This window comes from Drosophila navojoa, chromosome 5 (genome assembly GCF_054131105.1).
Source record: "Drosophila navojoa isolate 15081-1374.11 chromosome 5, UAZ_NAV_1.0, whole genome shotgun sequence".
NCBI classification, from domain to species: Eukaryota; Metazoa; Arthropoda; class Insecta; order Diptera; family Drosophilidae; genus Drosophila; species Drosophila navojoa.
This window is the reverse complement of record NC_142893.1, coordinates 18681824-18798782: the sequence shown is the minus strand read 5'-3', so window position 1 is coordinate 18798782 and position 116959 is coordinate 18681824. Positions and strand designations below refer to the sequence as shown.

At 37.7% G+C, this 116959-nt stretch overlaps 20 protein-coding genes across 33 annotated transcripts; 10 read left to right on the top strand and 10 right to left on the bottom strand.

Moving 5' to 3' along the window:
* The first annotated feature begins 11711 nt into the window (after positions 1-11711).
* Cpr50Cb (Cuticular protein 50Cb) lies at positions 11712-25552 on the top strand. Its single transcript, XM_018103455.3, has 5 exons — positions 11712-11838; positions 12075-12170; positions 23737-23853; positions 24928-25011; positions 25081-25552. Exons 2-5 carry the CDS (start codon positions 12141-12143, stop codon positions 25369-25371), a joined length of 522 nt encoding a protein of 173 aa, XP_017958944.1. The 5' UTR covers positions 11712-11838; positions 12075-12140; the 3' UTR covers positions 25372-25552.
* Positions 25553-26399: 847 nt separating this feature from the next.
* Positions 26400-42288, top strand: stj (voltage-dependent calcium channel subunit straightjacket). Of its 7 annotated transcripts, none has more exons than XM_018105711.3 (24): positions 26400-26883; positions 26971-27052; positions 28242-28346; positions 28426-28702; positions 30181-30575; positions 30825-31274; positions 31351-31491; positions 31560-31643; positions 33450-33503; positions 35153-35233; positions 35303-35377; positions 35448-35555; positions 35623-35694; positions 35759-35961; positions 36030-36172; positions 36416-36472; positions 37008-37107; positions 37508-37555; positions 37700-37810; positions 37897-38015; positions 38077-38216; positions 38277-38501; positions 40249-40755; positions 40840-42288. In XM_018105711.3, exons 1-24 carry the CDS (start codon positions 26780-26782, stop codon positions 40930-40932), a joined length of 3774 nt encoding a protein of 1257 aa, XP_017961200.1. In that variant the 5' UTR covers positions 26400-26779; the 3' UTR covers positions 40933-42288. The 7 variants fall into 7 exon arrangements, with proteins under 7 accessions (XP_017961200.1, XP_017961199.1, XP_017961203.1 ...); XM_018105710.3 differs by lacking the exon at positions 33450-33503 and adding an exon at positions 32066-32122; XM_018105714.3 differs by lacking the exon at positions 33450-33503 and having other exon boundaries at positions 26401-26883.
* Positions 42289-43085: 797 nt separating this feature from the next.
* LOC149091143 (prosaposin-like) lies at positions 43086-47507 on the top strand. The gene is made up of 4 exons (XM_089262400.1): positions 43086-43176; positions 46313-46397; positions 47020-47302; positions 47385-47507. The coding sequence occupies exons 1-3, from the start codon at positions 43131-43133 to the stop codon at positions 47216-47218; spliced, it is 330 nt and encodes a 109-aa protein (XP_089118526.1). The 5' UTR covers positions 43086-43130; the 3' UTR covers positions 47219-47302; positions 47385-47507.
* A 2135-nt stretch (positions 47508-49642) lies between these two features.
* LOC108652850 (prosaposin) lies at positions 49643-51147 on the top strand. Its single transcript, XM_089262176.1, has 3 exons — positions 49643-49921; positions 49993-51019; positions 51077-51147. The coding sequence occupies exons 1-3, from the start codon at positions 49742-49744 to the stop codon at positions 51145-51147; spliced, it is 1278 nt and encodes a 425-aa protein (XP_089118302.1). The 5' UTR covers positions 49643-49741.
* An 842-nt stretch (positions 51148-51989) lies between these two features.
* On the bottom strand, positions 51990-58072 carry fl(2)d (Pre-mRNA-splicing regulator female-lethal(2)D). Its single transcript, XM_018105719.3, has 4 exons — positions 57111-58072; positions 53965-54089; positions 53559-53892; positions 51990-53491 (listed from the first exon to the last, which is right to left on the bottom strand). Exons 1-4 carry the CDS (start codon positions 57619-57621, stop codon positions 52644-52646), a joined length of 1818 nt encoding a protein of 605 aa, XP_017961208.1. The 5' UTR covers positions 57622-58072; the 3' UTR covers positions 51990-52643.
* A 97-nt stretch (positions 58073-58169) lies between these two features.
* LOC108654413 (uncharacterized) lies at positions 58170-59082 on the top strand. The gene is made up of 2 exons (XM_018105722.3): positions 58170-58595; positions 58649-59082. Exons 1-2 carry the CDS (start codon positions 58264-58266, stop codon positions 58989-58991), a joined length of 675 nt encoding a protein of 224 aa, XP_017961211.1. The 5' UTR covers positions 58170-58263; the 3' UTR covers positions 58992-59082.
* Positions 59083-59204: 122 nt separating this feature from the next.
* Positions 59205-59959, top strand: LOC108654414 (uncharacterized). Its single transcript, XM_018105723.3, has 2 exons — positions 59205-59538; positions 59591-59959. The coding sequence occupies exons 1-2, from the start codon at positions 59256-59258 to the stop codon at positions 59806-59808; spliced, it is 501 nt and encodes a 166-aa protein (XP_017961212.1). The 5' UTR covers positions 59205-59255; the 3' UTR covers positions 59809-59959.
* An 83-nt stretch (positions 59960-60042) lies between these two features.
* LOC108654415 (UPAR/Ly6 domain-containing protein crok) lies at positions 60043-67443 on the top strand. Of its 6 annotated transcripts, none has more exons than XM_018105724.3 (4): positions 60043-60185; positions 64127-64329; positions 64616-64783; positions 64912-67443. In XM_018105724.3, the coding sequence occupies exons 2-4, from the start codon at positions 64272-64274 to the stop codon at positions 65148-65150; spliced, it is 465 nt and encodes a 154-aa protein (XP_017961213.1). In that variant the 5' UTR covers positions 60043-60185; positions 64127-64271; the 3' UTR covers positions 65151-67443. The 6 variants fall into 6 exon arrangements, with proteins under 6 accessions (XP_017961213.1, XP_089118520.1, XP_017961214.1 ...); XM_089262394.1 differs by lacking the exon at positions 60043-60185 and adding an exon at positions 60440-60650; XM_018105725.3 differs by lacking the exon at positions 60043-60185 and adding an exon at positions 60594-60709.
* A 1303-nt stretch (positions 67444-68746) lies between these two features.
* On the bottom strand, positions 68747-70475 carry LOC108652849 (uncharacterized). 2 transcript variants are annotated; one of them, XM_089262393.1, is made up of 3 exons: positions 70334-70475; positions 69046-70003; positions 68747-68955 (listed from the first exon to the last, which is right to left on the bottom strand). In XM_089262393.1, the coding sequence occupies exons 1-3, from the start codon at positions 70424-70426 to the stop codon at positions 68864-68866; spliced, it is 1143 nt and encodes a 380-aa protein (XP_089118519.1). In that variant the 5' UTR covers positions 70427-70475; the 3' UTR covers positions 68747-68863. The 2 variants fall into 2 exon arrangements, with proteins under 2 accessions (XP_089118519.1, XP_089118518.1); XM_089262392.1 differs by having other exon boundaries at positions 68747-70003.
* A 1867-nt stretch (positions 70476-72342) lies between these two features.
* On the top strand, positions 72343-74901 carry CtsL2 (Cathepsin L2). Its single transcript, XM_018105727.3, has 3 exons — positions 72343-72662; positions 73481-73800; positions 74022-74901. Exons 2-3 carry the CDS (start codon positions 73481-73483, stop codon positions 74746-74748), a joined length of 1047 nt encoding a protein of 348 aa, XP_017961216.1. The 5' UTR covers positions 72343-72662; the 3' UTR covers positions 74749-74901.
* A 389-nt stretch (positions 74902-75290) lies between these two features.
* Syngr (synaptogyrin) lies at positions 75291-79837 on the bottom strand. Of its 2 annotated transcripts, none has more exons than XM_089262397.1 (5): positions 79038-79837; positions 77835-78066; positions 77627-77766; positions 77395-77566; positions 75291-77343 (listed from the first exon to the last, which is right to left on the bottom strand). In XM_089262397.1, the coding sequence occupies exons 1-5, from the start codon at positions 79164-79166 to the stop codon at positions 77285-77287; spliced, it is 732 nt and encodes a 243-aa protein (XP_089118523.1). In that variant the 5' UTR covers positions 79167-79837; the 3' UTR covers positions 75291-77284. The 2 variants fall into 2 exon arrangements, with proteins under 2 accessions (XP_089118523.1, XP_017961210.1); XM_018105721.3 differs by having other exon boundaries at positions 75291-77331; positions 79038-79834.
* Positions 79838-83145: 3308 nt separating this feature from the next.
* Echs1 (Enoyl-CoA hydratase, short chain 1) lies at positions 83146-84601 on the bottom strand. The gene is made up of 4 exons (XM_030391263.2): positions 84478-84601; positions 84301-84405; positions 83388-84106; positions 83146-83313 (listed from the first exon to the last, which is right to left on the bottom strand). Exons 2-4 carry the CDS (start codon positions 84395-84397, stop codon positions 83248-83250), a joined length of 882 nt encoding a protein of 293 aa, XP_030247123.1. The 5' UTR covers positions 84398-84405; positions 84478-84601; the 3' UTR covers positions 83146-83247.
* Positions 84602-85098: 497 nt separating this feature from the next.
* On the bottom strand, positions 85099-87687 carry tum (Rac GTPase activating protein tumbleweed). Its single transcript, XM_018106393.2, has 4 exons — positions 87380-87687; positions 86362-87307; positions 85497-86293; positions 85099-85429 (listed from the first exon to the last, which is right to left on the bottom strand). The coding sequence occupies exons 1-4, from the start codon at positions 87456-87458 to the stop codon at positions 85356-85358; spliced, it is 1896 nt and encodes a 631-aa protein (XP_017961882.1). The 5' UTR covers positions 87459-87687; the 3' UTR covers positions 85099-85355.
* Positions 87688-87934: 247 nt separating this feature from the next.
* Uba3 (Ubiquitin-like activating enzyme 3) lies at positions 87935-89394 on the top strand. Its single transcript, XM_018106396.3, has one exon. The coding sequence runs from the start codon at positions 88007-88009 to the stop codon at positions 89360-89362; it is 1356 nt and encodes a 451-aa protein (XP_017961885.1). The 5' UTR covers positions 87935-88006; the 3' UTR covers positions 89363-89394.
* Positions 89395-89556: 162 nt separating this feature from the next.
* On the bottom strand, positions 89557-90944 carry LOC108654829 (enoyl-[acyl-carrier-protein] reductase, mitochondrial). The gene is made up of 2 exons (XM_018106397.3): positions 90578-90944; positions 89557-90500 (listed from the first exon to the last, which is right to left on the bottom strand). The coding sequence occupies exons 1-2, from the start codon at positions 90789-90791 to the stop codon at positions 89638-89640; spliced, it is 1077 nt and encodes a 358-aa protein (XP_017961886.1). The 5' UTR covers positions 90792-90944; the 3' UTR covers positions 89557-89637.
* Positions 90945-95831: 4887 nt separating this feature from the next.
* Positions 95832-97678, top strand: OSCP1 (Organic solute carrier partner 1). The gene is made up of 2 exons (XM_018106398.3): positions 95832-96300; positions 96373-97678. Exons 1-2 carry the CDS (start codon positions 96171-96173, stop codon positions 97263-97265), a joined length of 1023 nt encoding a protein of 340 aa, XP_017961887.3. The 5' UTR covers positions 95832-96170; the 3' UTR covers positions 97266-97678.
* Positions 97337-100187, bottom strand: Smyd4-4 (SET and MYND domain containing, class 4, member 4). Its single transcript, XM_018106394.3, has 3 exons — positions 99517-100187; positions 98275-99398; positions 97337-98205 (listed from the first exon to the last, which is right to left on the bottom strand). The coding sequence occupies exons 1-3, from the start codon at positions 99778-99780 to the stop codon at positions 97869-97871; spliced, it is 1725 nt and encodes a 574-aa protein (XP_017961883.1). The 5' UTR covers positions 99781-100187; the 3' UTR covers positions 97337-97868.
* A 188-nt stretch (positions 100188-100375) lies between these two features.
* Positions 100376-101351, bottom strand: SkpB (SKP1-related B). The gene is made up of 3 exons (XM_018106967.3): positions 101229-101351; positions 101005-101090; positions 100376-100941 (listed from the first exon to the last, which is right to left on the bottom strand). The coding sequence occupies exon 3, from the start codon at positions 100929-100931 to the stop codon at positions 100443-100445; it is 489 nt and encodes a 162-aa protein (XP_017962456.1). The 5' UTR covers positions 100932-100941; positions 101005-101090; positions 101229-101351; the 3' UTR covers positions 100376-100442.
* A 10-nt stretch (positions 101352-101361) lies between these two features.
* Positions 101362-101987, bottom strand: LOC149091142 (uncharacterized). The gene has a single exon (XM_089260925.1). The coding sequence runs from the start codon at positions 101846-101848 to the stop codon at positions 101492-101494; it is 357 nt and encodes a 118-aa protein (XP_089117051.1). The 5' UTR covers positions 101849-101987; the 3' UTR covers positions 101362-101491.
* An 11326-nt stretch (positions 101988-113313) lies between these two features.
* LOC108652846 (uncharacterized) lies at positions 113314-116036 on the bottom strand. The gene is made up of 3 exons (XM_018103044.3): positions 115856-116036; positions 114178-114874; positions 113314-114126 (listed from the first exon to the last, which is right to left on the bottom strand). Exons 1-3 carry the CDS (start codon positions 115936-115938, stop codon positions 113329-113331), a joined length of 1578 nt encoding a protein of 525 aa, XP_017958533.1. The 5' UTR covers positions 115939-116036; the 3' UTR covers positions 113314-113328.
* Between the last annotated feature and the right edge of the window lie 923 nt (positions 116037-116959).

Sequence of the window (116959 nt, the reverse complement as noted above, 5' to 3'; positions counted from 1 at the left end):
ACGCGGTAAGTACTTTGACTTTGCTATAAACTGAATGAATTACAGATGAGATACACAAACTCTTAAGTGTCTTTTAAGTATTTACATATATAGTTTGCCAAGAGATATAAAAAATAAATATTACTATTGCCAATCCCTGGGAATCAGGTATGTAGAGCGAGCATGCGAAATGCTAATGCATCGATGTTGCATTGTTTAGCTGATGTGCAAGGGTAGTCGGAGTTATTAAAAGATATTTTTATATGCACTAAACATGTAAATGCCTTACACAGGCAGCATATTTTGTTGTATTTGCCAACAATAGAGTCATCGATGGCTCAAAATATTGATAAATAAAATAAAATATTGATTAATAAAATATAAAATAAACTCCTCTGGAAACACAAAGAAAAGAAAATTATAAAAAATAAAAGCTTATTATTATTATAGCTGTATGTAGTTTATAAAAAACTACTAATAATGTATAGAAACCTGAAAATTAATATAGATAAACATATATATTTTTTTATTAAATATATTTAGTTCTGATAAAACTACTAAGAATGTAATATTTACAGAAAACAATACAACAAATAAAATTTACTACTCTGTTATAAGGCTAAGAAAATAATTGCATATAAAAATATTATAAAATATACACTTTAAAACATTTCTTTGCCCAAAGCTAAACATGTAGATAAAATATCAATTAAAAATATTTAAAAATTTAACTTTTGAAATAGTCAAACAAACCTTGAGCCAAGCGTAGATTTCGTTTTAGCCAAGTGCGTTTAAGCTCCAATTTAAAACGTATTCGTGAACATTGAAAATCTTAATGAGTTTTTAAAAAGCATGCAAGTGTATGCGCGTTTCGGCTAAGCGCGTCCATTTGTTCATTATTTGTAGCTCTATTTTCTATTCATTTGGTTTGGTTTTTATTAATAATTGGCATAACACTTAAATGCCAACATAAATGTTGTAGCCCTTGTTGCTTGTAGACTGAGAGTCTGAAATTGAAATTGAATTTGAATTAGAAAATTGTAGCAAATTTCAACAATTGTTGCTGCTCTGTGGAGCTGGCATTCGAGACGCCCATCATTTATCAAGAGTGAAGGTCATGAAGAGGCACTTGCCGTGGGGTGTCAAGGTGTCCGTTTGCCGCTTGTAGCAACAGACTTTTAAGTTGTACTTTAATTAAAACAAACGAAATCAATAACCAAATCGAAATGTTTTTTTTTTTTTCTTCTTTTCTTTTCTGGTTTTTTGCTGCATCATGACATGAGATGATGTGAGATGATAGTTGAGTTTGCTTTTGGGGCAGCGATGTTGTCACTAGATACGCAAAATGTTGCCGCTAGAATCGCAGACACAAGGCAGAGAATCATCGCAGCTCTAACAACAATTGCTTTTGCCAATCACATGTGACTTTGGCTTGGCTCTTGCTACCATTTAAAGTTCAATGTTGCCAACAATTGTAGAAACAAATTTCTGTGACTGTATCAACATGTTCTTCGCTAGTTGCAACTGCTGATGCTGTTGTTGTTGCTGTTGTGTATGTTGCTTGTGTCGTTGCCAATTTGTTGCCACTTTACGATTGCATTCAAAGTCAACGGCTACAACATCCGCACCTTAAACTAGCTGGCATTCTTTTTTTTTTCAATTTCTGTTTATTTGTTGTAGTTGTTGTATTTTTCTTAATGCCTTTGAGTTATTTCTTTTTTAGGTTTTGTGGTTTTTCATGCAACGGCGCTCATTAACTAATTTAACTAGCATACAGTGCCACTGTGCAGTCTGTGCACATGAAAAGTAAGGTCAACTACATAGCTCACATCTCCACTAATCAACTAATTTTATGAATAGTGTGAGCAGTTGGGTTGACTTCTGTTCTTTATGTAAGGCAAGCTGTCATTGTCACATTCTCAAATAATAACTAACAATATAACAAGAAGAGCAGAGATTTCATAAAGTAATATTGAGTTTAGCTAGAGAAAGATTTGTTTACCATATACTAAATATATTTTTAATCGTATCTAAAGCTTTTCTTAATTGCAACTGATGTAAAAAGTAGTTAAAGTTTATACGAAGATCGAAAAAAGTAAATTCTTTCCTTAAAATAAATGCACTCTTAATTTAAAGGCAATTGCAGAATTATTATTATTATTTTTTTAATCGCGCCTAATTGAAATTTTAATTGCAATTTTCATAATTTTTCTATAAGAATCTCTTCATTAGTATTTAAACTACATACCTGTAGCTAACAGCTAGCAGTCACTGTATTTCCATTAAATTCTGAAGCGGGTCTTCATAATTTTTGGGCAAAATGTTTAATTGATTTGACATTAAAAGGTTTGGATTCTAATTTGTCGTAGTTCGGAGCAGCTCAAGCTGTTTGCCAAGCATCACAAGCCGCTCACCCAGCAGCTGCTGATGCAACCTCATTATGACGAGCTGCATCATCATTGGAGAGGTAGGGGGAGGGGAGGAAGAGTAAGAATTACCATTCTGGCATCGCTCGCATAGCTCAGAATCGTTGTCGCCGTGGACTGCTCTGCGGCACTCGTATGGGAGCTAAGTGATTGACATTAATTGCCAAAACAGAAACCACAACAAGATGCCTAGTTGCAGCTCGGCTGGCATCGCTGGCTCACATGTGAGCAGGCAGAGTGAACTCGTTTGTTATGCGTCTTGATGTTGTTGTGATGATGGTGCAATTGTTATTTTATAATTAAGTAATTCGTGGCTTAATTAAAACCGAATACACAATGCAAATTTTGACAAGTGCAACTTGCCACAAAAGAGTTATGAAGGCTGCCCCAAAAAAAGAGGAAAAACCAACAGCAACAGCAACAACAACAGAACAAACAGAACAACCAACAACAACAACTATGAGAACCAAGTGCATTATAATTACACTCGGAATTATGGTTATTATATAAATCAGCACATTAGCCATTGCACAAAAAAATAAAATGAATAAAACGAAAAAAAATGTTGGTGGCCATAAAAAAGCTATACGACACGCCCACACGACACCAACTTGCAAAAACTCTCAGACCTCGCCCACTTTTATGATATTTTTTTTGTACCCTGGCTCTGCTGCTGCCTCAGTCTCCTCCTCCTACTCCTGCTGTTGCTGCTGCTGCGTGGCATATGAAAAGAAGTTTTGGCTGCGATAATAAAATCCCATTTAAGTTTGACGATAAGTTTTGACCATTAGCTGCTGGGTTTTTGGGTGCCGCTGTCATTGCAAGTTAAATGCTTTAGATTTTCTATTTCCCTCCATTTTAGCTAGCACTTTTGCCAACTTATGGAGCCAACTGCGGCCCAGGGCTCCAAATGCAATTGATAAGCCGCTGCCATTGCCGATGCCGCGCCCGGCCGAGACGTGGCCATGGCAAATGGCTTGGAAACTTGGCTAAAGGTTTGTCGTTGTCTGTTTTTGATAAATGAGCGCAGATGGGCCTTTTCAAATTATCGTTATACATAGACACATATATATATAAGCAAGCAGTTCTTTTTTCTATTCACATCATTCCAAATGAGAAATTTATTCGAGCGGATGTCAATCTGCGCCAAAAATACCCTGTATGTAGCTAATTTTACTAGGTATATAAATATTTGTAAAAAATTGAAAGGGAAAGGAAAAATATATTTTAATATTTATATTTAGTGGAATTTTAGATTTTTACTTAAGGTATTAGCTTCACTTCTCTGTCCTAATGAGCCAAAAAAAATTTTAAGGGTATTCCTCGAAGAGGACAACCATTACGCTGACCCCAGCTAATTAAAAAGCTAAGATGTCACATCAAAAAGCATTTAAGTCAAAGTGAAATCAGGCTGGGAATTGATATCGTTTTTATGACTAGTACGCCATGGTCATAGAAAGCAACTTTTGGTAAATTGGAGCAGCTGGCCTGTTATCGCCAATGCCCATTCAAATACCATTCAGACTAAACTTTTCAATAAATTTAATTTAAAATCTAAATCAAATTCGATTGCAGACAAGGTAAAATATAAATTTTCCAGCATTACTGATTCGTTGTCGATAATTTAAATATTTCTCTATAATTTTTTATTATAAGAGAAATTACCAATATTATCTCATAAGAATTTATACAAAAGTCACTATCATATAATAAGAATTCTTATATGAATATCATTTAAGTAGTAGAATCCATTGCCTATCAAAAAAATTTTTTTTATAACATAGGAAATTAATTTAGGTCAAGTCTTGTAGATTTTAGTCAATATGTCATTATCTTAAATAAATACTAGTTAAATATTATAAGACATATGTTTAAACTCAATTTGGATATGAGCTGTAATCGATAATTATCATTTGGCATAGATTACTTGAACTGCAACTATTCAAAATAAAATCCGAATATGTCCAAAGTAAGATCAACATAAATATCAAGCTCACTCAAAATTGAAATTATCATGACAATTATTTGAGTCTAAATACCCGCAATCTAAACCATTGCAATGTCCAGCAGCTGGTGATGCAAGCCCCGATTTGCCATTATTTAAACTACGTGCTTTTTGCAACGTTTGCATGCATCTGTGCACTTTGGTCACGTTGATCCCATAGCACAAACGAACCAAAATAATTAAATCTGTCTTCTTAACCGATTCGTGTCTTGTAGTACAAGCGGCGGGCTCTCGACCTGTGTGCCCGGATGCCTTGATGGGCCACTGACAACGGCATCAACGTCAACAATCGCTGCACAAGGTACGTATCCATGCAGCTAGCTGCGTGAAATGAACAGCGCAACGTAAACACGTAAACAAGTCAGAGCAGGTTACGGCTCAATCGCTCAGCATGCCGGCGCTGCCTCCCGCCGGATAAGGACAGCGAGCGTGTCGTGATTTCCTTTAGCTTGCTAAATAAAAATTAACAAGGATAAATGATGTGAAAGGCAGCCGGCGACGGGAGAAGACAACACGGGCAATTGTCTAGATGGCCCGGACAGCAGCCGGATAGCCCGTTGCAAAATGAGCAGAAGAAGAACAAGAATAACAGACAGACAGGCGTGTAGCTGGAGTGAAGGTGATCTTGGACTCAGCCCAGAATCCGGACTCTGCACTCGCGCTATTTGTTGTGTGTGTGTGCGTTAAATTGATTAAATGTGAAATTGGAATATGCAAATGCAACCGTCATACACCCACACACACACACACAGTCCCGCACGCACACACACATACAGCGAGCGTGTCGTTGGGCGTGGCTGTCTGTGGGGCGTTGCTGAAATGTGATTTATGCTAGGTGCAAAGTTTTTGCACAACTTTCGGGTGCAATGAACGGAAGTGCAGCGACTTAAACCCAAAGACGACGACGATGACAATGAAGGGGGCTGTGATGCTGCGGCAGGGAAGGTGCGAAAAAAATTCGCTTAATTTGTCTAAAGAAAAGCCAAGCGCATGAAAATTTCCATTAAGAAAAATGGCGGCGAGTGTGGCAAGTGACAGGGAAAGCTTCCTTTTAGTTGCGCTTTGCTACCAACAAAGTATAAAAATAAGACGAAAAAATGCGGGAGCGAAAAAACTTATCTGTGTAGTTAAGAAAATAATGAGTGCAATCCAGAATCAACTCGGCTCCACTGATAGCAAAAGCAACTTAATGAGAAATGAAATACTGAGAAAATTCTAATATTTGGATAATGATGATAGTTAAAAGTTTCAGCACGATATACATTGCAGAAAAACTATTTTAATTAACTAAATTAAACTGAAAATTGTAGTTTTTGATATGAATGTATATAGTGTCACATCATGAATATTTTAATTAACTAATATAAACAAAAAATGAAAGTTTTTGATATGATTCTTATAAAAAGTATATAGTGCTATAATATTAATATTCTAATTCATTAATATCAACTGACAATTGTAGTTTATATATTATTAAAAAAAAAAATATATATATATATATATTAAACAAATTTTCAAATTTTTTAATTTTATTTTTAAATTAAAAGTTTTTGGAAAAACCGAAATCTGTTCTTTTTTAAAGCAGTTTAATAATTATTGTGTCATAAATAGTTACTCTAATTTTACATATATTATACACAATTTTTTTTTTTTTTTTATTTCTGACTAGTTTTTTTTTCATTGCGCATAAATAAAATATTATTTATTTTTTATTTTTTTATTATTTATTATTTATTATTTATTTATTATTTATTTATTATTTATTTATTTTTTTATTTATTTATATTTTTTTTTTATTATTATTATTTTTTTTTTTTGCAAACAATTGTAATTTTAACTCCTTATTACCAGCATTTTTTTAGCCACAAATTCGTTTTAATTTCTTGTACACAATATATTTACACGTTCTTCTTCGCCTTCTTAAGTTAGTTAAGCAACCATTTTGGTTGTTTGTCTTGCACAGCCGCGTGGCCAAAAGGCATTTAACCCATTTTTAAAAGGTAATCCCACACCTCACAAAAATATGCAAATTACCTGGTGCATCTGGATGGGCATCAAACAGCAACAGCAACGGCAACGGCATCTGCAACTGAAGCTGCAACAGCAACCACTTCTCACACCAAACACGGCAGCAGCAAAGCAGACATTACAACAACATCAACAACAACAACAACAACTGGCTACAGCAACAATCGCTCGCTGGCGGCAATAAACGCGGCAATTACATAGTTGGCTATTCTAATTCACTCATTTTTGGCCAAGAAAAGAAACAACAGCAACAACAACAACAGAAAATAGGTGCGCCCCGCAACGATGTGGAATGTCTTTGGGGTTTCTATTCTATTCCCCCAAACAAACAGCGACAGCAACAGCAACGACAACAACAATAACAACAGCAGCAACAACAACGGGCAACAGGTGATTCGCCTAAATGTTGCACGAAATGCGCAAAAACAAATTCGCGGAAAATCGAAAATGCTGCAACATTTGCATTGGCATTAACATAATCGACTAACAGATACCAATTAATTGAAACTATTAGTTATTATTATTAATATTTATTATTATTTATTATTATTATTATTTATTATTATTAATACTTTGTATGGTAAATTTAATAGTGTTTTAAGTATAATATTTTAATATCTTGACTAGAAATTGGTTATGTTCCATTCGAAAATAGCCGAATATTTTGATGGCACTCAGAGTTTGGTGCCTTAGCATTTATCTCTATCATTTCATTTATCTGTTACTTCATAAACTCAATTATATTTGCTTGGAAAATTCTCTGCTTACTGTGGTCAACTTATTGGCAATATTTATGAACCGCATTCATGTCCTCCATTTGACCTCGATGACAAAATTATAAAGTAATAAATTATTAAGACTTTATAACTTCAATCTTTTTTCTATAAGCTAGCAATAATTTTTTGGTTTTTCTGCCTCATATGGCACAATCATGAAAAGCCCTCATTTGGCAGTATGCTCAAGCTCATATTACACAGTAGAAAAGGCTCGGTAGTATCTTATGGCCAGCACATAACCTGGACGCCTCAGTCATCTGCCTTCTGGGGAGGTGTCACGCAGAGATTGTTATGTGTGATATGCCAAAGTGGAACCTACAACTCAATTTATGAGCAATCTATATTTTATTTATAATTTCTTAGCCATATTTAGGAAGAAATATAAAACTATTAATTCCTATGATTAGGAAATGTGTGCAGGGTGCTATAAATAAATGATCATAATTATATATGAGCTTATTATTATCTTAGGGCCCAATTCCACCAAACCTAACCAATTGTTAAGCTAACTAATATATATTATTATAAATAAGAAAAAATAACTAACACTTTCGAAAATTTATTTAAATACAGTGGCAGATTTGAGTTAGCTTTCTGGATTTCTTCTTTCTTTTTTTTTTATATCTCAAAAATATAATTAAATTATAAACTAATTCTTAATAATTAGGAATACTTTATTTAAACAGTCAGAGCTCTAGTCTAGAAATGACTTTAGCTTATATTATATATATTTTCAACTGTTAGATAAAAAAAATTTGATCAATTGTTATTAATCATAGGAATATTGTCTGTCTACTATCTCCACACTTTCCATTTACTATAGGGTATGCAAAAATTTTTAAATGCTTCAAAGCGGCTGGCGCAGAATTTTGGTCTGTTCTTTTAAATGTTAATTTGTGCAGCATCGCAACAATTCAATAATCAATAGCAACAACAACAATAACAACACCAACAACAGCAGCAACCACAATGCCGTCTTCAAAATGTCATCAGCAACATATTTTAGCCGAAAATTTGTTAACGATAGTTTTTTTTCTATTTTATATTTTGGAAGCTGTCTGGCTCACAGCTGCTCTGCTTTTGGCTTTTTGTTGTTAGCTTCCGTTTTAGCCTGAAGTACATCACGTTATTAATTACGGGACTCTCGCATTGTACACTTCAAGTTGTTGGCAAGTTTTCGAGCTGGCAGCGTCGCCGTCATCGTCTTTGGACTTGACAAACGATCGACTTTTTGAGAAACTGCAACTTTTCGAGCAGCGCTGACAAAGTTTCTGTATTTTGGGGGGGAACAAATGTTGCCCAAGCGTAAATTCATGTCAAGTTGGTTGCTTTGTATCGAAAATGCTCATCATATTGCCTTCATTTATATATACATTCATATATATGTATATAAATTGTATTTATTTTTATTTTGTGAAATGCCATTTGCTCTAATTACATTTTAAATAATCTTTTCGTAATCGCAGCTACCACAAAATGCACTCCAGCTAACATTTTGGAGTGATGCTACATGAAATTTCATAGCCCTTGAAAACATGGGTCAAGTTTGGGATTGCGACTGGACCAGATCTACATATAAGTGCGTGTGTGTGTATGTTACTTTGTTATTGTTAACGGGTATTATGTTGTTATGACAGTTTGACAGTCATGCACAATACCAAAAGAAAAAAAAAAAAGAGCTCAAGTGCCACGGAAATCGTAGCAGCAGCAGCCAAAACTATAAATATCTTATACCATTTACATTGTGTATGTGAGACATTGCTCAAACAGCAGTAGAAGTGGGTCTATTGAGTATGTGAAAGAGCCTGTCATCTGGTAGTTAGGTCAGTTATGTCTTTGATCTTGAATTGCCACGGTAATGGGCCGTTTGATTTTGATTGTAGGCAAAGGGCTTTATTGCGGCATTCAACAGATCATCTATCGATATCATTTTGAAAGCGTAATATTTTTTAATTGTGCTCAAATATTTATTTAAAGCAATTGAAGTAAAATTTGTTCAATGTGCGGACATGTAAAATAATATTAGGTAAATAATTAAAATAAATAAAAAAGAAAAATAATATAGAGAACAAAGTAATAAAAAAAAAAATTAATACTATATATAATATTATATCATCATATATAATATTACGGATTTATAGCCTAAATATTTATTTATTTTATCTGTCCATTTTTTATTTTTATTTATTTTTTATTTTTGTTTTGCATTAAGAATAAATGAAAAACTCTATAAAAATCTATTTCTATTGATTTTTCAAGCTAAAAAAAAATACAAAAACAAATAAAGAAATCGAATATATTCAACTTAATTCATACTGAGCTGCTATACAGAATATAATTATAAAATAATATAATATATGTATGTATATATTAGTTTATATTAATCTAATAAGTAAAAAATATATTTAAATACTAATTAAAACTATGTCAATAAATAAAAACAATATTTGTTATTTGTAATTATTAATTTTATTTATTCATTTTTTATTTATTTATTTTGTACAAGACATACTGTATAATATTGGAAATTAATGGAAACCCAATCGCAATCTTAAAACTTCATTCTCCCTTCTTTGTTTACTTAATTAAATACTCTCGATAAAAATAACCATAATAACAAATGTAACATAAAATTAATTATTCAAAAGTCTTTATTTAAATATATTATCATTAGTCACAACAAACCAAGATATTCAAATAAATGCAATAAATAACAGAAGAAATTGGCCCAAGTGAATCCAAAGATATGTTTGTTCATTGATTTATCATTTATAAATTAAGCAATAATTAAACTCTCCTCATAATTTTAGTTTTTAATGCACAACTTTAATGCATCATCATCATATATCATACTCGATAAGCAACAATTTCCTTAACGCACATCATTAGCATTCATGCATGATAAACGTCATTATTGAAGATAATCCACATTAATTTAGTCAGCTCATCAAATCGCACCTCAAGTCGTAAAAATGTGTTAAAGTTGAGTCTGCCTTACAGCAATTATGTGTTTTATTTAGTGCATGCAGTCTTCGACTACCCAAACTCTTCCCTAATAACTATTTTCATATATTTAAAACACAAGCACACACACACATTCATACAGACCATAAGTGGGCAATAAAATTATAACAGCCGCAGAAATCAGCAATCAAAAGTGAATTGCTTATAATTGCTATTTAATCTCTGGCACATCAAAATGATTTCATTTCATTTCATTTTTTTTTTTCGGTTTTGCCTGAACGATCAAGGTTATTTGGTATTTGAAGAAGTTCGTCTCTTTTTGGTAAGGAAGAGGAAGTATCTAACGCTGGCTGCAGACTGAAACCCTTTTTGCAACACGTGTCGCCAGATAGCAGCTTCGTGTGGCTCTGGCAAATAGATAACTTATGATTTTTAGCATGAGCCTCACGTCATAGATTGAATTTTGACATCAAGCATGAGGCACAGCATGCCTGCTGCGGTTACTAGTTGCAAATATCTATCTGTCTCTGTCCCTCTTTGTCTATATGTGTAGGTATACATATATATAATATATATCTATACCTTTGTGTATGTAACTTACGTGAACACGTTCACAGCTTGTGCAATTTTCACTCGTTGCTTTTGTCACGTTTTGGCGTTGGCAACTAGTTGTTGTTCTTGGTGTTCTCGGCATTCTCTCAGGCTTTCTCAAAGGGCAGACCGCCCAGCAGCGTCGGCATGGCAAAACTATCTATCGCCCAAGCGTTCATCTGACATTCGCAGTGACATTTTCGTGGAGGAGGAGGCGCATCCCAGCCTTAGCTCCAGCTTCAACTGCAATCTCAGCCGCAGACTCAGGCTACCAGAGCCAGAACTTGAAAGTCAGTTATAAAAAACTTAAATATCAAATTTTGTGCATTTAATGAAGTCATTGCGGGCGTTTCTACAAAACGCTGCCTCAGGCTGTCTCTAATTCCTCCGACTGGCAGCAGCATTTAATAAAATACAAAATTCAAGCAACTTGTTATACATCCGCCAAGCTACAACTTGTTCGAATGATCATCGCCAATTCATTTATCATCAGCAATCATCATCATCATCATCACCAGCAGCAGCAGTAGAAGCAGCAGCAACGGCAACAGCAGCAACTACAACAACTATTGTTGCTGCCGTCGATGATCTGCAACATTTTTCACTTCAACACTCAACAGCAAACGCTCTCCGCGTTGAGCAGCAAAGAGCAAACTGCTCCCCACACTCATTCTCTAAGAAACAGAGAGAGAGAGAGCGCAAGATGAGATTGTTGGCGCTACGAAGATGATCTAGAAGTTCAGCGCTTTGAACCTGCCTCAATTGTTGTATATCTGTGTACAACAACATTTGTTTCGTTACTTTTTGTTGTTGTTGTTGCTTTATTTTGGGTGCAGTTGGCAACGCGGCGTCGCTGCCGCTGCCGCTGCGACAGCCTCAGTCGCCGTCACAGCCGCTGCTGGCAGCTGCGACTGCGCGTTGATTATAAAAAGCAAGCGCATCTCCATTGTCTACCCTAATTCAAAACGTTCGTGTACTTTGTGCGGTACTTGTGCTGCCTGGCATAGAAAAAAGCAACAACAACAATTGCATAACAATAGCCAAGCTTAAGCTAGTGGCCCAGTTGAAAGTGAGAATCGTTCAATTTCAGTTTCAATTACAAGTGTTGCAAAAGGACATTTCAAGTGTGTTTTGTGTGTTGAAATCGAGTGTTGAAAACTTAACAAAGAATCAAGAACGATCACCTACAAATTTAAATGAATATATTTGTAATTGAGTGAATCTTAAAAATAATTCAAATTTAAGCCTTTTGTTTTTAGCTTTGGTTTTTGTTTAATTGCTTCAATTTATTTACCATTCATTTAGCGCGGATTAAACTAAACATTAATTCCAAGTGAAGCCTCGCCATTTAGATACAACATTTTCTTCAATATGATGTCCTTTAAATCGTTTTTGTTGCTTGTAAGTATATTTATATTTATAAAAAAAAAAAAAACAAGCAAATAAATTTTTGAATTATAAATAAAAATAAAAGAATATATATTTAAAAATATAAACAGATAAATTTACATACAAAAATATCAAAGTTTGTTTTAAAATTAAATATTAATTAATATAACAAGTTTTCGTAATACAAAATCGTATTCATTTAAAAATTTTAAATATTATATTATATATTAATATAATAATATATTAATATATTATATTACTAAAAATAATATTATTATAATTATTAAAAAAAATTTAATTTAAGAAATTAAAAAAAACTGGTTGCAGAATAAAACTTCAGATCTAATTAAAATATTTTAATTAAATTATTTATAATATTTAAATATTATAACAAAAAATAATAATAATTTTCAAATATGTTATTCAAGACAAAATATTTGAGCAGAACAAAAATAGAAACATTCTATCTTCTAACACAAAGATTTTCCCTATAACATGCATCAAAGTTGCATATTGACTTTAAGTATTTATGGCTGCGTTGCAATATCATATGATTTCATGATTTGATGTAGGCGTAGTCGGGCTGTAGTTTCCTTGACTCCGCAGTCTAAACTGTGATTTTTCGGTATACAAATCCTAAGCCTACATAAATCAGCAGCAAACAAATCATTTGAGCTTTTTGAAGCTTCCAGCGCATGAACAAATGCTGGAACACTGGAACAGTAGCCCGCACAGAGAACAACAAGTTAAGCTTGTTATATGTCAAATTTGTTTATAAGGATGTGTTGCCTGGACAGGACACACACACACACAGAGACAGCCATTTGCGTGTGTGTGTGTGAGTGTGGGGGCCTGATGGACGCATGCTCTGAACTCTGCTGTCCGTTGTCATTTTTCTTTTTATGGTCGGAGGGGGACTAGGTGGGAGTTGGGGAGGATAGTCGCTGAGCTTAGCTCAGTTTTTATCATGCGGTCTGCCACTGATGCATACATATGTGAGGTGGATTTGCTTTTGATTGCATGCTCAAACTTTGTTAGCTGCTCATAATTTAAATCTGTAGCAGGAAAAACAAATAAAATCGAGAGGCGAAGAGCGAAGAGCGAAGAGCGAAGAGCAAATCCAAGCTGTTTGCCCAACTACTGAAACTAGTCGAGTGCCTGGCAAACACATGCACTCGCACACCCACACACACACACACGAACACAATTTGGCAACACTTGGCGTCAATGGTAACAAAAACGATTACATAACTTCGATATCGAGTGAACTGGCTGTCAGGCAGCCTGAAGTGGCAAAGCGAAAGTCCCAAATCGAACAAATTACAAATAATCAAAGACACTTAAGTGCTGTGCGTAATATATGTCAGAAAGGCTCAGAAGTACACTCACCCAGGCACGCCCACACACACACATACACACACACACACACACTCGCATACACATGCTATACTCGAGCATACTTTAGGGGGATTTGGTTATGGGAACAGTTTTTGTCTCATCTGGCAGCAGCTGTTGGTTTTAGCTAAAATACGAGTACACCCAAATCAGCAGCAATAATATTTGATTATTTTCAACAACTGCCAGCTAAACACTTGGCTTTGCCATGCACGCGAGGGTTTCCGCAAATAAATGGAATACACAGGAAATTCCCATTCACGTGCCAAGTGTCCTTATGGCTGATGGGCAAAAAAGAATTGATATGTGCTTAGCCTGAATGGTAATTGTTGTTGTACAAAAACATGGGAGTCTAAATATTTCAGGCTGAAAATAGGAGAAAAAAATTAAATTAAATAAAAAATATTAATAATAGAAACAATAATAGTATTAATAAAGGAAGTAATAATTATTTTTTTAAAATATATAAATTAAAAACCTTAAAAAAAATTAAATAATAATTTAAAAAATACAAACAAAGTAATAAAAATTAAATAAAAAAACTAATAATAAATTTTAAAATAAAATTAAATAAATAACTAGCATTTTCATAAACATATATATTTTGTATGTTTAATTTAAAGTTTATAAATGTTTCAAGAGAGCGAAAAATAAAAATATACAAGTTAAAGGATTTCTAATTCTTTTTATTGAAATTTAACCTAATTCAAACAAAATAATAATACAAAATATATCTTAATAAATGCTACAAATATTTCTTTTTTAATACGCTCCAAACATCACTTAAATCAGTAATTAAATAAAATTTTTTTTTAATGATAAAAAGTTTATTAGCAAAAACCCTAATGAAAATTTCTATATGACGAAGAAATAGTTTTCAAATGATAAATGTAATTATAATATATGGTTTTCATTTAAAAAGTTGTTTAATTATAATTATAAAAGAATTTAGCTATTAAATTAAACTGAAAACGAGTTGACTACAGCTTTTCAAATAACGACTCCACAATTTAGTTGGTTTTTCTAGCCCTTTGCGGTGGAGTCCACCCAAACTTTCACTTGTTGCCATTAAAGTGCAAGCCCTTTGCATATATGTATGTATGTGTGTGTGTGTGTATGCGTTTGTGTATGATGCCGTAAAGCAGGCAACAAATAAAGCAGACTTAACTGCAACATGAGGCAGAGGCTAACGCAAAGGTGCCACATGGAGGGAAAAAGGGGCGTGCTAAATTGTTGGTGCGACACTTGGATGGCATGCAGACGACTCCGTCTGCCTCCGCCACTGCCTCAGCCATGTCTGGCTGTGTTTTTTTTAATGCCTGGCCTGCCAAGCAGATAACTGCCAAAGGTACCACAGACAGCCAAAGGAACAGGAGCACGGGCCGGGCCAGCCGCTTGCCAGACGCGTGTAATTTGCCGCTTGTAACTTTTTGACTTTTCGCTGGCGTTTTCTCTTCTTATTTTTTCCGTTTTTGGTTATTCTTATAATTCTGTTTTTTTCTTTTTTTGTTGGTTTTTGGTTGGCGTGGTAGACACGCCCAAATGTAGACTATGCCTGCCCATGGGACACTGCGGGTCAGAGCTGAACCTTTGGGGAGCACTCGAACAGGCATGCAAAAACAGATCATGAAACAGAAGGGCAAAAACTCGCAGCTAGACAATCGCTAGACAGAACCAGACCCAGACCCAGACCCAGAACCAGTCAGAGTCAGAGCCAGAGCCAGAGCCAGAGCTGGCTGCCAAACGTGTTCAACATGTTCATTTCGTTTCTCTGCCTGGCAAAAACAATGTCGACGCGAACCCAGAGCCCAGCTCGACTGCGCTACTGGGCGCATATTTTAATATTTCCCGTTTCAGCTGCTCATTTTCACACGCCAAAAACAAAAAAGAAAAAGCAGAAGAGAACGAAAAAGCATAGCACAGAACGTTCGTCATAAACCCCGAAAATGATGGCAGTCAAACGCATCCGCCGCTCGGCACGCTTTTGAATTTCAAATGACAGACATAAAATATGCATCGCTTGATATTTGGCTGATGATTTCGTTGATGAAGCCAGGGCAGGCTGCATAGCAGATTCCCAATAAGCAGCAGCTGCTGCTGCTGCTGCTGCTGTTGCTATTGCATGTGCCCGGAATCTGTGTAATTTTCCAATGCAAGCCAGCCAGGCGCAACGTCAAAGCCTCATAGGTCAATGCTGGCTTTGATTAGACGACTGATTATTGCCATAGAGCCATGCAGAAACAGCCACAGCCACAGCCAGAGCCACAGTCGCATTCGCAGTCAGAGGCTGATGCCGATTGAAGTGTGAACAATTGCCCAATTGTGCGCCAAATGCATCTCAAGCATTGCAATACCCTAACCAAAACAAAGACCTTTGTCATGGGCCAGCAAAAATATTATTTATATTAAAAAAAATAGACATATATGTTAAATTAAAATTTGGTCTTCATTTCACCTCTCTTCTAACTATTCACATTCTCATCATCAATATATAATATCTATGGAATAGATTTATTTATATGCCTGACTCTGTTTCCTTATAACTCATAAATTTGTTAGTGCGTTCACAATTCGGTACTGAAGGGTGTATTAGCATTTCATTCGATTCTTGTTGCATTACAAATTTGATTTTAATTGAAATGATTTGCGAGATTTCATTAGCTGTTTGCTGTGGCTGAGATTGACGTAATTGAGCTGCGGGTCAGACGTATCCTCAGTGCATGCGAGAGCCAACAAATAAAAGTCATAATAATGATAATGATAATAATAATAACAATTGCTGCGGTTAACTAGAAACAAGAAGAAGAAGAAGAAGAAGTAGAAATATGCACACAAATATTTTGCCTTTAGTCAAGGCAATTTTCCAGAGTTGGGGATAATGCGACGACTGCAATTGTTAGCTGCGGTTTTGATTGTCTCTGGCAAATGTTGCACACATTAAAAAAAAAAACTAAAATGAATGAAAAAAAAGAATTGTAATGTTGTTTGAATGCAGCTTCTGCTTTGTCGAAACCATCTCGCTTGTCTGTGTGTATGTGTGTCTGTGTATGTGTGTCTGTGTATGTGTGTGTGGTAATCTAATTAAATCGAAATTTCAGCTGATTACAAAAGCCAGTAAGCAGCATGCAGAACGGCAGCAGCAGCAGCAGCAGCCGCCTTCGCGGTGGCTAATTGCCAAACGTTGAACGTGGCGTATGCGCAATGTGGCCATAAGGCTGCTGAGAGCGCTGAGCGCTGAAAGGCATTTTTAATTGCATAGCTCGGCTTTTGTGCTTCAATTGCTGGCATTTCTAAGCTTGGCCAACAGCAGCAGCTGCTGCAGCTGCCTAAAAATTAGTTCAATGGGCTTGTGGACCACAAAGAAATTGTTCAAATGCTAAGCCAAATACTTAGCAATAACCGTTCATAGTTTGGCTTCACTTCAATTAGTTCTACTCAATTTTTATTTCAGCTCTTGCCCAAGAGTTTTTCGATTCACAATTTCGCCCGCTTTCACCCAATTTCTTGCCATCCGTGCAACTATCGCAATCGGCAGTTGCTGTGGCTTCCAAGCCGCCCACAACGATTTTATTGATTCTTAAACACGTTTTCGACTCGCCTTCAGCAACTACTTGAGATACTTGCAACACCCGATGACTGTAATATATAATTTGACGTATATATATTTTTTATTTTAATTTTTTTTCGTCATGTTTTTCTTGCTGATAATTTGAATGCTGCATCTGAATTCTCTTTTGTTTTATTTTTTTTTCTGTGAATATTTTTTGCTTATTTGTAAAAAGGTTAATATCTTTATGCAGTTGCTAGCGGCGATAATTTTATGAGAGGTTTTATGTCGCGTTTACGATCTGTGGCTTATGGCCACTAAAGTCGGGTTAAATAGGGTTAATGCGGTGAACGGGCAACCGAAAACAGATTTCAGCAACGAGCTGCAGCCAATGAAGCTTTAAGAAAACTTCCAAATACTTAAATTTATATTATTGAAATTATTTTGCATAACTATTACACATATTAGTGGGATTTTAATAGCTTTATTAATTACCTTTCACTTTTTACATTTTAGCACAATTCATAATTACAATTGCCCAGAAGTAAATCTAAAGTTGACTTTTAGAATCCAAGAAGCGATTGTCAAATGATATTTAGAAATCTTTTTTCCAACCTCAACTTCAAAGCAGGCCGCCTCTGCTGCTGACTCGACGTTTTTCACATATCTTGTGCCCGCTCCCAGAAATAGCCAAAATGAAGTCTCGCTGAACTCGCTGACTATCCCAGCTTAGCTTGGGCTAATTCGTGCGCCAGACGCGCGCCAAAGCCACAGCCTTTGATCTTTGGCATTGTCCTTGGCATGGAATTTTATCTCGTGCCTCCTGCCGACTGCCACTGCAACATTTTCTTCTGTTTTATTTATTTATTTTTTTTCACTTCGACAATTGACTGCAAGTGAAGTCAGCACGCGAGCGAATTGCGCAAAGTGCAGCAACAAAAAATTGGTTGATTGAAATCGCAGCAGAGGCCAAAACAAAAGACTCAAACAACAAACTTAACGAAAAAAAAAATGCAGCTATATATGTACGTATGTATATAGAAAAACAGCTGAAGAAAAACCTGGCAATAAAAGTCATTTCCCATTGCACATACTCACGAGCGGCAGCAGCAGCAGCAGGAGTATGAGGAGAAGGGGTGGGGGCTGAGCAGAGGGGCCGAAGGTGGAGCAGGAGGCTGTTGTGGTTTTTGCTTTTGGTTTTGTTGCCATTCACATGGCCCATTAACTTTTATTTGGCCAAATTTGCATTTCAATGCCCCAAAGTGGGGGCAGACAAACAAAAAACAACAACAACAATAAATGCGCTGCAACATGCAACAAACGATGAAAAGGTCAGCCAAATGTTTGTTGTTCTACTGAGCGGGCGAGCGAGCGTGGCGTTGTCGTGCATGTTGCAAGTTGCTGGTTGCAAGTGTATGTGGCAGCTGTTGCACTAATGCTAATGCGCTATCTCACATCAATGTAGAGGAGTTTTGCGTTTTTCTTCTTCTTTAGCTGCTCGCTCCAAAAACAAACTTTGCCAACTCGGCTTAATTGCTGGGAACGTTGCGAATTCCATAAATTTACAAGCAAAAAGCTGCATCTACATATTTATATGTAGAAGAATCAAAAAAACAGAGGCAGCCTAGTGAAGAGCTTGGCTCGTTAGGCACGTCATCGTCATCGTCATCGTCATCGGCTTCGGCATCGCGTTGGCTAGATCTGAGTAGGCGTTGCAGAATGTTGTCTAGGGTGCCGCTTGAAACGAAGGCAAGTAGTGCTTGCAGCTCCGCAGCGCTGATGACTTAATAATAGTTCACAATAGTTCATAATAGTTCACAATGCAGTGCATAGGCAGTCCGAGTAAAAGCTTCCAGATGCTATGCCAAATGCCATGCGAAGGCAATCGAATGGGAATGTAGGCCATGTTTGGCCAATTAAATGAATTATTTGAAGTGCTCCCTGCGACCTGGCTAAGCGCTTTATGAAGACATTTAAGTGCAAGCAATTTTATTGCCACCATAAATCCGTAAACTATATATATCTATACGAATACATGTATTAAATGCTAACCGCTCATAAATCAATTTGCCAGCCGCGCTTGCCATTTAGCCGCAATATGCAATTGTCATATATGTGCTTGTTTATCTATTATTTATCTTTAGTTCAGTTGGGTAATTTGACGTCGCGCTTTAAACTGGGTCGTGATCAAGTGTGCAATCGGAGCGAGACAAATGTGCAGATTCTCAAGCCATGTTCGCCGAATACTCGTGATCGGCTCAGCGTGAATCCAAGCGCTTTTTATGATATTCTAAATTGCTTCTTTACTATTTACTATTTTTATTATATTGTAGCCGAAGGCTTTAAAATGTCTGTGAAAATACTCTCAAATAACAAGCAGAGAGTCTTAAATGCCTGAACTGACTTTGCATAGTTATTATGAGTTAATTACTCGATATGCAATGTTAGGTTAACAGGGTAAGAAATTTAATATTGCCATTAAAAATGTCTTAATGAAGATTAATTCAAATTTTTAATTAAATGTACACATTTTTCATGTATTTATTTTTTTATAGTAAATATTTTTTGCTTTTGAATGTTGTCTAATAACGAGTAAAATGTCAGATTAGTTTTATATACAATAAAACACAATTAAAATGATTTACTAATGATTTCTTTTTAAAAAATTTATGTTTTATAAATGTATGTATGTATTAATATATTTAAATATATTTTTATTTAAACTGAGAAATAATTAATTAATGACTAAAGTTTCTCAGGCAGAAATCCATAGAGGTGGAGCCTACTCATAAATTTGATAAGCCGAATAACTAAAAAATTAATCAAATTAAATACAGTTTTGCCGCCTAAAATTATTTCATTAATAAAATACAGATATGCAGTCTAAAATTAAATTAGAAATAAATTATTCCATTATTTTATCACCATCAAAGCTTATAAATAATAAACACTTTCAGTTTCGTCTGCTGATTAATATGCCCATAAATAAGCACTTGAATTACGTTTAACAAATTTGGCCAAACAGTCAATTGTAGATTGGCAAACAAAAAACATTTTGTTTTTCCATATTACTGCCTAAATTATCAGGTGCCCGCGCTATTATTATCCAGACCATATAATTTGGAGCGCCAGCCGCAAACTCACGTCAAGTTCGAGCTCGTGTCTTTTCGCTGAGTTGTCTGTGCCTGGGTTAATTGCCCCGAAATGGCAATAGAATCAGAATCATCAAGTGGCAAAGCCATCGAACGTGTCTCACCCACTGCCCACCTGTAATTAATTTCAGCTAGTTTTTTGTTTTTTGTTTTTTAATTTATTTTATTTTATTTTTTTGCCGCTCAACCTTCAACTTGACGCGCTGCTGACAAAGTGGGCGTGTTCGACATGCAACGCGAGAGTTGCGGGAATTGAAGATGAATTCAGGCTTTACAAATATGTGTTTTTTTTTTTTTTTTTTAGCCAACAATTGGCTGACCAAGTTTACTTCCGCTGATTGGGCTGATTAATAATGGAATTGTTTAACAAAACACTTGTTGAGTTCATTCAACACATGATATTTATAATCAAAAGGCTTATAAATGTAATTAACAACTCAGCATGCGGTAAAAAAATAAGAAAAAAATGATAAATTAAATTTGAAAAAAGTAACAAAAAACATAAAAACAATAAAGCACGTTTAATGCCGCACAAAGCGAACAATTGCTATTTATTAGATTATGCGCGATTATTGATATTTCAATGCGAGCCGGCTCGTGCTTTAATGATTTATACATAAAGCTTATTTAGCATCTACTTATGTGCATATGGCATACACATGCAATAATTATATGTGATCGCAAGATCAATGTCTGTAGCTGAAGTAAATAAACTCCAGCGTCAAGGTGTGCGATCAGCACAAACCATGCCACAGCCAGACCACAGACCTTTAAGAACCTTCAACCAAGGCATAATTAGAGCTGTGAGCAGAATTTAGCTAAGACCAAAACCTTAACAGCTGTAGAGGCACAGTGGTGTAAAAGTGTTGTCAAACAAGTGATTATTAAGAAAATATATATATTATATATAATATACATAAAAATATATATACATATACATATGGCAAAATTAACAAGTAAGGGAAAAGAATTCGAATATATTTTATTTAATTTTTTATTTTTATATATATTTTTTTTTCTTCTATTTTTTTACTTATTTTTTATTTGATATTTTTTTACAGCTGTATATTCATAAAGAAAAAGTATATATAATTGTAGGAAGGTATATTAATATAGTAATATCTTAGGATAGAAAAATCAAAGACTACAGCTTGTTTAGATTTCCTATTATTTATTTTGCTGGAAGTTATTTATTCTAGTAAAAATTGCTGTCTAGCAGTGATAGGTATGACAAAAAGGCAATATATGTACTTAGAGAAAGGCGAACGACTTGCCTTCCTTACACAAGAGAGTACAGATCAGTAGATCCCTTATATTTATAAAGTTGCAGAAGGGAAGTAACTCACTTATGAAACATATCAACTCCATTTTATTAGTTACCCATTCATAATAATATATGGTGCTCTTGCACCACTGTGCACGTCTTGACACCGACGCTAATTCAATTCTCCAACAGCTGCTCTGCAGAAAGCCAAGCCACAGAGCAAGACGAAGGCTTAACTCGATTTACAGCTGTTGCGGTTGTTGTTGTTGTTCTTCTTCTTCTTGTGCATGTTGTTGTTGCTATTTGGTATGCAGTTAAATGCAAGGCTTTATCTATCTCAATCTCTTTGGTATATCTTTATCGTTTGTCGTTCTCTGCTGCCTTCGACATTCGAACTGTCGTCGGCTGTTGCGGCAATTTGTTGGTCGCTCTTTGACTTTGGCGTTTTATTTAATTTAGATTTTAGTGTTTAGTGTTTTCCTCTCGTGTTTTTCCTTTTGTTTAACGGTAATTGCATTTGTTTAACATGCGAAAATTGCCGTTGACATGCTTATTGCCTTTAACTTGGGCTCCTTGAAGGTTGGGACCACCCACCGAGCGCGAGTTTCGTCTAATTGAGCGAATTTAGTTAGTTTATTAAATTAAACAGGCATGAATTAAACAAACAATTCAAAACAATTAACAGAAGAGCAGTAATTGAAAATTAATTGCTAACTGAAGACTACAGAAAGACGATCGATGCAGCTCAGATTTGCTTGTCGTAAGGGAATGATTTTTATTTTAATTATTTTATGAAAATAAATTGTTATATTATATTGATTCTCAGAAATTTAAAGTATTACTAAAATATTTTTGAAAATTTTCATATGGATTATTTGAAGTAATCATTTCTGAGCTCTGTTTATTAAATAATATATTTTAAATAAAATGTGTTTTTTTTTTTTTCTTTTATGAAAATAAATACTTACGTTAAGCAAATGAATAAATATAATAAAAAACAAAACAAAAATATATAAAAAAAAAAAAAATAATTAAGAAAAATATAATTATTTAATTACAGTGCAAATTAAAAAATACATAAAAAAAAATAAAATAAAATAAAAAATAAATTAAATTAATTAAAGATTGATCTTAGTTTTTATATTATTTTATATATACATGTTTTTATATACATACATTTATGTAAATGTACATAAATAAAAATAATATTTAATTCTTGGCTCTCCTTCAGCAATTAAATTGATATTTATAAACTCATGTTAAATCAATTAACTATGCAAATAAATAATAAATAAAAGCCGATGAATACTACACATAGTTATATTAATTGCATCTCAAACTGAACTTTGTAGTTTTTTCGCACCTGTGTGCACGCGTACCTATGCGCAATTTATGGATGAGCGAACAATTTAAAGCAGTTTGCCGTTGACTTTGGCATTGACCACGACAATGATCAATAGCTTAGCATATTTGTATTATTTAACATAGAATACAGTTTATATACTCTGCACCGTGTGCATATTCTAGTATAAAGACGTTGCCGTTGCAAACATTTCCGCAATCCGCAGCCAAAGCTGCAGTTAGCAAATGCTAATTGAAACACCGACAGGCAGCTGACAAGAGGCCAGCAGAAGCAGAACCAGCCACAGCTGGAGCTCTCTCAGCTGGCCGGTTTGATGGATGGCTGTGGCAGGCTGCGTTGCATGTGTCAATTAGCCATGTTTGGGCTCCAAAAGCAAGAAAAAAGCTAAAAATTGTTGAAAAAACAGATGAGCCGGTTGACGTTTTCAGTTAGCTGCAGCCATAAATCTGTGGTACCGCCTTAATTGTCAGCTTCTAACCTCCGCCATTTGTTGCCCTTTCGAGTGGACCGCATTCTAAAGACGAGTCAATTGCAATAGCATTTGCTTCGGTTTAGCAACGGTTGCACCTGCCCCAGAGCAAGAGCAAGAGACAAAGCTAGAGCTTGAGCCAGAGCAGCAGCTGAATGTCAGGCGCGATCTTATCGCAGCTTCTATTTTTGTTTGCCACTCACTTTGTTGTTTAATTTAACTTTATTTTTATTATTTTTGAGTTTTTTCTCTTTTTTGTGTTTCTAACTTAACCTTTTTTAGCGCTTCTACTTGAATGCCTATAAATGCCAAGTTTTTTCTGCTGCTGCTGTTTGTTTTACTACATTTCATTTGATGTTAATTCACTCTTCCTCTTCTTTTTTTGCAGAGCTTATCACTTGCTGCCATCGCCGCCTACGCTTACGCCCAGATAGCCCCCGGCTCGAACGCGTATTTGCCGCCCACTAAGAACGGCTACGACTATCCGGAGCCCAATAAGCCATTCGTGAGTATGCCAGCGGCGCAGAGCCATCAATGGCCGCTGAAATCCAGCTGAAGTGCCGCAAAACTGAATTAAAGCCATTGGTTAATTATGGCCATAATTTTCACTCGAGCCCTTCACTCGACTCTTAACCTGGTGTCTGGCTTTTAAGCCGTTTTACCAACAACCTGTCTGTCTGTCCATTCATCTGTCTGTCCGTCCATCAGTCAAGCCTCGATGCAGTCGCTGCATTCATAGGCCATCAACACTTTACTCTATAAATGTTCAGCGTCATGCAGCCGGCTTCACCTTTGGCTGCGACAGAGTTGGGAATAGACTTTTCAATTTGAATGTCAACTTCAATGATGTTGCATTTGTCAACGGACAGAGGGTGCGGGGGCGTGGCCACATCAAATCACATCTTGGCAGGCGAGAAAAAGACTGAGAGAGAGAGAGAGAGAGAGAGGCATGAGTTAACCCTTTCCACTGTCATATTGACTAAGCTTTTGGCCAAGTTGCAATTGCAAGTCAACCTAAGCAAATGCACGTTCATTTATTAAAATGCCACTGCGAAGCACTGGAGCAGCAGACAGCTTAAGATGTGAATTAGTCTTTTACACTAAACTAAAATGGCAAACAGCCTGAGGGAAATTAAGCATTAGTCAAAATTACAGAAGAAAATGAAAACAAACTAAAAACAATAAAAATTATGCAAAATCAAAATAAATTTATAAGTTGAATGAACGTGAATAAAATTTTGACCAATTTAAGAATCTTCAGTTATAATAGACAATTTAAAAGAAATAAAAACCTTCGAAGAAATATGTTTGAAATTTTTAGAATTAATTTTAAAAAACTTTAGCCCTCCATTCAAACAGTAAGTTCAAACTAAATAGAACAAAATATAAAAATAAATCAAATAAAATAGAAACTTCATTTAGAATAGACAATTTATGAGAAATACGAAGTTTAGCCAGATTAAAGATAAAGAATAGCGCCACCTACTGGAAAATTGTTGAGCAACTTTTATCCCTCGATTCAACAGCCGATTTACCTAATTGACAAAGTTTAATCATCTAATACTATTCACACTTCCAGCAACCTTCTCCGCCCGGTAGAAACGGTGGTTCACGCCCAGCACCACCAGCTGGCCCACGCAACATTCCCGGTCAGCCAGGCGATGTAAGTACCACACATACATATGTATGTGACTCTACTCCTTCACTAATCGCTAATTTTACATACATACAGGATCATGTGCATATGCCCGGCATGCCGTTCGAATTCGAGTATGCTGTCCAGGACCCAGACACGGCCAACGACTACGCGCACAAGGCTTCCAGCGATGGCGATGTGGTGACTGGCGAATATCGCGTCCAGCTGCCCGACGGACGCACTCAGGTAGTGCGCTACACGGCCGACTGGAAGACTGGCTACCATGCGGACGTCAGCTATGAGGGCGAGGCTCAGTATCCGGAGGGACCAGCAGCTGGCGGACGCGGTGGCGGCGGCGGCGGTGGTGCCGGTGGCTACAAGTACTAGAAAGAGAAAGAGAGAGAGAGAGAAAAGAAGAAAGAGAGAGATGCAGCAGGGAGCAGGAAACAACGCTCGGTCCGTATCGCGTTTTGAGTTATGTCTGTCGTCATTATCTTGTTGTGAATTCCATAACAAATGTCTAAACTTTATGCTATACCAATAAAAATTATTGATAAATTTTGTATAATTCTTATGTTGTGTAGTATTTGTTTCATTATATTTTACACTTCGAAAAAGATTGGAGATGAATATAGGAAAGGATTTATTTAATATGAGAGATAATAAATATGGAACACTATATTTCAAGGAAATTAATAATAATTTGACTAATCATTACATACTCCTCACTCAATACCAGAAGAGAAAAAATCTCGTATTTACTCGTATTAATAAATATTTTTTTTAATAACTCACATCCATCAAGACAACGTGAAGAATACTAAACAATTAATAATAATTACTAAATATATAATATTGACGTCAACAACTTAAACATCTAAAGAATATATATAATAGCTATATTCTTATTTATCTTGCGCTATAATAATATTTAAGAAAGACATAACACCCAAGCATTTGCCTCTGCCAACTGTCAGCATAATTCCATTTTCAAAAGCGCCATCTGCCGTCCAAGTATACGAAACTAAACATTCGCTTAAGCTCGCCAAGCAAAGCTCAGGTAACTAAGCTAAAGCTCTGCATTGTACGTAAAAGCTTTTCCTAGGCAAAACTTGCAGCCCTCGCATTGAGCTCAACTGTCAAACGGTGTCAACAGACGCAACAGTTGGCGCTCAGCTGTGAGCGCTGCATCAGCTGAGAAACGTCAACAAAGCCAGTGCGCAGCTGCACGAACAGGTAAACAGACACCTGTGGCGCCTCGACGGATGTAAACAAACCGAATGCGCCAGCGTGTCAAATGTCAACGCAGGCGCAGGACACGGTGTGAGCGGTGCAGCGTACGTCAAAAGCACCGCGCATACGGTTGTCTCGCCCGCGCACACGCTGACCAAGCGATGAACTCATCGCTGACACAGAAATGTCAGCGAAACGTCAACCAGCTAACGGCAGTATACATAGAAAAGTTTTTTCTACAGTCCATCAGAATTTTCACACGCGGACAACAGAGGCGAAAAACGTGCACAGCTTGCGAAAAATTTGAAGAAAATTCAATGAAAATTGTATAAAATGTGCAAAACGTGAGCGAAAACTTTGTGGATTATTCTGGTAGGGAAAATGTCGCCGCGTTCCCGTTAAGGCTGCGGCTCGAGGCAGGCCCCACAAGCAGAGCAAACCCGATGGCATGTGCAAGTGTGTGTTTGTGTTTGTGATAGAGTGCAGCAAAATTGGGCTACAATTAAATTAAGCCCGTTCGTATATATGTCGCGGCCCAGATCGGAGCAGCCAGTACATCGATATGGCGAGACCATTTTGGGTCTGGCGGCGCCTCTGCCTGAGCCTTCTGTTTGTGTTCATCCACAGTACGCCCACAGCGAATGGCGATAAAATCAACTACAATCTGTGAGTGAGAGCCAAAGCCAGCCGCACTCAGGATCTGAGAGCAAATATCATTAATTACGATCTATGCATATATTTGTATACACACAGTGTGCACTCCTGGGCGGACAAGCTGGGCTTGGAGCTGTTTTCTCTGGGCGATTTTATCACCAGGCGCAAGGAGGTGCAAGAGGTAAGTCGCCCTATTGATTTTTCCCACTGATGCTCCTCCCTTTCATTGTTTGTTGTTGACGTTTACCGACTGCGACGGTGACTGCGACAGCGACGGCGACTGCGACTGCAGCAGCGACGTCATATTTGGGTTAAAGGCTGACTGAGTAGGCAATTATATATACAAAATGTTTGAAGCACGCGGCATGTCTCACAACAACAACAACAACAACCAGCTGCCCTTTTAAAGAACTTCCCCCCAACCCGCTGCTGGTCAGCTAGTCGTTGTCTCTTTTATGAGGTCAGTAGCTGCTACTGCTTCTGCTTCTGCCGCTGCGTAGGACAGCTGTGTAATTTATTTTTAGTCAGCGCAATTGGATTTTCGAAATGGAATTGTTTTGCAGGCGTCAAGCCTACTGTGACATGTGGCGTGTGGCATGTGGCGGAAGTACTTGCATGAAGGAATTCCAGCATTTTCTAGCTCGCTGCCCAATGGGCCTTAGCAATGGCTTAGAATATTCTATGGATTCATTTAGTGGAAGCAATGCCACAATTATGTACTAAATGGTTTTTGTTAATAGATCTTGAAACAAGCATAATAGCTCAGTAAATTACGAAAAAAACAAAGAATTTATTAAATCACATTGAACATTAGATATATTAATTATATAAATTGTAATATTAAAATATATTATATTATATGCATTATATATATATTATTTTATTATATTATATATATTATTTTTATATTATTATAAATATTATATATTTATATTATATTTCTAAATCTTACATTTATAATAATCTAAATATTATTTTGTTTGCTTGATTTGTAGCTTTTATTTTTTTATATTATCACTTATTTATTTTATTAATCAATTCTTTATTAATTTTAGCAAATATCTGATGTGTTGAATTATTTTCAAATGAGTTCAACGTATGACTCGAACTACCTTTTTTTATAGAATATCGATATTTATCGATCTTAGGATTAAATATATATATTTTCTCCTTTCACAACGTCGTAAATCACCTATTTGAACAGAGTATATACTTGTTATATAGATATACATATGTATGTATATTTTATAAAAACTATACTTCTTTCATGAGAAATCCGAAAAGTATTATTCATAATTCAAGAAATTTTTCCTACATTAAATAACCTTTTTTCAGCCATTATTCAAATATCTCTATTCAATAACTTACAGAGTTTTAAGGAGGCCAAAGTGGTGACTCGTCAAGGTGGCGTAATTGTAGAGTCCATGGCGAAAGAAATCGAAATGATGATGGATCTGAAAGTCAGCGCCGTGCGAGTAAGTAATGCTCGCCATCATTAATATATCAATCAAATTAACTTTAATAATATATGTATACCAACTATTTCAATTTCAGCGCATTATGGATACTGCTGAGAATACGGCGCTGTCGCATCAAAATGATATGGCGGACAAGATGTTCTCGTACTACAATGCCAAGTCGATGGCAGAGCCAGGTGAACCGACACCGCCGGCACCAACGACACCGCCGGATATGGACGATCAGATCGGCGAGCCGCTAATCTATGTACCGCCCAAAGTTCTGGTGTTGGAGCCGAGGCCGGAATTTCACAATACGCCGGTCAACTTCAGCGTCAGTTCGGTGCATGTGCCAGTGAATGTGTTCGATCGAGGTTTGGATTGTGCTTATAATCTTAACAGCTATCTCTCTCTCTCTCTTTCTGTTTCTTCCTCAAACTATCTCTGTGTCTCTCTCTCTATATATAAATCTTTTCACCTGTATTTGTAACTGTAACTGTTGCCGTCTTTGTTAAGCACACTGCGTGTCGTATGTAAAAGCTTCAACACACGAGCACACACAATGCCAACAACAAAAAAAACACTGCGTCTCTCTAACTGTCTCTGTTTTAACATAGCTGTCTCAAACGTAGCACTAAGTCTGTTTGTCTCGCTCGTATGCTGTATGCTAATTAGTTATCGTTCATAGTTAACTGATTAACCGTTTAACCGTTCAACCGATTAAGCGTTTAACATTTCTCGTATATTGCGCATTCTTTTTCTTTTTCAATTTCCAACCGCTTAAGTCAATGCGCGCCGCAAAAAGCGCACGCGCGCCCACGCAAGCAACACATCGCCGTATTCTGCGCACACAACTGTACCTAATGGCCGAAAGCTTAGATATGAGTGCGTCAGAAAGGGAGTTTGAAAGGGCTGTACAACTTAGAAATTTAATTAAGGGCATTGTTTATTAGAAAATTTATGTTAAAGGAAAAAGGTTTTAGTTAAGATGATTTGAGGAGACTTATTATATTTAGTTTATTTATATACTCAATTTAAGGAATATTCATAAATTAAAAAAAAAAAATGAAAATAATACACAAATATTTCCAAAGTTAAAAATGCAAAAAAATATTTGTAGACATACATGGATAATTATTTTTACCGCAATAAGAAATAGGAGTTTTATAACACAAAAGGCAAGTCAAGATAATTGTCATCTTCAAAATTGTTTAATCTATCTTCAGAAGTAATCACTTACCTGATTTGATTTCTATATATTCAGTTATTAGACTCTCTTAGAGTTATAGACGCGTTCATATCTAAAGAAAATTTTTTTCACTGCCTGCATCGCGGATGCTGCGTTGCGAATTGTTGCTGGGGGCGCGTGCGTGGCGCTGTGAATGTTTATTGCCGACACGCGGAATGCTTTGCCAAAAACCGTACAACACCCAACTAAGCCACAGTAATACCTACGTGCAATACGCCCATGGTCATGCCAACAAAGCACGCCAGAAAAAATCAACTCACACCCACACACACACCCACACATATCCACACTCACAACACAAGCACTTACACCTGCGCCTGCACTGCCTTGTGCTAATGCTATGAAACGCCTCACAAATTCTAAAAAAAAAAAACTATCAGAGAGATTTATTTTTAGGTCTTAGTTCGAATCCCCAGCAAAAAAAAAAAAAAAATGACTAATCAATTTCTGTATTAAAAATTCTTCCCGTTTCTTTGTCAAAAACAAACTAAATCAAAAATCTACAACAACAATAATCATCGGCAAACATACAATCGAATACATTGACACGAACATGAATACTCCTCTTCGAATACAAAACACTGAACACACATAATACCACAGCATCGGATGTTATAAAAGCGATTCAATGGTCGGAGAATTTGGATCAGATATTTCGTGATAATTATAAAAACGATCCAAGTTTGTCGTGGCAATTTTTTGGCAGTTCGACAGGCTTTATGCGTCAATTCCCTGCATCGAAATGGAAGAAGGACGTACCGGTTGATCTATACGATTGCCGTTTACGCTCTTGGTACATGGAGGCGGCGACAAGTCCAAAGGATATTATTATCCTAATGGATGGATCTGGTTCAATGTTGGGACAGAGGCTAGATATCGCAAAGCATGTTGTCAATACTATACTTGATACATTAGGTACAAATGACTTTGTGAACATCTTCACCTTTGATAAGGAAGTGAGCCCAGTTGTCGGATGTTTCGAGGATACACTGATTCAAGTATATATCTCTTTTATTTACATCTCTTATTTTGTATATATTGATTTGTTTGAATTTTCTATTTTCAATATAATTTATCAATTTGCAATCTGATTTTTCTTTATCCCACAAAATTATTCAAACTCTACACAATCAATGCGGCTTCAAACACAACAACCCCATATAAAAAAAAAAAAAAAAAAAAAAAAAACAATCAAATACAAAACAAAACCGAATTCGTTTTATCCAAAAACTTCGAAATTCATCCAGGCAAATCTGGGCAACATACGTGAACTAAAAGAAGGGATTGAATCGTTTAAACCCAAATCGATTGCCAATTATACCGCTGCATTGACAAGGGCCTTCGAGATATTGGAAGAGACGAAGATAAATTCGCGCGGCGCGCAATGCAATCAGGCGATTATGATCATTGGTGATGGGGCACCCGAAAATAATCAAGAGGTCTTCCAATTGCACAATTGGCGCGACCCGCCGTATAGGCCGGTGCGCGTGTTCACCTATCTGATTGGCAAAGAGGTGGCGAATTGGGATGATATACGGTGGATGGCATGCGAGAATCAGGGCTATTATGTGCACCTCAGCGATACGGCTGAGGTGCGCGAAATGGTATTAAATTATATACCAGTTATGGCTAGACCTCTGGTATTGGGTAGGCATGATCATCCGGTCATTTGGACACAGGTCTATGCGGACCTCGAGGTGGGTAATGGCCTTGGGCCACTTACCAAACAGAATCGAAAAATCGAAACGCCTTCAATCGTTTAATGCTATCTAGGATACCAAACTTTCCGACTATCTGTGGGATATCAAGCAGTGCGAGGAGCAGAAGGCCGATGTTCTGGAGTATTGGAAGGTGCACGATCGCATGCTGGAGCCAGCCGAAATGCACAGGCGTGAATACCGACGCATGAAGGAGGTGAAACAGTTTTCATTTGTTTAATATTATTAAATTATATTAATATTGTTCATATATACGTTTTGCAGACCTGGAACCAACCCGTAGACTCAAATGTCTATCAATTTATGACCACCGTCTCCATGCCCATTTACGATCGTCGCGAAAACGCGGTAAGTCAAGCCTATATAGATATTATTGCCCGAGCGCGAGCGAAATCAAAATCAAAATCAAATATCAACCGTTAGCACTGCAAAAACCAAAATTTTTTAGCCAAATCTGAACAAATGACATACCGACGTCGCACCGCAGATAATGTCGTGATCATTATGCTCTCTCTCTCTCCCTCTGTCTATCTCTCTCTATTCGTCATCATCGAATCTATTGATAAGCAATATATAATTATCGATTAATATATATAAGATAAGAAAAGAGAAACAATGCCAAACCAGTCCCCCAAACCCATAATCTATCTATATAAAACTCACTATATACTACTACTACTATATTAATATTTTATGCGTTATATATAATTATAACACACAACTACCTACTACTACTACTACTACCAAAACAATACACAACTATACCACAGAATATCACCGAAGAAGTTTTAATAAATGAAGCACTCTGGGAATTGCAAACACGTGAGGTACAAACTATAATGCCAAATTCTAACAAAAACCAACTACAAAATTTCAAATTCAAATTTGATATTTGAGTAAAGAAATTAAAGTATTTGCTGCTCTTTAAGCGAAAAGTTTTATATACGCCAATTAATCGCATATATACATATATCGTATTGAATTCAATATATATAATTATATTATTCAAGTATATCAAATATATATTATCCAAATATGTATATCAATATACTTATTATATGACTAAAGTAAACAATTTGTTATACTTTGCGCTACATAACATGCATACCTATTCCATATTTAATCGATATAACTTATATAACTAACTATACTCGTATATAACTCTAGCTAATATGGTCTAGGACCATACTGTTTTATTAGCAAATTTTTTTGCCATTATAGTTGACCACCTACTCGTACTAGGTACTATCAAAATACATACATACATATATACATATATATATATATATATTTGCATATAGTCATCTATATGTATATGTATACAAAAATCCAAAATGAAAATACTATATAAATATTTACAAAATAAACAATTGCGATTCGATTGGTAAAGTATTGAGATGATATACCACGTAATTATATACAATTATAGCATTTCGAATTTTCGTTATATATATTCGTAATTACCATATAGCTATGCCTAGTTACTTACTTAACGTAATCGTAAATTAAATATATACATATATAGAACATTTTATCTAGCATTTTGAGTAGTACAATTTAACATTTGTTGTTTTACGTAAGACCAAAAACTATTGAAAAACAAAAATATATACAAAGCAACTACAAACTACATATCGGTTGAGAGCCGCTGCAGGCCTAGAGCCCAAATACATAATAAAAAGTACTCGTATATAGTTGAATTGGTATAATGCTCCCGAATAGATATCCCAATCAATGTTTAGATGCCGTACTCATTGATGTTTAGTAAGTACAATCGATTGAAAAGAAATCTTAGGCTAGTGCTGAGGCCCTATAGAGCACATGAATCAACAACAAACAAGAAACAAACAACATCAGAACATAAACAACTAACGAAACATACTCAAACTAGCAACACAAATCGCAATGAGGCATCGATTGATTAAGTTTTTATACCCTTCATGTGAACCAGCCCAAAAGACGGCAATTGTTAGGCAGGCACAACAACAAATTTAGATCCAGCTTAGTTTGAATACACCCCACAACACCCAGTAATTCAATTGATCCCAGCTGCGCTCCCCTAGGTGTCTACACCCCCGACATATTTAAGTTTTTGCTTTCGTTTCTAGACATTTATTTCATTATTTATTATAATCTACCAATACAAATTCACAGCTCATTAATCTAACGACCGATATAAATCCGGCTGCGAAAATAAACCTTCAAGTTGTGAGTAAATTGTTTCTAAATTTAAGCAACAATTGCAAAAAAACAGATGACAACAAATTTTACTAAATATAAAAAAAAAATTGCAAACATTTTTATAACATTTTGATTAACGTCTGTGCCGCATGTCTTTTGTTGTTATGAACTCCTGATGAAAAGAAAAAATAAAACTCATTTTGCTTTTGAATTGAGCACCAACTAAGATTTTCTTTTGTACACCACGCCCATTTCTCCAGCCTCCTTGAATTGATTTTACTTTCAGCCTTTTAGCTTCCAATGCTTGATTTGAATTTTGTTTTCTATTAATTTTTTCTAGTCGTATTCCTAGGCTAAGCTCTCTATATGTAAAGCTTTTCCTAATTGCTGTTAACGGGCACTCAATCAATTTCCTAGGCAACTGCAACTGCAACTGCAACTAAACTCTACTAACTGTCTAGCTGAACTGCAATCTAGCTGCAACTGGTAAACACACTCACTCCACCAACAACAACTTCTTTGCAACGGCGTATCACACTGAACTATAAATAAATGTCTCAATAACAATTCTCAACTTGTTTCCCTTGTGTTTCCACTGGTGCGTTGCCCCAAACACAGTGTTTCCATCAGCTCTACCGATTAACGCTGTGTTTCCACTGACTTACACGGTATTTTCACACGCAAACCAAACACTCACTTGTATTGCAATTGTGTGAAGGGTATAAAAACTGTATGAAAAAAAGATACACATACACACACACACAATTACAACAACTATTACATGAAACACATATACAAACCTCAATAAATGAATTTGTACTCCTCCAAGTGCGTCGACTTCACTTACATCTTGTGATTAACTCTACCCGTACCCGCCCCCCGACCATACGCCCCCAGCCCAGCCTCTATACACACTTTGTAAACAGCTTTTTCATTGTCTTCAGTTCGATTTTCAATCAAAATACAAATTTGTATATTAATCTTTCATTCTACTTCTTCTTCTACTTTGCTAAAGCGTCTTAACTAAAATTTTGCTAAAAATCAATATTCTCATTTCATGTATTTTTTATTTTTGTTAATTTCTTTCTTAACACTGCGTTATTTTGGTTAACACAACCACTGTACGCTCTCATACGCTCTTAGTACTACTCTGCTAGCCATGTAATTAGCCTAACGCTCTCGAAAATTGAAATTTTCTAAATCTATTTGTAATTGTAAACATCAATCAAAATTTGTTTAATTATAATGCCATTTGAAATTAAAAGAAAATCTCTCTTAACTATATTCGTAAGTTTCTTGCGTAGTAAAAACAAATGCTTTTCATATGTATTTGCATAAACATTTCTTGACTTGATTTTCGATTCACAATATTTTTGGTTGTTTATCTGTTGTTTTCCTTTTTCTTTTTTTAATCTTCATAACGTGTAAGCCGAATCAAAATTTCGTTTTGTACTAGAAATGCCATTTATCAACTTCAAATTCAATTCATTTTCCGTATTTGATTAACATGCAAACAATTAATAAAAATTCTCTGTACTTGTACTTGTATTTGCGCTAAAAAAAAAACAAAAAAAAAAAAACTACATTTAAAATTCCAACTTGTGTAAATGTTTCGATTCTCAACACTTTCAAAAACATTTTGTTAAATTTACTCAACAATTTCTGCTCATGCACAGACAAGAATCGCAAACATATTGGGCGTGGCTGGCACTGATGTGCCCATCAGTGAAATAAAGAAGCTGCTATCGCCGTTTATGGTAAGTGTCTAGTGTTGGAAATCGTGCCACAAATTCAGATTTAAAATAACATTTGTTAAATCCCTGCAGCTTGGCGTGAATGGTTATGCGTTTATAGTAACCAACAATGGTTATGTACTATTCCATCCAGATTTTCGTCCAATTGTAAGTGAAAAATTTAATAGAATTTTGCAAAAAGTTTCAGTACATTCCAACACTGATTTTTACCGAGCAGTTCCAAGGTTATATATTAAAACCAGCTTACAATAGCGTTGACATGATCGAAGTCGAGCTATTGGACGACGATCGAGCCGCCAGAGACTTTAATCCAGTGCTGATGACGGTAGGCCACGAATGAGTCTTGAAAACAATGATATCTATTAATAATTGATAACCCTACTCCCTCTTAGATACGCGATTCTATAATCAATCAATCGACCGGCAGCAAATGGATGTTGGTTAAAAATCATTTCGATGAAATGGTCAGTCTAACTAAACTCTATCTCTTTCACAATAATTGATTACGATCTCTATGCCGATTTGCAGAAACGTGTGGCTCGCGTCAAGCGCCAGTATTACTGGACTGCTATCAAGAATACGCCCTTTACGCTCGTTATCACCTATCCGGAGCGTTATGGTGTGAGTCGCGTGGAACCACGCACCGAGCAAGACATACATCGCACCTATATAACGGGCAAAAATATACGCAGCTTCTTTGATGGCAAACGCTGGAAAATACACCCCGATTGGTAAGTGAGAGCACTCGATGGGAGATCATATTAGAGGATATTTAGCTTCATTCTGTTCGTTTACTCAGGCTTTTCTGCAAGCAAACCAACAAGACATTCAGAACGCCCGAAACCGAGCTTTTGTACTTTGTTGATCGCATGTCTGAGCCCGGTTGGCATTGGCCATCAAGTCGAAGCGCGTTGCCCCCGGAGCATGCGGCAGCTATTTATTGTAAGTACAACTAAAAACCAACGAGATATATTTTGTCTTTTCTTTTTTTTGTTTCCTAAGTCGCTTAAATGAGTAAAAAAAAAAAAAAAACGGCCGTTGTTGACGCTTTTGAACTAAGTTTTTGCTTACTGTGTTCGATGTTTCGTTTAAACTAACTTGTGCTCGAAACGAGAATTGAGAATAATCATATCAAAGAATCTTGCAAATTTCGATTACGATTTCAATAATCATGCAAATTCACAGCTAACAACTCATCAACTGGCCGCTATCCATCAATCAATGAAAAAGAAAGCTACTATTGTGAGTAACGAATGCCAAAAAGCCAACTCAAGTTGTAACATCCCAACAAACAAAAAAAAAAGTCTATCAACCTCTCTAACCCCGTATCGCCTCTACACCAATCACCGAGTGCACCGTTATTAACTTTTGAGCTCAAGCACTTTGCACCTGCACCTCCATTTCCATTTCGTTCACATTTTGTTGGCGCTGTCTCTTGCCCCAGAACAGGAGAGTATCGGATACGCCCCATAAATGTAGTCTTTACTTATGATTTCAGTTTCTCGTAATCTAAGCTCTATGTACGATATTTACTTGTGTGTTGCCAGCAGTTAGCTGCGGAATTTGCACAGAATCAATCACGAACACCAAGTGGAAATGCATGAGACAAAATTGTATTCTTTTTCAATTTTCAATTTACAATTTTCGTGTTTTTGTTGTTAATAAGAACTCTTCTAAATGTAGCCAAGTTGATGCAATGTGAAGCTAGCGCAAACGCTCGAGATGCTGCTTCGCCTGTCCTGCCGATGAGCTAATGCTAGACTTTTTCTGCTTACAGGCGATCGCCAGCTAATGCAATCCCTAGTCTTTGATGCGCGCGTCACCAAATGGTTCTCGAACAGCACCAGCTTCAATGCTCGCGACAAGGAGGAGAAGAGGTAAGTGGCAGTGGGTCGCTGTTCGATGGCAGACTTGACTTGTTTCTCACACATCGAGTACAGTCAAAACAGCGCCATGCTCCGCCCTCCACCGTGTGGGGGGAGGAGAGGCGCACTCTATATTATCCTCCAACCAGCTAAAGGCAGCACATATTAACCATTATAATTTCTGTGTACGCCTTTCTTTTTTCTCACTTTGATTTGCATTTTATGGCGCGTGTGTGCGTGTGTGCGTGTATCGTTGTTGTTATTGTCTCGTTTGTCTATTCCATAATGAATTTTTTGCACCCACAACTGAATACTGCAATCTATGAAAACTCTTGAACTCTTATGCCACAACATAACATAATGCCTTTCATAATGTCTAAATCGAAAATACAATACAAAATACCCAATCTAGCGTTAGCGCATCAAGCCCAATAGCCGTTCTAATGGGTTTGCTGCCAAGGTAAACACTCGTCTATACTATAAATATGTATATATGTATATATATAAATACTTATATATGTATATGTATATCGTACAATCATGTTGTTACTGTCCTCGCTCTGCTGTGGAGCAATTTCTAATATCTCGCTTTCCGTTCCAACAGACACGAATTCAAGCAACGCTTTGGCATCACCGTCGCCTTTCTGGCCACGCACAGTGGTCTGACCCGCTGGCACGAGTTCCACTCGAACATGGCCGAGCAGCCGAGCGCAGGGTGAGTGCTGTGCTGATACCATGCTACAGTAGTACCTCGATACATATGTCACGCCTTTGCTTTGCTTTGCTTTCATTTGCTTGCAGTGAGAGCTTCAGTCAGAACAACAAACGCGCTATCGATGAGATCTGGTATAAGCGCGCCGTGGACCAATATTTTGTGCACAAGGAGAGTTTTGTCTACTCGGTGCCCTTCGATGCTGGTGGTAAGACTCTCAATAACTTAACATCTATAAGTTCTGTTAACTGAAACTCTGCAACTCTTAGAAAGTGGCTCGGAAATCATTGTAACTGCCAGCAATGCCATTTTTCACAATGAGAGCTCCAAGTCGGCGCCCGCTGCCGTCGTTGGATTCCAATTCCAGCACTCTGCATTCTACAAGCTATTCCACAACATCACAGGCAATGTAAGTGCTCCGCAATTTGCAATTATTTATAGAGCTATACCCAAAATCTATCCTCCCTAGGCATGCGCTGTCGATGACAAGGACTGCTATATACTCGATAACAATGGCTTTGTGATCATCTCGTCGCGCGTTCACGAAACGGGCAGATTTTTCGGTGAAGTCAACGGCGCCATCATGATGCGCCTTGTCGAGGAGAGAGTATACAAGCGTGTCATTGTCTACGATTATCAAGCCGTGTGCTTTGAGTCGAAAACTGAGATCAATGCATCCAATACACTGCTCTCTGTAAGTAAACGCACTTGTACGACATTTATTGAATTAGGCTCTTTAGCACTGTACCTAACAACACGAAAATTTATTCTCCTGTTAAAGTTCACTCTCAGCTAAGTGTTTACACTGACCAGCACTGCAAAGCAGTGTGAAGAAAAATCGTTTAAATATTGAAAATTGAGTCAATTTCAATTTCAATTTCTGCTTGTACTTTCAAACTACTCTTGATGTTAATTTATGGAAGCATTTTCTTTCAAATAAATTATTATTTCTTATATAGAGTACTCAAAGCAAACAATTCTTATACTCCTAAAGAGGACAAAGTCGGGGTTTGATTTATTGAATTTTTTCGTAGCAATGCCTTGGAAATTAAAAGTTTTTTTTTAAAGATTTCTCAAAATTTGCTTAAAAATATATTCCGAAAAAATTTAAGAAATGCACAAAAATATCAGTTAATGATTAGCCAAGTAAAGCAATATTTTGTTAATCAAATAACATTCTAAAAGGGCTTTTTATATTTAAACAAGTAAGAAAGCTCTAGTCGAGACTGCTCGACTACGAGATCCCCTGAACCCTACAAGCAACTGATATTTCAAAAATAATTAGCAAACACACACGCACACACACACACACGCACACAAAGAAACACACGCATACACACGCATACAAACAAACACACGCATATACACACACTCTCATATACAGGCGATTGCGCTTTGGTTGCGCTGCAGTGTTGGCAATATAATGAAAACTTATTTAATAATTTAATTTCTAGACGTACGATCGTAATGAAACTTTCAGAACGTAATCATAATGTTAAAATGTATGTGTATACCGAAGCTCAAGTCTCTAGTATTTGATATACGACTTTTACAAATATGAGGGTGAGGGGGTGGATTTAGGTGTGGGGGGTAAATTTTAACAAAAACCGAAATTGTATAAAATTCATCTTAATATACATTTTAAATTTGGAGACTCTAGCTTGAAAGATGTAGGAGATATAATCATTTAAGTGATCTTCGATAAGGTTTTTTATCGATAAAAAAATATCGGAATGAGTTATCGTTTTTTAGTGATAAACTCGATCTGCGCGTGATATATACGGACATTTTAAAAAAAAGTTGAAGTCTCTAGCTCTTATATCTTCTGAAATCGACGCGTTCATACATACGGACGGACGGACGGACGGAGGGACGGACGGACGGACGGACGGACGGACAGACAGACGGACAGGGCCAAATCGACTCAGCTTGTCGTCCTGATCAAGAATATATATACTTTGTGGGGTCTGCCACGCCTCCTTCTGCCTGTTACATACTTTTAACAAAACCATTATACCCTGATTTCCCATTTTCAATGGGTTCAGGGTATAAAAATGTTACAAAACAAATAAAACTTGAATCTTAAAACAGAAAAAACCCTAAACTAAATCTGATCTTTAAGGCTTGTCCCAATAAGCTTTGCGTTTGTTAACCTTTGCTATAAATAATTTATTACACATTAATCTCAAAGCCACTTTAACTTTTAACAATTTGCTAAGCATCAGCTCCTGCTTATTGCTTAAAAATAAATCAAGTTGAAAGATCTAAAAACCGCATCAGACTTTGCTAAGCTTTTAAAATTCTTAAGCGCACAACATGACAATATAAAATACTTTATTAATATATTTCCTATTGCATAACATATATAAAATAATGTTGAATTTTAAAATAAACAAATAATAGTATTCCTATAATAATAATCGCAATTTCGTTCACTTCAGCCGCTGTTTCATCTGCTGCGCGTAGGCAAATGGCTGCTGCATACGGCGCTGTGGTATATTGTGCAACTGATGCGATTGGCGCCGGGCATATCGGCCCATTACAATGACGTCTATATGGATGCGAATGGCACCGAGCAGGAGCCCGAAGATCACGGCCAGACCAAGAATGCCGCCTGGCTGCGGCATTTGACGCTGCGACGCACGCGCCTCAAGTCGTGCGACATGCAGCGCGAGCTCTACACGCTCTACAATGAGAAGGACAACGTTGTCTACAATATGACAGCGCATGCATGCGAGCGGCCATTTGTGGTGCTGCCCATACCCAATAGCAATCTCATATTGCTCGTCATCGATCAGCTCTGTCCGCGCGACGTCGCCCTCGTGCTGACCGTCAATCCGGCGCCCATCAACTATCCGCTGGCGCCCAATGAGACCTTCTCCTGCTACAAGCATGCCAGGGAATTCAATCGAGTGCGTCCGCAGAGCTGCATCAGTCGTCATGCGAATGTAAGACAAACACATTCACTCTCCCTCTCTCTCTCTCCCTTTACCTCTTTCTTTCTGATAACGATCTCTCTTTCTTTGTGACAGGAGAGCGCGATCAAGCTGTGCGGCAAGGGTTGCACCCTCTATGCGAATCTCACGCTCCTGCTGCTGAGCCATGCGTTGAGTCGTTTGCTTTAACATTGATCGCAATGGATTTAGTTAATCATAGGCAATATATATTGATAATGTTTTTGTATTATATTATATATATACACCCACATATATATGATAATTATTAGGCATATTGGGAGGGGGGACGTTCGATTTTTTACTATATACTCATAAACGCTTAAGACGCTGTTCATTTTTTCCACCATTTGGTTTTGTTGTATGTCGAGCTAGTTTTAAGGCTAAGTTAGCTACCGAATTTGTTTTCAAGTCGTGTCTTGAGTTTTATGTTAACTATGAAAGTGTGACAGTGTGTGCTGCCTATGTGTGGACGGGTCGCTGCGCTTTATTGTAGACCTTCCAATAGACAAGAAAATTTATTAAATAGCAAATACACTACAAATTCCAACAACGGCCTTAAACTCGCAAACAAAATTTAAATGAAATACGAACAAAATATATATACTTATATATTAAATTAAATTAAATTTTGTAAATGTCGCTCGCTGTTATAAAAAATATAAAAATAAATAAAAATAGGCAAAGAAAATGCGCACACTGTTCCATATAAAACTACTGCCCATGTTAAGTGTGTGAGAGAGCGCGTAAATGTGTGCATGTGTGTATGTGTGTGTGTTGATACCTAATTTAAGATGGCCACATTTGTAAGTAACACTTAGCTAATTATTATGTTGAAGAATGGAACAAGAATACCTATGGATAAACCTACAAAGTAATAAAACCAAAATTATTAATTAACCATATGAATATATATACATACATAGATACATACGCCAGGTACATGCTATACGTTTAAGTAGCTTTTGTATATTTGCTTAGCTTAGCCCAGAACAACTAAAACTAAAAAGTAAAAAAAAACCAAAACCAAATACCAAAAGCCATTTAAGAGTTTGGCTTTACGAAGCATTAAATACTTTTATAAACATTCGTTACGGATCTAACGTGAAAGCCACAAAGATTGTGGGCATAGAAAAACAAGAAGAGAATGAAAGAAAATCGAGAACTTTTTGTTATTTTTTTTTTTTTTTTTATATAAAGCATACATGCAAGAGTAATAATAATTTGATTAACTTCGATAATACTGATTGATACCTAGCCTAACCCACAAGTACCTATTATAACAACTTTTTATTACATACTACTACTATCTACTTGATACGAGCTACGAGCCACAGAACTGAGCAGAAGCAGCAGCGCTTAGTAAATTTAGATTAAATAACAACAAAAAGAAAGAAAGAAAAACAGAAAATTTAAACAACAAACAATTAATCTAATACTAATATTAAATTTATTATTGACTAGTTGAAATTTACAAAAACTCATAACCGAAACTTTTCAGCATTTAGGAAGAAAACAAAAAATAAATAAATACATAAATTACTTCAGAGGATAAATCTAATAAAATTTCACGCCCATAGCTTCTTGACATGCTCCGAAATTTTGTAGTACCCGTGTACCTACTCTTGTGCCATTCGACTGCCTAGAATTTGTTATTTACTCTTTAATCTTAGCCCTCTTCACTCTGTTAATTTGTTTAGAGCCCTAAATAAACATAATTTTCCCATTTCCCCTGTTAACTTAAGTCTTATTAAAATTCGCATAAACTTCTATACAACTCTAGAGAAATTATTAAATGTAGTCAAGCCAAGCAAGGTCTCTTGAGAAGAACTCTTTTCATATAGAGAGAACAAACTCTAATAATAAACAAATAAATAATACAATTTTGTATCCAGTTTAGCTTTTCCAAAGCAGCGCCGAAGCTGGGCACAAAACAAATTTCGACCTCGATGAGAGATAAAAACTTCCTTTCAAACACTCACTAATCACTGCAATTTGTATTAAACATAATTTAAAGCCACACTAAATACATGAACTTTATGTATTAATTAAGCATATATTAACATTAAATAAATGAAAATAAATGCATAAACTTGTCAGAAATGCAAAAAGATAAAAAAAAAATCAAATTTTGTTGTTTTACTTATCGAATATATTTCAGGGCGGGCTTTATGTGGGCTTTGTGTGAATAATATATTACGAACAGTTAATTACTTGATTATTTATTTATATAAGCAATTAAACAAAGAATAGGTTACAAAAATGATTCATTGTACTGGTATATAAAAACCTTATAAATCTTCTCTGCTCCAGTTTCCTTTCGAATTTCAAGTGAGGCGAATAGAAAGGTTTAAGAGTTTCAGTTAAAAATGCAATTCGCGGGCTACTCGGTCATTAAGGCTGTGATACTGTGTAGTAAGTCATAAACACAATAAGTAACAAGTAAGAACGTTGCAGTCGGGCGCTACCGACTGCGGAATACTCATTCACAGTCCGTATACATGATGCTATGTTTACAAAGGGGCATTTATTCTTATTTCAAATTTAATTTGGCTTTAAAAAATTTAGTACAAAACAATTATGCTTTTTGATTATATTGTAGCTTTTGGTAATTTTTATCGAGTAATCGATAATTATTATATTGATCGTGCACTTTTTGAGTACAAATGTATGGTAATTTTCGTTAATAGCTTTCGGTCACACCTATTGCAGATTCTTAAGCGTTTGCTTACATTACAAAAGCGCGCTTTTTAGCATTCTAAGAATTGCGATTGATTTTGTGGATTTTCTAGCTGTTATTGTAGTTTTGTCAGATGACGCTTTGTTATTAGTTTATTGTATTTTAGCTACCAGATTGTCAGGCAAAACGATAGCGTGGGTGATAGAGGCGTCGCAAGTTATGTTACAGCGGCGGAGGTTCAAGGCCTCTTCAATGTTGTGTATTTTTTTTCATACATATTTTGTTTTTTATAAAATAGATACTTATTTTATTCTTTTTTCTAATTAAAAAATTTTATAAGTTTAAAATTGTTAAATTGTTCTTCTTAAATATTATTATATATGTACATATGTACGCATTTATGCATGTACATATATGTATGTACATAAGTCTGCACGCATATGTAACATTCCAGCGTTTCTTATGCACGCGCTCATTTGTATGTGTGTATGTATGTACACATAAATGCATACTCTAGCGTTGAAATGAGACTGATTTGTTTTTGCTTTGTTCTTGAATTTACCATCCGCTACTCTCATAACAAGAATCTTATTTTTGGATTTCATTTTAATTGCATCCGTCGACAATAGGTGGTGGCGCTGTCAGCAAAGGCGCCGGTTCAATTTGTTTTTGTTCTTTTGACAAACATGACTTGGGTGCGAGTTCAAATCCCGCGGAAAACTCTTTTTTGTAAATTGCATATTTTGTTATTTTAGTTTCTTTTATATTTTTTAAATATTTAAATTTTATTTTTAAATTTTATAAAAATGTTTCCTTCCGTGTTATCAATGCCTATTAAGCCTATTTGTATATACATGTACATACATAGATAGCTCAAGCATATAAATGTCGCAATTTGATACTACAAATGCCGATTGCCACGCCCCTAATGGCCGTAGACACCTCATTTTTGGCCAGTTCTTAGAAAGAGCTAACGGTAACGTAAATGCAAAATTTGAATGCTTACGCTCAAAAAATGTGAAAATTACAGGGTATTTTTCGATATGCCACGCCCCCAAAGAGGCGTGACAATTATTTTTGGGGCATCGATAGAGAAGGTTACCAGTAACACAACTATCCAAATTTGAAGCTTCTAGCTCTTAAACTGTAGGAGATATAAAGTTTTGCGGTTTGCCACGCCCCCTTTGGGCGGACATATATCCACTATAGCTTGTTGGACTTGGGAGGTCAACTCACGTATATATACCACATTTCAAGTCTCTAGCATCAATAGTGCCTAAAATATAGCCAAATTTGAAAAATCACTATATCTTCAGGGCCGATTTGCCACGCCCCTATTAGGCGTAGACATAAAAATTTTTAATCAGTCATTATAGAATTATAGCATTAGCTCACGTGCGAAATTTCAACGTTCTAGCTTTAGAACTTTAGGAGATACAGTTTTATCTGATTTGCCACGCCCCCAATGGGCGTAGATATATCCACCATAGCTTTTTGGACTTGGGGGGTCAACGCGGATCTACATACCAAATTTCAACTTTCTAGCTCTTCAACTAACATGATTTCTGGTATATCGGAAAATGCATTTTCCGATTTGCCACGCCCCTAGTGGGCGGATCGGGAAAATTTTAACACTTTATAAATCGGAGTTATACACGAGTATGTGTTCCAAATTTCAAGTCTCTAGCTTCAATAGCGGCGAAATGAACTGCGTTCATACGGACAGACGGACAGACGGACAGACGGACAGACGGACAGACGGACGGACGGACGGACGGACAGACGGACGGACAGCAAGACGGACATTGCACAAAACCAATATACTAATTCACTTCGTGAATGAGTATAATAATTCACTTCGTGAATGAGTATAAAAATATAATAATAAATGTCAGAAAAAAATAATATTGAAAATGAGTTTGGATGCAGACGAATAATTCGCGTAGAAGTTCCACTCTTTAAGAGAACTATGTATAGAGTAGAGGAAGCAGCGGGGAATGCCAGTTAATAATTATACATTTAAATGTAATGAGCAGAAGTTATCGAGCACAAAACTTAGACTTATCAATCATAAGCACACATATGTTCTTGAGCAGCGTAATGAGCTATGCGTGCTAGTTTACTAATACATGCGTAGATATGTTCGTATGTCTGTCTGTATAACTGTCTCACTGTCTGTCCGTCTATCAAAAGCCAGGAAAGAAGAAGTGCAGAAGATCATTTAAGTTCTTTATGTATATCCAGCAGCAGAGGGAGCAGAAAGTGTTCCCATTGGTCACTTAAGTTTGACTACAACGAGATCTACCTGACGCCGGACTCAACATCTCAGAGAGACTGCGCTTGAGTAAAAGTGGCCCTATATAAAAGGCAGCAGCTGCAGCATTTCTTCAGTCGCCCAGGCCTCGTGGGGTCAGTCCTACCGTGCAGTGAAGTGAAGTAAAGTGCTTTAGTGAGTATTAAAGGCTTGAAGGAATGATTTTAATGAAAGTCTTATAGAAATGACTCAGAAGAAGAACTTGGAAGAATTACTTAGAGACAATGCATACAAGAAAAACTAAGAGGGAATACGCAGAGGAAATACTTAGGGGTATTATTTCTCAGAGAAAATAAACAAACGAACAATGCTAAATCGTCTCAGCTCGATGCCCTGAACACGATCATATATACTCTAAGAGCTCTGTCACGTCTCCTTCTGCTGCCTATTAAACGCTTATCTTGCTTTTTCAATAGGTTTAAGGTTCTAAAAATACAGTTATATTTCCTTTCTTTCTTTTTATTAACATTTCAGCAATAAACTAACACATATTTAACTTCATTTATCAATTCCAAATGGAATTGAAATCTTGATAATATTTTTATTACCAATCCTAGGCGTTCTTGTATCCTCCACGTTTATTGAGGAACTAGGTGAAGGCAATTGCAATTGGCACACAACAACCTGGTGCAACAATTTGAGGTAAAAAGTAAACCCATAAGAAAAACATGTATATAATAATCTATTGAAAAAATTAGAAGAAAGTTTTTTATATATATTTTATGAAGTGTAGCACCGGTAATGATTTTTTAATTCAAGAACTAGCAGTTTTACAATTAAATGCTTAACTATTATATCGCATAACTCCGCTTACTAATAAACAAAATATTTACTGATTCATATTTAATATTCATCAATGGTTAAAACTTGATTGTTTTTTTGTACAATAATATCGACCGCATCGAACTTAGTTCTTAGCTTAATTATAGACTTTAATGTATGGGGGTTTATTTCAGTTATGAGGGTCTCTTTATTGAGTTCAGTTCTATAAATACTCAGTCACTATACATATTTACATTTTAATTTCAAATAAGTAACTGAGAAACTTATACATATTTTAGGAAGAGGTATTCAAAAGTTTGGTATCATAGTATTATTAGTAATAAGAAGGTCATTTTATTTGTTTTAATACCATTGGAAAATAAATATGCTAGATTTGAGGCAAATATGTGTAAAATACCTAAGCTTAGTCCATTCAAATTTTAAATTCGTATTTTCTACAATTTCATTTCAAACTGATTTCTCTCTTGGTATTCCATGGCAGCAATGCCAAAGACTGTAAAGCAACCAAACACTGCATCCAAACACTATGGGAGAAGCGCTTGGTGCCTGTGGACTCCCATCCGGTTTGTCAGTTGTGTAAAGACATGATCCACGAGGCACGCAAAGAGCTTTTCCGTGATAATGATAAAGAAGAACTGCAACAATTATTGAAGGACTCCTGTGAGCAAATGCCCCATTAGCTGATGCAACAGAAATGTAGTAAAAATACAAGATATTATTTGCTCGCGCTGCTTGAGTTGATGTCCTCGCAAATGACTCCTGAGGTATATAAATAGATGTAGTCTTTATGGATATCGTCTGGGTACTTGGTTTTCCGTGGTGTAGTAACTTATATCCTTTCCACAGCAAATTTGCACAGTTATGGAATTGTGTAACAGCGAGCAAAGTAAAAATGATTTCGATTTCGTGACAGACGAAGATCAGCTGTTTGATTTCACAGAGAATGCGCCGCATTCGCCGCAATGCTTGGCATGCGTGCGCTCGCACATTAGCAATGAGAAGCTCAAGAGTGCCATGAATAAAGCTTGCAATAAGCTGGGGAAAATAGCAACCAAATGCCAAAAAGTGGTCAACAGTCATGGAGATCAGCTGGCACGCTTCGCAAGGAATCCCACTGTACTATGCTCTCTGTTGGCCATGTGCTCACCAATTGCACAGGATCAAGAGGAATACGTAGAGTACGAAGCATACGAAGAGGAAGAAACTTTAACGGACATTGCTTTGCAGCCGTCCAAATGTGCGATCTGTAAGGCGGCAATGAGGGCCTTACAGCACATGGTGCGCCACCACACAGACAAGGGCGAGGTCGCAAGGGCTTTGGCACACGTCTGCCACAAGTTGGGAAAGCTGCAACATGAATGCGAACATATAATCAACGAACATGGCGCGCAGATTATCGATCAGATGATAAAGCATACGCCAGTCCAAATGATATGCAAGGCGATTCACGTGTGCCGGAGCGGCGGCATTTTAGAGGTGGATTGTGAGTACATACATATATAGAAAAATAATTAAAATGCAACTTTAATGAGACATAAACTAATCACATCTTCATTTCAGTTGTTGGCGCTGACGACTTGGAGATGCTTTAATCATAATATTATTGCTTACTCTTACTCTTACAATCTTTCTAAGAAAACAAAATTTACTTTAATTTAATTTACTAAGTGCAATTGGCTCAGCGCTCAATCGCTTGTCTTTACCAAACATACATTTTTATTATTTTGTATGATTATTATGTTGGAAATGCATCACTTTAAACTAAATTTAAATACACTAATATTATAATAAAAACAAATAAACAACACAGCAACCTAATTTGCTATTGAATTATTAATAATAATTTAATGGAAGCTCAGGCATTGGTAATTGGGGCCTATTTATTCGAATTAATTAGAATTAAAAGATTAAAATATAAATATTATAATTTTAAATAAAATCTACAAAGGTATATATACAAAGGTATAACACATACCACATATGCATATATATTCATATAATATATACACATTTATAATAAATAAATATATGCTTTATATTTTTTCTAGAAATCTTGACCACAATAACATACAGTTTATGATTTAAATAACATTACTCACCCTTGAGCTATATAAGACCAATCCATAAAATTTCTCCTACAGTTCTTTTTGGAATATCAAGTAAAGTGCTAAAAGTCTAAGGAGCTTCGAGAAAATATGCGATCTGCGAGCTTCTTGCCCATAGTGGCTGCAATTCTGTGCAGTGAGTGCAATTTGTCATTGATTTTATTCACATTAGTGAATAAATAATACAAACTTAGCTGGATAAAGTGAAAGTGTTAATTTGACTAATTGCTTAATAATAAATATTAAATATTGTATTAAAAAGAATAAATTTACATTTAGAGAACATATATTTTAACATATATTTAATGCTTTATATTATACGTGTGTATTTTATTTCTGTCATTGCCTGCTCAAGGCGCTTTGGTCTCTTCAACGCCCATCGATGAAGTAAATCAGAGACATTGCAATTGGCATCCAAACAACTGGTGCGATAATTTAAGGTAAGATTATATTCAAAATTAAAAACAATATATACACACAATAATAAATAAATAGTTAAAGAAAATAAAATTCAAAATAAAAATAAACTAAAATTTAATGCAAATAAATAAATAAAATCAAATAAAAAAAATACATATCTATTCAATAAAAATGTCGCTAATTCTTGTAAAAACAAAACATTTTACAAATATTTATTACACATAAACTGCAAGCAATATATAATTTTTATATGACATTTATATAAATTTATATATATAAATATTATATTTAAATAATATTGCATCTTGACTTTCAGTTTTTAATAAAATCTTACTTAATTTTTTTTTTATATTTTCGAATCATGAATATGCGCTGGCCTAATGAAACATTGCGGTTTAATCGTCATTTTTTATTGCCTATATTTTTAAAATGAAAGAAAAAGCAACCTAATATTAATAATTATTCATGCTGAGGCACTGCGATTGAATGTGACTAATCACATGGACTCAGAAAAAATATATAATATAATATCCATATAGATATTTCACTTATTCAATCTTTTAATATATCTGCAGCAATGCTAGGGACTGCCACGCTACTGAATTCTGTCTCAAAAATGTCTGGGAGAGGCGTTTGGTGCCTGTGGACGCAAATAACGTTTGTCAGCTGTGCAAGGACATGATTGACCAGGCACGCACTCACATACCCTGCAATAATTGCAATGAGGTGATTCAGCCGATATTCAAAGAGTCCTGCAAGCATATATCCGATACACAAATGCAACAGAGATGTGTGGAAAACACAGAAAATTATTCATCAGTGTTGATTGAGTTGATGGGGTCGGAAATGAATCATGATGTAAGAGAAATTTAGGAATTGTCTATATACATAAGGTATATTTAAATATTTTCCCACTCATCTGCTTACAGCAAATTTGTACATTGATGGAGCTCTGCAACGTCGCGACAGAGGAAAACTTGGAGCCATCGGATCAGCTATCCTGCTCCAGCTGCAACCAGCTCGCACTCACCCTGAAGGAGAAGTTTGAGTCCACCGAACGCAACGCGTTGGTTGCAAGCTTGCTGGACACATGCAACAGCCTAGACAGCCTATCGGAGGCTTGCTTCAACATCGTGGCCAACTACTTTGACGAGATCTATGGGCTGGCCAAGCAGTATCTGCAGTCTAATGAGATTTGCCGTGATATTGACATTTGTGCAAGTTCTGCAACCGAACGAGAGGCAGCGCTATCGACCGCAGTCTGGAACGAGGTGACGGTGTGCACAAAGTGCAAGAAAGTGGTAAAGCATATGCGCGCTGCTATCCTGAAAGGCACAACAGAGGCCCAGTTCAGGGAGAAGCTAAATGGCCTATGCATTAAATGGCACGTCAAGAAGGCTGAGTGCAAGCTGCTCGTTGACGAGTATTATCACACTCTCTATAACTTATTGAAGAGTTCAATGAATGACGAAAGCATATGTCGCATGCTGCGATTGTGCACCAAGAACAAACAGTTGACAACACCAATTAGACTGGAAATTAAACTCTTAGATAAAAATCATGGCGAGGAGCTGCAGTCAGGTGCTGGCCAGTCTGGCGACTGTGAGCTCTGCGAAATGGTGATCCTGAAGATGCGTGAACTCATAAAATACCATAATGATAGCAAAATCGCATTGGATCACGTCTGTTATCTGCTAGAGACGAAAAACCTGGAGAGCCAATGTAGAAAGATGTTGAGTCACCACTCCGATTCGATTAAGAAACTAGTTTTGTCGAATAAGGCGCATCAACAGATCTGCAGAGAACTAAACATGTGCCTATTGTACGAGGCCCAGGATGGTAAGTTCCTTGACTATAGCTACATTCATTATCCTTTATTAACGACAAACTCTATATATTTCTTAGCTATGAATGTTGACGAGACTCTTGACTCTCTGTCCGAGAAGCGCGATCAGTGTATGTATAAAATATATAATGCTAATATATTACCTAATATCTACCACTCATTTGCAGTCGATGTTGCCTGGCGGTTGCATGCTTTGCCAGCTGGTCGTAATACAAATGAAGACGTTCATCAATACTAAGGTGAAGCGGAATCATTTAATTTCCGATTTCAGACATATTTGCAACTACTTGCCCCCCAATCTCCGTAGTATCTGTAGGACAGTACTCAATAAGTATGGTATATTAGGTATGGATACGATAATAAGAGCTTCGCCAAGGAGAATTTGTCAAATGGTGCAGCTTTGCACCACTAAGGAGCAATATAATGATTCTATCCATAACTTGCAAATGCAATTGAAATCGGAATACGAAAACTTTGAGGCATTAATGTTGGCTTCACCTGAGAATGGCCCTATACGCAGAATGTGCGAATTGGTACTATCGGAAATTGAGAGCTTAGTGAATACCAAAGAAAAGCGAAAGAACATATTACACACCATGCGATTCACCTGTGATCTTCTACCGGACGTAATTGGTAATTCTTGTAACTTATTCGTAAATACCTTTGGCCCTGTTTTCCTGAGTCTATTGAGCACCATTCAGCCCTATGAAGACTGCCGCTTCATTCCGATTTACCCGGGAGAAATGGGCTCAGAGACCTATGAAAATATTAGACAGTAATCTAGCTAAACAATAACTATAAATGGGTATATCTCAAATTGCATATATAAGAAGTCATATTTATACACTAACTACACAAATACCTAATCCATATATTGATTTATAATTCTATTTCTAACGCGTATTCTATTATATTTATAATCTCAACTAATAAAATAAAAATTTTCTACACAATAATAATATACAATATAATTTCCTATTCTATGCAAGATACAATATATCGAAGTTTTAATGTTCTGAGCATTCTCATCCGCTATCCATTAGAGTTGCTTAGACTATTTAAATAATAAAACTCAGTCAATTTAATGTTTCTTTACACTTAACAATTTATTTTAACATAGGTTATATTATTTTATACAATTTTTTTCGTATTACAAAAAATGACTTAAGTTATTAATTAAACACTAATTTAGCTATACGACAATTTAAAGTTCGAACTTTTTAGATTTTCAACTGCCATTTTAAAATATATATATAAATTCTAATATATAATTGGATGAAATTGTGTGTTTCGTACGCTGACAAATTGCATTTTCGTAATTGTTAAAATCTTATACATATATATCTGTATGTATATGTCTACATATGCATGTATGTATTTATGTATATCAGTGACTTTTACTAAGGATAATTAGGTAGTGTATAATTATTATGTTGCATGCACGGGTAGGAAACCGAACAACAAACGTATTTTACAAAACAAATGTATCGAATGAAAAAATATAATAATAGTAATAGTAATAGAATATATATATAATCATGTTATTAAACCCAAAGTCTCAATTGAATCTCAATTCACAAAATAAACGTTAAAATTTAACGATTAGTATTAGGCATAAGCAGAAATATGACAAAAAATCATATTCAATTGAATCATCTGACATCAGAATGCAATATTAGCACGCTCTTTTTAAAAGTCCGCCGCTGCTCCCACTGCTGCATCCGCGCTGCTGCTTCAGTACTCAACGGCACTGCCACCGTTTTGTTGCATGCGCACCGACCGGCGTCGCGTCAAGATGCGTGCTGGTGCCGCTTCATTGGCGCCCTCTGCATTGAGCGGTACTGCGGATTCTGAGACATTCGCTGCCGTCGTTGATGCTGCGGACTCTTCGCTGGCCATGCCAGCTACTGCATTGTCCAGCCCCAGGGACGTCGACGTCGGCGTCGGCGTCGGCGTCATCATGCCCAGACTTTGCTCCTCATCCAGCTGTGAGCTCCGTCGCGTGGCTATGCCACGCAGCTTTGATTTCTTCGGTGGCAGCGTGCGTGGTGCACTCACCTCACGCATCGCCGGCACCAGCGGACTGCTCTCCGGTATGCATGGCAATGTGGCGCTCTCCTCTTCATAGTTACGCTTGCGCGCCAATCGCGCTGCAGCTGCATTTTTGCTGCCATTGCTATTGGAGCCGTCTTCGGGGGGCATGGTTAGCTCTGAGGCCGCAGTCTGTTGTTCGTTGCCATTATAATAATCAGCAGTAAGCGTCGTCGCTGTTGTTTGATTTGTGTCCAAGCAAGCATTCTCATCAATGGCTTCCAATTTGCTGCCGTTGCCACTGCCGCTGCCGATGGACTGTTGAAACTGGCTGCTGCTATTGCTGTTTTGGCCATTTGTCGCGGTTGCCGACGCATTATCAATAACTTCCTTTGGACAGTTGCCGCCGTTCATTTGCCGAAGTTGCGCGTTTTCCTTTTCCAGCGTCTGTATGCGATCGCGCGTTGTCTTCAATTCCTGTTGTAAAAATAATATTGTGCTCTGCATGCCCTCCACATCCTCGTCGAGTTCTTGTAGAAAATCGTCCAGCTCTATGCAGGAAACAATAATATTTATTATATAGTAATACAAATATATTTTATGCGCTACAGATCCTACCTGATTGCGATTTCTTGACCTCCTCGCTGAAGTTCTTTTGCATAGCCAACTCAGTCTCGAGCTTCGCCAGCCGCCCGTTGGATGTCATCTTGCCGAGCTCTTCGTTTTCCTGATACAACAGTCGACACTTGGCCATGAGGCGTTTCCCGGTATTCGAGTCTGGCGTAAATTTCCAGGCAGAAAGCTCATTTTGTGTCTCCTCAAGCTTGGCCTTGGTGGCCTTCAGCTCCTTCTTAAGACGCTCAAACAACAAATTTACAGCCGGATCAAGCAGAGCTGTGCGCAAAGCCAATGCCGTAGGCGCCTGCTGTGCCTTGTATTCCGCAATTTGGCTCTATTATAGCGGAAATATTTAAGTTAATGCGATTAGTTCTCGTTCTCAAGCTCTTATTGTGTATAAAATTACCACATAATCCTGAAACTCTTGCTCCTTGTTAGCCAGACGCCGCATGAGGATCTTTTCGCGTCGCTGTGCGTCGGCATATTGCAGCGCCATACGAGCCTGCTCCAGCTTGAGGGTCTCGATTTCATCTGTGGGTAGATCCGTAGATTGAGGGTAAGACAAGACAAAGACAGTATTTAAATATAAAACGCTGCAGCTGACAGCAGACGGCTCTATAGGCAACAATAGATCGGAGTAAAGTAAAAAGCAGCAAACAGCAAACGCAATGGTCAGCGGACGACAGTGCAGACAGCAGCGAGTGCTTCTCCACTGAATCCTAATCTATAATAATGTACATGTTCTTTATGGGCAATATAAATATATATAGAGTTATTGCACAACTTTGATGATATATTGTGGATATTGGCTATAATTGTTTTTCATTGTAGGAGAATACATTGATTTTTTTTTTTTTTTTTGGTTTTATACAGAATTTACAGATTTTTTATATTTGTTTTTGTTGTAATTGAACTTAATACGAAATCATACCAATGCGTTGCAATCATTCGTGTACGTTCGTGACATTGTTGTAGTTGTTACGCTCTCGATGTTGCTGTTGTTGTGGTTGTTGTTGCCGTAGTTGCTGCTGCTACTGATACTGGTACCGCTGTTGTCGGATTTGCTTGATGCCGTTGATGCCACGAACGTTGCTTTCGCCCACGTGTTATTTCTTGCACAAATTTTCGCTTCTCTTCAAATTTTCCTCAATATATATATATATATATATATATATAAATATATATATAAATAAATATATATATATATAAATGAGCACACTGGCTTGCACTTTTATATTGCTTGCTTAATTATATATCTTCGCATTTGCGTTTGCATTTGACTTTGCTCTTGCTTATTTCTTGCTTTATAGAGTAGGAACACTGTGGAAACAACAAACGATTTGAAATTTGAAATTTCGTTCCAAAACTGTAAAATATTTAGAAAAACACTTGCAAAAAACTCGACGACGCGCGCACTTTGATTTTCAGAAAGCTCATACAAACAAACATCAATATCAACATGATTTTCTGCCATTTTCGAACACTCTTTTTTCTCTTGTAAGCTTCAAAAAGCTTTTAATAACAAAGTTCAATGACTTTCATTTCATTAATTTAAATTTTTCTTTTCTTTTTCGTGCAAGCACAACAATAATAATCTTTTATATGCATTTTTATTTCTTTATTTCATACTATATATTTATTTATATATGTATATTTATAGGGCAATTATTTTTGCTTTCTTTGTATTTACTTCAAATCATGCGCCGTTATATCGCGCGTGTGTGTACGTGAGTTTGTGCGTTGCTTTTGTTTGTTTTTGTTTTTGTGTTAATTGACAAACACAAACAACAAGACTGCGGCCTATATCCTAATCAGGGCTGGAGGCTCTTTTAAATTAATGTTATGTAATTTTTAACCACGAACGCAAGTAAAATAAGTACAGATTTCACAACTCGACAAGAAAATTATTCATTATGACCTCCAACAGTCATTTTACAATTGGTTGCTCAATTATCTAATCTTGTTTTTACTATCATTTATTTGCAAGTTATTCCAAATGATTATCCAGCCCTGGTACATAGCAATTAAATTGAAATTGAGTAATTAATTAGACAGACGTAGGCGCCTGTCTGCGCTAATGATTTTTAATGATTTCTTTGCACTGTAATAAATTCTACATGGCCACCATTTCAAATAGTATAAATAAATGTGTATTTGTATTATCTTATCTTGTTGCTAAACAATCAACGCACAGACACTAGACACACACACACATGCGATTATTTTGCGCGCGTTTTGTTGAGATATTTTTATTAATTTACTTTTTTTGTATTATGAAATTGCATTTGTAAAGTTTATTTTGTGCCATGATTGGCATTCAACACTTGTAAAGTTTTTGGCTTAATAACACAAAATTATTATAATTTTATATATCAATAAACCAAACCAATATTTATTGCATATATACCGTATTATTGCACTCTTTTTTATTTTATATTATTTATGTTTTGTATTTAAATATTTTATGGCTTTTGTTGCGTGGCGCTTGAAAGATGTGTAAACAGTGTTGGAGAGCGTAACAAAAGAGAATGCGTGGGGAATAGACAAACTGAGGCCAGAGAGAGGCTGATAGAGAGAGTGAGAAAGACAATTGGAGGGAGAAAGGAGTGGAGAGATAGTGTATGACAAGGGAGCACGCGCGCAGGGGCACGACGTTGTCGAAAAAACGGCAACGTGAGCAGCGTTGGCAGCGCAATTGGCCAAAAAACGAAAAACTGTACGTAAAACACGGCAAAAACGAAGGCGAAGACGATGGCGATGGCGAAGACGCAGATGTAGATGAAGTATAGAAATTCGATCAACTTTTGGCATTTGTTTGCACTTGTTACACACATTTCGCATAAATAATGTTTATTTGCTTATACATGCATTTAGCATATACATGTATGTATATATATTTAGCAGATTTAACTGTTCTTTGCACACACAACACTTTCCAGCACTTCATTTCATTCATTGCTTGGCTGCAATTTCTATTGCTATTTATTTATATTTTAATATTATTTAGTTCGTTTTGCACACACTGGAGTTAAGCACTTGCTATATATTTTTGATTGGGGTTTTAAGAAAAAAATTACTTATTTACTAATATTAAGAACGCTGAATGTCTCTAAAGAGTGTTCGCTTCAATTATCAAGTTCGCTTTTGTATAAACCAAAAAACAAGGCACACGACGTGGAGTTCTTTTCATTTCGATTTGGGTTTTTTTCTGTTTTTGTAGTGTTTTTCATCATATTTTAAACAAATTTTTGCACAAAATGTCAAATGCTTTACAATAATGCTTGCAATGGCAAAGGTGCGCGAAATAATTAAGTATTCTTATTAGTAAATATTTCAATTATTAAACGCACCTCGTACAGGATTTGAAAGTTAAAGGAAAAAAAAAGAGAAACTAAACAAATTATACAATTTACACAAATGTACACTGTTTGTTGTTTTTTTGTTTGTTTTGTCTTGTTGTTTACATACGAAATATATATAAATATATATTATATGGCATATATATGTTTACAATTTGCTTTGCATAGCAATGCATAAATAATAATTTAATACCTTCGAGCAAACGTCGCTGTTCGGCTGCGGCGGCAGCTTCGGCAACAGCGGCATCATGTTGTTGCTGATGTTGCTGTTGATGTTGTTGCTGTTGTTGTTGCTGTTCTTGTTGTTGGTGATGGTGGTGTCGATGCTGTTGTTGCTGCTCCGCTGTTTGTTGCGCTTGCGTTGATGTCGAATGATGATGATGATGATGGTGATGATGATGATGCGACTGCTGCTGCGACTGCGACTGCGGCTGCTCTTCAAAGCCAGACGGTGTTGGCGAAGCCGGGCCAGATGGGCCACTACTGATAACAGCGCCAATAGCAGCGCCAACCCCACCCCCACCAACACCACCACCACCAGCGGCCCCGCTGCCGGTGCCGTTGTTGCTATTGCCGCTAATGATGCTGCTGCTGCTGCTGCTGTTGTTGATCATGTGCAAATTTTGATCATATTTTGTAGACATTTTATCGTAACTGTTCATCAAAGGTCTCTGATCGTCCATAGTCATTGCAGCGACACTCATAACTCAATACAACGCTCTAGTTGGTCCTTTGCTTACGTCGATATTCATATGGCATGTACACACTGGAACAAACACACAAATTCGCTCGCTGCTCACCGCTCACTGCCAGCGGAGCACCTATTTCGCTCTCGCACACGCACACGCTCTATACGTGTGTGTGCCTACTCACTGATACCAATGCTTAACTATGCTGTGGACGACGCGAGGCAAGCGAAAATTTTTTTTATTTTCGTTGCTACTTTTCAATTGCAAATTTTTCGTACTTTAGGCGTATATTCAACGTTGAATTATTATTTAATTGCTATATTGTTCATTTATATACACTTTATTGATATTTTTATATGGTTTTAAACACTTTAATTACGTTTAATTAATAATTTTTCTGAGAGCCGTCGGTATCGGGTAGTTAGCTAAAAACGTATGGTAAGCGTTGCCATATGGTGGGCCAGCCAAATTCAATATGGTGGACACGCGTACGCGATATAATACAAATATGAGGTATGGTCACCCCAATCCAAGACTTTCTTTCGATTACCACCTATCGTAGTGCATATTGTTTACGTTTCTCCAAGAAGAAGAGTATTTTTGTGTCAGCCCTGGTTTATTTTGCAAATTACATAAAAGTCAGCTCCCAACGACAAAATGTTGCGACAAATTGCTGGACCGACGTTTGCCAAGTTGCTGCGTGCAACAAGCAGCCCCGCGAATGCATCTGCAACTGTAAATGCCGCATTCGGCGGCTCTTTTGGCACCGTCTTGGCACGCCAACAGCAGACTATGCCCGTTGTCGAGTCCGGCACTACTCTACCTAAGAAGGGCTACTCGCCTTTTGGAACCAAGCAGTCTAGCATGGCAGAATGGTCGTTGGCGCGTCTAGATGATCTACTCAATTGGGGACGCAAGGGCTCCATTTGGCCGCTCACCTTCGGCCTGGCCTGCTGCGCCGTGGAAATGATGCACATTGCAGCCCCACGGTATGAAAAGAGCCAATTGTATTCACAACTACAGCTAAGTAAAACCATTGCAGATATGATATGGATCGATATGGTGTTGTGTTCCGTGCATCTCCACGTCAAGCTGACGTTATCATAGTGGCCGGCACGTTGACAAACAAAATGGCACCGGCTCTCCGCAAGGTCTACGACCAAATGCCCGAACCCCGATGGGTCATCTCAATGGGCAGCTGTGCCAACGGCGGTGGCTACTACCACTACTCGTACTCAGTTGTGCGAGGCTGCGATCGCATCATACCTGTTGATATCTATGTGCCTGGTTGCCCACCCACTGCAGAGGCGCTCATGTACGGTGTCCTCCAGCTACAGAAGAAGGTGAAGCGCATGAAGACTCTGCAGATGTGGTACAGAAAGTAGAGAGATAGTCCACGATTAAATAAGCGAAAAGTGTTAAATGAATATTGTATGCAAATATAGTCAATAGCAACAACGATGGTATATCGATAAATGTTTAGTTTGATTATGATTTGAAAATCAGAGCGTGTTTCATTTAAGGAGCGTAATTGATTGGAAGGAAACCAATTTGTGACGTCAGACAGTGCGGATGCTACCTGTGCAGTAAAAATACTATCCAAGGTTGCCAGATCGTTTTATACGCAAATAAATAAATACAGCTGTGCGATGGCCGATCTGCCCGAAAATCTACAAGTTATTAAACTAGAACCTCCTGGCACACCTGAAAAAGCCAATATTAAAGAGCGCTTGAATTTGCACGTTAAACGGCGTTTGCAGCAGGATCTACCCGTTTCCAGTCCAGAAACTCCACCTGGGGACACAGCCGCAGCTACGAGCAGCAAACGCAACAAGGCAACTTCAGGACAGTCGAAAGAAGCGCAAAAGCAACGAAAGCCCTATCAGAAGCGAGTTGATAAGGTCAAATCAGACTCCAGTAAATGCAAAAAAGGTGAGTTAATGCACTAAATTATTTGGTCCCATACTATAAACAATAATTGCAGCACAAACGGCAAGCCCGGCAGCTGATTTGGAGGCATACGACGAGCACGTCGATCACGAAGCATCGCCAGAAAGATCAGACACCAAAAATATAAGCCGAGAACGTTATAAAAATGCTGATATACTCAACTTGGTTTTAAGTACAAAGAAGCGAGCGTTAATGCAAAATCCAGAGGTACAAACGTTTTGGTCCAATATTATGTCAGCCCTGAAAAAGTGAACCACCCTGATCTGGCAGCACTGGTTGCATTTAAGGCGCGCATTTCCATCTAATTTAAATATTCAAAATAGTAATCGCTGTCAAACTCTAGTCTTACAATACTCTAATATATTTTGTAAATATATACAATTAGTTAGTCATATTTGTATAATTAACACAAGTGTATTACTGACTGCGCATGCTCTCTCACGACTTACCGGTCGCTGCTGCCGCCGATGGTTGACAGCTGCAAAATTTTGCAGAGCCGCTCAGAAGGAAATTTGTCGTTTTTGGGGTTGCAACGTTTTGCGTCGCGTAATCGCAGTGATTTAGCGTCTCTGAATCGCAAAGAAATACAACAATTTGATTACCAATTTTAAGTGTTACACCAAGCAAAGGTAGTTCAATTGTGCCAGTAAAAATATATTCTGCGTGTCATATTAAAAATTCGCATGGCACTTCATAAGGAAATGCAATTGGGCCGCATTAGATAATCCGGATTGAGTTTCTGTGTGGCGCGTTTGCTATCGATTTAACTAGTTTTTTTTCTTTGCTACGGCTTGCTTTACTTCACCCGTGTCCTTTTAGGGCGCGCAATCTCTCGCTCACACCGTCTGCCGCTTTGATTTTTTTTGCTTTGCTTTTTTGCCACCCTTACCCGATTCTTTAGCTCTCTCACTCTCTTGCCTTACGTTTTGACTTTGTGCTTCGTCCTTGCCTTGCCCACAAATTTGCGCTCAAAGCGAGCACCCAACCACCCAATCCATCCCTCCCACTGAGCCCACTGAGCCCTTTTCGGCTGCTTTTCGCTTTCGTTCGCTTTCATTTCCATTTGGCAGCAGCTTCAGTAGTCATTACCCGACGTACGCTCGCCCATTCAACGGTTCCACAAGAAATTTGCAACGGCGCCAACTGGGCAATAGTAATCAAATAAATTTTCCAATGTGCTCTCGCCTCTTACGTAAATAAACCAAGCACAATTTCTACACAAAATAAATCCATTCCTTTGATATAAAGCCCGAGAGAACAGGCGTTTAAATGCAATAGAACTTGCATTATATAAGTTTTGTGTCCTGTGAGAGTAAAAGTGTTGCGAATACAAAAGTGCAAAAAGTGATTATAAAACAGTTGCAAATTTTTCCAGCCTCAAAATAAAATCTATTTAAATCAATAAATTATAAAAAAAAGTATGCTAATCATATAATAAAATGGAACACAATAAATAAAAAAATAAAACTATAATAATTTTTATTTAAAATAAAATATACACAAACTATTTTTATTTGTTTAATAATTGTATTTAATTATTTTAAAAGAATTTCCTAGTTTTCACATATGCCATTACTTTTATGATTTCGCATACATTTTTTGCATTATACAACAATCCAGCTTAACTGGACACTAGCTACCGCCCCCCTCTACAACAACAACAACAAAAACAACAAGAACAACCATTGCGACTATTATCTGCCCCCTCCCACTGTTTGCATGGCTATGGCCATGCGCCTTTTTTTTTATAATGGTTTAATCAATATTCAAAGAGCAAAAGAAGAAGAAGAAAATAGTAAGGTAAACTAGCACTAAACCGTTTCGCTTGTGCCCTTTTCTTTTTTTTTTTTTTTTTGCTAATTGTATGGGTAATGGTATTACATAAGCCAAGGCATAGGACGAAAAGCAGCCGAAAAGCCATTAGCTCACCCGGAATCGACACAAGAGTCTGAGATCTGAAAGAACTGGGAGACACATGGCAGGCCAGAAAATAGGATGACTACCGAACTGAACTAGGTCAGTTATTGAATTTTCCCAGGCGCCGCCCACCGCCCACGCACAGTGTTGCATGCAGCTGACAGACAGCTATGTGCATCGCTTCACAAATGCGCAACGTAACATAAATGTATAAGTATAAATATACATATATATGTACATATGTATATATATATATTTGTTTTTATGGTAAATAATCATTGGCTGACAACGGAACATGTCAATTTCGTCTTTTCTGATTGACGCGTGTCGCTGAGCCATAAAGGCGACTGAAACTGAAACAGCAACTCAAACAGAAGGCAGGAAGGAATGCGGCAGTTGACTGCTTGGCATGACAACGGTCCCACTGCTTACCTTATTGATTGCCAACACCCTACAGTTGGCGAATTCGCCTCCTTCTGCTGAGCCTTCTGTGCCAGAGACCCAAATTTTAAGTGAGCCGCACATGAGGCGTATGCGTAATATATGCCTTTTGTCATGCTCCGATGATATCTGCCTTCTAAGTGTCTCTGTTACTGTATATGTGTGTGTGTGCGTGTGGCAAGTAAGTGCAGGCTGTGCTTCAACTGTGAACCTCCTATGGCTTCCTTCAGTGCATTGCACTTTCTTGATTACGTATACGAACCATGGTCGGAGGGGTTACATGCTGTCCCAGTCAAAGACTTTCATCTTGGGTCTGGCTGCCGCAGCTGGAAGCCACACACTTCAAGCTGTGGTGCAATCATTCTGTGGGCAATTATGTGATTACATCCGAGTCCTTTTGACATTTATTAGCCAAGCAGACTGAAACAGTTTCATGAAATGGCTTCAATTCCCTTCAGCTAAACAATGAAATGTTCTATTGGCTATTAAATTTGATTAACACTTGGCTTAACTGCATAACAGTTAGCTAAACTCTCCTTTGTTATATAGTGTAATAAAACCCCTATCGCAAGGCATTATCATAATCCACAACAAGTCATTTGGCTAACCTGAGAGACCCATCGAACTGCAAACTACGATTACCGCCCTCTGCCCGTTCGGCCCATTCGTCCCCTTCGGCCCCTTCCTCACCTGGCCTAGTTGAGGGCAGGTTACCTAGCTACCCTAGCTACACTGGCAACTGCCAGCCCATGCCGCATAACTGTATACCCCAAAGGCCTGTTATATGTACATACATATATGGGAGTACTAGTTGGCAGCAACTGCACACGGGGAAAATCAATTTCAAGCAATTGGCTGCCTATGTTGGGTGGATGACACACAGGAAACATAAAAGCACTAACAACAGCAACAACATTAACAACAACAACAGCAACTGCAGCAATCATTGCAATCCAATTAAATGGCCGCTTGACTGCTGTATGTCACCGACTCGAACCGAGCATTGAGTGCGAATTCTCACTCAGTTTTATGTTCCATAAACTTAGATTCCAATAAGTGGATCGCATGTGTTGGGCCACAGCGCGTCATCATAGCTGCAGCGTCTGACTCTCACTCAACTTCGTCGTGTACCAGCTTGCTCTCTTTTTCCTTCCTCACTCTTTCACACACACACACACACTCACAATAATGCGCCTCTGCGCTCAGTAATGCCCTGCAATGCAAGTTCTCCTGCTCCCACTCTACCACACTCGTTATACCATTTTACTTTTGCCTATTTTCGAAAAAAAACGAGTGAAAAAAACATGTGTTTCACTCTGCATTTGCTGTTTTCCTTTTACGGAGCTCAATTTATTTTTGACAACACCATTTCATTTGACCGATTAGTTGGTAAACCAATTGAAGTATTACACATACTAAAACTTGTGAAAAAATAATTAAAAATAAATAAAATTAATTAACGAAACCTGAATATAAATTTTCATATAAGCAAAAGAATTAATTTAATATTTTAATTAATTTAAATATAATGAAATGAAACAAGGAGATAACCGTTGAGCCTATTTCGTCACAGCTGATAACGGACTTAATTCAAATGAACAACAGTGCCCAATTACAAAAAGCAACAAGAACAACATTACAATCCAATTAAATGTTCGCCCGCTGAGCATTGCGTGTGAATTATCTGTTTTACACTCACAATTGCATTCCACAAACTTATGTTCCACAGCGCGTCATCGCAGCTGCAGCGTCTTTGCAGCTCACTTTTACTCTCCAGATGAGCAACTGCCTGGTGCGCACTCTTTCACTCTAGCTCTCTGTGCTGCGCTGCATTGCGCCGCTGCGCGCAGTATTGTCCTGCAATTCAACCTCCCCGTACCACCGCGCGCGTTATGCTGTCTTGATTTTGCCTATTTTCGACAACAAAAATGCGGCCCACTTTGCGTTTGCTGTTTTTCTTTCCCTCACGCAGCTCTATTTATTTTTGTCAAACGATTTTCGTTGAGCTAAATGGTTCACAATTAAGTTCATTCGCTTTAAAGTGTTGAGCAGACTTCCAGTCTTCAATACGAATAACACAAGGAAAAGAGTGCCAAAAATGATGACAATACATAAAAAAAAAATTAAAAAACGCGCAGATTATATAAATTAACTAAATGAAAAAGTGTGAAAAAAAAATCAACTTTACTTATTTAATCTTCTTGTATTTCAGCTAACATGATAATTTAGCTCGAGTTAAATAAGAATTAAAACAGTGAGCGCATTTCATTGACAACTTAAGAGAAAATACAAGTATTCTAAGCAAGTGCAAAGTACATAAAAGAACATTAACAACAAAAACAACTACAGCTGCTGAAATGTCACCATTTATGGAAAAAACGTTGCTGTTGTTAGGCGTGCTGTGCTGCATACAAGGTAAGCGCTCAGGTTTATGCAATGCAAATATAATGCCAGAGGGCCACCCACTCCACCCCTGGGGTCCCCTTGCAGCCATTTCGCTGGCTTTTCAAATGGCTCGCATTGTTAGACAACGCAGCCCTGGCATTTACGAGTGGCATTGCACACATATGTACATACACACACACACACACACACACACACAGAGACATTCACATATACATAATGCAATTTGATATGATAATGGATGGATTTGTATTAAAGTCTCTCTCTCTCCCTCTGCTTCTACACGTGCCCTTTACAGTTTCCACGGCACTTATGTGCTATGACTGCAACAGCGAGTACGATCCACGTTGCGGTGATCCCTTTCAGCCTTACTCCATCGGCGAGGTGAACTGCAGCAAACAGGAACCTTTGGAGCACCTGAAGGACAAATACAAGCCCATACTGTGCCGCAAGACTGTTCAGAAGAGTAAGTTTAATTGAAATCAAGTGAATACTTAGAAAAGTAGATTTTTGAGCAATTATGAGTTGGCTCTTCGTAATACTCTTACATGTTAGGCTGACATTTGTGGCAATGCTAACAACTCTAATTTACAGTTTATGGCAAGACTCGCATTGTGCGCGGCTGTGGCTATATACCCGATGAGCGCACCGACAAGGAGTGCATAAGGCGTTCGGGCACCCACGATGTCTCCGCCACCTATTGCGCCTGCACCCAGGAGCTGTGCAATGGTGCCACTGCCATTGGCTCATCGCAGATGCCTTTGCTGTTCGCCCTGGCCACTGGGTTCGCGATCCTCATGACCAGTGTTAGCATAAGAGTCGAGAGCTCATAAATATTCCCCGAATCTAAATTCGTATTATTCTAGTTTGATTTCACGTGGGCATTTTTCATTTAATAAATGGCAATCCACCTCGATGGCCAGTTAATTAAGTTGCATAGTTTAATTTAATTTAATTAATTATACATGTGTTCGTAAGCGTAAAGTGGAAAAAACATTTACCAAAGAAAATTCAGCAAACAAAAATCTCTCTGTACTTTTTTGGGCTCATTTCAAAAAACATGCATATAAAGAGTACCTCTAATGATGTAAATGTAAAATCTACAAAAATTAACAAAACATATTTGGGCGGTCAAAATTAATTCAATTGTTTTATTTTATAAGCTCATTTTAAATGTATGCTAATTTTTTATGAACGTATATCCAAAAAGAAAAAATAAACAAAAAACTGCCAGTAAATGTCTCCGCCTAAAAAAAAAAAAAAATAACTAATTTCATGCCCAACTTTAAAATGAAAACCGAAAAAGCTTAACTAAATAAATTGTAGTTTCTCGAGTAAATATTCAAATAATATATGTATTTTATATATATATATATATATTAGTTCAGAATTTAAAAGAGTTTCGAAATTCTTCTTCGATTGTTTCCATTTTCTGTTCTTCAACAAAAAAATAAAAAGAACACCATGAGAAGCTATTTAAAAAGTGCAACTATAAAGACGCGATATTTACATGACACACAAAAGAGCCCTAAAAGGTAAATTTTAAACCAACCCAAACTCTTCATATGATATCTAACAGAACTTAATTCAATGAGTACATTAATAGAGTATAGTATTTCAAAGTAACTAGGAATCAAGATCATCTCAAGAATAAATAAATTATGATTCATTGCAGTAAAAACAAAAAGGAAACAAATAGAATAATATGAAAATTTCAACTAAAAGCAGATAACATAGCGAAAAAGAAAAACTATTTACAAAAAAAAAAGATAAAAAAAAAGAAAACAAAAAAAATATAAGAAATTATAATAAAAATCATATTTTGTCCATTTTAAGCTTCATACAAAAACAAAAGTAAATAAAAAAAAAATAGACAAATAACTAAATATATAAAAAAATCTTCCTAAAATACAAAATAAAAGAGAATTAAAAAATTTTTTCGTGCAGTTTTTTTAATTTGTTTATTTTTTATTATTTTTATTAATTTGTATTATAACCATAAAGCCTAATTATAATATCAATTGTTTTTTTCTGACAAATTGTTAGGCACAAATTAAAAAAAAAAAATACATTATTATTAAAATACTGACACGGCCAATAGGCAAAGTACAGTCAACATAAAACAGTGCAAACCCAACAAAAACCACAGCAACAAACACTAGCCAACACACAACACAAAACCAAAAAATAATTGACATTGGAAATTTTATTAAATATATTTACATACATACATTTATTTATTTCATACATAAATATACTTATATACATTAACATATATATATATATAAATCTATATATATATAGAAATATAAAATGATATTTATTAGTTAAATATTATTAAGAATTATATGGACAAGAATAACAACATTGTGAGCATATGTAGATAAACTTAACTAATTTTAATTTATGAACGAAATAATAAAAAAAAAAACAAGCGTAAATGTGCATTAAATAACAGCAACAAAATTACACTAGCCGTTGTTATAAACAAATTGAAAACACACATTTTGTGCATATTTGAAAAAGCAATGAAAAACAAATTATATTATATTGTATTTAGTTTAAAAAGAAAAACGAAAACATTTTAAAAAGTAACAAAAAAAACCGTAACAAAAAAATAATTTCAAAGGAATCACATATTATTTTATAGTTCATGAAAATATACGCATACCAAACACATATTTCACACAAATACACACGCAAAAATAATAATAAACGCAAATGTGCAAACAAAAATTAAAAATAAAAAATATAGCGTGAATCATATCATTGAGCTTTGCTTTACGAGTGACAAGATTCTAAAGTAAATTAATAATAGAGAATCCCACAATATATATATATATATATATATATATGTTGATAATAACAAAATGCTAAACATAAAACTCAGAATGAAATTATATATAATATTATTTAATACTATGAACGAAAGATATAAAAAAAAATTAAAAAATATATGGAGGATAAACAGCATGAGGTAAATCGACCTATAATAAATACACACATATTAATGATGAAAACCAAATAAATGTTTCGAACACAGATTTGAGTAAAGATACTATAAACCTTGAAAAAGAACACACACAGTTGCATATATTATAACAATAATAATACAAAATAATACAATATATATGTGTTTTGTCTGCGCTGGCTGAGTCGTGAAATTTATGATTATGAAATTTATATTTGGTTTATGAGTTTCTAAGCAAACCCAAAAACAAAATTATATATGCAAAAAATTACAACAAAATAAAAGACAACAAGAAAGAAGAAAACAAAATAAAACAAAACAAAAATCAACAATTTACAAAAACAAAAAAAAAATTATGTGAACTTGTTAATTTTTAGCGTTTAAGTCTGTAAAGCTCCGCTTGTAGATGAAAAATCAATAAATAAACTAAATACAAAAATTGAATAAAACAAAACAAAAAAGTTACAAACTTTCACAAAACAAGAAAACAAAACAAAATTAATAATTTTATCAATCATCGAACAATATGAATGCATAACAAACTGTTTTACGGTAATTAGTTAAATAATATAAGCGATGACAGCGTATGGAAAAAGAAGAAGTTTTATGGAAACATAGCTAAAACGAGTTTAATTTGCTGACGTTTCAAATGTGATTTATGAATGCCCTAAGGTCAATATTATAGGCCAACAACTTGGGATTTTAACAAGACTTCTCTAGTCGAGACTGCTCGACTAAGAGATACCCTTTACGCTTCTTTAGTGAATACAAAAGAAGTAACATACGCATGGAATAAAGAGAATCAACCTTAGACATAAGCTCTGACAGACGACTTAGCTCGACTCCCTGATCAAGACTATATATTATACTATTTTTCCATTTTCAATGGGTTCAGGGCATACAAAGATTTGTAAATGATTTTAAAATGAGAATTTAGTATAGAGAAGTAGTACTTGCAGATATCTTATAATATATTTTTAGGAAAGAATTAACCTGGGAATATTCCCAGCATTTACTCAAATTGATTTCTTGAGCTTAGTTCTTTATTATTTTCTATGTGTGCTTGCTGGCCACGAAATCAATAAATAATTCCGTTGTTTTTAAATGTGAATAATAATATGCTAAAAAGACATCATTTTTGTCCACAGCCCATCAAATACAACTTCATTAAATTTTATAGTTGAATATGCAAGTCATTAAGAGCTCATTAGATATTATACCTAGTTTCGCTCTCTTTTAGAGAATATGTTTTAAAACTGAAGTTGGCTTAACTAGCATTTGAGAAAGAAATAAAGATTTCAACAGATTTTGAAAAAGTTTGTAGATGAGTTGTTATTAGGGCTAGCTATAAAATTTGGTTCAGATTTCAGCAAGTCGAGCGAGTTGACTAGCGATGCCGATTATTATTAAGACATAAACTCTAATAGCAGAAAACCAAAAATAGAAAAGCACACAATGGTCTGTTAACGATATTTATATATTTAAATATATAGAGGGAAGCTTGATAAGCTTAAGCTAGATAAGACTGACATATGTATATAAAAGTCAAATTGCCTTCAAGCATTCAGAATATAATTATGGTGTGATTGTGGTAGATGGAGCAGATGTTGTTGAGCTAGGAGAGGAAGTGGGTGTAGATGAGGGAGTGGGTGTAGATGAGGGAGTGGGTGTGGATGAGGGAGTGGGTGTAGATGAGGGAGTGGGTGTAGATGAGGGAGAGGGTGTAGATGACGTAGGGGGTGTAGACGAGGGAGTAGGCGTAGAGGTTGTAGTCGGTGTAGCAGGCGTAGTCGCAATCGCACCCAAGCTATTGGGGAAAATAGCTCGCTTGGCAAGGGGCTGGGCAGGGCTGCGTACGATTCGGATGAAGCCCTCTTCACCCCAAGTGTTGCCAAATGAGTTGAGGCATCGCCAATAGTCCAGATTGCTGGCCGCATCGTGTCCGTAGCCAACGACCACCAGGAACTGGGAACTGCTGGCCTGAGCCCGCACCGGGGGCACGTAGACGCCGCCGCTGTAGTGCATGAATCCAAAGGTCGCCGGATTGTATTCGACAATCACGGGCACTTCGCTGGCAACGTAGCGCATGAGCAGAGCATCGTCGCCGTCGGGAATGGTGCCGTAGGTATCCAGTTTGATAGGACTCGCCCCCATCTGGGGCAGGCACATGCCCTGCTGGTTTTGCTCCTTGTTCGCAGGATAGTCCGCCTCGTTTACCAAGAAGACTCCGGCCTGGCGCAGATAGTCGAAGGCGACTTGGGGCACCTGTGTGGTGCAGCCGTTGCCCATGCCGGCGCAATCGATCAGTGCCTGGGCGGAGTTGCTCAGGGGCATATTCTGTCCAACCTGAATGGCATTCAGTATTTGAATGGAGCGAGCCACTGCATAGGCCCAGCTGCTGCTGCAGACGGTGCCCTGATCCTGGGCATTCACCTGTAAGCCCCATTGGCTCAGCATGTCAAACTCAGCTGGCGCCACATCGACTGGTGTGAGGGGCGTTGTACTGCCTGATGTCGCGGGATAAACAGCCTGTGGCAAGCGTGCGGCAAACGTTATCAATCTAATATCAGAGAACTGATTCTCTTTCACTCGATAGCTGCTCGCCCCTCGATCAGCCAGCGCATTTTGCTGAGCTATCTGGTTCTTGTGATAGTTGTAGTAGTACTGGGCAGCATTTCTCTCCGCTACGGTGGCATAGGTTTTACCAAATTTTGCCTAAAATTGAAAAATTGTAGGTATTATACATATCATATATAATTAAAAGAAGTCAAAGTTCTTTTTGTAGCCAGCAATGATTCTTATTAAATATTTGTATTTTTTTTTTAATTTATGGTTCATTAATATTGTTAAACATTTCTAAATTCTTCAAAAATTATAAAAATTCTGCTAAGTATTATATACGAATATACATAGCTCTTGTTCTGGACGGACAGACTGAAAAGGAGTCGAAGATACTTTGCTTTGGCTTATTCACAAACTGTTTAAACCTTTTTTTTTTTTAATTTATACTTTGTAGGGATATACCACTTAAACATAACGACTCACCACATAGGCAGCGAAATCGGCAGCCTGAGTACCATGATTGATGGCATAGGCGCCAGAGAACACGACGAGACAGCAGAGCAAAAGCTTGAACATGTCGAATATATTGCAGAGACTAGTTAAGAATCGAGCATTGAACGTTGCTTTATATAGTCGCGCCCATCCATGCACTTTCTTTACGATTAGACAAGCAAATAATAGATAAACGGGGCTCCATAGCGCAAGAAATGTGCAAATAGATTTCTACATACGCGGCATTCAAATCATGACTATCATTCTTGGCTGTCTGCAAATGCCTAATTCGCACTTGTATCATTACGGTATACATATAAGTACCTGGTTGACGAGGCGTGGTCTGTTTACATGTCCCACTGCCATCGTAGGTTCTCATATCTCTGTTAATTTGAAATTTCCACTGGCCTAGTTCAATCTCGATTCCAAAAATTCTCTCGCTCTCGCTCTCTCTCTCTCTTTCACTGTCAATTATTGACCGAGATCGTAAATGTTGTAAGAGCTGACAATTGCTAAGGCAGTTAAGCAATCTATCCAGACATAGATCAAAGCCCGCAGTGCCTTTTTATTTTGTCAGTAAAATGATTTAAGATTGCCAAATATTCTTAGATATAAATCCATATTGACGCATATTGCTACATTTGGGTATCTTGCTTCTTCCAGCTCAACCTGATAATTATAAGACCGAGACTTTGACTGGCTGTTGCTAATTTCCCAGGTAAATCCCCTTTTATTGCTGGATTATGTATTCATTATATTGATATTCTGAAGATTTTCCATTCTCTTTTTAAGCTAATTAATTTTGAATAAATTTAAATTAATTTTTTTAGTTTCAATCAAATTTATTATATTTACTTGTAACTTGAAACTTGTAAATTTCTGAATGCCTATTAGACATGTTTATCAACATGAAATTAAATTTATGTATAGTCTGGACTATACGCCTACCAAACTGGTTCCATTTATTAACGCTTTTCTGTAGAAATGGAAGTGTAAGCTAAAATGTAAAAATATATATGTAATTAATATTAATAAATTAATAAATCATAAAAAAATGAGTAGATTTATAAAACAATCAATAATCAATTATTATTATATTTCAATCAATTATTATTATTATTTATTTAAACAAAATTAACTAAAACTTCTATATATATAGTCATTATTGTTATATTCATTAATATGAAATAAGAATTATGCCATCAAACCAATCATATATTTGCCATGCAATAATAATTTTTTTAAATTTAATTAAATAATTAAATTAATTTAGACTTCGTTGCTTCACCGTGAAACGCCTCACGGTTGTATTAATTTAGTTATTAATTATGTTATGCTGAAGAACTTATGAAAAGCAGAACGCCAATGTTAATCATAAAACCAAAATTGATTTTAGGCAATTATGATATTCATAATTTTATTAGCAAATATTCATGTCCTTAAGAAACTGACACTTCAGAGCTTAAACAAAATTTACCCATATTATGTTTGAATCTTCGATTCTTCGACTATTTAGTCTGCTACTAAAAACCAGTTACAACAAATATGCTCGATGGGAAAGAGTAAGCTGCTCAAATCAAAAGTTTGAAGCGAGACGGAAAATTTTAGTAGAAATTTTATCATGAACTTTGGGCTTCTGCTAACAAAGTTGTTGTTTTTTTTTTTTGTTTTAGTTTTTGTATTGATGGCCAAAACATGGCCTAAAAAACCGAAGAACCGTTTGTCCAAGATGAGCCTACGCTTTTTAGGAATACGTTTTGGGTAATCCGTCTTAAAACTGAACTGATTCGCAAGAACATGCTAAGGCCAAAAGATCTATAACAAAGCATGTGTATGCTAATCGTCAAGAATAATTTATTCATTTTCCTCAAAGTACACCATAAATTCCACATCTGGTCAAGAACTCACATAAATTAATACAAATTATGTTTGATGTCTCTACGTCAGTTACAAATTTTGTATATTTGTTTGTTTTTTTTTTTTTTTTTTTTGTTGCTTCAGTACTAAAAACATTTTACACTTAATACGCTTAGTAGGTGACCAGTTCCAGTGAATAAATTGAATCTCGGGTGTGTTTCTCACACACTGTATAGGAAATTGGAAGATGATGCTTGGACTTATGCTGAGCAGGTTTTTGAATTTCGTCTTCGGATTTATGGTCAAAGCCAGGGCCTATAAAATGGAAACGCCTATCGCCACCGCGCGTTAATACGTGTGCAGCGGTCGAGGCAGCAGCATCTCTATATAAGATCTTCATACCAAAAGAGGTGCACAGCCGAAAGCCAACAATAGCGGATATAAAACATAATTACAACAAAAGGTGATTAGTGTGCAGCTGCTTCATATGGATTATAAGTGTTTGCTTGTGTATGTGTGCGTGTGCTGAAAATAATTTATTAGTTATTAATACTGTTTGAGGTTTTGCAATAATTTAAAAGATCCCCGTGTTCTCATCTGCGATGACTCAGCGCCTTTCACCCGCATCAGAAACCTATGAAATGTTATTATTTGAACCATCGAAAGTGAAATTAATATGCATGACAAACAGTTGTCTTTGTTTTTGTTTTCAACGTAATTTCCCTGCCAAGAGCAGAAAAGAGAGATACGAATCGAACGCGAAACCATCTGCTAATTTTGTGTATATATTAAAATAAAATAAATCGAATCACATCAATGTAAGCAAGCATCCAAAACATAATGGAAACCTTTAAAATTGTAGTTCAACATTGCACGCGATGATACCAAAAATGAGGCAAACCAAATAGACCAAGTCGAACTGTGTATTGTGAAACCAGCAACTCCGGTGTAATAAATTAAGAAAATAAAGATTAAAATAATATTTCACTCGACAAAAAACGCTTTGGATATAAAACTTATCTCAACTAATTGTCTGCTATCAAGTGTCGAAATGTTTATTACTCTGTTTGCTTATCTGTTCTTAGAATTCACGCGATACAATTCCAAAGACTTCCCACATTTGTTTTGACTGCGATAAACATGATGACTTTGCAGAGAGTGCATCAATTTTGCTAGAGTAATTTCTAGATGGATACACCTGCCCATCCATAACTGTTATCTAATCGTTTTCACTTTTGCATCATCGAACTCTCGATCATCTCTCGCCATTTCGCCGTTTAGATGAGGATGTGCAAAGTGCAGACGCTGCAGCTGCTGCTACTGTTCGCCTGCCTAAATGCTGTGTCATTGCAGACACTGCAATTATTTCCCAAGCTCACGAAAGTCACCAACTTCGATGACTTTCTGCGGCAAACGGGAAAGATCTACTTAGACGCAAATGAGCGCGAGTTCCGCAAGAGCATCTTTCTCAAGACGAAGACAATTGTCGATCTATCCAACATTTATGTGACCAGCTATACCCTCACCATCAACGTATTCTCCGATATGACAACGAAGGAGACAAGCCCACTGCTCGGCTCTAAGCGCACGGCCATTGGCGAGTAAGTAATACATAGATACAATACGAAGATGCATAGATACATAGATATATAGATATATAGATATATAGATATATAGATATATAGATATATAGATATATAGATATATAGATATATAGATATATAGATATATAGATATATGGATATATAGATATATAGTAGCATTAACAGATACGCACATCACTATTAAACATTCACACTTTCAACTTTCCTCTTAATTCCAGGGAATTAATTGCAACCCATATTAGCTTTTTGCCCGGCCGAATGCAGTCAAAGTCTCTGCCAGAATCTTTTGATTGGCGTGAGAAGGGAGGCGTTACTCCGCCCGGCTCACAGGGGCCGTGCGGCTCGTGCTGGGCGTTTGCGACGATAAGTGCACTCGAGGGTCACTTGTTCCGGCGAACGGGAGTGCTCGTGCCGCTGTCGCAGCAGAACCTGGTGGACTGCGCCGACGCCTATGGTACCGAAGGCTGCGACGGCGGCTTCCAGGACTATGGCTTCGAGTATATACGAGATCACGGAGTTACGCTGGCCAATAAGTATCCGTACGAGCAGTCCGAAAATATGGTTTGCCGGCAGAACGAGACGGCTGGCGCACCTCCACGTGACAGCATAGTCAAGGTGCGCGACTATGCGAGCATCCCGCCAGGCGATCAGGATTTAATGATGCAAATCATTGCCACGCTGGGTCCGCTGGCCTGTTCCATGAACGGATCCCCCGTATCCTTCCAGCAATACAAGTCCGGCATTTACGACGACCCGGAGTGCAACAATGACGAGGTCAATCACTCCGTCACTGTTGTTGGCTACGGCAGCGAAAACGGACGTGACTATTGGATTGTCAAGAACTCATATTCACAGAACTGGGGCGAGGCTGGATTCTTCCGACTAGCGCGCAATCCCAGCAATTTCTGTGGCATTGCCAGCGAGTGCAGCTACCCCATACTGTAGATACATATACACACATACATCCAATCTCCATCTCCTTTGCCTCACTCTCTTTTAAGTATTTGATTTTCATTTGTCTATTGTTTATTTTTTGTTACCATAGTTTGTAGAAAAAATTATATGAATGAAAATAAAAGATAATGACAAATTTGAAAATCTATTTGCGTTAAATTTACTAAACATTATTATGTAGTCATGGAAATGGGACGGTAGTTATTTGATAAACACATCTGACATCAGCCGTCGACCTTGATCTTGAGATAATAGTGAGATTTGTAAATCCTCAGATATACAGCTGATATTTGTTCAGACCAAATAAGGATTGTTAATTAAGATAAGAATATATTTTCAATGAGCATACGAGCACGATATAACCTCTATCAGTCAGGGACAGCAGGACAAACTTATCAAAATTTCCTGCTCGAATGCTCAAGTCAATGCGAATCCGTAAAATGATGCCTCTGAATAGACGTCAACATGATGGCCAAATTTAAGACGTGCTTCACATACATAGCATGATTTATGGTTAAACGTAACAAATCAGATTGGTTTTTAAAAATATGTGTCATAATTTATTGAATGGTTTCATTTTGCTTTCCATTGGTTTTTAGTTGGGATTGGTTTTATTACATTATTGTTCGCTGATTTTTAAACAAGTACATTCATATTTTTGCCTCGTTTTGTACCGATTACACATAATATGACATTATTAATAGTATTTTCTCTCAACCTGTGTCCGAATGCATAAATTTGTTTTAATTATTTAACGTTCACGATTTCTACATGATTAATTTATATAAATTTTTACTGCGAATCAGTGTCTGGATTTTGTTTTTCGTGTTTTTGGCTGTTAATAGAGTTTTACATGAACTGCTTTTGGTTATTTTCCTTTCTTGTTTTGTTTAAGTGTTTTATTAATTTATATTAGTTTTGCTTTAGCCGTTTGCACATACAACATACATATACATACAGCTGGCTTACACAAGTTACATATACAATACATAAATATATAATATATATATTTTGTTTTGTTTAACAAACTCTCTCATAGTGTATCATAATTAGATGCTGCTCTAAACAAACATTTATGTTTAATTATTGAAATATGTTTACATTCATTGATATTGATTAATTTCCAATTGTATAGCGTGAATATATATTTGTTTCCATTGCACTATACAATTCTTATGTGGGTTAACAATTCTCTGGGGTCAAAAATGCGCTCTCAATTCATATTTACTTTTTCAAAAATTTCTCTAATAAATAATTACAATTATAATAAGTTTGTCATTAAAAACAAATATTGAATATTACTTTCATTTAGTATATTTGATATTCCACACTTTTCTTTGACATTGATGCAAAACCCGAAATGAATTAAATATTCTTGTTTTTGTTTTTGCTAATAATAATACTAAATTATTTGAGATTGTTTCTAATTGAGTTTATTGTTATTTTCATTTTTGTTAAATACTGATATTTAAGAGCTTGTTGCCTACTAAATATTAGTTGGGTGAGTTATTTTTTGGGGCTCACTTCTCACACAAACACTATTTGAAAAACTCGACAAACAGATTTGTAAAATTTGTAAATATTTGCAATACCCCATGGAGCCGTTATAGAATTTTCCATTTAACAAATTTTAGCTGTAATTCAATTTTAGAATTTTTTACATTTTGGCGTTGTGTTTTATTGTTTTCTCATATATATTAATATATATTTTTATATAATTATATTCGCTAAGTTTCAAGCAACCCTGGCCACAGGTCCTGCTTCTGCTCCTGCTCCTGCGCTTTCAATAGGACTAGAGCTGAAGAAAGAGTTAAGTGTGTAAAAATGCGCATGCATGCTTCTCCGGGTTGGATTTGGTTGTAAAATGGATATGTTTTGAGCAGCTCTTCTGATGTCTGCTAGTTAACTAGTGTGTGGGTTCAATTACTATATCGTTTAACTGCTGGCGCGTGTAAATTTGTCTAAAAACATTTTCGCATACGCTTATGAAGCCAAATCCAAAGCTGAGCGGGACGCAGGGGCCAGGGTCTTGCACAAGAAATGTTAATACTAAATAACTAACAACGATTAAAGCATAAGTAATTGTATATATGCATATGTATATATATATAGATATACATACATACAGTATTTAGCATAATATTATATGTATATAGTCGTATATATACGTATATATATATATTGCAACAAATTTTCACTACAAAAACTGCACACACACAACTTAGGGGCTAGCTTATAAATTATTATCATTAATATTATTCTGTATAAGGATAGGGCGATTAACTGAGCAGTTGGGCTTTCTGCTTACGCTTATTCCCTGCCAAAGCAATTGGTGTTGCTGCTGCTGTTGTTTGTTGTTGTTGTTGTTGTTGTTCGTATATGCTTGACATCGGTGTATTAAGTTAAGCCAACTTTGTGTACTAGATATATAGTTGCAGTTGGTGTAAAAATTGTATTTGCCATTAGCACTACCAAAAAATGTGTGTGTCGACAACGGAGACGTGGCACAACTAGCTAAGAGATACGCTTAGTAGGTGGGTTGCTGATACTCCATGCCCGACTGTTGCTCCATGCCTGAAAGAGAAGCTATTCGATTAACAATATTCTATGATAATCAATATACAGAATATAGCCTACCCTGCTGAGGCTGACCGAATGGCGAGGCGCTATACTGCTCATTGTCGTTGTCCATGGAGTAGCTGTAGGCCTGCTGGTGCACCACATTGGCCGGGTCTGTCTCAAAGGCCGAGGTGAACTCATCGCCGGCGCCAATCAGGAAGCGTTTGTAGGCCATAAATGCGCACAGAGCCTGCAGGAGTTGGCACACGAGATTAGTTCAAGCAACTGGTTAAGTGACGCCACAACTCACCCAGCTAAAGATGTTGAAGAAACAAAACACAATGGCCGTCTTCATGCTGCCGGCGCCAATGCCTTGGGGAGGCATGGGTGCTGCGCTCCACTGAGACCACAAGTAGAAGAATGCAATGAAATACAAGAAGGCCCAAGCAGCTGCACAAGGAGACATATAAATGTTACCAAACCAACTAAAACATCTTAAAGAGTATGGTGGGACGCACCTGAGAATGCCATGTCCCCCATAACATAACGCTTTCTGCTCTTCACCGAAGACATGCGCTCGAACATGAACTCGCCGCCAATGAAGTACATGGAGGCGAGAAATCCGAAGATGCCAATGGTATTGCCATATTTGCAGGCCATGCCATCGTTGTTGTACAAGCACATTTCCTTGCCATCCTTTTCGACCCAGCCCTCGGAGGATATGCAGCCAAAGACCACGATAGAGAACACCTGACAAGAGTTAACACACAAAAAAAAAGTCACATTTGTTATTATTGAAGAAAGATTGTAATACGATCCGATACGCACAGTGCGTAAAGAAATATACATATGTATGTATATATGTTTATGTATTTGTATTGATTTTAAAGAGCAGGTGCAATAAACCAGAAGTTCAAGTACACTCACACACACACGTAAGGAGATAGAGAAAGAGAGAGAGAGAGAGAGAGATACGTATTTAGGTTTGTGACCCAATTTCAAGTGAAGGCCAAGTTTAGCGAGCATAAGCAGCGCCTGGGGATAGGCAATGCCAACTGCAATAACAAAGCAGGTCCTTGGCTAAACTTGGCCAACTGACAGAAGCCCCCCACCACCCGTCCACAACTGTCTTGTTTTGTGTTATTCTTGTATAAATGTAGCTTACAAGTGTGTGTGTGAGTGTGTGTGTAAGCCTCTGTCAGCACAAATTGCTATTAAATGTAAACGAAAGCAAACTCATGCTTCTAAATGACTATTAACTGTTCTATCCTCAGTTGCCAATGGCCGCTATGACGCACACGCTGGCCATTACACATGGCTATTGTTGTTGTTGGCCATTGATGGCCTTTATTTCAAATTTTCATAGTCGTGCGACTTTTAGTGCCAGTTGCACAGCTGTGTCTCTCGTCATTGTTAATTGTTTCAATTCTATTGACTTGCAAACAAAATTAAATTTTAATCAATTCCCATGAGAAAAAATATATATGAAACACATATTATATATATGTGTGTGTGTTTATGCATATAAATTTAAATTGATCGCATTTTTAAAAAGGAACTGCAAATAAAAATTTGCTTTTACTGGTAGTTAAAATTCTATGCCATTTGGGATTCTCTGCATAACTTTACAAAGCAACCTCGCTTATATCCTGCGTACACACACATGTGTGTGTGTGTGTGTGTGTGTGTGTGTTTGTGTGCGTGAGCTTTATTTAACTTACCCAGCAGAGGGCGCGTATGACTACTTGAGGCTTCATGGCAAACGTTACCGGATCGAAGGCGCCACCCGCCTTGCCACCGCCATAGGCGCCACCAGCATTAATGTTGAGTATTTGATTGAGCACATCCATTTCGAACGCCTAACACTTGCTTTTATATATAAATATGTATATGGATATTTCTAAGTGTAAATTTGTAAATTTATATATAATTTTCTTTTTCTTTTTCGAAAGCTGCGCAAACTTTATTCAGTCGTAAGTATTTCCTTCTTCTTTTTTTTTGCGTTTTTCACGTCTTGTTGTGAAAAATCGAATGCTTCTTACTATGCCAGCTCAAGGGCAAAGCGGGGGCGTCTTGGTCGTGGCGTTTGCTAGTATATGTGCGACTGTCCGTATACACACTAGCTGAGTATGAGTGTGTGTGTGTGTGTATGCAATTATAGATTACAGCACAATGGAAATAACTCAGCGCTGTATGGCAATGGTTATGGCTGTGCTCACGTATTCCTGGCTTTTGAGTCACACGCGCGCGCCAAAGCCGCAAAGAATCGCAACTGTTATTTGAAATTCACACAAACGAACGACACGCAGACAAATTAGATTTTATTTATCATGCATAATTAATAAATATTCCACACGAAATTCAAGGGCCCGATTTTCACTTTTACTTTTCTCACACAACGGCCAACGCGCAGGACTAACAGTAAACTGACTGTAACGTCCTGTATTCGCTCTCAGTGTGATTATGTGCAATGGGCTTGTGTGTGTGCGTGCGTGTGCTTGTGTGTGTGGGTGAGTTAATCTAACTGCTAAACGCTAAGTGTGGCGCCTTTATCGATAGATTCTAAACTATCGGTATTCAGCTGCTACTCGAATACTACAAGCAAACTAATTAACATTTTGCAGCACTGGTCAATTCAAATGCGAATTGGCGCTCCAAATTATTCATCAATTTGGCAGAGTTACTTATGAGTTTTAACTCTTTCAATTTCTGTATTAATAAAATTCCAAGTGTATAAAATTTATTGTCAATGCATTGCCCGTTTTTATGCCAAAAGTTAAAGAAAAAGGGAGCAAAGGAATCTCATCATTCTCCTTCCGGTTCTGCGCACCATCAGCGAAATTGGTTGGGCGAACTGGTCTTCAGTTGCTTGGAAACTGTGCCATTAGATCCGATTGCAACTCCATACTATAATAAATATACCTGCAATTTAAGCAACACTTCAAGACCTGTTCTGCCCAGCTGGCTGAAAGGGCCACAACAGCGAAAATTAAAAAAAAATGACGTCAAGCAGGTGTACAACTATGTCAAATCTCTCAATCTTATACCACTTGATCAACAAGGTTCGCAAACAGAGGGTGAAAAATATATGGATAAGAAAAAAGAGATACAACGAGCATACCGAATTATTCCGCCCTTCTCAAAGCAAAACAAAGCAACGAAAATCGGCAAAAGTCCAAATGTTGATGATAATTTTGCATATAAGAAGAAAAATTTACAGCCTTTCTCGAAGCATACTTCACAAGATAAAACTGAGGATTCGAAGTCAAGCTCCAGCTCAAATTCAAAACATGGAAAATTCAAAAATATCGTGAGAGAACTACGGCAAATGAAAGCAAATAAGCCAGAACGTTTATACTATAAGCCTTTTTCAATCTACAAAGTTAGGCAATTAAGAGATAAAGAAGCTGAATATAAACATTATCAACGTAATTCAAACCAGAGAAAAAAAAAGGCCAATCTAGAAGAACTAAAACTTTTAAAGCTATGCGATTCGCAAACTTTTCCAAGGTCAAATAAAGACAAAAAGAATCTGAAGACGAAGACAAAGTCGACGCCGATGCCGACGCCGACGCCGAAGCCTACAGAAGTTTTTCATAATAAACAGAAGGAGGGCATGAATATGAAGAAAAAAAATAATAAGGATAAGGATAATTCGGCAAGTACCGAGGTACAAGCAAAAATCAAGCAATCTAGTTCTAAAACAAGTCAAAGTACGAAAACGAAGATAAAGTTTATGATTGAATCAAAATCAAATACGATAAATATTAAGAAAAATAGACACAAAGCGAAGAACATTCAACCCAAGTTACAAAATTTGTCGCAGGATAAAAGCTCAGTTGAGCCGAGGAAACCAACTCATAATGTTCCATCATCCAATAAAAATAAGAAGAAAAGTAAGCATAAACTATTTCATTTAGATATAGCAGTACTTCTAACCAAAGGGCCTAAGAAAAAGCATAGACCGAAGAAAACAAATTTAAGCCAACCGGCTTCTCAGACTCCAAAAGGTTTTCCAATAAAGCAGAATAATAAAATGAAGGAACGAAAGAAAAATCATTTGAATAAGTTAGCAGCACAGGCGGCAAGAAACTTTCTCGTAAGGAAGACCAATAAAAGTCATAAAATAAAACTAAATAATTTAGATAATGCAGCTATTAAGGTGCCAGAAAACCACCCCAAAAAGGAGACCAATGAAAAGCATAAAAGAAAATTAAATGATGCGGCTCCTAAGAGACCAAAGAAGAAGACCAATATAATGCAAAGAATGTATGGAAATAGTTTGAACTTTACGGACCAGGAGTTGCTCAGGAAGTTAAATCATTTAAGAAGGTTAGCTAAATTGGAGGCAGCAAATTCTGCGATGAAAAAGGCAGATAAGACAAATGAAATGAATGTCGAGGATGCGACTACTGAGCTGCCACAGATGGACCCTATAAAGGCGACCAGTAATAGACATGAAATTCGAGAGAAGAATGTCGATGATGTAGCTACTAAACTGCCAATAAAAGAGGTCAATAAAATGGGTAAGAAGAAGAAGACAGATAAAACCAATCAAGTCCAGTTAAACGAAACGAAACAGCAGACTTCAATGCATGAGATAAAACTTAGAGATCAGCTCAGATACAAGGAGTATTTAAAGAAACTGAAAGCTTACGATAACGATACAAGTGGACTGCCCTCGAATGCAATCAGTGGTCTTTCGCTTGCCATCAGTGGGTCATTAAAGTCGATGGTCCTTTCCAATGCTAGTAGAAGTACGGCTAAGCTTGTGCATGAGCCAAAATACGCTATTTCACTCTATGGACCACTTCCAAACATTGGAGACGAAGGATCAATTAAAGTATCCTCCGTACCCAAGATGAAAACTTTGAATGTTGGTGTACCAGGTGCTTACGAATTTCGAAATCTCTCCCAATTTAACCGGCATTTAAACAAGAGCAGAAGCAGAAGTAAATGTATGAAAGGGAGCCTCCAGGACGAGCCTATTAATGCGACGAACGAGCCTGTAAATTCGACAGAAGAGTCACGCTTCCATGTCCCTCAAGCTAAGCACAAACAAAACTACGAAAAGAGTCGTTCGCAGCTAGAATCTCATATAAGAGAACTGCTGAAAATCGTTGAAAGTCGCGACGATTTGCCGGCGAAGAAAACACCCCGCAACTTTGTGCTTGAGGCCCAAACGAAGTCTTGGCCAACCAAACGATCAAACGATCGAATCAAGAAACCAGTCAAGAGAAACAAGAGATTCGAAATATCCACAAAGCTGGAAAAAATATATGTTCCCGAGAGTACGAAGCCAATTTTCGTGCGACGTTACTGCAGAAAGCCGCTGCCGACGCCGCCGCCGCCGACAGCAGAGTGGCCAGATTTAGAGACCGCGAAGCGTCCATGTGAGAACTGCCAGACTTTTGACCTGAGCAGGGCGGAAGACGACCCGCCGCTCATCAGAGAGATGAAGGCCGCATGGAACAAAATACAGCTAAGGAACTACTATCGTTTCATTATACGACGCAACGAACGGGAAAGCAAGGGGCTAACTCAGTGCGGGAATAAATGCTCGCACAATCATTGTAGTCATATAATCTGTTCGTGAATGTATAAATATTATATATACACATATATATAGACTTTGGATAGTATTGGTTGGCTGACAGTTGATCTGTGAGCACATTATAAATGTGGTCATAGCTCAACTGACAATCGACCAATTCGTCCTTACCAAGTGTATATGTATATGTATATGAATATGTATAGCATAAGTAATATATACAAATGTGTATGTATAAATGTATATTTATATATATTGCTTATATTGCATATAATCTGTTTTTAAAATTATTTAACGTGTATTTTATTTGCGTATAAACAACAGGATCGACTTTATAAATGCATTACTGGCTTTTAATTGGATAATCTGAATTCTCCCATCTATTCGTTCTTGAAGTTGGCCGGGCGTTTCTCGACGAAGGCTTGCATGCCCTCTTTACGATCAGCCTATGAATGGAAACGGAAAAAAACAAATGTTTATATTAAATTTCAAGTGTTACGCAATCAGTCTGTCCGCTTACCGTCGAGAATGTGGCATGGAAGGTGCGACGCTCAAACTTGAGGCCCTCTTGCAGAGTGGTTTCGTAGGCAGTATTGACTGCCTCCTTGCACAGTTGCACAATCAGACTGGAGTGTGTGCCGATTTTCTCGCCGAGCTTGATGGCCTCGCTGACCAGTTGATCGGCTGGCACAACCTTGCTGACCAGACCGACCTTCTCAGCCTCTTGGGCGTTTATCATGTTGCCGGTGAGGCACATTTCCATGGCCTTTGACTTGCCCACCACGCGGGTCAAGCGCTGAGTGCCACCTGCTCCGGGAATGGTGCCCAATGCGATTTCTGGCTGACCAAACTTGGCCTTCTCGCCGGCATAGATGATGTCACACATCATGGCCAGCTCGCAGCCACCGCCAAGGGCGTAACCATTGACAGCCGCAATGATTGGCTTCTGGGTGCGGGCCACCTCAGTCCAGTCGTTCAGGAAGTTGCCTTGAATGCACTGCGAGTATGTGTTGGGTGCCATTTCCTTGATGTCAGCGCCAGCGGCAAAGGCCTTCTCGCTGCCAGTCAAAACAATGGCGGCGATGTTGCTGTCCTTGCCGTATCCCTTCAGGGCTGTGGACAGCTCCTTCATGAGACCGTTGCACAAAGCATTCAATGCCTTGGGGCGGTTCAACGTGATAACAGCAACATTTTTCTTCTCTCCCGTCACTTCGGTCTTAATGAATTCCCAGTTAGCAGCTGCAGAGTGAAAGAGAAGGCAAACCAATTGATATCAGACAAGTTACGTAATCATTGTTTTTTTTTTTTTTTTTCTTGTCCACAGCTTATGGAAAGTAGTGGGCAATGAAATAGATGGGCCATAGTTCTAATTAACAGGTTCTGACAACGTGGACTTTGTACTTCATCTGACTTTGTGGGTGGAATATACTCACAGGTGCTACTGAAACGAACCGCCACTTGTGGCTGACGGGCGGCGGCCTGGACCAAAGTTTGTGCACGCACAGTAAACAGTTTTGCAATGTTGGCCATTTTAACACCTGTTTTGCATATAACAAAGTTTATTTGCTATGATCAGTGAATATATGTAGATCTCACTATATGATACTTACGGTGTGAATGCTGGAACAGGAGTGTGTCGTATGTAGCGATCGTGCGATGCTTTCTGCGGACTGGAAAGCGGCGATGGGCTTAGAACTCACGCAGAAATAATCGAAATTCGTTCCAGTCTTCTCGTAAATACCACTATCCACAGAATAAATACGACACATGTATGGATGTCTGTCCATCTTAGGCTTACAATGGCCTGATTAGGCTAAATAGCACTAATAATGTTGTAGCTCTTGATACAATTTATAAACGAGTTAAGGTGTAACCACACATTTGTTTAATCTTTGACAATTGAAAGAAATACCTGGAGCCTTTATAAGTAAATGTTTTGTTTTGATATTTCAATTAAAACATAATTTGTGGCTATCGATATATTGTGGCGATATTGTTCAGGTAAATTTGTACTCGATACTTTGTGGCTTACAACTTGACTGAGCTGTTAATTTTCAAATATTTAAATTTGCAATATATTTATGTTTAACATTGAAAATTGTTTATAACGAACGCAATTTAATTATAATAGTCCTCCACTTTTACATATTTCGATCGAATTATGAAATAAAAAATAATGAATTAATTAAGGTTGACAATTCTCAAAAAGAATTCAATTTTCGATACACCGATTAGGCAGGTTAATAATTTGTGCAATGTTTATTTGTATTATACAATGTAATATTCAATATATTGTTAAGAGATTTTGTAGTTCAAATTATTAGATAATCAAGGAAATATAATTACTTTTTAAGAGCAGTAATATAAAACTATAAACACACTTATTCAGTGCAAACAAATGGAAAAAATTGAAATACTTGTGATTAAGTAAACACGCCAGCGATGCATCAGATGTAGTATCTAACGGACGGAGGATGCTCTGGTCCTTTTACTTCTTATGCGCAGACATTGGGGGCGTGGCGTTGCATTTTCTTTTCTTCATGGTGCCCTTCAGTGGGGTAGCTGATGAAACAAGAAATAATACTATTAATATTAAATCGTATACATTTAAATGCCATTCAGTCAATACCATATAGCGAGAAAAGATCTCGGGTGTTGCTGGGTACGCGCTTGACGGCGCTGCTCGGGGGAACCATTGTTGGCGACGGCTCCAAGGGAAGATATTGCTGCCAAAACGTGCCGGGTAGTTCTAACAGCGCCTTCATTACTTGCGTTTGCGTAAAGACCTCTGTGTAGAGCGCATGCTGATCCGGATTTGGAGATGAGTAGCCCATAATAGTGGGCCCGAATATCTTGGACATATTATCGATGGGCATCATCACGATCGGACATTCGGCTATGCGCTGGAAGTGCAGCATTAGGAATGCCATGGTGTCGCGATTCGCGGGAGGTAGTTGCTCCACCGCCTTACAGAGCGCCTGTTCGGCCAGCTTGTTATCAGGATTTTGTACAGCATTGGCAAAGTCCTTCCACTGACTGGTGGGTATTAGCGGTTCGCGCAAGGTGCGCAAAAAGTCCTTTACGCAGCAGCAGAGCACATAGATGTCTGTGTTGCCCAGATGCGGCGTAACCTTGCCACGCAAGAATTGCTCCTTCAGTGCCTTATATTCACGCTCCGAGGACGACATGCGGTAGAGGCCAACCTCACCCAGTCCACGCGCCTCAATCTCATTCACACAGTGCACGATCAGTGCGGGTATCATGGGCGGAGTCGCTGGTGCAAAATCGCTGAGGTAATGCAGCTCCGTCTTTGTGGTGGGCGTGCCCGACTGCGGCACACAGCTGACTGTGAGCAAATGACGACAGTCGATGTGACAGCGCACCGGACAGTCGCGACAGCGCAATCCAAGTGAACCGAAGCGAATACTGCAAGACAATGAATGAATACATATTAGTTTCGTTAAATATATATGTAACTGAGAGGTGAACCGTACCGCTTCTGGCATTGGACACAGTTGTCGCCGCGCAAGAAGGTCTTCTGGCTGAAGCTGTGCTTTCGCATCATCAGACGGTTCTGCTGTGCCGGCGACATGCCCATGGCCATGGCATTGAGGGGCGTTAGTGGCGGCGCCGTGGGTTCCTTGACGGCTGAACGACGTCGCGGCGTTGAGGTTGACTGAGCATCGGCATTGCGGTCCTGAGTCACAATCATAGGCAGCGACTCAATGGTCGATTCGGCACGTATGACACCCTGACCATCCTGCGGTATGGTAACCTTCGTGGTGGCGCAAAAGCGCTCTGCGCCCTGGCCGACGTCCAGTGTGTGGTGATCCACATGTCCCGAACGACGCGTTGTTGTGGTGGAGGTCGTGGTGGCGGTGCCAACTGTCGGTGTGCCCAAATTGCTGCTGTTGTGACCAGTGCTCAGACGGGAACGCTTGTTGCCCACACATGGCACTGGATTTTTGGGCAACGAAGGACGGTGTTCGCGCCATGACTTGGAGCGTCGCACATCGAGGAAGTCGTCCTCGGAATGCGTGATAGATAAATCGGAGAGCAAAGAGCCCGTGGAGTTTATGTCGCCATACGACTTGTCCTCATGCAATGTATTTAGGGATTTACGTTTGCGCGTCGACTCCGGATGCATAGAATTTAGGAACGCCAGCTTATCGCGCGTCTCATTGTTCAAATTGCGTTCGTGGCGCAGCAAATCAGCTACAGCCATTATCTTACTTTCCATGGCATCGCGCTCGTGCTCCGCCTGTCTGCGCGCTTTGATCTCCGTGTCAATTATACGACGCGCGTGATACAGTTTGCCCTCCAGGTCGCCCATTTTGGCCAGAGATTTGTCCAGTTCCGTTTGAAGGCGCGCATTTTGAGTGGCGAAGCCGTTGCATTTCTCGTGGTACTGTTCAAACAAGCGCAGAAAACTGAGGAATTCTGAGGGAATATAAAGGAACTCGATTTTAACAACTTTCTCTTTTACTTTTAGTTTCTGTCACGTCAACTCACCCTCCTCGGCTGTGCCTTCGGTCAGCACCTGCATACAGCGTCGCAGATCGTCAAACGACGCCAGCACGGAGAGCGTCATTTTGGTTGGGAGCGCGCCAATTCGACTGCAGCAATTTAAGAGTATATATTATATGCTGCAGTGTTTTTAAATACTTAAATAGTCCACTTTCACTCTTATTTCTCCAATTCTTGTTAATTTGATCTTATTTACAACAAGAAGTACAGCAAAGAGGAAGCACGCTGCAAAGGACGCGACTCTTTTCGATGAAGTGCCGTTGTTTCAAATTTCGATGTAGATATGTGCAGTAAGCGATATGCCCACTATCGTAAAAGATTACTTATCGATATAATATTCGATTAATACAATATAAACTATTCGCATATCCTAAGAATAAATATAAACTTGTTTGGTTAATTTATTATTAAATGATCTAAAATATAGTGACACTGTATAGCCAGATAATATTGATTCTAAAGAATTTTAATTATTATTCCTAACTCCAGACACTAGAGTTAGTGCTCCAGAGTACCATCACTTATTTTTGTATTTAATTATCGTTTTTAGTCCGATTGTTCATACTAAATACAATTATTTTGCCGCTTTTGGCAATTCAGCAATCTGTAAATATGTCGGTCGCCTCGCCATCTAATCCTGCTCTTGCATTGCAAAATAAACGCTGGAACGGTCTGCGGAATGTCTTGGAACGTGAGGGTCTATTTTGCAAGGATGACTTTACTCCATCATCGGATAATCTGGAATTCCTACAAACAAAATGCAAAGTGCTAGTCATTGGAGCCGGCGGCTTGGGCTGCGAGCTCCTTAAAGACTTGGCATTGATGGGCTTTGGTGATTTGCATGTAATTGACATGGATACCATTGAACTGTCCAATCTGAATCGACAGTTTCTGTTCCGTCGCACAGATCTCGGTTCATCCAAGGCAGAATGCGCCGCGCGTTTTATCAACAATCGCGTGCCCACATGCAAGGTGACGCCTCACTTTGCCAAGATACAGGACTTTGACGAGTCATTCTACCAGCAGTTTCACATTATTGTTTGCGGCTTGGACTCGATTGTGGCACGCCGCTGGATCAATGGTATGTTGCTCTCCATGCTGCGATACGAAGAGGACAATAGCCTGGACGTCTCCTCGATAATACCAATGATTGATGGTGGCACTGAAGGATTCAAAGGCAATGCCCGCGTCATATTGCCCGGCTATACAGCCTGCATCGAATGCACCTTGGACCTCTTCCCGCCACAGGTAAACTATCCACTGTGCACGATCGCCAATACGCCTCGTCTGCCAGAACATTGCATAGAATACGTAAAGATCATACAATGGGACAAGGAGAATCCCTTCAATGCCCCGCTGGATGGGGATGATCCACAGCACATTGGTTGGATATATGAGCGCGCCCAGGAGCGCGCCAATCAGTTCAATATAACCGGCATCACCTACCGACTGGTCCAGGGCGTCATCAAACACATTATCCCGGCAGTGGCCAGCACCAATGCGGTTATAGCCGCTGCCTGTGCCCTGGAGGTGTTTAAGCTAGCCACTAGCTGCTATGATAGCATGGCCAACTACTTTAACTTCAACGATTTGGATGGCATTTACTCCTACACCTATGAGGCGGAGAAGTCGGATAACTGTTTGGCCTGCAGCAATATGCCGCAATTGCTGAATATCGAGGATCCCAATACGACAACCCTGGAGGATGTCATCAAGCAGCTTTGCGAACTGCCGCGTTTCCAGCTCAAGAGCCCAGCTCTTACCACCATCATGGCAGATGGCAAGCAACGCACTCTCTACATGGCCAATGTGAAAAGTATCGAGGAGGCTACACGTAAGAATCTGACGCAGTCGCTGGGCGAGCTGGGCCTGCAGGATGGACAGCAGTTGACAATCACAGATGCCACATCGCCGACAGCGATGACGTTGCAGCTCAAATATCAAGCCAATGAGGTTGAAATGTTATAAACTATATACTGAATATACAATATTTAAGTCGACCTGCGCGCAACAGTAATTCTGTTTGTATTGATGGCTGAAACCATCGCGTGGAGCCACTATCGATGGAGTTACAGCTTTAAGCAACAGGTTTCTTCAAATAAAATTCACAATCGATAGCATCGATATTTAAAATAAAATCCTTTAAAAAAAAACATACCAAATCGTATTTTAACAACATATTGGAAAGTATAATTCCATAATAAAAGCACTCATATAGTTGTTTGTCCACAACTAAAAATTAATTAACATTTACTCATGTCTAATATGAATTTCTTGCCAGTGAAGCCCTTAAAGTTTAGCGCTGCAGCAGCTGCATCCTTAAACTTCTCCAGCGGAACCATCTCGTGCGTAGGCGCCACGAACTTGCCGTCCTCCATCAGCTTGCAAAGCTCCTGAAACATTTGTTTGCGCTCCGGTGCATTGTAGTTCTCCTTGGACCAGCGCGTCATCCAGAAGCCTCGGAATGCAATGTCCTTAAAGATAAGTGGTCCCGTGGCAACGGTCACTGGCTCCCGAGACATGCCTCCATAGGTGACCATAACGCCGCGATCGTTCAAGTGACGCGATACCTCTGTGGCACTCTTGCCGCCCACACAGTTGAGAGCCAGCTGGGGACGCTTCATTTTGCCCGTCTTGAATATGTCGCTGGTGCGAATCTCTTCCTCAGTCAGCACAGCGGTGGCGCCTAGACTGTGCAACAGTTTCTTTAGTTCATCAATCTCTGGACGATTGCGCACAATGCCCACGCTGTTGATGCCCCAGGCGCGACAGAGCTGATGCACAGCTTGACCTACGGCACTGTTGGCACCATTTTGTATGACGGTATCGCCAGGCGATAGTTTCACAAAGTCCTTGAGCATGCGATAGGCGGTGCAGGGATTCACAGTGATGGTCGCCGCCTCTGCCAGGCCGACTTTATTGGAAATGCCAAGCAAATGCTCTTCTTTGTAGACGGCGTGAGTCGTCCAGGTGCCCAGGCCGGAAGCCAGCGGCACCACATGTGTCCCAGGTTGCAGGCTCGTCACCTGCTCGCCCACACAAACAACCTTGCCCACAAATTCATTGCCGGCTATAGCTGGAAACTTTGGCTTCACCGGATATTTGCCTGCAGTTCATAAATTTGTTTATATAAGATGTATATTGTATATGCATCAGTGGAAATTTTAAACCATATAAACCTACCCTGTATAGTGTTAATGTCAGCGGGATTAATGGGTGCTGCCAGAATTTGGACTAAAACTTGCTTGTCTGTAGGATCAGAGAGTTTATCCTCGACCAGTTTTAGCACATCCTGCGGTTCGCCGTGTTGTGTGTACTTGAGTGATTTAGCTACTACAGACATATGCCGGCATAGTAGAGAAGGTCGTGCGCAGGACGGCAGTGTTCGACGCAACATGTTTTTTCGTCTTTAATATTAATTACAAGTAATTTTACTAAAATCAACAAACAACAAAAACTAAGATGATTTTGTTTTGTTTGTCAGCTTCGTTGAATCGTTTCCAGTGAACTGCATTCAAATGTTCTTGGTTTCGTGATGTGAGCTTAATTTATCGATACTTTTTGAATATGGAAAATGTATTCAAACTAGTATATTCAAGAAAAAATTAAATGTATAGACACTAACCAGAGACACTGACCAAACAACACATAGACTAGACATGTAGTACAAAGTTTTTCAACACCGAAAAATCTGCCTCTTAGGTCCTATCGAATTCGAATTTGCCTGGCTCTTCACTTTTAGGTCCAAACTTCGAAAATACACGGGTGCACAATCATTCCGCTTCATGCGCTCGACCGAGACGGTCAAATATTGAATAAAAGATGCCTCTGTGATCGATTTTTGTTGTTGCTCTCTCGCTCTCCCTCCTTTCTGCTCTCTCAAATTTGTATATGTATGTATGCATGTGAGCACAAGCAGCAGGTCACAAAAATTGAAATTTTTCGCGTTTGACTGCCGTTTCTTCCCTTCTGTGTTAAGAGTATACCTAACTCTTCAAACCGTTTGCCAACCTTGTACAAAAAATTTGCGTTTTCGTTATTATTTGTGAGAAGGGTATGAAAGCGTTGGTGGTCCTAATAAAAAAGTTTTCGCGACGAGCGTGCACACGCACACCACAGTCCCTTCCTACATGTATGAGCATTAGTTTGCCTGTGTGCGTGCGAAGGCCTGTGTGCGATGTTGAGCTTGATGATTTGAGAGCCCATAGAGAGAAAGAGAGAGAAGAGTGTGTGAGAGAGAGTAGGACAAAAAACACAAAGCGCATAGAACGGGACAATTTCGATTGAGTTTCTGCAGCGCACTGATTTCGTCGTGCTATCTTTTGTACATACATACATACATATGTATATTATCGTAGCCCGAATCTAAAATATATACATATGTATGTACATATGTTCATACATATGTATACTTTGTGGCACTGTGACCGGCGAGTAACTCATTCACATACATACATAAGTATGCATGTGTGTAGTATAGTAACTGGCAGGTAACTCGCGCTTATATTTAAGCACTTGATTTCATTTCAATGATCGTGGAATGAATTTTAAAAAAATGTACCTCATTAAGCTCCCTTGCACCTGTGCATATATGTACATACATATGTACATACAAATGTATGTACATACACAGATTAACTTTACATTTATTAAAGTAAGCATATTCTCATACATATGTATACAGGTCAAGGTGTCATAAAATCATGAAAGTAAAATAAGACAAGTGCACTTGTCACTTTAGTTAGTCAGCTACCTACGTACAAGCGCGCCTCTTCAATTCGAACCCTAAATCGGTCAATTCTAAGTTCAGGTAGGCACACGCCAAAGTTCATGTCTCATGCATACACATGCACATACACACACGCAAATGTAAAGGCCCACAGGCATACAAATGCTTCTACAAGTGATCTCCCATAATTGCTAGCTTCACAGCCCATGCGTACATACACTCAAATGCATATACATATGTACATACATACATATGTATGTATGCGAGCACTCCTCAAGATCGACCAAATTCAAATGCTAGGGCCTAAAATTGCTACAGGCAGCAAGGCCTTCGCACGCACACAGGCAAACTAATGCTCATACATGTAGGAAGGGACTGTGGTGTGCGTGTGCACGCTCGTCGCGAAAACTTTTTTATTAGGACCACCAACGCTTTCATACCCTTCTCACAAATAATAACGAAAACGCAAATTTTTTGTACAAGGTTGGCAAACGGTTTGAAGAGTTAGGTATACTCTTAACACAGAAGGGAAGAAACGGCAGTCAAACGCGAAAAATTTCAATTTTTGTGACCTGCTGCTTGTGCTCACATGCATACATACATATACAAATTTGAGAGAGCAGAAAGGAGGGAGAGCGAGAGAGCAACAACAAAAATCGATCACAGAGGCATCTTTTATTCAATATTTGACCGTCTCGGTCGAGCGCATGAAGCGGAATGATTGTGCACTCGTGTATTTTCGAAGTTTGGACCTAAAAGTGAAGAGCCAGGCAAATTCGAATTCGATAGGACCTAAGAGGCAGATTTTTCGGTGTTGAAAAACTTTGTACTACATGTCTAGTCTATGTGTTGTTTGGTCAGTGCCAGAGAACACATAGACCGGACACGTAGTGCAAAGCGTTTTGCACACTTATTTTCAAGCATTGGTTCCCAGACCGTTCGTATTTGCTCGGCTCCTCACTTTTTAGGCTTGTGCTACTAAAATATGGGAACACAAAATCATTTCTCTTCATGCGCTCGACCGAGATGGTCGATTCTTAAACAGAAGAGCCCTCTATGCTAAATGTTTCCCTTGCTCTCTCTCTCTCGCGATGCTCTCTGCTCTCTCAAATGTGTATATGTGTGTATGCATGTGAGCACAAGCAGCAGCTCTGAGCTGCCAGCTCACGAAAATTGAAATTTCTTCGCAGCAAGAACCCATGCCTTCCCTTCTGTGTGAAGAGTATACCGAACTTAGCAAACCGTTTGCCAAGCTCGTGCAAAATATGTATATGTGCTTTCGATTTTATTTGTGGAAAGGGTATGAAAGCGTTGGTGCTCATAGTGAAAATGCTTTCGCGACGAGCCTGCACGCACACACTCTCCCTTGCTACATGTACTATGAGCATTTATATGCCTGTGTGCGAAGCTCTTGCTGCTAGTAGCAATTTTAAATCCCAGCATTTGCCTTTGGTTGATCTTGTGAAGTGCTCACATACATATGTATGTATGTATGTATGTATGTTTATACATTTGATTGTGTGTGTATGAATGGGATCTGAATCGAACAATTATGGGATATCACTTGTAGAAGCATTTGTATGCCTATGTGCTTTTACATGTGCGTGTGTGTATGTGCCTGTGTGTATGCATGGGACGTGAACATTGGTGTGCATGTGTGTACGCATGGGACGAGAACATTGGCTGCCTACCTCAACTAAGAATTGTCTGAATGATTTTGGGTTCGAAATGAAGAGGCGCGCTTATAACTAAAGTGACAAGTGCATATGCCAATTCTTTTTAGAAGTTTTTTTTTATTGGCATGCACCTGTATATGTATGTAACTATATGAACAGGTACAAAAGATCGAAAATCGCATCCCATTTGTATACTGAGCCAAATAAGGTACTAAACTTTTTTTTTAAATTCCTTCTGATAGCCAACCCACGATCATTAAAATTAAATCCAGGTGCTTAAATATAAGCGCGAGTTACCCGCCAGTAGCTATACTACACACATACACATACAGTATGAGTTATTCGACGGTCACAGTGCCACAAAGAATTGGCATATGCACTTGTCACTTTAGTTAATCAGCTACTTACATAAATACATACATACATATGTATGTATAAGCACGCCTCTTCATTTCGAACCCAAAATCATTCAGACAATTCTTAGTTGAGGTAGGCAGCCAATGTTCTCGTCCCATGCGTACACACATGCACACCAATGTTCACGTCCCATGCATACACACAGGCACATACACACACGCACATGTAAAAGCACATAGGCATACAAATGCTTCTACAAGTGATATCCCATAATTGTTCGATTCAGATCCCATTCATACACACACAATCAAATGTATAAACATACATACATACATACATACATATGTATGTGAGCACTTCACAAGATCAACCAAAGGCAAATGCTGGGATTTAAAATTGCTACTAGCAGCAAGAGCTTCGCACACAGGCATATAAATGCTCATAGTACATGTAGCAAGGGAGAGTGTGTGCGTGCAGGCTCGTCGCGAAAGCATTTTCACTATGAGCACCAACGCTTTCATACCCTTTCCACAAATAAAATCGAAAGCACATATACATATTTTGCACGAGCTTGGCAAACGGTTTGCTAAGTTCGGTATACTCTTCACACAGAAGGGAAGGCATGGGTTCTTGCTGCGAAGAAATTTCAATTTTCGTGAGCTGGCAGCTCAGAGCTGCTGCTTGTGCTCACATGCATACACACATATACACATTTGAGAGAGCAGAGAGCATCGCGAGAGAGAGAGAGCAAGGGAAACATTTAGCATAGAGGGCTCTTCTGTTTAAGAATCGACCATCTCGGTCGAGCGCATGAAGAGAAATGATTTTGTGTTCCCATATTTTAGTAGCACAAGCCTAAAAAGTGAGGAGCCGAGCAAATACGAACGGTCTGGGAACCAATGCTTGAAAATAAGTGTGCAAAACGCTTTGCACTACGTGTCCGGTCTATGTGTTCTCTGGTTAGTGGTATAGATTTTAAAATAATACAATAGTTTTTGATTTAGTGTGACCGTACTGCGTTGCCATTGCTGACTGCTTGGCGCCCTGAAGCTTTGCAATTCAAAAGTTGAAAACTCACCGACGTCATGTCGTATGCTAATTGCATTGTGCGGGCAACCACGCAACTTCCTGTTTCCTTTTCCGTGGTTCACCTGTGCAGTGCAGGTGTTTTATTTGCAGTCACCCCCCACATATTTAATATCAAATTACCATACAATGCAATTTATGGGCGTGGCAGTAAATGGCTGTTGTCCAATTTTTTAATAGGTAGTGCATATATTTTTAGATTAGTAACATTTTTATTGTTTGCAGTAATTGTTTGTTTTTCTCTTGTTTTGTGTAAGCAACAACAGCTTTGCAAAATAAACAGAAATCAATAACTATGGACGTACAGACAGACAGCCAGGCAAAGAAAACTTCACATCTAAAACCCTACTCCGGACCGCCTACTTCGGCCACTGCCATAATTATTATACATGCCATTCTTGCCGTACAGAGAATGGGTATATTAGCTTTGTCATTTGTTTGGCTACCTATGTATATTAACTATAGATATCAAAGGGCCAATATATCAAATCGTAGCTATATTAATCTCTAGTTAGAATCTTAAATATACTTTGAGAGAAACTTATATCATTATTATCAAATTGAATTTTCATAGGCGTAGCATAAGTATCCTCCTAATTAACTGGTATTTGAGCTTTCGGCTACAGTGCATATTGCATTTTTTTTTATTTGCACTTATTGTGGCGGTAAAAGACGTTGCCCGGGGTGCTCATAAAGCAATCAAACATCGCCGTCGCCATCGTCGTCGTCACAGGACCCCCTTGTCCAACAATACGGAAACGAAAAATCCAATAAAAATATAAATGTATGTGAGAATTATTCGTGGTTGGTCGCGTGCCGCTGTGGCATGCGAGCGGCGGCACAGCGCCGCAGCGAGGGAGCAGCTGTCTGGGCTTAGTTAACGTTTAGAAGTCGACGCTCGCAGTTCCGTACACAGAGCTCCCTCAGAATGTCCACACGCCAGCCACTAAATCCGCGCGCCAACGTTTTCATACTGGTCAATCTGGGCTGTGAGGCGCTCTATGTAATTGACCAGCGTCTGAAGGCTCAACAAATTGCGGCCGACAAGTCGCTTCAAGGTTACTAAGACTGTCCGCCTTTAATTGAGCCCCAATTAATTAGTTTTTATTTTCTATTTTGACTCATTGTAGTCATACACGATGTGACGACGGTGCTATTGGAGCCCAAGTTCATTGAGTCACTCATCAATGGGTCCATGCACAGCAATGCCCAGCTACTGACCGCGGATCACTGCAAGTTTATGCTGAACGACATTGCCACCTGTTCGCTGATGCGTCTGGACGAGACGTCCATGGAGAAGCTGTGGAATCTGATGACCATGGTGTATAAATGGCAACTGTTTGTCTCGCGGCACCAGCATCATCTGCTGGACATCACTTTCCGGCATCTGGATGCCATTAGCCGACTATATCCGGATGCGAAGCGACATATGCTCATCGATTACACCAAGAATACGTTACTGGACTTCTGGAATGCCTGCGGCGAGGAGCACCAGCAGTCCATTTACCGCACCAACAAGGCGTGGCTGGAGTGCTTTAATACTAAGATCTCTTTGCTCATCCGCCTGGGCTTTCAGGCCATGGACGGCAGTTTCCTGACTCCTATGGATCAGAGCCACTACGAGGACTATGCCCAATGCATTGGCGACAACATCTACATGAAGAACAATGAATTGACGCAGCAGCAGCAGCAACGCGAGCCGAATCGCATAGATCAACTGGCAGCACAGCTGAGTATTAATCAAATGCAACCAGCCACTGGCGAGGATTTGCAGCCCATGGATGCCGGCCAAGTCCAGAAACAGTTTGAACAAACATTCTCTAACATTTTGTTCACGGACATGGATAACAACGCGGCGGGGCCAATAACATCGCAAGTGCAGCGCAGTCCCAACGCCTCTGGCTGTGAATTTGTGCAGCTGCTGACTGCAAGCACCAAGGCGGATGACGTGGTGACCACTGCGAATCGCAGTAGCGGAGTGCTCAATCAGCAATTGATCGATTTGTATAGCAAAATGCATTGAAGTACCTGTGGGAAAAAGAGAGCGTGGCGATTTGACGGAGCGCCAACTAGTGTGCAAAAAGAGCGAGCGCATATGATGCATAATTAAAAAATATTGTATTTGTTTGTAAAATAATTACAAAAAGTTTTTTTTTTTTTTTGTTTTGCACTTTCGAAGACATTGGTGATCCAACAACATTACAAAAATTTTGAGCTTGCGACCTGGTTTGATAGTTTTGGTTTTGAATCAGAGCTGTGCTGTCCAAAATATTTTCTGTCAATCATTTAGTGTGCGATTTTACTCTTAGGTGTTTGCAAAACAATTACACAAACTGTTTCAATCAAGTTGTTGAAAATATAAATTCACAAGTAGATATATAAATATTTAAAAATCGTGTTGTGTGTGTTTTGCATGCCAATTTAAATCAACAATTGCCTTAGCCGCCAAAAATGTTGGAAACTTATGGCAACAAATTATAGTTAGGGATAATTACTGCTTGTTTGTCCAGACATATATCAATATATATATAAATAGATATATATCAATATATATATAGAAGTTCGTCTTGTGGAGATGGTGGGATGGCGGGTTGCGAGGCAGTCAGTGCATTGTGTCCCAGACACATTACATTTTCGCCTTTAGGGGCACCGCATCCACCAGGATATGCAACGCCATTTTGAGGCACTCCTCGGCGGAACTGATCTGGGCGCAGGGAAAAGCATCAGCGTTTTGCGTCAGAAAATCACAGTACTTCTGATAATTGTTCAATGCAAATTCGTAGTTGTAGGCGCCCAACAACTTTAGGTCCGTGTCGTTCGTGACTAGCGGCACCGATGCCTTGAACGGCAAATTTCTATACTTTGCATAGTCCAATTCGCATGCTTCGCACTTGCAGTTGAAACGATACTGCATGGACAGTGTCTCCTGGCGTTGTTTCTTGCCAAAGACTGCGAAATGCGCGCTGCAATACATATATACATATTTTAATTAAATTAAGTATAATGATCTATAATAGAGTTGTCTCTCCTACCCGTAGTTGTCGTAGAGTACACCGCCGGCTTTGATGGGCCGCAGCACAAACAAATAGGCCTTCACGCCTTCGTAGATGCGCAGCGTGTTGGGCGCACACGAGTGATTGAGCAGGGAGAGAAACGCATAGGCGCCGGATGAATGCGACTGGTCGTCCTTGGTCTCGTTCGCCTGTTCGACAAGATCAATGCCATGCATATTCGATGGTGATGTTTGTAAATGTCTAAAAAGTAGATCCGTAAAGAAGTTGCGACCCTCCTCCCCACCGAGATACTCCTTGAGCGGCGTGTATTCCATGATGAAGTGTTTGAGTACGGCGCACACAACCGACCGCTGAAAGAGATCCGAAACGGAGCGCAAGTGCTGATTCGTTACCAGACCGTGTATGGCCCGATAATGTTCTTGGGGTGTCAGCTGCGTATAGTCCAGATCAAAGACGGATTTGTGCTGGTTCTGCGGCTGCTCGCAGAAGGCCATCAGTTCTTCAATGCTGCCGTAGAGATCCAAGGCGCTCAGCGTAGTGCGCAATGCAATGCAATGGATTTTGTTGAACATGCGATGCAATAGGTCAATAATGGGGCACTCGTATTTATGAAAAGTGCTATTGGCGCGCTTCTTGCACTCCTCGGAGCAGAACATGACGGAACAGCAGTTATCGCAGGGTATGAGCGTCAGATAGCGCTCCTCTTTGCAGTTGGAGCATCTTATGTATCGCATGGGCGCCAGTAGCGATGAGCAGAAGGGCTCCTCAGTGGCAACGATGTCGCCGACAACCAAATCTTGCGTGGTCACTATAAACCGGCCCTCATCCGGAGTCTCGCGCATCTCCAAGCAGTTGGCTATGAATGGCACTTGCGGGTGTGCATCGAAGCTCATCTTAAAATTGTACGGCACAATGTCCGGCGGCTGTTGCTGCACCAACTGCTGGCAGTCGCGCTCACGCTTGTCCAGCTTATGACGCAGCCGTTCCGGATAGTTGGCCTTGCGCGCCAGCTCAATGTTGGCCAAGCACTCACGATAGCGCTTCCATTCGAAAAATACTGCCGACCTATTAGCATATCCAATCGACAAATTCTCCGAGTTGGGCTCCGCATAGCAAATGCTCTTGTTATACAATTCGAGTGCCTGTGGTGGGAGGATATTTCATTATTTGTGTACTTATCGACGAAGGAGAGTATTTTTGATGGTATTATTAAGTGCTATTAGAAAAAAACTATTATTTATAATTCGCAAAAATACTTGCCTGAAAGTATTTTCTATTCTTTAGGGAGAACTGTTCGTTGCCAAGCATGCGAAATTCGACACTCCGCTTGTTGCATTTACTTTCCCGCAGCGTTACATTTAGGAATATCTTTTCCATGTACTTAAAGTCAATCAATGCATGCTCCACGAAGTTCACTTTCGAGTAGTTTTCTTTGAGCTCATTAAATTTGCCGGATATAATGCCAATCAGTTTCCAGTCATTGAGTTTTTTGATCAGATCGTCGCTTACGTCGTATACGTCCATTGTTGTTATTGTGTTTCAATTTATCCTCGAGCTGCACATATACATACATGCATATACACACGCACACTCAGACAGGGCCAAGCCACTTGGTCTAGTTGTCGTCCTCCTCGCCGTGTTTTGCCTGCTTGCAAGTCGCGTGTGTTGCGTCGCCGCCGCCGATGCGCTGCCGCTGCCGCCGCCTGTTTTTTCACCAACAAAATATGGTTGTGGTTCTGTGTCTTTGTGTCACGCAACTAGATAGTTGCGTTTATGGTTGGCGTTAAAATGCAATTCCACAAAAAATTTCGAAAAGTTTACTGCAAATTTATTTGCTATGCGCCAATCCTGATCAAAAATTTAGTTTCGTTGGTTCTTTTTTTTTTTTGGCGAATTCAGGTGTAATGTGACCGTATTAGTGGGGGGTCCAAAAATACATAGTTCGCATGTCAAAAATACCAGCAATCACGCGGTATGAAAAACCGCTAAAGCTGAAGTAGCGCCATCTATCGACTGCACTGAAGATTTCTTACTTCTAAAATATTCCGACATGCGAATATGGAGGTTATTTTTGATTCTTATCAAAAATTTACCTTTTTCAAAGCAATCTCACACTTGTTTTATTCAACATGCGCAATCATTTATTTAATTTATTTTTACAATCATAATCAATTTAATTTTTTCTTTTACTTCTCTTCGCACCATTCGTTCTCCTTGCGTACCTGCTCCTCCTCAGCTGGAGTAAAGTCGTTGGCAATGGCAAACGTCTCACGAATGTCCTGAAGCGATTTGCCTTTGATCATATTGGCGCAAGTCTTGCAAGTAACATCCAATAGGCCTTGAATGTTTAAATAATTGGCTGCCAGAATGAGCTCGAACAAGGTACCTTGGTCGACTTTTAGGAAGTCAGCATCCCAAGATGAAATATCGTCGGTGCGTTTCTCCTTATTTTCATCTTCCTGTGCCTGCTGCGGATCGTCCTGGGCGTGGTAGGTAGCCCAATGGAGCACCTTGCGTAAAATTGCCGAGTTCACATTCGGTAAAGGCAGCACACTATTATCGCTTTCATCGCCCAAATCTTCGAGTGCCGTTTTAATAGTTTCCGAACATTTGGCAATTTCGATGTCTGTATCAAAAATTTCCTTATCGGACGATTCCAACCGTATGATAGGCATTGTGCAACAGCTTTATATGGCAGAGACCAATGCTTTTTGAATATTTCTAAATATATATTTTTGTGGAACTTACAAGAATATTATATGCTGCTACAAAGGTCGATAAATTTTATTAAACAGAAACGGATTGACAACGGTTTCAAGGCACCATACAAATATCTAAAAATAAATGCTTTGTTAATTGTTTTTATATTTATATAGCATGTTGAAAATATGAAATTAGATTACTGTGAAACACGCAACGTTTACCAGTTTGCTTATTTCTATGAAAATAAGGCTTCAAAAATATTGTTTTACCCTTTATTGTTACAATTAACAATTTATTTACTTTCTCGTTCTTCTTCCAAACTGTTTGCTGTCTGCTTTGCCGGGCAACTAGTGTGACCATATCTAAATATACAAAATATAACTCCCAAATTAAATACCATAATTTACTGCAATATTTATACATATATTTAAATATACTAAATTTGGAGTAAATCTTTCTAATAAATCAGTGACAATAAGTTATCATACATACATATGTACAAGAATTTGGAATGCATGCGACTGATGTATAGTCAGTGTAAAAAGCTTAAGAAAAATCCCAGTGTCTTTGACAAAATCAAAACTATTGTATCCGCAACCAGGGTTATGCCCTGGAACAATATGTCCAAGAGATCTTCCTGATCGTATGAGCGCAGCAACCGAAACAGGAACAGTGCCAACAAACAGAAGACCAGGGGCCAAATGAGCGAGAGAATGCAGCGTGCCGCCCAGACCACCACATACCAAGTGACGAGGAATAGTAATAAATAAGCGATTAGTGTCCCCATGTCCGAAGGAATGCCGGCATTCTTCACCGCATATTCGTAGAGAACGATTAGGAAAGGCGAGTCCCGCCAGTCCTCGGCGGTATCTTTCCAGTTTTCTTCCATTTTTACTATTTTTGTTTGAATATGGCAAACTAACACAAGGCAAACTCTGTTAACTTTTAATTACGATGTGTATTAAAAAACAAAATCAGTGATCGCTGATCAACTAATAAATCCTTAATAACTGTGGCTGTTAAAATACCAAATCTAATTTTACCAAAGCCCAGTCATATGATCAGTGGCTCTTTATTGTTATGTTATCGTGAGCAGTTATCGGCAGAAGCTTACGCGCAATGTTTTTTTTTTTCTTTTTCAATTTAAAATTTTCAATGAATGTTACTAATACACAACAAGTCACTGTGTCCCTCAACACTAATCAGCATTTAAAGGGGATTAACCTTCTGGCAAATGTTGAGTTGCAAACTCTAAACTACATGTACGTGTGTGCATTGAACTTGATGTAAGCAATTCCCTGTGATACAGTCAACGTCCCGACTAAAAATAGAACGGTAGCTGATGCTGAGAACGGTAAGCAATTTCCTTTTCCTTTGAACCGATGTTAGGTGGCTGGTTCAATGTACTGCACCTGTGCTACGATTTGTACGCTCGAAGTCGAAGCGAATTGAAATCGCATTTTAATGACTGAAGTCGGGCACATAACAATGCCACACAGCCTCGATGTTCAGAAAATGCAATAAATTGGCCAATTTCTTACTGATAAAAGTCGAAAGCAAGCACCAGCAGGGACATCGACGAACGATGTTTAACAAATTGGATGCTTTAACCGCAATACATACATATGTGTAAAACGTTTTTCCTTTGTTGTGCAATAATTCAACGTCTACAAATTATGGCTGTTAATAACAATATCGATATATATAACAACGATTATTTGTATAAATAGTTCGATAAGCTAATACTAATTTAGTCTTTTAAGGTATTCAAGAAACGGCCCTAATGTGATAGCATCATAAAATACTAGTTTTAGGGGGACTTCCCGTACTAAAAATGTAAGTTCTAAATGAACTCATTCCATTTGCATTAAGATGTAATAAGTTATTTTAAGCAATTTAAGCTAAGCTAGTTATAATTTGATTTTAATTCTATTGACTAATAAATAACATAACATAAATTCGTTTTAATTTGATATCAATTCTATTGTCTAATAAATAAATAAATAACATAACATAAATTCGTTCAGACTGTCGATGCCATAAGACAGCTACTCGACAATAAATTCCGCCTCTTTGTTCGATTGGACAAATCGCATAAGTATGTTAAATCATATCATACAATTCATCTAGCTCTTATGCAGCACATGCACTTACGATGCAACTGTGTAATCGAAAGTTATGGCATGTGTTATGCCTCTCTATATATTTACTATGCATATTTTGAGCCGGCAACAGGTGTGCCATAACGATTCAATCAAGTATACCACCTGCAGATGCACAAATATAACATAGTTTTAAAGCGTTTGTCTGTTATTTAAATATTGTGGAACTTGACGTTGGCTACGGAAAGGCCAAAGTGAAAAATATGGAATCAGCATTGTCAAAAATGTACTGTGTACAGAATATTAAATGAAAGGAAGCGGAAATGTTGAGGCAAAAAGTCGAGCATGCAACAGGAAGCTACTCAAACACATACAAACACAAACACGAACACACACAAGCCCACACATACACAAATAGATGGTGTGACACTTTTATGAACATAGCAACAAGAGTTAGATATAATAGCAGGCACAACAACTGCAATAATAACAACAAAAGCAACAAGAACAGCTTGTCGTTGTTTCTGGTCTGTTTTATAAGCAAATAAAGGCGTGACACAGTTCTTTCAATTTCATGCACACACACACACACACACATATACACAGGCACAATTGCAGTGAAACACATGGTCGTATCTTATTTATAGTCCTGTTGCTGTTGCTGTTGCTGTGGCTCCTGTCAAAGTCAGTCAACCAGCCCAAACAGTCACTTGTACCGCCATTGCAACAAAGTCGCATACATAGATGGCCTTTGCCGTTGCCTTTGTGTCCTGTTTGCAGTTGTGCTCTGTACACCAAATAAATGAATTCTTGTGGCTGCTGACAACTAAATACACAAAAACCAGCTCAACTGGCAGCTGGCAGTTGGCATTGCAATTTACTACGAGTATCTAGTGAATTAAATAGTTTTAGGCATTTCAATTGAAATGTGTACTCTAAAAGTTAGTTGAAAGAAGTGAAGCTCTCAGGCAAATAGTTCTTTACATTTTTAATGAAAATTAATGATTGCTTTTACTATTCATTATAATTTGTTTGGCTTTGCATTGCATTTATTGGCATTCACACAAACGACTTAAGCTTTGCTAAATCTCTACTAATTGTGTTGAATAATAGACATAAATTTAAATTGATTGCAAAGAATTTTGTGTTAGACATTTGAAATATTTGAGTTGTGTACCCTGGAAGCTTTGCAAATTGAAATTGGGGCTATAAAGTTTTTGTGATGGTATAACAAACATAGTGTTAGCGCTAAAATATATATTATTTTTAAACTACCGAAGTTAATAATTGTGGGAACATAAATATAAATATGCTGTGGATTCTTGCAGTTTATTTTATTCGTTTTTATTATTTTACAAATATACATATATTATTTTAATACAGTGTACATGACCTCTCTAAGGAGTAAATTCTCGAGTGTTGTAGTCTAATTTAATTATTATTTGCTTTGCATATACAATATATGTATATTGTATATTATTAAGCTAAGAATATTTGGATTTTGATATATTTAAATATACGCATAAAATATATTATGTATTTTATTTAAATATTTTTCTAATTTAAACATTTATAAGTATGTGGCCACAAGTACATATAGATTACCTAGAAGACCACCAGTACCTGCTTCCCTCCCTCATTATTCATCTAATCTGCCTGCTTGTCTTCTGCTGAGCTTCTTAAATACTTTTAATGAAAGCATAAAGTGCTGCGAATCTACTCGAGTTCCTGGGAAACGCATAGCATGTTACTACGAGGATTGTCTGAATAATTTCCGACCTGTCAGAAAAAAATATATTCACTTACACAGATGCGCAAATTTTTTTAAATAGAATTATCCCTCACACTCATAATTTGTAAATAAAGTAGTAAAATAAATAAATAATCTGGTTTCATGAGAATTCAGATATATATGTACGTACGTATATATGTCTTAATGCATAGAAAGTTCTTGTTTATTTATTGTATGTACTCCAAGTATTTTACCTTAAGTAAGCATAAGTACTATATTTTCTTTAAATTTCATTAGGCAAGTTTTACAGTTTTCCTCCATTAAGTTTCTTGTGACTAGTTTAGCTGGAATTGTCTTAAAATATGTTCGCTTGCTAGTTTATCTTGTTTGCTATCGGCACAGCGATAAGTGACTGCGACAACGGGCGACCTTTTAACTTCACGGTGCTGCTGATGTGTCAGTCAGATTTGCAAATCTTGCACATGTTTACCGGTACTTGAAGTGCATCAGATGGCTGTGAAGCTAACCGCAAAAACTCAAGACCAGGCACACGTCCGAGCGTACGCTCGTCTTATCGCCTCCACCTGAGCAGTGCGCTGTCAAGCAGCATGTGCCACACGTGCCCCAACCGCAGGCGGAACGCTGCGGCGGCTTAAAGTGCATTCAGCTCCTACTCAGCGTTGACCTTTCCACGTTTGGGGATCAGGAGCTGGGGCGGTATGGTTGTCGCCTCGCATGCTGAAAACCATTTGATATGGTCATGTATATAGCCGCGACACTTGATAAAATTAATGAGCATCGAGCCAGCCAGAAGAATGGAAGAGCTGCTGAATAAAGCCAGCCCCTGGGAGCTGAAGATATACATATATATGTATACTATACGTATTATGTGTATAAACATAAAGCGGGCCTCATCAAATTGCTTGGGGATTGTCTGATGTTTGCCTGAGAGCACTGCAACAGGTTTGTTGTGGTGTTTCCAAATTTTTCTTCTTTTTTTTTTTTTTTACACTTAACTGAGCTAAACTTTGAAAATATATTATAAGTAACTCCTCAATTTAAGCAGCATTCAGGAAAGTCAACGCTTCGGGCCCAATTGTTGAAGCAACAAAAGGCAACAAAAGAATAACAGCAAACGCAAGAAAATTTCCACACATTTTCAAGTCGGTTGAAAATGACTTCACAATACTCGCTCATTGTTGGAAAATAAATAAATAAATAACGCAATTAAGGTCTATAAATATATTTATATGTATGCATGTTTTTTTTTTTGGTTTTGAAAAAGATTTGAAGACCTTCTGAGTGGACAGCAGATCCTTAATAGTTTGATGTTGGAGCAGTTTTAGATATATTTTTGTAGATATCCTTTCACTAAAGTTTCGAGTAGCTTATCTACAGTTAATTAAAATTTAATAGTGGAACACAAAGTGGGGATAATGTTTTTTTTTTTTTTTTTTTTTTTTTTTTTTTTTTTTTTTTTAATAATTTTATTAAGTGTAGAACCGGTACAAACAAAAAACAGGACCATAACAACACAGGGAGGTATATTAATAAATGAGCCGAATCCCATACCGAGCTATGGGGATATTAAAGGGGATAATAGTATATAAAAAATACGCTGGATTGTAAGTTATTCTAATATATAGTTATTTATTTCTTATTTTAGTCAGGACTTTGTATTTCATCTGAAGACATTAAATAAAATAATTTACTTGAAGTTCAAATTAATTTGATGGCCTTAAGGTCAAAATCAAAATGCTTTTTATTATATATTCGTTTTTTTAATAATGTCTTAAAATTTATTTTATATATTTTTTATATTTTTATGTATCTATTTACTTTATATATTTTTTATTTATTTATTTGTAAGCTTCATAGTTCAATTCGCTTCATAATCAGAACCAAATCTGTGTAACGAACACACATCTAAATGGCAATCGAATATACTCGTTTCAACATGCGAACCAGCATAAAAGGCCAAGCTGAAAAGCGAAAGGAACACAAACAAGAGCTGAGCAAAAACTGTTGCCTGCTTTCAGGCGGAGCGAGGAAACGGGCTGCCTTTTTAAATGTCAGCGCGTAATAAAATTTGGACGCCTTTTACGCATTTTTAAGTTTGCGCCGCTTGCTCATAAATGAAATTATTAGCAAATAAATGAAAAATGCGCAGTAAAATTCAATTATTATATATACACATATATAGATTTATATATATGTATATATCAAGTAATATGCATACACATATGTGTTATATAGCTTATTTGTATTCCTTTATATTTTTTAATATTTTCATTCAATTTTGCAGGTTTGCTGCCGCAGCGAGCGTAAATATCAAAGGTGAGAATGGGCAGGTGGGCGTGCTTCAAGAAGCCAAAGAGACAGTGCCTGCACTGGTGTGCGTGTGTGTACTGCTGAGTAGTTTTTTTTTCTTTTTATAATATTCCTCCTTTTTTTTTGTTATTGCCTGAATTGGATTGGGAGTACGGCTGTCGTGTCAATTCAATCAACTTGCTTTCTTGCCGACTCCCCATGAGCCTCTTACGGCTCGGCTGCTCCTGTTGCTACTCCTGCTACTCCTGCCGCTGCTGGTGCTGCTGCTGCTGTTTGGTTACACAAATGAAAATTTATTGTATGTGCTTTATGCATGCGTTGATACAATGTGTACAGGACATACGCAGGACAGCGTGCGCTCATCATAAATTTTCAATTTTCTGCACAGGACACTCACAGGCGAGAGTGCGTCGCTTAAAATGAAATTGGCCCTGGCTGAAGCATTAATCAAAAAGAGAGAAAAAAAGGTAGAAAGTAGAATATATTTAAATGTGCCTCAGCTCAAATGCAGAAATACAATGCCTGTCTATTGTAATATGCAAATTGGAAAAGTTTTCACTTTCCTTAGCTTTCCTTTGTAATTTATACGGATTTTTTCTGTTGCCCTTCTGCAACTGCAACGTTTGCCCACACAGCAGCATCACTCATACGCCGCGTGGGCTTTGCATCTTAATTAACGTTTTCGGACGCACTTTGCGCTGCCTGTCCAAAGTGATGTTACTTTCTTTCTTTCTTATGCTCAAGCTGGCAGGTATAGGCAAATATAAATAGTAAAGTTTCGCGGCCGTCGTACCTGGAAAGTTCTCTGCCGCTCTGTGAGCATAAAAGGTAACTTTTAACCTTTGTGTATGTGAGTGAGCGTGTATGGGGGCATGAATAAAAGCCTGGCGCAGCTAGCTAATAGCTTGGGGTATTTACCTGGATGTCGCGGCTGCTCTTTGCTGTAAACTCATAGCTACAACAGCTGCTGTGGCTACTGTTTCGTTCTCTATCTCGCTTTTGCTCTCTCCCTCTCTTACTTGCTCGGCCCACTTACAAGTCATTTGCATATGCGACGTTGGTTTGGCTCGCAGTGGTAAAACGGCAACAGCGGCAACAACAGCAGCAGCAGCAGCAGCAACAGGGAAAAACGGCAACAGTCAACAAGCATTTCAACATGCTTGCGGTTGCTTTTACTGTTGCTGTTGCTGTTGCATTAAAATTTATGCTTACAAAGCCGCTTATACAACAACTTCCACAAAAAGCTGCAGCTGTGTGAGTGAAGTTTTCCCCACGCATCGTTGTTGTTGTCGTTGTCCATTATAAAAACTTTTCATTTGAACTGAAACATCTTTTTTTTTTTTTTTTTGTATAAAACACATTGTAAATGCTCATCTCGAGTCTATTGAAATGCCTGACCTTGGAATCTAAATGAGTTGTGAGTGCGTGTGTGTGTGTGTGGGTTTCCACAAAGAATTACTTTAAAAGTTTTAATTATATTCAAGAGTCGTCTAGATTCTTGGCTGTGCTCCATGTTAGCCACCTTTATTAAAAAAGAAAAAAGAAATTATCTCTTAATATTATATGGCATACTTAGCTGTTAGCCACTTTTATTAAGAAGAAATGATCTTTTCATATTAAATGCTTATACTTATAACAGTAATTGAAGTGAAAGTGGAATACTTGAAAGATGTACAGATTTGCTTATATATACATCACTGATTAAGGCTGCTTTGGGTTAAGGTCGAAAAATCTAGAAATTACTTTGAAAAAAAAAAAAAAAAAAAAATGTTTTCCTTAATATTCGCTTTCTTATTTTGCATCATTAATTTGTTCTAGTAAGAAATACCGCTTAAGTGCTCCGTTTCTTGTTATATTTAGATATATTTTTGCATTGTACGATAAACCATTTTTATTGAAATAAAAAGAATAAAAATCAAGGAAAATAAATTAATGAAATAAAATAAATAATATAAAATTGAATAAATTAATAACAAAATTAATAAGAAGTAAATAAATAAAAAATAAATATACAAGTAATAATAAAAAAGTAATTGTTGCTGAAAATTGGTCAACACCACACATTATTAAATTTGTCCTTACCCAAACTTTTATGTATGCCTATAAATTTATATTACTTAAGAATAACATTTTGCTAGAAAAATATTTAGTGTAATCTTTGCCGGGTTAATTAAAGGTTAAAGTTTTATTTTGCCTGCACATTCAGGTGGTGGGTTACGTTCAGCTGAAATCTGCAGAGTTGCTGCTGATGTCTGCAGTGCCTCAGGCATCCTCAGCGTCCTTTGCCAAGCCAATTGCAGCCTGGCTGCTGAAACAGACTTATTTCTCGCCTGATGCACACATTGGACTTTGATGTATTTTGCCAATGCGGCTCGAGTGTTATGGGTGTCGCGCCGTTAAACCTCAGCGCATGCATGATATCGTGTTATGTGATCTTATAGCCACATGCGCGTGTATATTTATGCCGATAGATATATTTGTAGGCAATATTTATGTACATGTGTGTGCCCCAATGTCAATATGTGTGTACATATCCAATAGGTACAATCAGCGGCTTGCGATTACGTCATGGCTCTGTGTTTGAGTGGGCGGGTCACGTAGAAGTAGCTCGTTAAAAATTGATGATGTGCATCAATGCGTGAGGATATGGCACTCGGGCTGAGAGCTGTGCCTCCGATTGGCCCTCCTCCCGCGGCCACGCCCACACGTCATTGGAGATGCCTGGGGATTTGGGTAGTGGGCGTTGTTAACCCATTGGCATTGGCCCTCTTTGTTTTTACCTTAGCCAGCAGCATTGTGTGCTTTGAGGATTTATCAACGTATTTGTTTTTAACATTTATGACATTTTAAAGCCGCATCAAAACTCATAAAAAAGTCGCAATAATAAAGCAAAAATGCGATATACAAGTTTGCTAAATGTTCGCATATATCTGTGGGGCACCTTTCTTACATGCGCGTGTGTTTGAACATGACTGTGTGTGTGTGTGTGTGTGTGCAGTCGACTTGCTAACCGGAGCACTGATATATAAATATATAATGCATGTCAGTTTGGTTTCGTGCTTTGATTTAACAGCGGCTGGCGGCAGCATCGCTGATTTATGGCCATGCGCTGCCACTCTAAAAGTATGCCACACGCACACTTACACACCGACATACACACACGCACACACACCACTGTCAAGCTTCAAGGCATGCGAGGTATGGCTAAGAAATTAATCGAGCCTGTTCCCATTATTAGTCTTAATACCAAGCTGATAATTTCAATGGCTTTTCTGATTGCTAAGTAATTAAATATGTAAGAATCATTTTTGGGATAAATGTAATGCTGCAAATTCATCTTCTTCTAAACGAACTGACATTGAAATGGAAGATGATATCATTTGTAAACATTTAATCTATATAAAACTATGTATATGTATATATAATAAAAATTAATTAGATAATGATCGCAAAAAATAACAAAGAAATATATAAGTATATTCTAATTTTTTTTTTTATCTATAGATATATTTGATTATATAGCAAAATAATATTAGAAAGGCTCAATTTAACAGAGCTTAAAGTTAAACGAAAGAGTATAAAAAAATTTAATTTTAAAACTAACACACGTGCAAATTAAATATTTATCATTATATTTTTTAATATTAAATATTTTTAAAATTATATATAATATAAAATATTGATAAACTTTTATATTTTAAGGCAGATCTATTTTTATTTTATAATATATTTATTTATTATTTATTTATATATAGTATATATTTTCTCAACAACTCTTCAATCGCACTTCGCTTATGCCTGCATTATTAACATAAAAAAGGCTCATAGCCTCGCCTGCTTTTAGACGTACGCAAATTTAATTAGTGCACAGACGCGTTTAGCGCCCCGAAAATGAGTGAAGTGTAAGAATTATGCGAAATATACGAAATGTGTGTGCTGAGTCTAACATAAATGCATCCATATAACGAGCAAAAGAGCGACGACAGACGACAGACGACGACGAGCGTTGCGCTCATAAAATCAGCCTTAAATCGAGCCCTATAAAAAAGGTTATGTGCATTTAAGGCCAATGTGTTTCACGAATCTTTAACATATGCAAATTGCAAAGACCTGAAGAGTTCAGAGCAACAATGAAGGCAACGCACATATTTAAATATTTACTTCTATACATATTTTTTTCTTTACATATTTATTTTTTTTTGCATATTTAATTCTTTATATTATTATTTATTTATTTGTATATATAATTTTTTTTTTTTTAATTTCTTTGTTTATTTATCTATGTAAATTCTTATTTAATTCATACGATATTTATTTTTGTATATATTATTTGTTTTATATTTTTTTTCTTTACATATTCAATTTTTTACATATTTAATTATTTTCATATATTTATTTCTTAATATATTTATTTCTATATGTATCTTCTTTTTTTTACATATTATTATCTATGTATATTCATTCCATTATACATACATTTATTTTTTTTATATATTTCTTTTTTATATATATTTATTTATGTATAGAAAAAAAATTGTTCCATTGTTTAATTAAAGGCAGCTATATTTTATATTTACTTTTTGCAAGCGCAAGTCGAGAGTAAATTGCTGAACGTTAATCGCTGCACTTTATTGTAGACGTGCTTCGCAATCGACTTTGAAAGTGTTGGCCAATTAGCTTTAAACTTATTTCAAAGAAAGTGTAATAGAATAATCCATATAAATAAGCTGACGGTGCAACCATTGAGCGGGTGAGTGAAAAGAGCATTTTATTAAACTTGTATTTCTTAAATTTAAATGAAGCATGCTGAACACAATAAATACTTAGTTGAGCGTCGTAATTAATAGTATCAGTAAGAGAATTTTTGCCTTTCAAGAGATTACGAATATTTCGTTTCATTTCTCTCTCCTTTTATAGCAGCAGCTCAGCTTGGCTTAGATCGACCCTAGAGAAACTAATGATCGCTAATTTTCTATCCAAAACTTGAACTTTTAAAGCAAAGATAAGAAAAATAATAAAATATTTAGCCCTCCATATCATTTACATTTAATAATTGTTTTTTTTTTTCTCATAATGAGCAGTTAAAAGTTTGCTTTAAATTTCAAAGATTTCGAAAACTTTTTGCAAGTTTGCACAAAGAACCAAAATATATTTTTAATTATTATTTTAATGGTGTAATACTAAGAACATATTTGAAACCTTATATCCTTTAGCTCTTCCCAATTCAAACGCCCAATTTCATATGTTGTTTGTTAATTTTGCTCGCTCCTTCCAAATACTTTTGCCACGTCAGCAACAACTTTGTTTCTCCGAATGTTTCGTGTTGCTTGTCTGGGGGCAACTTTTGCCAGCGTCTAAAAAGAGTCAATTCAATTTTCAACAATAAGCATACATTTCAGAGAACTTTTTTCCGCTAGGAAAAAACTTGGAGAAGTTCATGCAATGGCAATGGCAATGGCGTTGGGAATGTGAATGTGAATGCTCGCTGGGATAGACTGTATTGATTGAGGCCTTTCGGGCTCACTGGCTAATTGAGTTTGGGCAGAGCAAACAGAGAGAGGCTCAAGCATTACGCATATCACATGTGTGGGGCTCAAAGTGTTGCTGCAATTGCCGCCTCAGTTGTCAACCTTTTTTTTGGCTTTCTCTCTTTTCGTTTTGGTTGCTCTCTCTGGCTTTTGGGGGCCAATAAACAAAATGCTGACTAAGTACGTTTTTTTTTTATGTTTACATGCGGCACTTAGAAACCAAACTCGACGCCTGTTATTTACCTAAAATATTACGCATACGCCACAGTTGCCAATATGTATGATGTGCCAACGCTCAAAAAAAGCAAACCCGCCCACGTGTGCCGAAAATGCTTTTCAACCTAATGGAAAATTCAACGCGTTTACCTTTTTTGATATACGAGGAGCATGTGGCGGGCACTTGTTCAGGCGAGTGTTGAATGTGTGCTGAAGGTAGTATTCCTGTGAGTGTGTGAGTGTATCAAGCAGCGTCTAAGGTGGCCGCACTCAGGTGTCAGGACATGCGCCGCAACACTTAACACCTAGTACCTTGGCACCCACCTTAAATGCGATAACTAACTTAAGCTGAATGCCTAGGCTTAAATTACTTTGATGCATTCAAGAGCAAAATGAACGAGAGCTTTCATTTAAATTACAATTCTTTTATTAATATTAAAACATAGTTAAATTCTTAACATTATCCAAGCATATCAAGTTCCTTTATATCAGTAGCTTCTTCATCATTAAAGATATCCGACCACTCTTCCCATATGTCCGGGACTTCAAATTTCTTAATCCTTTCTTCCAAGTGCTCAACAACCACATCTGCCTGGGAAGTCGCTGAGGAGCTTGTCGAAACGCCTCTGCCAGAACTGATTGAAGTAATTTCACGGTCGTCCATTTGAAAGTTTTGACTGCATTCGGAACGGACCCAATAGAACAGTGAATCAGTGCTCCAGACCGATAACGTGGATGGGGTTAAATCATTGATACTTCCCTTTGAAACTAAAGAAACGTTCGACGATGTTTCGCTGAGCTCCTCATTCTCTGGGTACTCAAAATATTGCTCGTAGTCAGCACCGGTTTCCGTCAGCGTCACAGAGTAATCAGCGAACTCCTCATAGCTGATATAACGCATATTCGGGCATAGTCGGGTCACGGGTCGATGGTAGGGGCAGCGGGCGTCTTTGATCCAGCGGCGTGGCATCAACAGCTCCCTTCTGGTATTGGGAAAGTCCTTCAGTTTGTTGGGATCCCCATTCAGAGTTATGACCAAGGTGCTGTGGAAGACGCCATCCTCGATTATCCGTTTGCTTTCCGGGTGACTCGCGAACTCATTTAGTACATTGGAAAACAGCCCCGTGGAGGCGCCATTGAATTGGCATAGGATCTTGGGTGACAGATAAGCGAAGCGCATATTCTTTAGCACTTTCAGCACGGAGGATCGTCGAGCGGGCCAGTCGACATTTAGCCAGTGCAAGACACCATACAGAAGCTAATGGGGATAAAACTGATTACAAATTCTTGTTATTCCCATGGCACCCACCTCACTCTCCGAATTGATGGCCAGCGAGCTGGAGTCGCACAGCGCACAGATCTGATTCTCGTTGAGGGTCAGAAACTCTTGGCTGACGAGCATGATCAGTGCGGCCTTTGAAATGCGAATAGCCATTGATTGATTGACTTGAACTAGCTCAATGAAGTTTCGTGATTTTATCAAGTTGTTAAACGCCCAAAATTCTCTAAATAGATCGTTTTCCAGTATGGTGTAGCAATAATTCAGCAGATACTTCATCTCCAGAAAGCTGGCAGCACGTACAACGCGCATCACATCGCCCGGCTTGAAGGTGAAATCCTTCTGCACCAGCCACTTGTACACCAGCTCAAACGTATTGGCCGACATTGGGCTACGCCGCAGATCGACCACCGGGTGACCACGCAATTTGCTAAAGAATATCGATTGGGCGCCCAGGACTGCGCCAGAGCAGGCGAACTCGCGAAACTCGACCATCACAATTGTGTCCGGATCCTCGCCACGCCGCAGTTTCATTATTAATGGCTTCAATGGCTTCTCGACATGTCCTAACGGGATTTCTTCATTTCTACGCGCCCACGTCAATTCGTCGCACGTTTTGGTACACCATCCGTCGCCGCACTTTCTGGGACACAGTTTGGGCTGTATACTACCTGACTCGAATTCTGCGAACGCCTTTGCCATAAGGTGCAGCTCCGGCTCAAGATCACTGAGATCAAAAATTATTTATAAAGTTATTTATATAAAGCTTATAATCTACAAGTAACTAAACTAAAAAATAGGCGGACTTTTTATGCCCAGAACAAATGGGAAATTAAGGTCTGATTTTTTTTAATGTAACGGGCAGAAGAGGGCGTGACAGACTATATAAAGTGTATAAATTCGTGATCAGAGCGCCGAGCTGAGTCAATTAAGACTTGTCCGTCAGTCTATTTCGTCCGGAAATTTTTTATATTTCCTCTAAGTCTTTTCTCTGAGTAAAATCTTCTAAGAGCTTTCTTTTAGTAATTCCTCTCGTCTTTAATACTTAGCTAAACGATCACATACTTTACTCCACTTTCCTTTACTGCACTGCACGACTGACCCCCACCAGGCCTGGACGACTGAATAAATGCTAAACCTGCTGCTCTTTATGAAAGTCTACTTTAACTCAAACACTGCCTCTCGGCGCCAGGTAGAGCTCGTTGCAGTCGAGCGAGTGATCAATGGGAACACTCTCTGCTCTCTCTACTGCTGCATACATATAAACAACTAAGTGATCTTCTATAGTTATTCTACATCCCTTGCTATAGTTAGGCAGAGAGGCAGACAGAGAGACAGAATGTGAGATGAACAGAGAGATAGCTATACCGACAGACATACGAACAGATATTAGCTTATTCGCTGATCAAAATATGCACAATAGTTTATGTATAATAATATTTATAATAGGCGGGCATAAGGCTCTTCTGGCCTGTAGCTCTTTAAGACTAGGACTTCAGCATAGTCTGCCCTAATTTCTAGCTATTTCAAACCATACCAGTTTTCAAATGATTTTTTATCAAAGAGCCCAAGTCTAGCTTGAAATTGGCTAAACTGACAACTTACTTGTTTGCTTAGAAGTCTATTTTGTTACCTGAATAAGTAATAATACTTATTCATTACTTTTCATATGAAGACTTTAAGATTACTTGTTTAATTTTCCACTTACGTTGTATATTCTTTTACATTTGTCACTAGCTTTGGCAGCCCACCCTTGGGAAATACAGCTAAATATGGTCGACATTTTTCCATATTTTTGAAAATAATTTTCGTTTACTTTTTATATTCAAGAAAACTAATTGCTTCGTCTTTATAATCACTCAGAATAAAACTAAACAAAATACGCCTATGGTTGTTGTCTAAAACTTGACGTTTAGAGAAATGTCTGCTGAGGCAGTGAACAAAAAGAAAGCAAATGTATTTACGCTAAAAATTATTTTTGTTATAGTATGTCCAAGTAGAATAGGGTAATATCTCCTGTACCCTTAAATTAAAAAAATAATAATAATAATAATAATAATAATTAAAAATAAAGTGTTCCATATAATTAAAAAATAATCTTTAATTTTGTTTTATTTACTTATTTTTTTTAAATAATTATTTACATTATATTATTTATTGGTTACTGAAAATCACATTTTTGTAGAAACATTATTTTTATAATAAAATTAACTTTAACGAAATAAATTTTTGTTTGTTAATATAATTTAAGATTTTAAATGTGTAAGTCTACATCTGTTAAGTTTTCCGAGAATACTTATTATTTATTATATTATTTATTATTATATTCAGTGCTTGCAGTCATTAATGGTTTATTATACTTGTATATTATTATTCATTATATTATTATCTATTTATTTGAGCTCCTATTCACTATATTGTGCTTATTTTCTCCTCCATTCAGTTCACAATTTAATTAAAGCTAATTTACGCGCGTGTCGAGCTTCTCTTCCAAATTCCTGTCAACTTTCATTGAAAACAAGAACAAATGAGAATTATCTCAACTTTTGCGCAGCAAAAATGTGCCACGTTTATGCAATCCAAGCTGTAAATAATGACAAAGGTGTTATATTTATTTTTATATGCCTTAGCAACCCTTTCACTTGTAATTAAATCGCGAGCATAATTACATTTCTATGTAATAGAAAACATTTGACATTTTAGAGGAAGAGAGTTTTATGTAACAGAACAGAAAATTTGTTGGCAATTTCATGGTGAATAAAAATAGCAAAATTAACTGTTGCAAGTGCTGCTGGAATTGTAGAAATATTCT

Bases quoted from the DNA above. Each gene is read 5' to 3' on its own strand.
- Cpr50Cb (XM_018103455.3), top strand. From the start codon at position 12,141: ATGATGTCCTTTAAATCGTTTTTGTTGCTT. The intron at 12,171-23,736 runs GTAAGTATATTT...CTTTTTTTGCAG, and splicing joins TTAAATCGTTTTTGTTGCTT to AGCTTATCACTTGCTGCCAT. The intron at 23,854-24,927 runs GTGAGTATGCCA...TCACACTTCCAG, and splicing joins CGGAGCCCAATAAGCCATTC to CAACCTTCTCCGCCCGGTAG.
- stj (XM_018105710.3), top strand. From the start codon at position 26,780: ATGGCGAGACCATTTTGGGTCTGGCGGCGCCTCTGCCTGAGCCTTCTG. The intron at 31,275-31,350 runs GTGGGTAATGGC...AATGCTATCTAG, and splicing joins AGGTCTATGCGGACCTCGAG to GATACCAAACTTTCCGACTA. The intron at 35,378-35,447 runs GTAAGTGAAAAA...TTTACCGAGCAG, and splicing joins ATCCAGATTTTCGTCCAATT to TTCCAAGGTTATATATTAAA.
- LOC149091143 (XM_089262400.1), top strand. From the start codon at position 43,131: ATGCAATTCGCGGGCTACTCGGTCATTAAGGCTGTGATACTGTGTA. The intron at 43,177-46,312 runs GTAAGTCATAAA...TACCAATCCTAG, and splicing joins TAAGGCTGTGATACTGTGTA to GCGTTCTTGTATCCTCCACG. The intron at 46,398-47,019 runs GTAAAAAGTAAA...ATTCCATGGCAG, and splicing joins ACCTGGTGCAACAATTTGAG to CAATGCCAAAGACTGTAAAG.
- LOC108652850 (XM_089262176.1), top strand. From the start codon at position 49,742: ATGATTGACCAGGCACGCACTCACATACCCTGCAATAATTGCAATGAG. The intron at 49,922-49,992 runs GTAAGAGAAATT...ATCTGCTTACAG, and splicing joins GGTCGGAAATGAATCATGAT to CAAATTTGTACATTGATGGA. The intron at 51,020-51,076 runs GTATGTATAAAA...ACTCATTTGCAG, and splicing joins GTCCGAGAAGCGCGATCAGT to TCGATGTTGCCTGGCGGTTG.
- LOC108654413 (XM_018105722.3), top strand. From the start codon at position 58,264: ATGTTGCGACAAATTGCTGGACCGACGTTTGCCAAGTTGCTGCGTGCA. The intron at 58,596-58,648 runs GTATGAAAAGAG...AAACCATTGCAG, and splicing joins ATGCACATTGCAGCCCCACG to ATATGATATGGATCGATATG.
- LOC108654414 (XM_018105723.3), top strand. From the start codon at position 59,256: ATGGCCGATCTGCCCGAAAATCTACAAGTTATTAAACTAGAACCTCCT. The intron at 59,539-59,590 runs GTGAGTTAATGC...CAATAATTGCAG, and splicing joins CTCCAGTAAATGCAAAAAAG to CACAAACGGCAAGCCCGGCA.
- LOC108654415 (XM_018105724.3), top strand. From the start codon at position 64,272: ATGTCACCATTTATGGAAAAAACGTTGCTGTTGTTAGGCGTGCTGTGC. The intron at 64,330-64,615 runs GTAAGCGCTCAG...TGCCCTTTACAG, and splicing joins CGTGCTGTGCTGCATACAAG to TTTCCACGGCACTTATGTGC. The intron at 64,784-64,911 runs GTAAGTTTAATT...TCTAATTTACAG, and splicing joins CCGCAAGACTGTTCAGAAGA to TTTATGGCAAGACTCGCATT.
- LOC108652849 (XM_089262392.1), bottom strand. From the start codon at position 70,426: ATGTTCAAGCTTTTGCTCTGCTGTCTCGTCGTGTTCTCTGGCGCCTAT. The intron at 70,004-70,333 runs GTGAGTCGTTAT...TTTCAATTTTAG, and splicing joins CCGATTTCGCTGCCTATGTG to GCAAAATTTGGTAAAACCTA.
- CtsL2 (XM_018105727.3), top strand. From the start codon at position 73,481: ATGAGGATGTGCAAAGTGCAGACGCTGCAGCTGCTGCTACTGTTCGCC. The intron at 73,801-74,021 runs GTAAGTAATACA...TCTTAATTCCAG, and splicing joins AAGCGCACGGCCATTGGCGA to GGAATTAATTGCAACCCATA.
- Syngr (XM_089262397.1), bottom strand. From the start codon at position 79,166: ATGGATGTGCTCAATCAAATACTCAACATTAATGCTGGTGGCGCCTAT. The intron at 78,067-79,037 runs GTAAGTTAAATA...AACTCTTGTCAG, and splicing joins TCATACGCGCCCTCTGCTGG to GTGTTCTCTATCGTGGTCTT. The intron at 77,344-77,394 runs GTAGGCTATATT...TTAATCGAATAG, and splicing joins ATTCGGTCAGCCTCAGCAGG to CTTCTCTTTCAGGCATGGAG.
- Echs1 (XM_030391263.2), bottom strand. From the start codon at position 84,397: ATGGCCAACATTGCAAAACTGTTTACTGTGCGTGCACAAACTTTGGTC. The intron at 84,107-84,300 runs GTGAGTATATTC...TTCACTCTGCAG, and splicing joins GGTTCGTTTCAGTAGCACCT to CTGCTAACTGGGAATTCATT. The intron at 83,314-83,387 runs GTAAGCGGACAG...TTCCATTCATAG, and splicing joins TCCATGCCACATTCTCGACG to GCTGATCGTAAAGAGGGCAT.
- tum (XM_018106393.2), bottom strand. From the start codon at position 87,458: ATGACGCTCTCCGTGCTGGCGTCGTTTGACGATCTGCGACGCTGTATG. The intron at 87,308-87,379 runs GTGAGTTGACGT...ATATTCCCTCAG, and splicing joins CGAAGGCACAGCCGAGGAGG to AATTCCTCAGTTTTCTGCGC. The intron at 85,430-85,496 runs GTATTGACTGAA...TTGTTTCATCAG, and splicing joins AGATCTTTTCTCGCTATATG to CTACCCCACTGAAGGGCACC.
- Uba3 (XM_018106396.3), top strand. From the start codon at position 88,007: ATGTCGGTCGCCTCGCCATCTAATCCTGCTCTTGCATTGCAAAATAAA.
- LOC108654829 (XM_018106397.3), bottom strand. From the start codon at position 90,791: ATGTTGCGTCGAACACTGCCGTCCTGCGCACGACCTTCTCTACTATGC. The intron at 90,501-90,577 runs GTAGGTTTATAT...TATGAACTGCAG, and splicing joins TGACATTAACACTATACAGG to GCAAATATCCGGTGAAGCCA.
- OSCP1 (XM_018106398.3), top strand. From the start codon at position 96,171: ATGTCCACACGCCAGCCACTAAATCCGCGCGCCAACGTTTTCATACTG. The intron at 96,301-96,372 runs GTTACTAAGACT...GACTCATTGTAG, and splicing joins GGCCGACAAGTCGCTTCAAG to TCATACACGATGTGACGACG.
- Smyd4-4 (XM_018106394.3), bottom strand. From the start codon at position 99,780: ATGGACGTATACGACGTAAGCGACGATCTGATCAAAAAACTCAATGAC. The intron at 99,399-99,516 runs GCAAGTATTTTT...CTCCCACCACAG, and splicing joins AGAATAGAAAATACTTTCAG to GCACTCGAATTGTATAACAA. The intron at 98,206-98,274 runs GTAGGAGAGACA...TATGTATTGCAG, and splicing joins GTACTCTACGACAACTACGG to CGCGCATTTCGCAGTCTTTG.
- SkpB (XM_018106967.3), bottom strand. From the start codon at position 100,931: ATGCCTATCATACGGTTGGAATCGTCCGATAAGGAAATTTTTGATACA.
- LOC149091142 (XM_089260925.1), bottom strand. From the start codon at position 101,848: ATGGAAGAAAACTGGAAAGATACCGCCGAGGACTGGCGGGACTCGCCT.
- LOC108652846 (XM_018103044.3), bottom strand. From the start codon at position 115,938: ATGGAAAAATGTCGACCATATTTAGCTGTATTTCCCAAGGGTGGGCTG. The intron at 114,875-115,855 runs GTAAGTGGAAAA...TTTTGATCTCAG, and splicing joins AATGTAAAAGAATATACAAC to TGATCTTGAGCCGGAGCTGC. The intron at 114,127-114,177 runs GTGGGTGCCATG...TATCCCCATTAG, and splicing joins CCATCAATTCGGAGAGTGAG to CTTCTGTATGGTGTCTTGCA.